The sequence below is a fragment of the Salmo salar genome, chromosome 15, assembly GCF_965601325.2.
Source record: "Salmo salar chromosome 15, fSalSal1, whole genome shotgun sequence".
Classification (NCBI taxonomy): domain Eukaryota; kingdom Metazoa; phylum Chordata; class Actinopteri; order Salmoniformes; family Salmonidae; genus Salmo; species Salmo salar.
In genome coordinates, this window is record NC_138305.1 from 70998546 (window position 1) to 71141715 (window position 143170).

Sequence of the window (143170 nt, forward strand, 5' to 3'; positions counted from 1 at the left end):
TCATAAAACCCTGCTGTGAAGTACGGTAAGAAGTGATCAGTACCTCATCAGTTTACCTAACAATTTACTAGAATTAATTTACAGTTACTGGAGTAATTACTGAATTACTACACAGGTTCAAAGAGCAAGTTATTGTACAGTGGTATAATGAGATATATTGCAAGAAAAGGGCGTTTGACCATCCAATTTTCTATTCAAGCAGAATAAACATGCTTTGGGGCTATGCACATTTTGCTTTAGTCCAGCTTCTTGTTGTAACTGCCCAATAAGATTGGCCCTTAAATCAAGACACGGTCCTCTTAAACCTGTCAGATCTTCCATCTATTAATCTCCCATTTTCTGGGGCGGCAGGTAGCCTAGTGGTTAGAGTGTTGTCCTAGTAACCCAAAGGTTGCAAGATCGAATCCCGGAGCTGACAAGGTAAAAATCATTTCGTTCTGCCCCTGAACAGTTAACCCCCCCCCCAATTTTTTTTATAAAATATAAAAATCACTGTTTCTAGGCTGTCATTGAAAATAAGAATGTGTTCTTAACTGACTTGCCTAGTTAAATAAAAGTGAAATAAAATAACCAGGCAACTTTAACCCAGCTTAACCTTGTAAATTGGAGAGGGTGAGAGTGTGATGTGGTCTATTGTCTCAATAGAACATATTATTGGTTCAGCTAGGACAGGCATGATGGTCATTTAAGAAAACACTCTGACAGACATTCAGAGCTCGCTAGTTGCTTTAGGAACAGATATGAGGACTGCATCGGTCAAGATGCTTCCTATGTTCTTCCAAATCAACTGATTTAGGATCAGCTTTCCCTTCCCCAATCCTAACCTTAACCAATATGCAACAAATAATACAATTGTCCCTGGACCAGTTGTTACTGTATCTGCAGAAAGTGATCAGGGTTGTGATGGAGGGTTCAGACTCTTTCTTCCCTGTTTGACAGGGCTCTCTAAAAGGTTATGGCCCCGGTGTGACTGTGCCTCTCCACTCAACAAAGACCCGCTTTCAGACCCTCTCACCTGGCCCTATCTGCCTCAGAAAGATACACGATAAAGATCATAGAGGCATTTCATCCCCTGGTTCACAACTTCTGAGCTTCACAATGAAGAGAGTCTGATATAAGTGTTGTCTTGTCTCGATCAGGAATGTTATGGTACTGGAGAGACAGGAAACCCTGTCAAAGCCCATTTTGTTTGCCTGGAGGGGACTGTTGGGCATCTGAACTGTTGTGACAGGTAAGTAGTATAACATTAGCAATAGCAACAAGCTCCATGTACCGGTGGACATTACTGTAATTTGAAGGGATACATTGTTGGTTTAGAATAGACAGTGCGGTGCTGCTTGCTGAGTAATTACAGTTGGTGTGTATTTCTGTTCACAGTTACATTGAATCAAGCCAATACTATTACTGCATATGCAGGAAAGTTACTGGAAATGCCTACAACACGCCTTCAGTTTCCAGCCCCTTAATATCCATTGCAAACAGTCATGGCAGACATCTTCTTTTAGCTGGTTCTCACAGTCTCATGTCAACTGGTCTTTGCTCAAACAGACAGGCCTCTTGACGAAACTCTGACTGACCCTAAGTATGCAACGTGACCATGACATAACACTGTCATCGACTGGAGTGCTCTACACACCCAGAAGTAGCCTCAGATCCTGCAATAATTAGACACCCATAAAGCCATAATCCAAGAATCTCTGTAGAGTCAGACAGGTTTAGATTGAGTTAATCCTCAGAGACAGGCTGGCCGTTTCCCATGCCCTCAGTGCTCCCTACAGTAGTTCACACCATGGTCCACTTGGTCCACTTAAAGCCTTTGAATTGAATTGAGAGAGAGAGAGAGAGAGAGAGAGAGAGAGAGAGAGAGAGAGAGAGACAGACAGACAGACAGACAGAGAGATAGAGAAAGAGAGAGAGAGAGAGAGAGAGAGAGACAGACAGAGAGATAGAGTAAGAGCGAGAGAGGGAGAGAGAGAGAGAGAGAGAGAGAGAGAGAGAGACAGACAGATAGAGTAAGAGCGAGAGAGAGAGAGAGAGAGAGAGAGAGAGAGAATATTGAACTGTAGAGACTTTCTAAATATAGGCCTACAACATTTGCCAAGTGTGGGCACCTGTATAGGTGGACAGGTCGACAGTGTCATTCACTCTCAATGAGGAGATCTGTTTCCTCTTGGGGGAATCCATGTACTTCCATACAGTAACTGCATTACACAGTTGTTATAAACCCATATATAAAAGAGTTGCCTATTTTAAGTGCCAATAAAAAAAGTATATGAATAAACATGAGGTGAATATGAATGTAGGCCTATCAGTGAAGGCCTAAATCCACTTGACAAATGGTAAAATGGCAAATCTGTTATTGGTTATTGTAGCCTATTGAGCAACATTCTAAAAAGGTCTACTTCAAGTATTGTAATGCAAAATTGTGGTGAGTGGCTATACTCCACGCTATTGTAATGGGGGTTCGAGAGAGAGAGAACCAATAAGTGTAATTTTTAGGTAGGCTACCTCGTCCTCGCAGCGCATGGGAGGAATAGGAGAAAGAGGTCCCTGGGAGAATAGATTCTGGTGGTGCTGAGGGGAGGGAGATGTGGGTTGGGTTTCAAGCTTGACTGGGGGTCTGGGGGAGGTCTAGTATTTTGGAATATACGAAGATTCGTAGAAGGTACCGTGGACATAAAACCGCGGTTCTTGCTCTGACGCGGTGGGTGTTAAGTGCCGGCTAGGGCCCCGCGTTGGATTCCACTTCGATTTTGGAAGGTTGACTGCATGGTTCGGTTGTAGTCTCTGGGAACACACAAATACACTCCATTAAAAGAGAGCTGCGTCTGATCCGTCCCATCTTTTTCCTCACCCAAGGTCCTGCATGTCTAATATTTAGACATGTTTAGCTTTGTGGATTCACGGACTGTTCTGCTACTTGTAGCATCCCAAGTTGTTTTAATATCCATTGCCAGATGCCAGGAAGAGGATGACCGTAAGTTACATAATTCTGTTGAATTGTCTTTTGCAAAAGTTTAGTTTCTTCTGATGATGCCTTTTTATCAACTTATATTTTACATTCTGCGCTTCTGTGGCACACTACCTTGGCATCTAAAGTTTCTGCGCAATTCTCACCTTCACAAAGAATAGGGCAAGTGTTGGTAAAACAGCAGCAAACAAGATATGAGAATGGGATATGATTTTGTGAACCACTTGGGTACATTAGCATTGATGGAGGGGCACAAACTCATACACATATATCTGTCGGTCATTGGAGGAATTGCACAATTATGAATTAGAATTCTTGCAGACACAATTCAGAGATTAAATGTTCATTATCTGGACTGTTATACTGTACATGATATCAATTTAAGAAATGACTATTTAACTATTTAAATAATGGTATTGAATTGAACATTACCATCCTAATACTGGTTTGATATTGACATAGTTCATGGCTACATTTCGGTTAGATTGTAAGTGTTTGCAGATATAAGGGGCCTATGAAAGAGTTGACCTTCCTTTTGGGAGGATAGGTGAGGCTATCAAGGCACACCTGTGTGGGATGGAGAACCAGGTGAACAAGTGTCCGTTTGTTTCACTCCTGGATACTCACTGTGGATCCTGTCTCTGAACAAGCACACTTCAGTGTGCTCTCTCTAGCTGTGGTGCCAGTGTTTAACAACACAAATCCATTTGGTGGAGACAACAGACGAGACACAGTGGCTCACTTGAGATGCTTTGGCAAGTTCAAGAGCTTATTGGGCAATTTAGAAAACGTTTACTTTGGCATTTACCCCCCCCCCCCCCCGAGAAAACATTCTGATGTCAAAAGAATAGTTGTATTGTTTAGGTGACTATTTGTTAGACTAGGGTGATTAAGTGTAATTGTTTGTGTTTCGTGCTGTGGCTGAAATATTTGAAATGGTTAATTATATTCATAATTTAAAAAGACAGGGTCAGACACAGCTTGACCCCAGACTAGAAGGCTCAAAGGGTAGCAGGAAGTGAATGGCAGTTGGTCACTCAATAAGAGATTTTATTTTATGAAGAAACTATGGAACAAGATATGTCGCTAGAGAGATAAGCTACACCGCATTATGCAATGTGTAATGTATCATGTGTTGCTTTACAATCCCCATATTCATAGGCTTGTTCTACATAGCCTAAAATGTTTGATAAATGTCTCTTGAAGTACTCCAAAGAATAGATTTTAGGGGCCACATGTCCATTGTGCTAGTAGTTTTAAGCATTTAGTAAGGAATTAGGGATTGTGCGTCCGTATACATATTGCCACAACTCAAGGAAAAGTTGTGGAACAACATGCCACCAACCAACCCCACCTTTTGTGGAGAAAGCTTAAATGGTTTACTCACGTGTTATATAGTATAGTTTGGTAGCAGGTATGTGCTAATAACCACTTTCACATAAATGTTACATAAAGAAATAGCTGCATTTAGCCTAGTAGGCCCAACCTTAGACCCTGTGCATGAAAGCTACCCATTCTCAATTGTCCAATGTGTTTGAACTGGCGCCCGACACAGCTATGCGATCCAGATGGAGAATTTTAGAAGGACTCCCTGTTTACTTAAGGCAGCAGCTTGTCAATTGGGCACAGTCCCCCAGTGTGAGGGACTCATTCATACAGGTCCACCGGTCACAAGGGAGCGCAGTAGGCATACAGGTTAAATATACTAACTCCACCACGCAAAAGACCTATTTCCACTGGAAATGGCACCGTTAAATATATTCGTGGTCGGCTGCCTCAGAATCCGGCTGCATATGATTACCTTGATCTGAATGGACGCTTTATCTTCCTTTGGAGTTCACAAATCTAGCAGTTTGAGTGCAGGAGAAATAAACCTGGGTGAGGCTTGTTGAGCTTTTATTTTTCACCAGGTAAGTTGACTGAGAACACATTCTCATTTACAGCAACGACCTGGGGAATAGTTACAGGGGATGAATGAGACAATTAGGTGGCCATGTAGTCCAGATTGGGAATTTAGCCAGGACACCAAGGTTAACTCCCCTACTCCTACAATAAGTGCCATGGGATCTTTAGTGACGCAGAGAGTCAGGACACCCATTTAACATGCCATTGGAAAGTCAGCACCCTACACAGGGCATCTGGTCTCCCATCCAGAAACTGACCAGGACTAACCCTGCTTAGCTTCAGAAGCCATCCAGCAGTGGGATGCATGGTGGTATGCTGCTAAGTTAAACTAAACCACAGACCGGTGGTTAGATTTTGTGAGACTGCGGCCCACAGGTAGAATCATCACCCACCCAGACCAGTACCTTGGATGATCCAGTCTGCCATACTGCCAATCCATGATGCATCGTGTTGAGATGAGTCTATTAGGCCTAATACCTGGATATGATGAACATAATGATGCCATACATCATTATAAATTATGCTGATATGCTTCTGTCTTTAATGTGGTTAATTATAAATGCTTTCGTGTGATTCTGGACATCTCTGTTCTTCTTTGATAAGGTCACTCCTACTTACTTTTAAAGAGCAGATCGGATCATGGCAAAAAGTGTTTTAGCTACTCGGCTCTGTGGCCTTGTAATTCTCTCCAGACCAGCTTGAAACTCCAGGATCCTCTTAGCTAGGAGGAGTTTAAAAGTTTGGTTGGCTCACATGCTATTGAGGAATGTGATTGTCATTAGGACTTGATGCAGTGGTACAGTTGAAGTCGGAAGTTTACATACACCTTAGCCAAATACATTTAAACTCAGTTTTTCACAATTCCTGACATTTAATCCTGGTAAAAATTCCCTATCTTAGGTCAGTTAGGATCACCACTTTATTTTAAGAATGTGAAATGTCAGAATAATAGTAGAGAGAATTATTTATTTCAGCTTTTATTTCTTTCATCACATTCCCAGTGGGTCAGAAGTTTACATACACTCAATAAGTGTTAGGTAGCATTGCCTTTAAATTGTTTAACTTGGGTCAAACGTTCCGGGTAACCTTCCACAAGCTTCCCACAATAAGTTGGGTGAATTTTGGCCCATTCCTCCTGACAGAACTGGTGTAACCGAGTCAGGTTTGTAGGCCTCTCCACGCTTTTTCAGTTCTGCCCACAAATATTCTATAGGATTAAGGTCAGGGCTTTGTGATGGCCACTCGAATACCTTGACTTTGCTGTCCTTAAGCCATTTTGCCACAACTTTGGAAGTATGCTTGGGGTCATTGTCCATTTGGAAGACCCATTTGCGACCAAGCTTTAACTTCCTGACTGATGTCTTGAAATGTTGCTTCAATATATCCACATAATTTTCCCCCCTCATGATGCAATCTATTTTGTGAAGTGCACCAGTCCCTCCTGCAGCAAAGCACCCCACAACATGATGCTGCCACCCCCATGCTTCACGGTTGGGATGGTGTTCTTCAGCTTGCAAGCGTTCCCCTTTTTCCTCCAAACATAACGATGGTCATTATGGCCAAACAGTTCTATTTTTGTTTCAACAGACCAGAGGACATTTTTCCAAAAAGTACAATCTTTGTCCCCATGTGCAGTTGCAAACCGTAGTCTGGCTTTTTTATGGCGGTTTTGGAGCAGTGGCTTCTTCCTTGCTGAGCGGCCTTTCAGATTATGTCAATGTAGGACTCGTTTTACTGTGGATATAGATACTTTTGTACCTGTTTCCTCCAGCATCTTCACACGGTCCTTTGCTGTTGTTCTGGGATAATTTGCACTTTTCGCACCAAAGTACGTTCATCTCTAGGAGACAGAACGCGTCTTCTTCCTGAACGGTATGACGGCTGCGTGGTCCCATGGTGTTTATACTTGCGTACTATTGTATGTACAGATGAACGTGGTACCTTCAGGCGTTTGGAAATCGCTCCCAAGGATGAACCAGACTTGTGGATGTCTACAATTTATTTTCTGAGGTCTTCGCTGATTTCTTTTGATTTTCCCATGATGTCAAGCAAAGAGGCACTGAGTTTGAAGGTAGGCCTTGAAATACATCCACAGGTACACCTCCAATTGATGCAAATTATGTCAATTAGTCTATCAGAAGCTTCTAAAGCCATGACATCATTTTCTGGAATTTTCCAAGCTGTTTAAAGGCACAGTCAACTTAATGTAGGTAAACTTCTGACCCACTGGAATTGTGATACAGTGAATTATAAGTGAAATAATCTGTCTGTAAACAACTGTTGGAAAAATGACTTATGTCATGCACAAAGTAGATGTCCTAACCGACTTGCCAAAACTATAGTTTGTTAACAAGAAATTTGTGCAGTGGTTGAAAAACGAATTTTAATGACTCCAGCCTAAGTGTATGTAAACTTCCGACTTCAACTGTACATATGATAGATAAAAAAAATCTATGACGTTTGTATATGTCTGTAATTGAAATGTATTTGCGTCAACGTCAAAACATAGAGTACCAGTCAAAAGTTTGGACAGACCTACTCATTCAAGGGTTTTTCTTTAATTGTACTATTTTCTACATTCTAGAATAATAGTGAAGGCATCACAACTACGAAATAACACATATGGAATCATTTAGTAAGCAAAAAAGTGTTAAACAAATCAAAATATATTTTATATTTGAGATTCTTCAAAGTAGCCACCCTTTTCCTTGATGACAGCTTTGCACACTCTTGGCATTCTCTCAACCAGCTTCGCCTGGAATGCTTTTCCAACAGTCTTGAAGGAGTTCCCACATATGCTGAGCACTTGTTGGTTGCTTTTACTTCACTCTGCAGTCCAACTCATCCCAAACCATCTCAATTGGGTGAGGTCAGGTGATTGTGGAGGCCAGGTCATCTGCTGCAGCAATCCATCCCTCTTCTCCTTGGTCAAATAGGCCTTACACAGCCTGGAGGTGTGTTGGGTCATTATCCTGTTGAAAACAAATGATAGTCCCACGCAAACCAGATAGTATGGTATATCGCTGCAGAATGCGGTGGTAGCCATGCTGGTTAAGTGTGCCTTGAATTCTAAATAAATCATCAACAGTGTCACCAGCAAAGCACCCCCCCACCATCACACCTCTTCCTCCATGCTTCACGGTGGGAACCGCACATGCGGAGATCATCCGTTCACCTACTTTGCGTCACACAAAGACACAGTGGTTGGAACCAAAGGTCAGATTTCCACCTCGTGTTTCTTGGACCAAGCAATTCTCTTCTTATTATTGATGTCCTTTAGTAGTGGTTTCTTTGCAGCAATTTGACCATGAACACCTGATTAACACACTCTCCTTTGAACAGTTGATGTTGTGATGTGTCTGTTACTTGAACTCTGTGAAACATTTATCTGGGCTGCAATTTCTGAGGCTGGTGAACTTATCATCTGCAGCAGAGGTAACTCTGGGTCTTCCTTTCTTGTGGCGGTCCTCATGAGAGCCAGTTTGGTTTTTGATGGTTTTTGCGACTGCACTTGAAGAAACTTTCAAAGTTCTTGAAATGTTTTCACATTGACTGACCTTCATGTCTTAAAGTAATGATGGACTGTTGTTTCTCTTTGCTTATTTGAGCTGTTCTTGCAATAATATGGACTTGGTCGTTTACAAAATAGGGTAAAATCTGTATACCACCCCTACCTTGTCACAACACAATTGATTGGCTCAAATTAACTTGTAACAAAGCACACCTGTTAATTGAAATGCATTCCAGGTGACTACCTCATGAAGCTGGTTGAGAGAATGCCAAGAGTGTGCAAAGCTGTCATTTTTTTTAACACTTTTTTGCTTGCTACATGATTTCATGTGTTATTTCATAGTTTTGATGTCTTTAATATTATTCTACAATTTAACACATTTTACAAATTAAGAAAAACCCTTGAATGAGTAGGTGTGTCCAAACATTTGACTGGTACTGTATATACTTTGTATGGTGTGTCTGTGTAAGTTCTTACAGTCTGTCTGACATTTGTCTCAAATATTGTTCCACCCTGTTGCTGTCTTGGTTTGACCAGGTCTCTCTGGAAAAATAGATTCTATCGCAATGAGACTAACCTGGATAAATAAAGGTTAAATAAAATAAAAAATTACATGTGAAACCTGTTGATTGTCCCAAGCTGTGGGTGTAGTCGTGAGTGTGAGTGCTGTGATGCTATGTGCTGTGCATGTGGTGTAAATGAGGCCTCATGCTAAGCTGATAACTTGTCTCTCCCCCCCTCCTCCCACCTGCCTCCACTCACCTTCACCCGTCTCACTCTGACCCCCACCCCATCTTGCACTCAATGCTCTTCCTGCTTGCCCTCCACCCTACCCTGCCATTTACACATGCGCCCCCCTCATGCTTCCTCCCCCGCACCTATACACTATGATCACTGTCTTGCCCTCTTTGACGCCCACCCATCCCTATTTATCCCTCTTTTGCCACTTCTCACATCCACCACCACCCTCCACCCCGTCTCTGCCCCCTGCATGCCCCCTGCCCTCTGTACCACCTCCTGCCGGTGGTCACAGAGGAGGCAGGCAGCTGCATCCAGGATGCCCATCGCTATAACGATAAGGATGTGTGGAAGCCGGAGCCATGTCGTATCTGTGTGTGTGACAGCGGGTCAGTGCTGTGTGATGAGATCATCTGCGAGGAGATCAGAGAGTGTGCCAACCCCATCATCCAACCTAGAGAGTGCTGCCCCATCTGCCCTGCGGACGCCAGCGCCCCCACTGGTTGTAATTTATTTATTCACACAATCATGAATAAATTACTGTGCCCTTTTATCATGCCAACACTTTTGAATGGGGAACTAAATGGTAGTTAAGATGTTCACTGGGCTTAACAGGTCCTCAGCAGCTTATGTTCATGACTTTGGTGTGCAGACATGAGTCTGGACAGGAGTCAGGACAGATTTTGTGGCTCATAAATTGGTATTAAAGGGATTTATAAGTAGCTAGGTGTTCCCTATTCAAAAGTGTGCACTTTTTCCCTGCTTGTTTTGGGTTGGAGACCTGCAACATCCTCTGGATAATCTCTCTCTATGGATGTACACTTCATGAGGAGTTTAATCCTACAGTTGTAGCATCTGGTTTCCACTTAAAACAACCACGGTCAGTCTTGAAAACAAGACACTTCTTAGTTTGCTTTAACTAGTGGCGGGTGGCTAGGAAGCTATCCTGAGCTGCCAATCACTGTGTCATTTTGTCCAAATGGAAGCTCTTTTCCCACCACATCAAATCGATCCTATTGGGTGAAATCAGACAATGATTGACAAGACATGATAGTCCCACCCACTTTGGGGTTCTGAAGTCTCATTTCCTCCATCACTAGTGTCTAAACGTGAACATTTTGACTGCTTTGCCTTCTTTATCATCACCGGTCACACTTTACTCCCATCACGTGTGGATATGATCCTGTTTCCAGTGACATACGCATGTGGGAGTCATTATTCTACTTCACTTTACCAGACTTGCGCCAACCTACATTCTTTGAAAAAAGGGTTCTTTGGCTGTCCCCATAGGATAACCCTTTTGGGTTCCAGGTAGAACCCTTTTGGGTTCCAGGTAGAACCCTCTTGTGGGAAGGGTTCTACCTGGAATCAAAAGTGTTCTACCTAGTACCAAAAATGGTTCTACAAAGGGTTCTCCTATGGGGACAGCTGAAGAACCCTTTTAGCTTCTAGAGAGCAGCTTTTTTTTCTAAGAGCGTACTCCCAGGCTCAACACACAGCAGATAACATATGCAAAGAGAAGAAAGGCAAACATATGATAATATAGAGTGCCAATGTACTATTACTATCAATATTCAAAAGATACATTATATTCACTTTGAACATAGAACAGTCATACTTGCTTTCCAAACAACACAAATAAACCAAAGCTGCTTTCACATTTCAATCATTGTTCATGTTTTATGAATGAACAATGCGTATATATTCTGAGACATGATATTTTCACGCATTTTTGAAAATTGTGTCTTCAAAAACGAAACATTTCCATGCGTCATGTTTTATTCTGTTAGATATACTAAACTTTAAACTTTTGAGGAGATCTACATTTTGGTTCTAACAATCCATCTTCAAGCTATCATAATAACCATGTATGCAATGTGCCATTTCATAGCATGATATGCTCCTCGCTAAAGCCATTTATTCAATGAACTCGGTTGTTAGCTCCAAAATATGCTATATTGACAAATATTTTTTTACACACAGAGGATTTGATCCAAACATCTGTCCCACCCCCATGCTTTGCTTGCTTTTGGCCCCATCCCCTCAACATGGAACTACAGCTAAACCTCAAACCCACTCTGGATGGGTTGGCAGGGTCTTGGAGTTTGGAGTATGGTCTTTGGTTTCCATTGGTTTCCACAGGTGTTCCTTTTAATCTGGAGTGTTCAAACTCTGGAGGTTTAGCCCCCCACACAGCTATCAGCAGTCTGAAGTTCACCCTTTTTAATGTTGTTTTCTCTCTCTTCCTCATCCACCTCATATGCAACATCAGAGGCGGTGATTGGTGCTAAGGTGAGACCATGGGAAACGATGATCTGATATGCCACCCTGAAAGCTGTCATGAACCAATAACAATAACTTGGCAAAATGCAATAATATTTTCTGTTGGACAAACAATGTGTCATTCAGACAATGCTTATCAGACTATCATCCACATGATCATCTAAACAGTGTGTAGAACCATCCACACACTCAGGCTCCAAAATACTTCAGACTTACATGATGTGAATATTATGTGTCTTTATACTGGTAAAGTCTTCATTAGGACCACAGACTTTCATTAAGACCACTGACCTTCATTTTGTCCTATTAGGGCCAGAAAGGGGAACCAGGCGAGATTGCAGATGTAAGTATGCACACTCAGATTTACTGTATAGTCAAATAATTGGGCTAGTATTCAGGGGACACGGGGGGTTTGTTATCTCATGCACTAATTTCTTCTCCGTCTTCTTCAAGCATACAGTAAATTATGAGCTGCTATATGCAAAGGCGTGCACTACAGCTCACGCTCACTCAGAAAGAGATCAGAAGACTTGTTTGTCCATCAAATCAGAGTGATATAGGGATCTTTGGTCAATGAAGGCACTGACGCTCCTTTTTAGGTACCTATGCATGCCATTGCCAAGCATTAGTCAACAAGAGGCTATGGCACGTCTACTTAGAATGATAACACTTTAACACGTATTTATAATAGCCTTACTTAAAAGTCACATACATGCAGGATAGTTATCCAAGTCAGTTTGAAGTCATTATCAGGGTTGACTCTCTGGAGTGTAACGGACTATTAATTTGGCAATTTTTGTTCTTCTTCTTTTGGGGAATCATATGATTCCAAGAGAGCCAAGGCCTCCAGATGATAAGTGATTTAGCTACCATGCTTTGAACCTGGTGGTTTGAGACAGATTTTTTTTGTTGTTGTGAAAACATGGAAGGAAGCCGACATTCCTAGGACATAATGGACCGAAACCAATCCTCTTACATCCATTTAGTAACTTTTTTATTCATTGGTATGCAAGGCTTCTTGGGAAATGAACAAACCCTGACAAGCGGAAGATGTTTTTTCAGCTAAAGTAAATTGTCAATAGACTTCCTGCTATTTCAGGAAGGTACTTTCCCAGCATCTTAGCAATTCAAATCAGTGCAACCCGAAACCTTATCAAAGACATCAGGGCTTTGAAAAGGCTACTTTCATCCCACTAAGTATTGAGAACTGAACAAGCTCTCTTTCTGTTCTGTTGTCCAGGTTGTAGGACCGAATGGACCAGCAGGCCCTATGGTAAACATATTCTCAAATATTTACTTGCTCATTTGTTTTATGAATAATGTACTCTGTTTGTCAAGCATCTTGCTCATCCTAATATGTTTGTTTGTGCAGGGCCCCTCGGGCGAGCAGGGACCACGTGGAGAAGCTGGAGCTAAGGGTGATAAGGTAAGACAGTAAATCCCAGTCACCTTTGTGCAGGTAGGTTATGCTTAGGAATCTGTCTGTGGTATGGACTGAAATAAGGGCTAACCATTCAACAGCTCCAATTGTTGCCTAGTTTATCATGTATGAGACTTTGAATTTAGATCCACGATAGTAAGATATACAGTATACGCTACCTTATTGTGGAAAATCCAATATATTCCAATTTATAAATAATACAATAAGATTGTAACGAAATAGTGGCATGCTCCGTAAAGCAGCAAATTGAAAGGTTCATTGATGCATTCCAGTTGATTGATTGGTTAATTGGTTGATTGTTTGGGTGATGGACTGATTTGTTGATTGGTTGGTTGATTGATTAATGGATTGGTTGGTTGATTGATTCATGGATTGGTTGGTTGATTGATTCATGGATTAATTGATTGATTGATTGAGAACAGAATTACATTCAGTAACATAGTCTCCTAAGGCAGACAAAACCATCAAAGCCATGCAACAATAGCGATCACTCACTTTTCCCAATAAAAGCTGATAATACTGAACATGTTTATGTATTGAACCCGTTGTTGAATGCATTTGTCCCTCTTGCCTTTTCCCTAGGGAAATGTTGGCCCCAGAGGCAGAGATGGCGAGCCTGGAACCCCCGGGAACCCCGGACCCCCTGGCCCTCCAGGACCCAACGGACCCCCAGGTCTTGGCGGGGTATGTGGTAGAAAACAGAGGAGAGGACAGGAGAATAGATAAGAGAGGATGTCACCACCACACATAATCTCTGTTTATGTCATTGTGATGCAGAGAAGCACTCCCTGTTGATGCACTAGCAGTACAGTATCGCTATATTCTCATCGTCAGAGGGGGGGGGGGGGGTGTGTGTGTGTGTGTGTGTGTGTGTGTGTGTGTGTGTGTGTGTGTGTGTGTGTGTGTGTGTGTATTCGCACGCACACACACACGTGTGTGAAAGAGACTAAGCCATAAGCCTATTTGTTCCTCTATGTGTTAGTTAGTAGAGTAGAGAGAGAATAGAGAGAGAAGAACGGACGACACATTGGTAAGCTACTGTACCACAGTCAATATCACCAATGTAATCCCTCCTGACAACTGCTAAGTGAATGTGCCACCATATTTTTTGTTTCCTCAGAGCCCTGGTGAGGTCATATATCCTGTATAGCAGAAATACAGGCTGTGAAAGCTTTGGTGGACACCAGGGGGCAGTGTATCTACTGTAGACACAGTCAACTCACGAACAATGTCTCTTTACCTGTGTTGTGTTTCTGCAGAACTTCGCTGCTCAGATGGCCGGTGGATTCGATGAGAAAGCTGGAGGCGCACAGATGGGAGTGATGCAAGGACCTATGGTTAGAGAACAAGAGATGTTACTGTAACGTTACATGAACTTAACAGAATCCAGAGGGGTTAAAAAGACTCAAAATGAATTATTGAAACAAATAAAATCATAGTGGTAAGCTAAAGAGATAAATGGTATATGGTAAATGTAGGTCGGTAGTAGAATGCTGTGTTACAGACTTGAAGACAGTATTGACATCAGACTGCAATCTTGTGCTGGAAATGAACCACTGAATGGAACATAATGTAGTATAGATTTTTGTATGCCAGCACATCGATAGCTAATGCTGTCCTGTTGGTATGGGATATGAGGTATATTATAACGACAGTCGGTAACAAAGACATAGAAATGATCATGAAACATATTTTATTTATATTATCTATGGACTATGAACTGACGTATCTATGGACACGCCCTGCAGCATTTGGAAGCATATGACCCCTCTCCCAATTCCCAAATAAGAGTCAACCTACAGTCTGTTATGCTACCCGACGACTCATTGAAATATACTGTATTTATTTTTTTCCTTCTTTTTTCTCATACGACCAGATAACCATGGCCTAAAACCTTTCTACACCACAATTCTAACTAATTATTGCACAACATCAGAAGACCCACAGGCCATGTTATTTGAATTACAATGGGACATCTGACAATTCAAGTGTTTTTTTCCGCCTAAGACATGACTAAATAGCAATTACCCCAACAGTCTTTGAGCTATGAATTGCTATCAATATTATGCATTTCCTCTCATTATCTCTCTCCCTCTTCCTCTGTAGGGCCCTATGGGTCCCCGTGGTCCACCTGGCCCTTCTGGAGCCCCTGTAAGTATACACCACCTTCATAACTGTGGGTTGGACACCTCTCTAAGCCCTAGTAATAATCACAACAGAAGGAGAATGTGGACAGTGCTGTGGAATAGTGCTTGACCCTTTGACCTTTTGTATAGGATGGATAAACGAGATACATTTATGGTCTACCTGTATCCTAATATACTATGTTGATCCGTAATGTGGACACCCATGTGCCTATAGAAATATGCAGACTATTAGGATGTCTTTGACTTGATGTTCCTTCTAATCAATTCCAGGGCCCACAAGGTTTCCAAGGTAACCCCGGAGAGACTGGAGAGCCAGGCCCTGCTGTGAGTAGCCAAAACTATCCCAGGGTGCACCATACATCTCTGTGCTACAACGCCAATATAGAACTATATTATGTAGAGCTTGGCAGCAGCACCAGAGCATTCTAGTGTTGGCTACCTAGGGAGCCGTATTCGATTGAGGGCTATATGATTGCGTACTAACCACATGAAGTATAGAGAAATTAGTGTTTATTGTGAAAGTGTCTCATAAACCCACTCAACCCAGTTTGACCTCTAACCCCTGACCCCTAGAAGTGGTAGGAATGTCTATCCATGTGAGGATCACATGGAGCTCCGTCCCCCTCAGAGCTCAAGTGAAAATCACCAACATCATTACCCGTCATTAAAATCAAACCACTAGCAACAGGAAAATCCCCCCTTCCTCGACATGCTGTGAATGTCAGATATAAATAGACAGGAATAGACAGGGTACCTTTTTAACATGACTGCCTGCGACATAACATTTTCATTAGCGTTGGCAGTGAGAATTCAAAGACTAGGTGAAAGGCCCTGAAATCATGAAGTGAATGCGAAATTGCAATGATTTCATTTTAGTTTACTGTGGGAAGGTAGCTTCTTGCACTAGTCTGTTCTTAGTCACAGCAATTAGGCCTACACATCAATGACAACAAACTCTCTGCCCTCATGACAGGGTGCACTGGGACCCCAAGGACCCCCTGGACCTTCTGGCAAACCAGGAAGTGATGTAAGTATTGCCATCTTCAGCAACAAAACCAGAACCATGCCAGGCTTGAACCAGAACCATGCCAGGCTTGAACCAGATCCACGGCTCAGGCCTGAGCTCTGTTGTCAAAGCCATGCTCAAGTAGAGCGCGAGCTCTATCAGATGCAGAGCTCTGAACATGCTTTGTTACTTCAATTTCCTCATATGTAAATAGAGAGTATTTTCCTATAGAAAAAAAAAACTCTTGCCACCTGCCCAAACTATCATTATCTTATTGAGTTAGTCAGGCCAGACTCCAGTGCACCTCGTTCCATCATGAAGAGCGGACCTTTTTTCTTCCCCCACTGTTTAAAAAACACAAGCATGATCCTCTTCGACACAGTACCACCGAAGCAGTCCACAAAGCACTTACCTACCATTTATAACTTATAATACAATTGTTTCATTGAATGTCCCTTTAGAAAATCCTAAACTCCTAGCCATTTACATTCCCACACTGAACCCCCCACTAATTAGAATCTAAAATGTAAAACGTTAAGACATTTACTATTCAGTTGATGAACTCCTGATTTGAATCATATCTTCAATCATGATGATTAATGTCTCCCTTTCTTTATTGCTAGGGTGAGGCTGGCAAACCTGGAAAGGCTGGTGAACGTGGACCTGCAGGACCTCAGGTAAACACTGAAAGATTAGACTAAAGTAGAAAAAAAATACAGAAATCCATGTCCACAACATCAGAGCACAATGCCATGGATAACCGATCTCTAATGTACTACAGACAGGTTTTTATCATCAATTTCCTTTGTTACATCTTACTATATACGGATCAGTTCAACGTTCAATATCTTAAGATAGGAGTTCCTTTTACAGATGAATCCCACACAGAATCCTTTAGCATCCAACTTCCTCATTTATCTCTTTATTTCAGGGAGCTCGTGGATTCCCCGGAACTCCTGGTCTTCCCGGAATCAAAGGACACAGAGTGGGTGCTTCATCGTGCTTCATTTACAATCACAACTCCATCAGCAAGGATATTATGATGTTACACGTCCAGCATGATTAGCAACACAATAGATTAGCTAATTAGTGTTCATTAATCAGTCTAATGGGGCTGATGTAGGACTAATCAGTCCTGATGAAGTGGCTCACTGCTGTCTGTCCGTCCGTATGTGTGTGTAGGGTCATCCTGGTCTTGATGGAGCTAAGGGAGAGGGTGGTGCTGCCGGAGCCAAGGTAAGACTTCTGGCCTAGATCTTCTATTCATCAAATCTTTGAGTTTCTATTTCTGCGTCTATTTGTCTGTCTATCTGACGGACTGTCTGAGAAGCAGTCTGATTGGCTAACTGACTGACTGTCTCCTCTCTATAGGGTGAGGGTGGCGCTCCCGGAGAGAATGGCGCCCCTGGACCAATGGTAAGAGAACGTTACACCTGTGCATTACCTGAATATAAAGGGTGTATAAAGTAAAAAGCTTTTATTCGCCAACTGTAACTTTTCCCTGGATGTTACCAAGCTGAGTGTTCATCACTTGTCTCCTGTAGGGACCACGTGGTCTGCCCGGAGAGAGAGGCCGTCCCGGAGCTTCTGGCTCTGCTGTGAGTAACACAGACATTTACCTTTAACACTCTCTGATTAAACTATATACTCCTGAACAATACAAGCTAGTAATACACCAAAGTTAAGTATAGCCCTGAATGATATGCCATATAGTTTCGACCATTTATGTCCCCAATCCCAATCAATCCTAACCAGACCCAATCATATTCTGTACACTTGCCTACCAGACAATCCCAGCCTAAAGTTTGGGACTTTCTCTTTGGTTAATGTTGCCACCCGATAAAGACCTTCTCAATCTGGCTGTAGAGCAAAATCAATTACAGTCAAAATTATAATTATGTTAAACCTGCCTAATGGTAGTCTCGTGAAGCCGACCTTAGGCATTTTAAGACGGCATATTAAATCACAATGGTGTAAATGTGTTCATCCATAAACACCTCATAGTCCTACCATCATCATAATGTCTCCTGTGTCTGCTCTCTCCTCAGGGTGCCCGTGGTAATGATGGCTTGCCTGGCCCTGCTGGTCCTCCTGTACGTATGAGCTCCTCATATTGGTTCCTCACTGTTTCAAAGACATATAGCTTTTATTATTGTTGTACAAGATACCATAATGCAGAAATCAATAATACACTTCACTTATTACAGCACAATCACAATTGTGCATATTTTCAAATACTTTCAAATAGATTTGGACCGCTTTGTCTGTTTCTCCCAGTCCATGTTGTATTTGTGCGATAATAACAAAACCAGGAATTAGTGAGTTTGTGAACTCTGACCTTTGAACTGTGATTCCTACAGGGGCCTGTTGGACCTGCTGGAGCACCTGGTTTCCCTGGATCCCCTGGTTCCAAGGTTTGTACTATTTACAATTATAGTATGTACAATTTGGATATACTTCATTTCTTTCTGCCATGCATCATGTCAGCCATGAACCAAATCGAAGCCTATTGGAGCGATAAAGGAATTCAATTCCCACCAATCATGGCGTTCAGACACTTCATTTCACTAGACCACGGGTGATAAACTCTGACGAGATGATCAATAATGATAAGCTGCGACGAGGTGAGATTCTCAGTCACTTTACGTCAAGGACTCAGAAGAGTCACATTGAACCGTTACTGTATGTCGGTCTATCACAGGGAGACAATGAGCTCTAATCACCATACCATTTGACTTCGTCACCGAGGGCAGTTCGATAGAACAGTTACACGGAGAACCAACTGCAGTCCTAATGGTCCTCTGAATCGCTTCCATCCTACAGGGAGAAGCTGGCCCCACTGGTGCCCGTGGAGCTGAAGGCGCACAGGGACCCCGCGGAGAGGCTGGCACACCCGGATCTCCCGGTCCCGCTGGCGCCTCTGTACGTAACACCCGGGCTCTGTTTGATACAGTCCGAAGTGCATTATCTCATACTGATTATCTCTCATAATTAAATTGATGCATTGTTTTCATCTCTTCACTTTCTTCCTTTAGGGCAACCCTGGTACTGATGGTATCCCCGGAGCTAAAGGATCTGCTGTAAGTATACTCTTACACTATATGGTTTAGAAAGTACCTTCTACACTCAGCATGAAATAAACAGTGCTCCTGGTCACCATTATCGGTCTACTACTCAGTCAGTAACGCTCAGTTGTGTTCTCTCTCTCGCCCTCTGTAGGGCGCTTCTGGTATTGCTGGTGCACCTGGTTTCCCAGGACCCCGTGGCCCCCCCGGACCTCAGGGAGCAACAGGACCTCTTGGGCCCAAGGGCCAGTCGGTAGGTCCCCCATGTTCCCCCCAAAACCTGGACACCCTAATATTATGTTGATGGTGCTTATTGGTTTTACTTAGGGGGAAACCCATGTGCTGTGAGTCATGTCATTCCTATCTCAACTGTTCTGAGTGATTTCTAGAAAAATGACTTTGCCCCTGTGTTTGTTACAGGGAGACCCCGGTATTCCTGGTTTCAAAGGAGAGGCTGGACCCAAGGGAGAGCTTGTGAGTTCTGTTTTGATGGGTCATATAATATCTTAACTACACATGGATATTTTCACTTAACTGAGTTGGACTTGGAAGTATGTTTGGGATTAATCTGGCATCTTCTTGCTCACCCCCTGTAGGGCCCTGTTGGTCCCCAAGGCGGCCCTGGCCCCGCTGGCGAGGAGGGCAAAAGAGGAGCAAGAGGAGAGCCGGGTGCTGCTGGACCACTTGGACCTCCTGGCGAGAGAGTAAGGATCTGAACCATCACAGATCTCGCTGCAGTTTGTTCTGTTTTTGTTCTGTGCCATTGGGTCATATCAGTTCTTCCCACATCCTATTCCTCATCATGGAAATGTCCTCTCTGTCCTTGTTTCTAGGGAGCTCCCGGTAACCGTGGTTTCCCGGGTCAGGATGGTCTTGCTGGTGCTAAGGTGGGTCTCACAATGCTGATTTGACACTTTTACAGTTCTCAAAGCCACATCTCGTTCCTGAGAGACAGGAATGGACAGGAGTAGTTGCGAAATCACTATAACAACTAGTTCTACTAAAGGAGTCCCTAACTGTAAGAAGACGGTCATGTAGACCAATGAGTAAAAAACTAATCCAAATAAATTGTCCAATACCGGCTATGATTAATACAATTAGCTAGTCACAGTTCATAAACAATGTTGTTTAAACGTGAGTGATGAAAGCAAACCATACTAATCTCTCTCTTTCTCTCCCCTCTTCCTCCTCAGGGAGCCCCTGGTGACCGTGGTGTTCCCGGCGTGGGTGGGCCTAAGGGAGGCACTGGTGACCCCGGCCGCGCAGGAGAGCCTGGTCTTCCCGGAGCCAGAGTGAGTAGTAGTGTCTCTGGTGTCCACCACCACCACCACCACCACAACCAGCCAAAACAGTCATCGATACGAGCTGGGGCTCATCGTGGCTTTAAATCGGTGTCCATCTACATGTATAATGTTGACACTGTCATTGTGTGTGATGCTCACAGGGTCTCACTGGTCGCCCTGGAGATGCTGGTCCTCAAGGCAAAGTTGGTCCTGGTGTAAGTATGCCTCGTTAACCGTCTAGCACCGTCTAGTATTTCACTCTTACCAAACATTTTGCCATACAATTAAACCTTCTATCCTCTGTGTGTGGTACTGTAGGGTTCTGCTGGTGAGGACGGTCGCCCCGGCCCACCTGGTCCTCAGGGAGCACGTGGCCAGCCTGGTGTGATGGGATTCCCCGGACCAAAGGGAGCCAATGTAAGTGTCACAGGGGTTTCCAATAAAGTTGTGATACCCAGAGGGAAGATATTGCCAATAGATTTGCCTCCAGCTCTAGATACAGAGTATCTGACAGTGCAGACACACACAGTACAGTAAGTGTATGGAAATGTCCCCATTAAGTCCCCTTGCACTTGTCTTTTCTTCTTCCCTGTGACTGACCAGTGTGTTTTTTCTTCAACAGGGTGAGCCTGGCAAGGCAGGAGAGAAGGGTCTTGTGGGTCGTCAAGGTCTGATAGTAAGTTGATCAACTTTTCAGATGACCTTCCTGTAACCCTTGGTCTTAGCAAAGTTGAGTTCACCTCTGTGCAATTTGGGTATTTTCAGCTCCACAAAATTTCAAGGAAAGAGAACCGGATATCGATCGCCATCCCTTTGCAGCGGTGGTTCACCATGAACTGATAAATGTTTCTCTCTCTGAACAGGGTCTGTCTGGTAAAGATGGTGAGACTGGCGCTGCTGGACCTAACGGCCCTGCTGTAAGTGTTCAACCTCTGACAGACGTCGTAAAAGACAATATACAGCAGACAGTTCTTAAGGAGTGAAACTGCACCCCATAGTAATAGAATCTCTTTCTGTGATGCACCTATAACAGAATACGTGGAGCCATGGTATTTGCAAAAGCTAGCGTCTCCCTTTGAGCACTTGAGGATGCAATGGCATTCCCAAACTTCCACACAGCTCCACAGAGTGCTGTTGCTGTGTTGATCACCTGTGTTGATTACCTGTGTTTGCTCTCATCTTAGGGACCTGCTGGAGAGAGAGGAGAGCAGGGAGCTGCTGGGCCATCTGGCTTCCAGGTGAGTTCACCTTACTTTTCTGGAATGGCTGGAACAGGAAGGATTCTATTCCGAACAACTTGATGTCCATTTTTGATGATGTCATAGGAAGTCACTGATTGTCCTGTTGTTGTTGTGCAGGGTCTGCCTGGACCTGCTGGCCCCCCGGGAGAGGGAGGCAAGCCTGGTGATGCGGTGAGTGTCCACTGTCACAGCAACACACCAGGTCGCCTGTCCAGGTCCCTTATTGATTGAACACATTAGGAACATCTAACCCTGCTACTCACATCACATTTGTCATCACACACCTCAGGCCTTTATCCTGATCATGTAATTCTAGCAAACACAAGAACTTGCTGTATTCTCAAGGTATAATTTATCTACTGTAAAAGTACGCAGCTATAATGTCTCTCTCCTCTCTCTGTAGGGTGTTCCTGGAGAGGCTGGTGCTGCTGGCGTTACGGGACCCAGAGTGAGTTTTCATTTCTACAATAAGTCTGATTTAGATGATTTTCTCACTTACTGTCATAATCATGTAGTTAGCCACCACCATCTACTTGTCAAACCTTTATGTCTGTAGTCCTTCCTGTTTCTGCCTCTCACTTCCTGTCTCTCTGTTCCCTGATAGGGCGAGCGTGGTTTCCCTGGTGAGAGGGGCGGTGCAGGAACTCAGGGTCTGCAGGGACCTCGTGGACTTCCTGGAACTCCCGGAACCGATGGACCCAAGGTTAGGAGCCCCTCCCCTCAGCCAACCTCGTCTTCAATAAGAGTTTCCGTTGCTATTGGATACGGAGTCCTGAGCTCCTATAGTCTGGCAATCACAGTGCCACTACTGAAGAGAGAAACATCAGAAACAGTGTGATCGGCCATCTTCTAACTCCACGTTCCTCCTCTCTGACAGGGAGCCATTGGGCCAACTGGTGGTGCTGGATCTCAGGGACCCCCCGGCCTGCAGGGTATGCCAGGAGAGAGAGGAGCTGGTGGTATCCTCGGAGCCAAAGGTGACAGAGTGAGTAACAACTGTCAAAAATATTGAATCACTGTTGGAGAAAATTCGACGGCGGATTGCAAGGTTATATCATGATACATGTCATGGTTTTCTGTGTTTTGCAGGGTGACAACGGCGAGAAAGGACCTGAGGGCGCTCCTGGAAAGGACGGTTCTAGAGTGAGTACCGCCGAAGCAGAGAAAATAGACACACTCTTCTGTGGCAACTCTGAACCAAAGGCCCGATGGAAATACAATGATCCAATGACCAAGTGAGGTTGATAATAACTCCATCTCTCTCCTTTCCATCTTTCTTCTCTCCTCCCACTCAGGGTTTGTCTGGTCCCATTGGTCCTCCTGGCCCAGCTGGTCCCAACGGCGTGAAGGTAAGAATTACCATACTGATCAAACACACCTGTTATTATGTGTACGGTCTAATATTCATTTGACAGATGGTTGTAAGGTAGTAGTGCTGGTAAACGTGTGTACTGTATGGGTTTCTCACTCTTCTCTCTCCTTCCTTCTCAGGGTGAGGGTGGACCTTCTGGCCCAACTGGTGCTGCTGGTGCCCGTGGTGCTCCTGTAAGTTGGGTCTCTCCACCTCCAGTGTCATATCGTCCGTTTTTAGATTTGTATTGAATCAGCCACGTTGTCGACATGCTGAGGTTTGAAATGTACAACGTGCAAACTCACTCCCCTCCAATACAGAGAGCAGGAAGAAACTAGAGAGGAAGCAGACCCTGTCATGAGCTCTACATATCAAAGGATAAGATCACTTACTCAAAGTCACCAGATATTTTGATGTCAACATATTGTTCATTTTGATTCCAAGACCACTCACTTCCCAAGTTGCCCGGCAACAGTTATAAATAATAAAGGAAATTACCAGTAAACTAAATCCCACTAAAGGTTTGATCTCTGATGAGTACAGCCTCCTCCACATCCACCTGCAGCATGACGGACAGGGCCACATACATCTGCACCTGTTTTGAGTCCATCTCTCTCTTCCTGTAGGGTGACCGTGGTGAGGGTGGTCCTCCTGGGCCTGCTGGCTTCGCTGGGCCTCCTGTGAGTAGAACCACAGCAATCACATAAGTTTCAATGAAAACATTCCTATCATCCATATAAAATGTTGGATCTTTATTGACCTGTATCTTCCATCCACCAAACTCCAGGGTGCAGATGGTCAGCCTGGAGCCAAGGGAGAGTTTGGCGAGGCTGGACAGAAGGGAGATGGTGGTGCCCCTGGACCTCAGGGACCCTCTGGGGCCCCTGGACCTGTGGTAGGTACCCATCGAAATGCACTTTGAGATACCAAAAACCTGTATGTCCCTGAGAGAGATGTCTTATGACCTAAGACATTACCATTCGGAGAAAAAGAAATGGAGAGTATTTGAGAATACAATTGATGCACTTCTTATTTCATTGTTCTTGTTTCTTTGTCTAATTGTGTTTATTGTTGCTTTTTGTTCCAGGGTCCCACTGGTGTTTCTGGATCTAAAGGAACCCGTGGTGCCCAGGGTGGCGCTGTAAGTCAACAGTTCCAATGATAAGAGATTATTACCCAATAGTAAGTGAAAATATCACATGCTATGTTCTGTAATGGCTCTCACTGAAATATGGTCTTGTCGCTTTCTTGTTGGTAGGGTGCTACTGGTTTCCCTGGTGCTGCTGGAAGAGTTGGATCTCCCGGTCCCAACGTGAGTATCACATCCTCACAAGTATTCCATAGACAACAGAAAGTCACCTTTTCATTCAGATGACCTGTGTATATGTGTGTGATTGAAAAAAATGCTGCATCTCTCTGTTCCCTCTCTCAGGGTAACCCTGGTGCTGCTGGCCCCGCTGGTCCTGCTGGTAAAGACGGTCCTAAGGGAGTTCGCGGTGACGCTGGCACCCCAGGAAGACAGGGAGACGCCGGGCTGCGTGGAGTTGCTGGAGCCCCTGGCGAGAAGGGAGATGCTGGAGAAGATGGTCCCCCTGTGAGTCTTCCTCATCCACTCAATCTCGGGATGCCCCCGCCTCTTAAAGTAACTGTCCAGTGTTTCCAGATTTCTATGAAATCGGACCTTTAATTAGTTACAATGAGTGGAATACTTTCCTTCCAAACACTTTTTATTAAGTATGTTAAAAAGCAGCTTTTCTTGGAATGGTGTGGGCGTATACCGGTCATAAAAAAATATTCATGCGAGTAGACCACTGATTGGCCAGCTCAGCCAATGAGCCATTCTCTACGAGGAAATAGCAAGCATTTTTTAAATGGTCTGTTTACGATACAAGTTTGAGGTGGGGTTTTGGAAGTGTCTTTTCTCCAATTTATGCTTTGGCCACAAATACGAGTCAGCAACATTATTTGGGTATGAGTTAACCGAATAGAAACTTTTAAAAGTGCGATTTTCACTGAACAGTTACTTTAAGCTTTATGGACGTACCTGGTAGGCCTAGTAACACCAACTCAGCCACCTTGATAGTCTATCACTTCATTTAAAATGTGCCTGATTTTCTGGAACTGGAGTTATGAACTCGATGAGCTGGAGCTGTAAAGTCAATGTAGTAAACTTTGACCTAATTGTCTCCTCCATTTCTAGGGTCCTGATGGTCCTTCAGGTCCCCATGGTCTGGCTGGGTCTCGTGGTATTGTTGGTCTGCCTGGGCAGCGTGGAGAGAGGGGCTTCCCAGGCCTTCCTGGACCTTCTGTGAGTATCTCACCCCTGATAGTGACACACTTGGATTAGGCTATGATTAGTGAGAAGAAAAAAAATTGTCACTGTATTTTCTGAATCATGAAGAGAGCTGAACTTTGAAAGCCAGGTCAGTGTTATAGAACCATTGCCCTTACTGGTCCAGTTGTAAGTTAAGGTCTCTTTATAAGATGAAATACCTAGCTATATTGATAGAAAATATGAATGACAATTGGCCTAAGAACCTTTTAAGTCCAGGCTCATATAACCCCCACTACTCATGCACCATTGAGCGGTAACTAAACAACATATTTACCCTAATATCATATATGGGACGCCTGGAGTGATTGCCTGTGTAATATCACGGAGTCCTGATATCCACATACATTCAATAATGACAGATCTATACCCAGACTTCTTTCTCCTTAAAACGCTCACAAAGAAGTCGATCACTCAGTGACCAATTGGCTGTAACTGAGATGCATTCAGAACTAAGTGTCCATCATACTACTTCACATTGGGGTTTTGATGCTTTTCTTACCACCTAGGGGCTTTTAGACAGTTGCTGGTGTCCTGCTTACCATGCGGATCAATAATGAAGTCCATGAGTCCATTGACTAGTCAGTCACATGTTACATCGTTGCAGTTATAGACATTAGATATATAATTGGACTGTGGTGACATCTGACACTTAACTCCTTGATGGTGAGTCTGATGTCCACGTTCTGTGTGTCCCAGGGAGAGCCCGGTAAGCAGGGAGCTTCTGGTGCTGGTGGTGACCGTGGACCCCCTGGCCCTGTGGGACCCCCTGGACTTTCTGGACCTGCAGGAGAGCCCGGAAGAGAGGTCAGAACTAAACCACAACAGCAAAGGCCACCACAACAACAACAACAAATATAGGCCACTGAGGCTGCACACAGCAATTACAGAGGTATAGGCCATAGCTGCACAATAGTGCCACCTGCTGGCCAATATAATTACACCTCTGGATTGAGCCACTGCAAGAACCATAGCAACGACAGCAGCAGCATAAACAAGAACAACATTAACATAAATATCAATAATCACCACAACAACAGCAACCTCCAAAAACAAGAACTTCCCTCCCCCACACAGTCACAATAACCACAAAGCAGAATTGTAAACAATGACCACAGCACTAACAACAACAACCACAACCAACAACGACACCAGCAACAGAAGACATGAGCACAACTACCATAGCCAATCACAACCATCTGCATTTCTACAGCACCATTAACCCATGGATCCCAAACATTGTGTTGCTTTGGCAACTTCTTCATGACTGGAAACAATACATTTCAATGAATGATTAAATCTCTGTCTCTACCTTACAGGGCAACGCTGGATCTGATGGACCCCCTGGTAGAGATGGATCCACTGGAGTCAAGGTGAGACACCTGCATTATACACCAATCAAACCAATCAGTCCAAACCAATCAATCCAATTGATGGATAAGATATCATATGCGCTTTGATGGCCTTATATCCTATGATCTTCTCTCCACCTGTAGGGTGAGCGTGGTAACACTGGCCCTGCTGGTGCTCCTGGTGCCCCAGGCGCTCCCGGTGCCCCCGGCCCTGTCGGCCCCCTGGGCAAGCAGGGAGACAGAGGAGAGGGAGTGAGTACTCATACAAAACTAGACGCAATATGAATGAGATACATGTTGGTGTTATGTAATTCATACTAGTTTGGTTGTTGTTAGCCTGTCTAATGGAAGAACCTCACTCTTGTTTTTAGGGTGCTCAAGGACCTGCCGGACCCGCTGGACCAGCTGGCGCTAGAGGAATGGCTGTGAGTTTCAACATCCCTCATTTTGAAACACACACACCAACTATACAATTTTAGTAGCTGCACCTGCATTGGCACACCATTTTTTTTGCTGAGTTGATTGACACTCTCTGCCTCTCTAAATCAGGGACCCCAAGGACCCCGTGGAGACAAGGGAGAGGCTGGCGAGACAGGAGAGAGGGGACAGAAGGGACACCGTGGCTTCACTGGTCTGCAGGGTCTTCCCGGACCACCCGTAAGTCACCCAAGTCCTCTGGCCACACTGGACCTCTAGCCATTATACTTCTCCATCTTTATGGAACTGTATTCATGACACTTCTGCACGTGGAATAAGTTCTGTTCCCTGACTTCCAGTCGTCTTTGTCTAAACTAACAGGGCTCCGCTGGAGACCAGGGAGCTGCTGGACCTGCCGGACCTAGTGGTGCTAAAGTGAGTCCAGACGAGAGAGGACAGAACACTTCTCTAATCCCTCCAGACTTATGATAAGACAAATGAATTACCCCTATACAGTAGTTATCCCTTGATATGATAATGAGGGTCAAAGGCTAGTTTTTTTTTTTATAATCCCCCAACACCGTGATAAGATAGAGGATGAGAATGGCCACTGTGTTTTAATTAGTCTGTCCTATGATAACAGGGAAGGCTAATGCTTTTGTGATGACCACATGTTGTGGTAGAGAGGAAGACAAGACAGGAGAGGCTACTACTTAAAACCTGTTCCCATAAAGATTAATTACATGATAAAGAAGAGGAAAGAGATGTGAATAATTATCACCCATAGAGAGATACACTATATATACAAAGGTATGTGGACACCCCTTCAAATTAGTGGATTTGGCTATTTCAGCCACACCCGTTGATGACAGTTGTATAAAATTGAGCGCACAGTCATCCAATCTCCATAGACAAACATTGCCATTAGAATGGCCTTACTGAAGAGCTCAGGGATTTTCAACGTGGCACCGTTATAGGATGCCACCTTTCCAACAAGTCAGTTCATTAAATGTCTGCCCTGCTAGAGTTGCCCCGGTCAACTGTAAGTGCTGTTATTGTGAAGTGGAAAAGTCTAGGAGCAACAACGGCAAAGCGGTAGGCCACACAAGCTCACAGAACAGGACCGCCGAGTGCTGAAGCGCGTAGCACATAATAATCGTCTGTTTCTCGGTTACAACACTCCCTACCGAGTTCCAAACTGCCTCTGGAAGCAACGTCAGCACAATAACTGTTTGTCGAGAGCTTCATGAAATGGGTTTCCATGGCCGAGCAGCCTTTCCCGTTTCAGGAATGTCAATGCCCCCGTGCACAAAGCGAGGTCCATACAGAAATGGTTAGTCAAGATCGGTGTGGAAGAACTTGACTGGCCTGCACAGAGCCCTGACCTCAACTCCATCTAACACCTTTGGGATGAATTGAAACGGAAACTGCGAACCAGGCCTAAGTGATAAACATCAGTGCCCCTCCTCACTGAGGCTCTTGTGGCTAAATGGAAGCAAATCCCCACAGCAATTTTCTAACATTTAGAGGAAAGTCTTCCCAGAAGAGTGGAGGCTGTTATTGCAGCAAAGGGCGGACCAACTCCATATTAATGCCCATGATTTTGGAATGAGATGTTCAACGAGCAGGTGTCCACATACTTTTGGTCATGTAGTGTAGCTGCTAGGTTTGTAATGTCCGATAAGCAGGTTGTTTTTGAATTAAAGAGTGTACACTGTAGGACAATTGAACATGAACAATGTTACATCCGGTAAAAGTTTCAAACTTACTGTGAATCCAGCCACTCTACAAAGAGACTCCCATTCATACGTGCTATGATAACATCAATGTCTATGAGCTGTGACTGACCCCACTCTATCTATCTCCTCAGGGACCCCCTGGCCCAGTCGGTCCCGCTGGTAAGGATGGATCTAACGGTACCCCTGGACCCCTCGGACCCTCTGGGCCTCGTGGTCGTTCTGGAGAGACTGGTCCTGCTGTGAGTAACGCTTGGCAACCTTTATAACATATAGCAGCAAATATGTTAGTCTTCATGTTGTCCCACCATGTAACAATCGTCTCCTCTTCTCCTTCAGGGTCCTCCTGGTAACCCCGGACCCCCTGGTCCTCCTGGTCCTCCCGGCCCTGGCATCGACATGTCTGCCTTCGCTGGCCTGTCTCAGCCTGAGAAGTCTCCGGATCCCTTGAGGTACATGAGGGCTGATGAGGCATCCAGCTCCCTGAGGCAGCATGACGTGGAGGTGGACTCCACACTCAAGTCCCTCAACTACCAGATCGAGAACCTGCGCAGCCCCGACGGTAGCCAGAAGAACCCCGCCCGCACCTGCAGAGACATCAAACTGTCCCACCCCGAGTGGAAGAGTGGTGAGTGGCGGAATGGTTTGAGGAGAGGGAGAAGAGAGAGGGAATGGAAAGGAAAGAACACAGATGTGTAGAACATGATCAGTCCAAACCATGCTAAGGTTTGAACCATTTGTCCTCTCCCCTTCCTGTTCACCAGGTGACTACTGGGTGGATCCTAACATTGGCAGCACAGCTGACGCCATCAAGGTCTTCTGCAACATGGAGACTGGCGAGACCTGTGTGTACCCCAGCATAGCCAATGTACCGCACAAGAACTGGTGGACAAGCAAGAGCAAGGACCGCAAACACGTCTGGTTCGGAGAGACCATGAACGGAGGATTCCACGTGAGTCTCTACATGAATAATCATTTCACTGGCACATTTGAGTGAAATATGGCTACTGCTTTAGTAGGATAACTTCATTTCAAGGGTTACCCTGATCATCAAGTAAAGCGCTTCCTCTCAGTGTTTCCTTTTATGAATTACAGACTGAACATATATTTCGGCCTTGCAGATAAGTTATAGACATCACATAAAATCCTACCATCCATAAACCTGTCTGTGACCTCCATGTGTGTTGCTGCCACCTTCCTTACCCCGTGTCTCATTTAACCCTACGCTCTTCCTCTCTGGCTCCCTCTACAGTTCAGCTACGCTGAGGACGGTACCAACGCCGCCAGTATCCAGCTGACCTTCTTGAGGCTGCTGTCCACGGAAGCATCTCAGAACCTCACCTACCACTGCAAGGACAGCGTGGCTTACATGGACGCGTCCACTGGCAACCTGAAGAAGGCTCTGCTGCTCCAGGGCTCCAACGACGTGGAGATCAGAGCTGAGGGCAACAGCCGCTTCACTTACAGCGTGGTGGAGGACGGCTGCAAGGTGAGGGGAATAGGCACTGTCAAGTAGGGACAGGGAAAAGATGGACATAGTAAAGTATGACCTATTGGGGAAGGCACAGTCCAGTTACACAGTGAAATAAAATCTGTCATTGTAGCCTATCGGAATGTACACTGTTTCAACACATATCCGTTGTCGTCCCACAGAAACACACAGGCCAGTGGGGCAAGACTGTCTTCGAGTACAAAACACAGAAGACCTCCCGTCTGCCCATCGTGGACATTGCTCCCATGGACATCGGAGGAGCGGACCAGGAGTTCGGTGTGGACGTGGGCGCAGTCTGCTTCTTGTAAAGTGGAATAAACAAGACGACAAAGAAACTAAAACATGAAAGAAATAACTATGAAACAATACACACTCCAAAAAAAAAAGACCGGAACTAAAAAAATAAATAATTGATACTTTCTCTTACAAAGAAGTGCTCTCCAAGTTGTACTCCCTGGATGTTAGCACTGAAGGACACCAGCAATATCCGTATGTAATTACACCATTCCCCAGTCATGTTTCCTGTGGCCCACAGTTGGCGGGAATGAGTTTGAGCCAGAAGGAAAAGGGACCAAGCCAAGGGACGAGTGATGGAGAAACAGAAACATGACTCGATGTCACTTATTTATTGATGAGGTACAGTGGGACTGGGGGGGGCTTCACCATAAGAACCGCAAACTCCTCCCACTACAGAACACCTAGAACCTCCCACACCACCTCCCTCTCCGACCTAGCTACAAATACGCCATTTTGAATCAATGTAGACCAAAAAAATATTTTCAGTAATTATAAGGTGCTCAAAATGGTTTTTTTTACCATCAAGACCAGGAGCTAAACTTTAACTGTGTATTAAAAATACTTGGTTCTATTGTTGTAAAAGTCTGTGTTTATAAACAACCAGATGCTTTTCTATATATTTCCACATTATGTGTGTACATGTGTCTATATGCACACCAACACTTTTTGGAAAGTGAGGTTACATTTGGGATATGTTTTTCATTGTCCTTTACCCCTTGATTGCCCATTAGAGGAAAATGTCTTACTCAGTTGACAAACAACCCCCCAAAAAATCTAATCAAATTTGGGAAATTAAATCAGTTTTGTTTTGTTGTAGTCATCCTGATTGTTTAAAGCTACCTCACGCTGAAAAACAAAGTGAAAACGTTGACCTTAAAAATTTTTGCTTTCGGGTGGAACTGGTGCTGAACAGCCATCTTTGCTTTGGGTTGCTGTCTTCAGAAGGTGCTATGAGTTCTAGAATTCAGTCTCTGCCATTGTTCCTCCAAACCCCCACTAGCCTCACACCACACACACACACACCACCTTGGACGACAGGTGCAGCCAATCAAGGCAGGGAACCAAGTGGCTCTGGATATTCTCCTATGGAGTCTACGCCCCACAAATAGAATCACGGGAGTCCAAGGAGAGCTACCCAAAACAACCAGGGTGGCTTGTCTCTGTGTGTGTGAGGGTGTGTCATTTCTTTTGTTGTTATTAATTTTATTATGATCATGATCATTTTTTGTTTGTTTTTATTTTGTTACACTTTTAATTGATGTAAATTGGAAATAAAAAAGGAAAAACCAAGTAACAATGTAGTTGATTTTTAATTGCGTTTCTTTTGAGTAAGTACGGAAATGGCATGGGAGTTGAATGGCTTTTTTTTGTTAACTGAACACAAGGTCTGTATACTTTAAGGTTTTTGTTGTAGTTGTATTTCTTGGGAGTTCAGTTAACTTTTTTTTATGTTTGTGAGTGCATGGTATGTGTGTGAGTATGCGAGACTGTGTGTGAGTGTGTGTTTTAGCTATGAGAAAATCTCATTACACAGGAATGAAAGTACAGTCTGTAATCATTCACCGGTTTCAGGGTTGGCTTCTGTTTGTTTGAATTAATAAGCATAAATAAAGAAAATGTGCTGAATGGAATTGTGAAGTATTTTGTTTATTAACAGTAATGTCTTATTGATGCATCAACACGTTCACATAGGTGTTTGCCGTTGTGTGCTTTCTCCACAAAACCTTTCCATATCTTTCTGCTGAGAAATACAAATTAGACTGAAGACTAAACAGTGACATATTCTTATTTAATGGGAAATGATTCTTATTACAAACCTACATTGAAAATCACAAGTATCATCTATGTTGACCTAACATCTTTTCGATTTAAAGCAAAGCTATACCATTCATTTCAGATTGTTTTTTTCTTAAGATTGAAAACATTATTGCCAAGATAAACATAGATTAAGAGAATATACAGTAGACTTAATTACCTTAGACAGGGATCCTCAAATAGATTCAGCCGCGGGATGATTTTTTCTTGAGCGAAGTCAGGAGGCCAGAACATTATTATAAATCATTTATAGACTGCAAATTGACCGCAAGAACCCCAAACAGATGCAGTATGACAAGAACGGAATAATTTCAAACCTTGATTCCATTTGTATTCGATCATATACACTCACCGGATAGTTTATTAGGTACACCACCCCATTCACAAAAATGGATCGCTCCTACAGACAGTAAGTCATGTTGCTTGCTATATAAAAGCAGGCAGACAGGCATCGGGGCATTCAGCTACTGTTCGATTTAATGTTAAAATGGGCAAAACGAGTGACCTAAGGTGCATCGGAACCAGTATCTCAGAAGTGGCCACCCTCATGGGCTTTTCACGTATGACAGTGTCGAGGGTTTACAGAGAATGGTGCGACAAACAAAAAACATCCAGTCAGCGGCAGTCCAGTTGGTGAAAACAGCTTATTGAGGCGAGGTCGAAGGAGAATGGCAGGAATCGCACAAGCTAACAGGCGGGCCACACAGAAAAATAACGGCGCAGTACAACGGTGTGCAGAACGGCATCTCGGAACACACAATTCATCGATCCTTGTAACGGATGGGCTCTTGCAGGAGACGAACACACCGGGTTCCACTCCTATCAGCTAAAAACAAGAAGCGGCTCCAGTGGGCATGCCATCACCAACACTGGACAATTGAGGAGTGGAAAAACACCACCTGGAACATGACAGCGTGTTCACTTTACTTGAGTGTCCTGGTCAGTCCCCTGGCATTAATTCAATAGAAAATCTTTGGGATGAGATTGAACGGCTGTTCGCCGCATGAATGTACCGCCGTCCAATCTGCAGCATCTGCGTGATGTCATCGCGTCAGCACGGACCATCATCCCTGTGGAGCATTTCCGACACCTTGTAGAATGCCCCGAAGAAGTCAGGCTGTTCTGGGGCCAAAGGGGAGTCTGACTCGGTACTAGATGGGTGTACTTACACTCACCTGAAAGTTTAATATATCTCTTTCTATTGTGCATGGGAATACTTTTGAACAGATTTGTTTATACAGTCCTTTACGTCCGTTGTCCAAAAAAACTTGGTGGGATTATAATTCAGCCAGTTTTTACAAGAGATAAATAAGGTGATTGGGAGTTTGGAGTGTTTTAATGGAGATTTTCATTAGTCTTACTTAAAGACTATCCATGCTCTAAGGCAGGGTTTCCCAACTGAAGATTCTTTAAGTAAGTAAATGAAAATCTCCAATAAAAGACACTCTCCAAACTCCCAATCACTTTATTTATCTCTTTTGAAAGAACGGGCCGGCGCTGCCTAGACCTTAACCCCATTCCACCAACCCCCTTGCCATGTCTTGGACTAGGAATTCGAAAAGACACAAATCATTCACAATTTGCGTAACACTTTGTGCACGTTTATTTACAAAGCGTTCCAAAAATAAAAGTATAAATTGTACTGAAATATGGTTTCTGTGTTAGTTTTGAGTGTGTGGTCAGGAGATGAGTTCTGTGTAGAGAGTCTGGTTGTTGTAGTCTGCTGGTCTGCCCTGGGACAGGGGGAGAGATGGGCTGCCTCCTAGGCCAGGCTGGGGATTCCCAGCACTCATAAAGCAGAAAGGCACATGGGTAATCTTCCCATTGGACCAACACTGTGGAGAGAGAATTCACTACAGTCACTAGGATGGGTTAAGTTACGCCTCACTACACCTGTTGCTCTAGTCACTGATGCACTACTGTACAACAACAGCCATGTAAAAGGGGAATTAGTGTGTGGGCCAGGAACCATTTTATGTTGCCCATGTTGCCCATTGAAAACCGCTCTAAATTTCAAGTTTATCAGTGAACTCTAGCGTTATTAAGACCGGTTTAAGCAGCACTGTGAGACAACGTCTAAATGACTGGAGGCCCGCGAATGTAAAGAGTAGACTAACCACAGTCAGCTGGGCTCCGTGCTGGTAGTTGGGGTTAAACTGCATCAGTCTGGGCTCTGTCCCGGCCTCCCCCTGAACAAAACCACTGACACACACACACAGTTTTTATCACTGAGACACACACAACTGATTACCACTGAGATACTTTCCTGGCAATGTAATATACTAGAGCACATACCATGGCAGAAGCTTAAAAGCGGGGCTGATTTGAGTCTTGAACACTGCGATCATGGCAGGGCGGCCCGCTCCAGCATCTCCTGACGGAGCCGATGAGAGGGAGGAAGTGAGAGGAGGAGAGAAGACGTCAAACCACACAACCCGCTCAACTCGGAGAAAGAGGAGGAGAGAGAACAAGCCTGACCTTTGACAAGCGCGGCCAGACGCTCTCCTCGGGGATCCCACGCCAACGACTGGATCTCTCCTCCGACCCTGACACATAGACAAACGCAACAATCCAATCAGTGAGGGGAATCAACAACTAGTGAAGTAAATGACTCATTAACCCGGGGCCTTTTCTTACGTGATGTCTCCGCCTGGTGTATTTAAGGTGGTCTCAGACAGGTCAGCCACCACTGTTGCTGCCTTCGGCCCACCTGACATCATTAAGGGCACCCCTAGTGGACAAAGAGGAGAACTAATGTCAAAACAAACAACGCAAGCACACAGCACAGTGTAAACAACTATAAAAAGGTTGATGTGCCTCATATTGTACATGGAATTGTGTGTGTGTGAGTGAGTGTGTGTACCTGGGTTGTCAGTGAAGGTCAGGGCATAGATGACAGTCTCTCCTTGCACACTGAAGAGCAGGCGACTCCCATCAGGACTCCAACAGCCAGTCTAGACAGTTACAGAGAGAAAGTTAGCCAGACACAGAGAGAGAGAGAGACACAGAGAGAGAGAGACAGAGAGAGTGTTACCAGGGGTCTCACCTGACAGCGTCCCTTCAGACTAGGCCACCGCTCGCAAGTCCACATCCTGGTTTCCCAAACCCTGCAGCAACACAAAACACATGAACAACACACATACACACAGTAATACAGAAACATCAAGCCCACCAACACTACACGAAGCATGAAGCTCTCCTGCACTACCGTCTCTGACCTGAAGAGGGAGGAGGGCGTAGCAGCCAGCACGCGACTGCCATCGGGAGACCAGGACAGGTGCGTGACTCCTCCCCCTCCCACGCGGTGGAGAGGCACACAGCTCTCAACAGCTACGTCCCACACCTGACAGAGAGAGGAGGAGACGGCGAGAAAGAGACAGACAGACAAGAGTCACAAAGCCCTTACGACGTCACAGTAAAATACTTTCACAGCCAAGTAGCAGTAGAGGCGCTGTGTGTGTGTGTGTGTGTGTGTGTGTGGACTGAGACGGTTCCTACCAGCATGGCAGTGTCCCTGGGGGAGGCCGACACCAGGAGAGGTCCGTTAGGTGACCATGCGACGGACGTGACGGGGGAATGGCCTGGGTGGGACAGGACCTGGGCACAGCCAGAGGAGGGCCTGTGGGAGGGAGGGAGACCCAAAAAGATTGAGAGAGAAATAGGGAGGGCAGAGAAAAAAGGAACATTCAAGACATAGAAATGACTCAATAATGTACACAAGGGTGTGTGTGTATACCTGGTAGAGAGTGAGGTGGGGTCCACGTGCCAGACAAGCAGGCAGTTGTGACAGGCGACGGCCAGGGCAGACGCACACAGAGGCTTCCACTGCAGAGCCGCCACACTGCGCTGCAGACGGTGCTTCAGGGTGGGAGTAGTAGCACTGAGGAGAGAGAGAGTGTGTGTGTGTGTGAGAGAGAGACAGGGAGACCAAGGCAGAGAGACAGAGAAGAGAGACAATTTCACTCAAACAGTACATAAACACTGTAGGAATGGTGCCATAGTTTAAACACTGCACTTGGCTGGTCTGACAATATGATTGAGGACATAGAATGCATTCAGAATGTATGTCCCCTTGACTTTTTCCACATTGTTACGTTAAAGCCTTATTCTAAAATGGATTCAATTGTTTTTTTTGTCCTCATCAATCTACACACAATACCCCATAATGACAATGTAAAAACAGGACCTTTGGCAGCGATTACAGCCTTGAGTCTTCTTGGGTATGACGCTACAAGCTTGGCACACCTGTAATTGGGGAGTTTCTCCCATTCTTCTCTGCAGATCCTCTCAAGCTGTCAGTTTGGATGGGGAGCGTTGCTGCACAGCTATTTTCAGGTCTCTCCAGAGATGTTCGATCGGGTTCAAATCCGAGCTCTGGCTGGGCCACTCAAGGACATTCAGAGACTTGTCCCAGAAGCCTCTCCTGCATTGTCTTGGCTGTGTGCTTTGGTCATTGTCTTGTTGGAAGGTGAACATTCGCCCCAGTCTGAGGTCCTGAGCAGGTTTTCATCCAAGATCTCTCTGTACTTTCCTCTGTTCATCTTTCCCTCGATTCTAACTAGTCTCCCAGTCCATGCCACTGGAAAACATTCCCATAGCATGATGCTGCCACCACCATGCTTCATTGCAAGGATGGTTCCAGGTTTCCTCCAGACATGATGCTTAGCATTCAGTCCAAAGAGTTCCATCTTGGGTTCATCAGACCAGAGAATCTTGTTTCTCATGGTCTGAGAGTCTTTGGTTGCCTTTTGGCAAACTCCAAGCGGGCTGTCATGTGCCTTTTACTGAGGAGTGGCTTCCGTCTGGCCACTCTACCATAAAGGCCTGATTGGAGTGCTGCAGAGATGGTTGTCCTTCTGGAAGGTTCTCCCATCTTCACAGTGGAACTCTGGACCTCCTGACCAAGGCCCTTCTCCCAAATTGCTCAGTTTGGCAGGTTGGCCAGCTCTATGAAGAGTCTTGGTGGTTCCAAACTTCTTCCATTTAAGAATGATTGAGGCCACTGTGTTCTTGGGGACCTTCAACGCTGCAGACATTTTTTGGTAACCTTCCCCAGATCTGTGCCTTGACACAATCCTGTCTCAGAGCTCTACGGACAATTCCTTCAATCTTATGGCTTGGTTTTTGCTCTGACATGCACTGTCAACTGTCAGAGCAACATATAGACAGGTGTGTGACTTTCCAGATCATGTCCAATCAATTGAATTAACCACAGGTGGACTCCAATCAAGTTGTAGAAACATATCAAGGATGATCAATGAAAACAGGATGCACCCGAGTTCAATTTCGAGTCTCATAGCAAAGGGTCTGAATACTTACGGAAATAAGGTATTTCTGTTTTTTTATACAGTAGCAAACATTTTCACTTTCTCATTATTGGGTATTGTACGTAGATTGATGAGGAAAATGTTTTACCTAATCAAATGTTAGAATAAGGCTGTTAACGTTACAAAATGTGGAAAAAGTCAAGGGGTCTGAATACTTCCCGAATGCACTGTAGGTTTCATCCGAAGCCAGCTCATAGAGTTTGATAGTCAATGACACACAGAGAGAGAGGACCATTGCGACAGACTTAACCTCTTGGGGTTGTAGATCTTGATGGAATCGTCTGAAAGGGCCACAGCACACTTCTGTGTGTGTGGGTGCCAGGCAAAGCTCCGCACCGCACAGTCCGACCTGAGACACAGGGAGCAAGAACAGGAGGACAATTACAGATACATATCCCACTTCAGCCATGATTTCAGAGAGTATGCATTTGTGAGCATATATCCCTAAAGTAAACAAATAGCTCATATTTGACAAGGACATACATAACATAAGTGTATATTTAAGGATCCGATTTGGGATTCATCAAAAAGAAAAAAAGGTAGTCTTACCAGTCCAGCACTTGGGAAAACTCAGCGGTCATTTCCTCGCTGCTCAACTGAAGACAAAGGGTAGATAACAACAGTCAATTAGAGAAGCCTGCAGAATCCAAACCCACCCCTGTATTGTTTGATTAGAACTGCCTGAGAATTAGCCAGGTGAAACGACAGGCTGGGCCACTTACTGTGAGGTGAGGGAACAGAGAGCTGTGGAAGGAGGAAACCCAGCGTAGCAAGGCCAGGACACAGCTCGAGCTCACCCCTAGCCACTTGGGCACTGGGAACACACACACCAATTAAGTGACGGACTGAAACGCTCAAATCAACCTATAACATTGGTTTACATGTCCAGGTTAGGTAACCTTGTTGAACGTGATGGTATGAAAATGCTTTTAGAACATACGTTTTTCGAGAATTTTTTTTATTTTTTAATTTTTTAAATGTAACCTTTATTTACCCAAGCAAATCAGTTAAGAACAAATTCTTATTTACAATGACGGCCTACCCCGGGCCTAACCCCAGACGACCCAATTGTGCGCCGCCCTATGGGACTCCCAATCACGGCCGGATGTGACGCAGCCCGGATTCGAACCAGGGACTGCAGTGACGCCTCTTGCACTGAGATGCAGTGCCTTAGACCGCTGTGCCACTCAGGAGCAGCCATAATCAAACAAGTGAATAAACGAAAAGCTAAAACAACCAATTTGAGATCGAAAAACAACAAAATACTCACAACCACGTTAACAAGCCTGTATAGTCCGGTCAAAAATGCATTTGCATATGTATGAGCACATTCAACTTGGCTACATTACATGGGCAGAGGCATCTGATCTACTGTTACCCGACATTAGTAAACTAGCTAAATGCATGATGTCCACAATAACATTCAAAGCAGGTAGCTAGCATCGAATAAGCGACTAGTGTCCATTCAAAAACCCACTTACACATGTTTTTGTGTTCATTCAGAGGGTAAGGTCTAGCTGTGTTAAAGATTACAGTAGTTTTGACATGGGTAACGGATCGTACTGCGTTAGCCAAAGCTAGCCAACAGGCTAACTGCACGGTAAAGTCCACAATAACAAAGTCACTTTTGCTGGCAGATCATGTACATTACGCATTAAAACGGTATTCAATATGGTTTTTAGTGAGGGACTTCAGATGTGCCAAACCTAGGAGAGGCTAGCTAGATACCTGGGCTAGAAAAACGAGTAATCAGTCAATGCAGGCTAGTTAGATGTCTGTCTGTTCTGAAAGAGTTAGCTACAGATAAGCAGGGTTGTTAACAGTGTCCACTCCTATTAAATCAATGGCAGCTAGTTGTGAGACTTAAATGATGCTGCCAATGTCCATAGTAAAATAACTGTAGCAAGACGTTCTGCTAACATCACTAGATAGCAAAATATCCATCAATGATAGCTGTGCTTGCTGGGGTTTGGACTAGCTGGCTAGCTATGATAGCCCACCTTACAGGGTGTATATTTGTGTCAATTTATCATTCATGCCACGTTACCTGACTAGTTTCTAACGAAATAGCCTTCTAAAATGGCTCTTATTTTTCTGTTTTTATTGTCAAAATTTAAAAAAAACTCTCAATGAGGCTACTAACACGCATTGTAATCTGGGCTGCTTGTCAGACCAACCATTCAAGTGATGTCATTGATGATAAGTTATCAAGACGGCGGCATGCAGTAGTCAGCTGAGGCAACGTTTAAATGTTTTAACATAAATTTGTTCTCAGCAGTTTTAGGTGTAGGAATATGCTTCTTTATCACATTTGGTTATCAAAATGACCTTGACTTACAAAAATGTTTCAGATCATCTTTAAAAAGACAAACTCTTGCATGACAGTTTCTTATCTAAAGCGCACGCTGCATGTAAACACTTTCATGACAGTGGAAGAATGACGATAACATGGCACTCACCCTCTGCACTGGAGTTGGCAATCTCATTTAGGAGTCCAGACAGGCCTGCATCACGCCTAGCAGACAGACACAGAGGTGGGGATTAGTGAACAGGGCTTCAGAATCGCGTGTGTGTGAGAGTGAGTGAGTGAGTGAGTGAGTGAGTGAGTGAGTGAGTGAGTGAGTGAGTGAGTGAGTGAGAGAGACACACCAAGCCCCTGCACTCCTTGTGTACAGCGTCTCACAGTGGTCCCTAAAGGCTGACTTGCTGCTGCTCTCTGGCCGGCTGTGAGGCTTCAGTGACTCTCGCGGGAAGTACAGATTCAGAGCAGGTGAATCCTACAGCAAATGGAAACACATACAACATTATACATACTGTAGGTCTTGCTCTCCACACACACACCTTTGCCTAATATTAGGTGACAACATTAAACATCCAAGCAATGCAGTGACAGAAAGTTTGTGGCAACTCGGTAAGTTACACTATAGCTAGTGGTGACTAGTAGGTTAACAGGGGTGGGTATAATTTGTGGAACGTTCCAACAGGAATCTGTTCCAAAAACGTAAAGTACAAGGTTGCCAACAAACAACGCATACAAAGTAGCATGATCAACTCACCACGTAGCTTATTCTTAAAGTTTGTCCATAGGTTAACAGAGTGAGGAAAGACATTTTTCGGAATAAACGTGGTGAGTGAAAAACGTTATGAAATAGCCCACTCTCTACCCGGTATCTTATTCTGCCGCTATACAACTTTGTATGCGTTGTTTGTTGGCAACCTTGTTATTTGCGACGTTTTTGGAACAGATTACTGTAAGAACGTTCCACAAATTATACCCACCCGGTTAACAGTAGTAGGGGATTGACAATGATACGGTAGCCCGCCCACCCACCCCAAACCAGACGGATGGATCTGTGCTGGACTCGTCGTACTGAGAAGTCTCTCCGTCGCCGGACAGCGGTGGGGGGAACAGAGCCAAAGAACACATCATAACCACATTCCTCCTGAAAAAGACACATCACATTTAGCAAGCTCAACATTCAGCCGTCACATGCAGCTGCTAGCGAAGTTAGCCAGATTGCTAACTAGTCATAAACGTTAGCTAGTAAGCTTAGTTTGATTGGCAATTTAGCCATGCAAGCAAGCTAGACGGAGAATTACTAAATACAATTACTCAGTTGCCCATGTAGCTGTTCTTAACTACCTTTCTTTTCCTGTAAAATGTAGCTAAGTTTGCTTCAAAACGCAGATCAACGTCCGTCAGGAAAGTTGAATAAACTACGGAGGCCTGTAAAAGGCATACAATACGGAGAATTTCCACAACGCGGACTTACTTTGCCCAATGGTGCATGCGCTGCTGTCATCTACCGGAAAAATAGCAGCATTACATCCTACTTCTGTTCACACAGAAGTCGTCCTTTTCGCCCGCTCCAAGTAGCGCTTACTTCACGACTTTAGGCCCGCCCGGCCCAGCATGTATTTGTAGTCTACTTCTGTAGTGCTATAGCCCCTTGGTTTCGCTACTGACCTGGAGTTAGCAAAATATTTTTCATAAAGAAACTGCTAAAACACACAGGTGCAAAATCAAGGTGACTTACAAAGATGAGAGCCAAGAGCAAGAGAGGGAGTTGTCCACAACTAAATAATCAGAATGGAATCTGAAAGGACACGTGTCCTGAGGCACGGTGGTGTACTTCATGCACATGCTAAAAGAAAGGAATGGGATGGATAGATAACTTTGTCATTGAGCAAAGTATTTCTATACAACAACAAAAAAACTGATCTCTTAAACGTTTCGTTCATGTTTGTTCTATTATCTATCTATACAATAGGCCATAGTTGATTTTGGCCCAATAGGCCTGGTATATGCCCATGTTCAAGAAGCTTTCCGTTTTGATTGGGTTATTTTGCCTAAAAACCTTTAGGCCTACCTATATAAATAAATACAAAACTCAGGGTCACTGCCCAGCCTGTCAAGAATGGCGAAAATAATGTTTAACATCCCCAGTGGCTCTGCATGTGTAGAGAGGGTATTCTCTGCTGCTGGCCTGCTCTCCAGGCACCATCACATGAGCCTGAAGCCACAGACTGGCCAAACTCGTGTTCCTAAAAATGAATTCTAAAAATAAATTCAAAGGCCATAATGTCATTTTTCGTTTAATTTGTATTTAATTCTAAGTTAGTCACAGCATATATACGAAATGTTTAGACTATAATGATTTAATACAACAAAATGTTGAATGCTTTATGTCCCTGCCAGCCTATTGTGTCACACTCGCAAATGCTTCACAATGTATTTCTTTGTAGGCTATAGCTTTGAAATAATATAAATAATATAGCCTAAATAATGATTTTATGTTCCTTCTTAGACTTCCTGTCTGGCTCCTGACCTATTTGGAGTGTTTATATGCTGTTTAATATGACATGTGCACTTCTTACATTCACCTTTTCATGTTTATTCAAATACTTTTCATTCAAATCATATGATTTGGTTTCAATACCATAAAACCAAATGGTAGATCCAGGTAGTCACAAAAATAGATGGGTGTTGGTTAAATTTTGATATTAATGAATGGAGAAAATATCGAGCGGAAGTTTTTTTTTCTGTGAGCACAGAGCGGTTTTTAGCAGAGACGTTGAAAAGGACCTGGAGCACCTGAGCAGTGCGGTATTTCAAACCGCTCAACTCCGCTCACATACTCTGGTTCACACTGATGCTGTTTGTTACATGGCCTGGATGAACCAAACAAATTGTAAAAACGAATTGTAGAAATGTAATGTTGGCAGTGGCGACTTGTCATTCAGGGAAGGTGGGGCAGAGCCCCACCGGTTTTGAGCCCCACCGGTTTTGAGCCCCACATGTTTTTTTTGCCTGTTCTGCATGTTATTTAGGCATTAATACATATCACATATCAGTTTGCAAACAATGTAAAATATATATATATCACTGAGTTAATAAAGCTGCATACAAACATGGTCTTTTTTTTGTTTTCTTGAGTAAGGCAGCTCCAAAATGCAGGTGTTTCAGCCTAGCTCAGTGTTTTCTGTTGTGGTGGGGCAAGCCAGCAGAAAATGCAGAGAGTTGCACTGTGATTGGCTCAGTGTTCTGTCACTCATGGGGACACTACGTCACCGCCAAGTCTAATGGTAGACATAAAAAATTCTAGCCCCTTGGGTGCTGCCACAGAGTTACATTAGAAGAGCCCATCCAAGAAGGCTCAAGGTCACTGGCCACAGATAAAATGACATCAAATCACTTTTTATCTACAGTAGCTTTGATTGGACTGATCATGTCAACATCATACTTTCAAAATCTTAGCTAGCAGTCATCATCATGAATCAAGTCGACAATCTACTGGCAAATCCTTTTTAATCCTTGTCATATGAAGGGAAATAATGAAGAGAAATTATAGATAAAATGTATTGGTGCTCATCGGCCATTGGACATAAACATTACACAACAAGTTGGAAATCGCAAATTCAACAATGAGTGGTTGGGAAGGAATCAGTGGCTAACTGCTATTCAATGGAGTGTCCGTATGGTCCAAAGTCTAAGAATAAGGGTCTCTTTTCCTAGTTTAAAATTATAAACATTCAACATTGGCCATGCTGTCAATGAAGCATGATTTGTGCCGTGCTCAAAAAAACAGTTAACTCGGAACTGCAAAATCTGACTTTGGTGAGTTCAAGACAACTGGGAACTCGGGAAAAACGAGCTACGACTGGGAAAATACGTTTTGAACTTTCATCCAACGGAATTGTAAATCGGTAATTCATGCCTCTTTCTAGAGCTAAGGCCTGAAGATCACTGACATCATCCATGATTCTTTTTTTTCAAGTTATAAATCCAGAGAATGGCAGACTGATAGTTTGAAGACAAAATTTGCACAAGAAGGACCGCCGTGCCACCTTCCTGTTCAAGTGAGCACAGCACAACAACCCAGCTATTTTAGATTTTAGATTCTTCAAAGTAGCCACCCTTTGCCTTGATGACAGCTTTGCACACTCTTGGCATTCTCTCAATCAGCTTCATGAGGTAGTCACATGGAATACATTTCAATTAACAGTTGTGTCTTGTTAAAAGTTCATTTGTGGAATTTCTTTCCTTCTTAATGCGTTTGAGACAATCAGTTGTGTTGTGACAGGGTAGGAGTGGCATACAGAAGATAGTCCTATTTGGTAAAATACCAAGTCAATATGATGGCAAGAACAGCTCAAATAAGCAAAGAGAAACGACAGTCCATCATTACTTTAAGACATGAAGGTCAGTCAATGGGGAAAATTTCAAATACGTGGAAAGTGCAGTTGCAAAAACCATCAAGCGCTATGATGAAACTGGCTCTCATGAGGACCGCCACAGGAAAGGAAGACCCAGAGTTACCTCTGCTGCAGAGAATAAGTTAATTAGAGTGTGACCAGCCTCAGAAATTGCAGCCCAAATAAATGCTTCACAGAGTTCAAGTAACAGACACATCTCAACATCAACTGTTCAGAGGAGACTGCGTGAATTTGGCATTCATGGTCGAATTGCTGCAAAGAAACCACTACTAAAGGACACCAATAATAAGAAGAGACTGGCTTGGGCCAAGAAACACAAGCAATGGACAATAGACTGGTGTAAATCTGTCCTTTGGTCTCATGAATCTAAATTTGAGATTTTTGGTTCCAACCGCCGTGTCCTATTGAGAGGCAAAGTAGGTGAACGGATGATCTCCGCATGTGTGGTTCCCACCGTGAAGCATGGAGGAGGTGGTGTGATGGTGTGGGGGTGCTTTGCTGGTGACACTGTCTGTGATTTATTTAGAATTCAAGGCACACTTAACCAGCATGGCTACTACCGCATTCTGCAGCGATATGCCATACTATCTGGTTTGCGCTTAGTGGGACTATCATTTGTTTTTCAACAGGATAATAACCCAACAACCTTCCAGTCTTTGTAAGGCCTATTTGATCAAGGAGGAGAGTGATGAATTGCTGCAGCAGATGACCTGGCCTCCACAATCACCTGACCTCACCCAATTTAGATAGTTTGGGATGAGTTGGACTACAGAGTGAAGGAAAGGCAACCTACAAGTGCTCAGCCTATGTGGGAACTCCTTCAAGACTGTTGGAAAAGCATTCCAGGTGAAGCTGGTTGAGAGGATGCCAAGAGTGTGCAAAGCTGTCTTCAAGGCAAAAGTGGCTACTTTGAAGAATCTCAAATATAACATATATTTTGATTTGTTTAACACTTTTTTTGCTTACTACATAATTCCATATGTGTTATTTCATAGTTTTGATGTCTTCACTATTATTCTACAATGTAGAAAATAGAAAAAAATCAAGAAAAATCCTTGAATGAGTAGGTGTGTCCAAACGTTTGACTGGTACTGTGTATATATTGTCATAGGCGTCGAAAGGGACAGACCAAGGCGCAGCGGGTATAGTGCTCATCTTCTTTTATTATAGTAATAAAGTGAACACTTAAAAAATAACAAACCGACAATCAACAGTTCCGTAAGGTTCTCAGACTATACAGGAAACAACCACCCACAACCCACAGGAAAAAACAGGCTGCCTAAGTATGGCTTCCAATCAGAGACAACTAACGACACCTGCCTCTGATTGGAAACCATACTCGGCCACACAAAGAAAAACGAACATAGAAAATGAAAATTAGAACATGTCCCCAGGAAACAAACAAACCCCAAAACACACAAAAACAACACCCCCTGCAACGCCCTGACCATATTACAATGACAAATGACCCCTTTACTGGTCAGGACGTGACATATATAATCTAATTAAGATAGATCCGATGTAAGTCAATAGTGCCTAAATTAGCATTTTCCAAATCATGTCCAAATCATCTACAAATAACTTAAATCAGTTACATAGTCATTTTTTAGATACTTTAGAATGATGTGGAGATGATTTGATGGGACAATGAAAAGAGGGACCTTACATCAAAACCTCATCATAGTGAGGATATTTATAGTGAGATGTACAATGCCATTTTATTTGAATATTTGATACTTAGACTTTAACTTAATCACTAGTTAATTTAGTTAATCACTCAACACATTTTTTAAAGATAGATTTTAACATAAGTTACCCCAAAAGATTTAATAAAAAAAAACATTTGATTAAAAAAGTGTAAACTGTAGCCACTTATTTGCCTTCATAGTTAGTTTTTCTAAGCATGACCATCATCCATATTCCAAATGTTTTACCGAACTTTGCTTTTCTTGTGTCAGCAATTGGACATCGTTCTTGGGGAGGGCTAGTCACCCCACGTTATCCTTCCGTACCTGAACCATTAATTGTGTGTGCAAAACATTTCCAAAGGCATCATCTCAAGCAAAGAACAAAGAAGTCAGTGGGACCCACATGACTCGAAGACAGTTTATGAAACGTTGCTGAAAAGATGGAAACCACTGTATAATTTTATGGGGGCGATATTCGCGCCCCCTTGTGGGTAGCTTGCAACTCCGTGACGTCAATTCAGCACTGGGAAGGAGACAGCTCCCTCCCCCAACCCAGCGCGCGACTCACGTTCCATGGTTCCCCGGTTATTGATAACACAATTTGCCCGCTGGGATTCGTTCTGATAACGTGAACTCGTGGAAAGGGACTTTCACGCAATAAAACGACTGTAAGTCCGGAGAGGAAAAACGACAATTGTTCTTAATTATCGCATGTAGCAAGCTGAACCCATCCCGTACTTGACAACGCGACATCAACCAGGCAGAAAGGTATGGGAATGTCATGCTATCAAGTGTTATAGATCAAATAGGAAATCAGGTATTATGAGATGTTCATGTAGGTTTGCCTTTGCCTCATGCAGTGTACTCTGTTCACATTGTAGCGTACCAGCACGTCAATCTAGGAGAAAAAGCATAATCGCTGATTAATGCGAGAGATCATATTTGTGTAGCAGCGTGATAATCTATTACGAAATATGTTTGTGTTGGTGCCAACATTAAGTAAATCTACAGACGATGCGGCAGTTAGACTTGGCATGGATGGACTCGTACGGTTCGGGCTTTAATTCATGCACGTCGACTGTGATGCTAGTGAGTGTCATCATCACATCCTTGGTTATTTAAAGATAGATCTCCCTGCATTTGTGAGCGAAAGTGCTCCTTCCCACTGTGGCCCAGTGTTTTTCCCATTTAACGCTCTCTATTCGCTCGAGCGTCGCGATTCTCATGCGGTGGTGCAGTACAGAGTAAGGGGCTGCCGTATAATGTAAATTGGGTACATGTGGCAGTTCTCTCTCTCTCTCTTACTTACACACACACACACACACACACACACACACACACACACACACACACACACACACACACACACACACACACACACACACACACACACACACACACACACACACACACACGCTCACACGCTCACAGACACGCGCGCACGCACACACACACACACACACCTCAATGGGTTAGTTATGCAATTTCGTCATATTCTACAGAGATACAATGCCATGACTTGTACAGTATTGTAAATGAATAGGTTGCAGCATAACACTGTCAAGCCAAGCATGTAACAGGACCGTATGTTCCATTCAATACATACAGTACCAGAAGAAACATAGTAGCTTACTCATTCTTATTGATTCCAACAGAGTACTATCCATATCCATAATGTAACAAATATATAGGCTTGCCTACCCTATGGTGACACTCCTAAGGGAATCACCCTGGGGATAAAGGTCAGGTTTATTCTGTAGTCAGTGCTATCTTCCTGGTTCATTCATAAAACTATTTCCCATTCCAGATGATTTGGCCCTGTTTGACTGCCTCAATCCCGTTCATAGATTCATAAATATTAAAATGTGGTTCACTGAATAATTGAGTCTTTATTGAGGAGAAATTGCATGAAATGGTTGACTTGTTTTCACAGGAGTGTTTTTTTTTTAAGAAAGGTAGAGCAAGATTTTATTGATTCCCTGTAGTCATTTTTTTCTCTCTCTCTCTCCCTCTCTTCTCCCACAAAGTAAGGCCCATCTGTCTGATGTTTCGTCTGTTACAGACAGTCTTTCTGCTGAGTGAACAACACCTATGTAGTTGACTTGATTACAATCATTTCTACTTTACTTAAACTTAAAAAAGGTACCGAATTGTACTTAAAGGCTTCCAAACGCTTGTCACTGTAGTGGTACCTGTAAGCGAAATCCATTGTATCGTTAGTTATAGGCATATATCCTTGCAGTTTGTACAAATTTCCCTTTTTAGAGTACCACCACAGTGACAAAGCCGTTTGTTCCTTTTAAGTGACAAAAATGTACCTCTTCTCTATACCAAGCTCCTCATGAGTTCACACCTCTCCGCCATCCCGCTTCGGACACCAGTGTAGGGAATTCGTGTGGGTAGCCTGGGACTCGAACCTGGGTCCAGCAACTATCAAGTCAACACGTTAATCATTACGCTAAGAGGTCCATACCTCTTGACTAGTTTGATCAGTGTTGGGTTAATGTTGCTAAAATATTAATTACAGCTTTTTATTGTCACATGCTTTTATGTAAGCCTTTATAAAGACTTCAGAACTAGCAGCAGACATGCTCAAACTTTAATTAACAACAACAATTAACAACCATAGACTACTTAAACTGGTACACCACTTTCAATCACAGGTGGCCAAAAATAACTAACTGAATGCCACCCCGACTCAGCCATGCCTCCTATGATTGTACCTTTATATTCCAAATATCGGGTACAGTATTTTTACATTATACTAGATTATCCCCAAATGTATCCTAAAAGGTCCAGAACAGTACCATGTGAGATTATACAGTCAGTGATAGAGTATTCAGACCACTTCCATTTTTCCACATTTTGTTACGGTACAGCCTTATTGAAAAAAATTCTCTCATCGATCTACACACAATACCCCATAATGACAAAGCAAAAACAGGTTTTTAGAAATTTTTGCAAACATTATTTACATAAGTATTCAGACCCTTTGCTATGAGACTCGAAACTGAGCTCAGGTGCATTCTGTTTCGATTGACCATACTTGAGATGTTTCTACAGCTTGATTGGAGTCCACCTGTGGTAAATTCAATTGATTGGACATGATTTGGAAAGGCACACAGCTGTCTATATAAGGTCCCACAGTTGACAGTGCATGCCAGAGCAAAAACCAAGCCATGAGGTCGAAGGAATTGTCCGTAGAGCTCCAAGACAGTATTATGTCAAGGCACAGATCTGGGGAAGTGTACCAAAACATTTCTGCAGCATTGAAGGTCCTCAAGAAGAATAGCCTCAATCATTATTAAATGGAAGAAGTTTGGAACCACCAAGACTCTTCCTAGAGCTGGCCGCCTGGCCAAACTGATCAATCGGGGGAGAAGAGCCTTGGTCAGGGAGGTGACCAAGAACCCGATGGTCACTCTGGCCGAACTCCAGAGTTCACCTGTGGAGATGGGAGAACTTCCTGAAGGACAACTCCTTCTGCACTCCATCAATCTGCACTCCACCAATCAGGCCTTTGTGGTAGAGTTGCCAGATAGAAGACACTCCTCAGTAAAAGGCACATGACAGTCCGCTTGGAGTTTGCAATGACCTTCCAATGACCCTAAGCACACAGCCAGCACAATGCAGGAGTTCCTTCAGGACAAGTCTGAATGTCCTTGAGTGGCCCAGGCAGAGCCCGGACTTGAACCCAATCTAACATCTGATGAGAGACCTGAAAATAGCTGTTCAGTGACGCTCCCCATCCAACCTGACATAGCTTGAGATGATCTGCATAGAAGAATGTGAGAAACTCCCCAAATACAGGTGTGCCAAGCTTGTAGCGTAAGACTCAAGTCAGACTCAAGGCTGTAATCTCTGCCAAAGGTTCTTCAGCAAAGTACTGAGTAAAGCGTCTGATTACTTATGTAAATGTGATATGTCCGTTTTTCATTTTTAAGACCTGACATTCTTTTTCTTCTTAAAACCTGTTTTTGAGTGATGAAGAAAAAAAAACAATTTAATCAATTTTAGAATAAGACTGTAACGTAACAAAATGTGGAAAAAGTAAAGTGGTCTGAATACTTTCAGAATGCACTGTATGAATACATAAGACATGGGAAAATGTTTATAATTATAGGAAATTAGTTTTAAAACTGCACATTTTATAGCCTTGCTCGAACCTTGGGGGGGCGCGCTTGCAAAACTGTGGTACGCCACTGACCCTAACTGTACCTTATTTTCTGAGAGTATATGTATCATACTGACAAGGTCAAACATTCAGAAAACACTGTTTTGAATGAAAAACCGAGATACGGGTATATTTCAGCACTGGACAGCTCCAAAACAGCCAAAAGAGCAGGTATTAATGGATTATGCTGATTTATAGTGATTCATTAGATTTTTTCTTCCCTCTTCATTTTTGTTTCTCCCCATCCAGGCCTCCCCTTCTCCCTCTGTACTCCCATCCATCCTTGGCTACTGTGTTGTGGGACCCCCTGATGAGTGGGACCTGCCTCCATGAGCCCCGCGCCCCCTCCCCCTCTCTCTCAGGCTTCAGCACCCCCATCTCAGAGCCCCCCTTCCGCAGGTTGGATGCAGACACCCCCGCCTGCACCCCAGAGACCGACCTGACCCCCACCCAGTGTGTCCTCCGCAACGTGTTGTCCATCGACACCGGTGGGGCACCAGGGGTGCCAGGCGGGGTTGAGGGGTGCCCCCACACCTGTGGCAGCAGCCCCACCCCTAGTGACGGGCCCCCGGCCCACTTTGACAACAGTGTGCTGAAGTTACACGAGCATGAGGCCTGCCAGTGTGGGGGCGGGGCAGAGGCGGGGCTTAGCTCGGAGGCTGGGGCCGTCCGTAGCCAATCAGACAACATCCGGATGCAGCAAGGAGGTGGAGGGTTCCTGGAGGGGTTGTTTGGCTGCCTGAAACCCGTCTGGACCATGATCGGGAAAGCATACTCCCCCGAACACAAGCATAACCAGGAAGGTGTGTGGAGTGAGTATAACGGCCAGTTCTTTGTCACTTCAGCACAAGGTCTTCTGTGTTTAATAACAACTTTTGTATACTTTTAGGATACTGAATACCTTAACCAATACAGAAATACATGGAGATGTCATGTAGGATACTGAATACCTTAACCAATACAGAAATACATGGAGATGTCATGTAGGATACTGAATCTATTGTCACTTGAAATGTTAGTCATTCACTGTGTAAAGGTGTTGAGGTAAATCCGTAACCATGGTGATGCATTATATATCCAATAAAAAGGTTAAACTTCGAGATGCTGCTCCTCCTTGCTACTTTTCATTTTGGAGGGTATTCACTAAAATGGCTTACATTTCTCTCTCTTTTTATATCTCTCACTATGCCTTCCTGCCTTCCTGCCACCATCCCCTACTCTCCACCATAATGCGGCTGATGTTACCTTTGCACTAGCCTCATTCACAGTCTGATCTACGGTAGCGGATTCACAGCTGGTTAGCGAGACAACAAGAACAGCTGCCTCTACAGCAGCAGGTCCCTTGAGACCACAAAACTTTAGTGGACCTCATGCAGAATTAATCTGCTTGTGTCTCTTATTCCGCCTACTGGCATCTGTCTTCTCACAGTGACCAAACTCTCAGTTATTCATCTATCTACTGTACTCTTATGACAGATTCCAGATTGAGGGTTTCCAGTTCCGAGGTAAATAGAAATACTTTAGAAAAAACAGATCCACACCACATTGTATGAGAAGGCAGCTCTTATGACAGATTATGGGAGATGAGAGATTAACTTTGGGGAGATGTGCAGCTGTTTGCCTCTACATGTCTCTCCAACTGCCATCTTACTGTACACTGCACATATTGATCCAATCGTGAGCTATGATGCTATAACGGGGAAAACACCTACTAATGTGTCGATATTAAGTACTTTTTCCATAGGAAAGTCATATATACGTAGATGTCTTTCCCTTGTGGACCATTAAAATGCAACAGATGATGTCGTTTATATGACACATCTCAGCTGGTTTGCTTAGAGCCGTCTGCCACCCACGGCTTGTCACTTACTGCTTCCTTGTGTTGATGTTGCATTCTTAGAATCCTGGGAGGTTCCATTTGAAGAGATCTCGGACCTGCAGTGGGTTGGCAGCGGGGCCCAGGGGGCGGTCTTCTTGGGGAAGTTCCACGGAGAGGATGTGGCCGTCAAGAAAGTCCGGGACATCAAGGAGACGGAGATCAAGCACCTACGCAAACTCAAGCACCCCAACATCATCACCTTCAAGTGAGAAAAACTCCCTGACCCTGACCCCAAGAGAACAGTAGAGATGTATATGACGATAGTAGTAGAACGTATAAACATATTCCCAACTGTTGGTCCGAGCTATTGTAGCCTAGACCAAGCAAACCATCAAGACTATGACATCATCAGACATTGACTCTATTTTTCTCCTCTTTCTCCTTTGTCCCTCCCTCCCTCCATTCCTTCTTCCCTCCCTCTCTGTCCCCCAGGGGTATCTGCACCCAGGCTCCCTGCTACTGTATCCTGATGGAGTACTGTGCCCAGGGCCAGCTGTACGAGGTGCTGAGAGCAGGCAGGAAGATCACCCCCTCCCTGCTCATAGACTGGGCCATGGGCATCGCCGGGGGCATGAACTACCTGCACCTCCACAAGATCATCCACAGAGACCTCAAGTCCCCCAAGTGAGTCCATGTGCTCGATATTATCAAAACCATCCACCTATGTCAGAGGCGAGCAATCAATTTGGCTCAAGGGCCACATCGCAATTTCCAAATTCAGCGGAGGGCCGTACATATTTTTTTATGACCGATTTGTTAGTCAAAACCAAGTCCGTTCAAGAGTGTCCCGGAGTGTTATTTAACCCGAAACATTATAATTCCACCCGCGGGCTGGATTGAATGGGCTCGCGGACCAAATCCGGTCGGCGGGCTGTATGTCCCCTGGCTTATAGAGATTAGAAGTCTCCAAATTGAATCAATGAGCTCTTTCGAAAAAATATTTTTCCATTTCTGGCTTAAGAACATCTACAATAATAGTGGTTTTCTTTCTATCCTTGTCAGTATGCTGATTACCCATGATGACCTAGTGAAGATCTCTGACTTCGGCACCTCCAAGGAGCTCATTGATAAGAGCATGAAGATGTCCTTCGCGGGTACGGTGGCCTGGATGGCCCCAGAGGTCATTCGGAATGAACCCGTATCAGAGAAGGTGGACATCTGGTAAGTGAAGGATTCCAACTTCTTGGCCATATAAAAGATGACCAATGCAATCCCATCTCAGTGATCACTAATATAAGGAGTGTTGTGAACTGCAGGTCTTTCGGAGTGGTGCTGTGGGAGATGCTGACCGGGGAGGTCCCCTATAAGGATGTGGACTCCTCTGCCATCATCTGGGGGGTGGGCAACAACAGCCTGAACCTCCCTATCCCAGAGAGCTGCCCAGACGGCTTCAAAATCCTCCTGAGGCAGTGCTGGTGAGTGGAGAGGGAGGGAGGGAGGGAAAGAGGGAGGGAGGGAAAGAGAGGGATGGTGGAAAAGAGAAGAGAGAGGTGAGAGGTGGCGGTGGAAATAGATAGCGGGAAATTGTGTCCTTTTAAACCTTTCCCAGATAGACTTGGCTCACTTAGAACCATATTGATTATACAGTAGATATACAAAAGTTGTCTCTGACTGAAAATATCTCCTTGGCTTTTCAGGAACTGTAAACCCAGAAATAGACCCTCTTTCCGTCAGATCCTCCTCCATCTGGATATAGCCTCAGCTGATGTACTCTCCACCCCACAGGAGACATACTTCAAGTCTCAGGTAGCCCACTCTACACTATGTCTCACACAACCTGATGAACTTATACACAAGCAAACACATTCACAGGTGACACATATGAGTGCACAAATATGTGCATGCACGTGTACACTCGCACACATACCCAGTGTGTGTGTGTGTGTGTGTGTGTGTGTGTGTGTGTGTGTGTGTGTGTGTGTGTGTGTGTGTGTGTGTGTGTGTGCTGTGTCTGTGTCTGTGTCTGTGTCTGTGTGTGTGTGTGTGTGTGTGTGTGTGTGTGTGTGTGTGTGTGTGTGTGTGTGTCTGTGTGTGTGTGTGTGTCTGTGTCTGTGTGTGTCTGTCTGTGTGTGTGTCTGTGTGTCTGTGTGTGTGTGTGTGTGTTGCGCAGGCTGAGTGGCGGGAGGAGGTGAAGCAGCACTTTGAGAAGATTAAGTCTGAGGGGACCTGTCTGCACCGACTGGACGAGGAACTGATCAACCGACGCAGAGAGGAGCTAAGGTCTGTACCACGACACTCTGACAGGCAGAGTTACTCTTCTCTTTGAGATGCAGGAAGTGATGCTATGCCAGGATAGTGTAAGAGAAAACCCCCACCCACTAGGCCCAGACTCAATTCATTGAAATGACATGGACACAGCATTGATTCAACCAGTGTGTGCCCAGTGGGCAGTGCCTTGTTATGAGCTGTGAAACTATAATACAGTAATCGCATGGTCATGTCGACAGGCAGTTTCACTAACATCAAATGTCTAATTCCTTTTTATCCAATGCCCTTCCTTTATCTATCTTTGAAGACAGAAAAAAGAAAGAGATAGAAAATAATAGTCTCAGGCCACATTTCTTGCATCCTTTCATGCGGAGCATGATGTCATTTGTGCGTTCTTTTCTATTCAGGCACGCTCTGGACATCCGGGAGCACTATGAGAGGAAGCTGGAAAGGACCAACAACCTCTACATGGAGCTCAACGCTGTCATGCTGCAGCTGGAGCTCAAAGAGAAAGAGCTGCAGAAGTAGGTGGCTCTCTCAATCAAAGCACTTCGATGCTTATTTAGTTGTTTAGCTAATTCTCAGATCATTTGCATAAAGAAAAGTCAAATTTATCACATGAATCATGTCAGCTATTATAGTATATAGACATACTGAACATGCAGTGTTTGAAAATGAGTTGATAAATAGTCTCTGGTAATTGAGTTTATAGAGGATACAAGTCATAGAAATAGAATATGTAGAACAGACTAGTTTCTGGATTTCTTATGCATTCAACATGAATGGTATTGATGTGTTCCTAGGAGAGAGCAGTCTTTAGATAAGAAGTACCCAGGACTGTTCAAGCACCACAGCTCCAGACAGACTAGCTCCTCCAACTCCATGGACAAACTCATCAAGAAGAGAAACGTCCCACAGAAACTGCCCTCTGGAAAGAGGTGAGAGTTCATTCCGAGAGCCAAAAGCATAGGAGACAAGCGTAGTTCTTATGTGAACCCTATAAGGAGGTGGATCATGCAAAACTAAATACTCGATTGAAACCATTATAAATAGCTGAAGATTTGTTATCCAATTATTTCACATCTGACCATCATTTCCTATTCTATTCTGTTCTCATAGGCCAGACATCCTCAAGTCAGAGGTGATCATTCCCAAGATGGATTCCTCCGTGATGCAGGTCACCATCCCCTCCTGCTCCAACAGGGGCTCCACGTCTCCCAGCCGCTCGCGTAGGGTCAAGACCCGCCACCGCAAGCCTGGTAAGGGCAGCAGCGGGGACCTTGCCGGCCTGAAGGCCACTCAACCCTCTCCCGACGGGGACAACCCTGCCCAGGCCAACAGCTCCAGCACGGGCCCCTCCAAGCAGCTCCAGGACCCCAGCGTGGCCCTGCGGGCCCTGGGCCACGAGCAGCAGCAGAGGCAGCTGTCCTCCTCCAGCCCGGACCTCATCTGCACCACACTGGCGGCTGAGGGTCAAGGGAAAGGAGAACCCACCGTTGGGGGGCTTGAGAGGGGCGGCAGCCTGAGCGCCTCCGCGGGCCTGGGGGGGTCCGAGGGGGGCGCGGGGGGTCTGGATGACCTCACAGAGACCACCCCACGCAGCGACACGCCCAGCGAGGATGCGGCCTCGTTCCCTTTCTCTAGCAGCCCGGACTCGCCATGTGGAAGGGGGGCGGCCGCCGGGAGGGGGTCTGTGCTGGGCGCCCCACGCCTGCCCCACGATGGGGACGATAAGGAAGAGGGAGTGAGTGGTGTGAGGCTACCCCGGGGGGCATCAGGGCATCTCACCCCCTCAGCTATCCTGTACAGGGCGGCCATCGCACGCAAACAGGTACAGTCCCAATGAAAAGCTAGTCATGTTCAGTATGTACTCTCTCCTTTCATCTCTGTGAATGTGTTAGCTAACCCATTTCTGTTTTCCCTGCTGTGTCCACAGAGGCGTGGCGTGTCTTCAGAGGAGGAGGAGGGGGAGGTTGACAGCGAGGTGGAGTTGCCACGGAGACGGTGAGCAGTGTTGGGGAAGCTACTCGGGAAATATAGTTTACCAAGCTACCGATTACTTCACACTGGTAGAAGTTAAGCAACACTAAAGCTAGAAACATATAGTTTACTTAATTAAAGTTACATTGAAAAAGTAGTTCACTACATCATGATACATTTTCATATGTAAATCTGAAACGTCATAGATTACAAATTGCAAGAACAGATCACTCTAGACTCGGATGTTAACAGAATGTGTCATTTAGCCTATTAAACACGAAAACTGTGTTTCAAGTGAGAATTACGCAGGTCTGATGCCAAAAAAGAAAGAAAATTCTTGCCTACCCATATTTTATTTTAGCAAAAAAGGTAGTGTGTAATTCCAGTAGTTAGCTACACTGCTATATGTCAAAAGTAATGAAAGCACTACCAAGATTAGAATGTAGCTCAACTACCACCAAGCTACTGCAAAATGTAGTTAAATCACTAGTTGAATTATATGTAGTTCACTACTCCCCAACACTGAAGGTGAGTACAGCACATTTGTAAAATATTACTATTCTAATCAGAGATTCTGTGTAGCAGGTATAGGTGGTTATTCAATGAATATTCAATATGACTATTCAGTATGACTATTCAGTATGACTGTTCAGTATGACTGTTCAGTATGAATGTTCAGTATGATTGTTCAATATGACTGTTCAGTATGACTGTTCAATATGACTATTCAATATGACTGTTCAGTATGACTATTCAGTATGACTGTTCAATATGACTATTCAGTATGACTGTTCAGTATGACTATTCAGTATGACTGTTCAGTATGACTGTTCAGTATGATTGTTCAGTATGACTATTCAGTATGACTGTTCAGTATGACTGTTCAGTATGACTGTTCAGTATGATTGTTCAGTATGACTGTTCAGTATGACTGTTCAATATGACTGTTAAGTATGACTGTTCAATATGACTATTCAATATGACTGTTCAGTATGACTATTCAGTATGAATATTCAGTATGACTGTTCAGTATGACTGTTCAGTATGACTGTTCAGTATGACTATTCAATATGACTATTCAGTATGACTGTTCAGTATGACTGTTCAGTATGACTGTTCAGTATGACTATTCAATATGACTATTCAGTATGACTGTTCAGTATGACTGTTCAATATGACTATTCAATATGACTGACTGTTCAATATGACTATTCAATATGAAGGTTCAGTATGATTGTTCAATATGACTATTCAATATGAATGTTCAATATGACTATTCAATGTGACTGTTCAGTATGACTGTTCAATATGACTATTCAATATGAATGTTCAGTATGACTGTTCAATATGACTATTCAATATGACTGTTCAGTATGACTATTCAATATGACTGTTCAGTATGATTGTTCAATATGACTATTGAATATGACTATTTAATATGACTGTTCAGTATGACTATTTAATATGACTGTACAGTATGACTATTAAATATGACTTTCAAATGTTTCTATTCAATATGACTTTCAAATGTGTCTATTCAATATGACTATTAAATATGACTATTCAATATCAATCAAATGAATGAATCAAAACTGAAACGAAACTGGATTCCTCTCTTCTTTTATCTCCCTCTTCTCCCTCGTTCATCCTCCCCAGACGTCCGACCAGCATCACCAAGTGCCAGTTGGTGTCTACCTTCAGCTCGGAGAACCTCTCTGTGTCGGATGGCGAAGAGGGTCACACCACCGACCACTCCCACAGCGGCACGCCGGACGTCGTCAGCACCAACACGGACGACCGTCTGGGCGACCGCAGCGATGACCTCCTGTCGCAGGGGTCAGAGATCCCAGCAGACAACACTGACCCGGTGCAGGCCTCTGGCGGGCTGTCTGAGAGGGAGGGAGCCCTGGGCCAGGTCAAAGCCCTGCTGGACGCTTCACAGAATCCTAATGAGGTAACACAATTCTCTCTCTCTGATACTGGATATACGGTGCATTCGGAAAGTATTCAGACCCCTTGACTTTTTAGATTTTTTTGCAAACGTATTAAATAGAAATAACTGAAATATCACGTTCACATAAGTATTCAGACCCTTTGCTCTGTACTTTGTTGAGTACTTTGTTGAAGCACCTTTGGCAGTGATTACAGCCTCGAGTCCTCTTGGGTATGACGCTACAAGCTTGACACACCTGTATTTGGGGAGTTTCTCCCATTCTTCTCTGCAGATACTCTCAAGATCTGTCAGGTTGGATGGGGAGCGTCGCTGCACAGCTATTTTCAGGTCTCGCCAGAGATATTCCAGAGAAGTCCGGGCTCTGGCTGGGCCACTCAAGGACATTCAGAGACTTGTCCCAAAGCCACTCCTGTGTTGTCTTGGCTGTGTGCTTAGGGTCGTTGTCCTGTTGGAAGGAGAACCTTCGCCCCAGTCTGAGGTCCTGAGCGGTCTGGAGCAGGTTTAGGGATGGTGCCACGTTTCCTCCAGACGTGGCGCTTGGCATTTAGTCCAAAAAGTTCAATCTTGGTTTCATCAGACCAGAGAATCTTGTTTCTCATGGTCTGAGAGTCTTTAGGTGCCTTTTGGCAAACTCCAAGCGGGCAGTCATGTGCCTTTTACTGAGGAGTGGCTTTCATCTGGCCACTCTACCACAAAGGCCTGATTGGTGGAGTGCTACAGAGATGGTTGTCATTCTGGGAGGTTCTCCCATCTTCACAGAGGAACTCTGGAGCTCTGTCAGAGTGACCATTGGGTTCTTGGTCACCTCCCTGACCAAGGCCCTTCTCCCCCGATTGCTCAGTTTGGCTGGGCGGCCAGCTCTAAGAAGAGTCTTTGGTGGTTCCAAACTTCTTCCATTTAAGAATGATGGAGGCCACTGTGTTCTTGGGGACCTTCAATGCTGCAGAATATTTTTTGGGCACCCTTCCCCAGATCTGTGCCTCGACACAATCCTGTCTCAGAGCTCTATGGACAATTCCTTCGACCTCATGGCTTAGTTTTTGCTCTGACATGCACTGTCAACTGTGGGACATTATATAGACAGGTGTGTGACTTTCCAAATCATGTCCAATCAAATGAATTTACCACAGGTAGACTCCAATGAAATTGTAGAAACATCTCAAGGATGATCATTGGAAACAGGATGCACCTGAGCTCAATTTCGAGTCTCATAGCAAAGGGTCTGAATACATATGTAAATATGGTATTTTTTTTATTTAGGGTTTTATATATTTGCAAAAAAATATTAAAAACCTGTTTTCGCTTTGTAATTAGTGTAGATTGATTAGGAAAAAAAGAAAATTTAATCCATTTTAGAATAAGACTAACGTAACAAAATGTGGAAAAGGTCATGGGGTCTGAATACTTTCCGAATGCACTGTATACTTCGTGTTATTTTTAATTACAGTGAAGAAAAATATTAAGGCAACATGCAACAATTTGTTACAGTTTATATGAGGAAATCTGTCAATTTAAATACATTCATTAGGCTCTAATGAATGGATTTCACATGACTGGGGAATAGAGATATTCATCTGTTGGTCACATATACCTTAAAAGAAACGGGCCTCAGGATCTCATCACGGTATTTCTGAGCATTGAAATAGTCAACGATAAAATGTAATTGTGTTCGTTGTGCATAGCTTATGCCTTACACCATAATCCCACTGCCACCATGGGGCACTCTGTTCACAATGTTGACAACAGCAAACTACTCGCCCACATGACGCCAGACACGTGGTCTGTAGTTGGCAAAGGAGAAATGCTCACTAACAGGGATGTAAACAAATTTGTGACCATAATTAGAGAGGAATAAGCTTTTTGTGCACATGGAAAATGATCTTTTATTTCAGCTCATGAAACATGGGACCAACACTTTACATGTTGCGTTTATATTTTTGTTCAGTGTAGTTTATCTGTTCCCCACCACTAGTTCTAATCTCCACTACTTCCATGGATGAGAACCATTAACACCTCCCATAACTTTGAGGTTTCAGTTGTTATCTTCAACCTCTAGTATAATGTTTCTCTTCTCTCTCTCTACCTCAGAGTCGGGCCCTGTGCGACGACTCGGACTGCGACAGCGCTGAGCTTGACCAGTCAGGAAGTGGGGAGCCCAGTCGTCCACCCAGCGCTGGGGCCTGGCCACCTCCATCAGGGTACCCCTCTGGGCCCCAACAAGGGTCTCCTCAGGGGCCCCAGACAGGGCCTCCATAGAGCCAACACACTGGACACTATAGAACTACAGCTACCTTACAGTAAACAACCATCACAGAGCCTACCTACGCCAGTATCTAAAGCAGGACTTCACTGAATGTGATGAGTGGTCCCATCAACTGAGCTCAGGCTATGACAAGTTAACTACCAGTGTCTCGTGCAGCAATTTGGGTTTGTTAGTTAGCATATCTTCATAAGATAACACAGATGATTTGTTATAAACTGACAGCAGTTGTTAGGACAGCTTGTGATATGACTTGTTTAGATTTCATTTTATAGAGAGTTTAGGTCAAGTGTTAATACAGGTACCTTTAGACACTGCTCCAGTTCAGCAAAAAACCCGTGCACACCGACAGACATGCGCACACACTGTCCCCTTGCCAACTGGTACTTTACCATCACAGCTCTTGGAGGAGCCTAATGTCCGATTCACTCATTTCTCCCATGCAAATAAATAATGTAGATATTCACATATCACATTACAAAAATAATATATTTTACATGCAAGATAAGAACTGATGTATAAAAAAAAAAATAAAGCAGTATGCAGCCCAATTAACAAATGCATGACTACACGTTTATATTAAGTTTTGGATGTGTCCGTTTTATATTTTGTGAGAAGGTTTACACTTTTTTACCCTGAAAGTATTAATTTCCATAAGATTTTTTGTTAATGAATTGAGGTTGGCACTTAAAAGGTTGTCAAAGGTGAATGAATAGCTCAGTAAAATGTTTGAACTTTCATGGATAGGTCCCTCAGCTGGTAATGTTAAAGTCATACTTTTATCTTAACTCTCCTACCACAGAGTTTTGAATACACAACCCTTTAAGATCACAGAGAAACTAGCCAGAACAAAGATAGAATACTGCTCTCTGGTGGTAGTAGTGGAATAGTAAGTATCCTTTGAATTTCAAAAGGTTTTGTTTTTATACAGCATTGCACATTGTACTGTAACATAGGAATTATATCAAAATACGAGCAAGAAAATAAATACTGTATTGGTAAATCTTCTGAGGTGTGACTGGTGTGTTCTATTGTGAACTTGTAAACTTCTTATAGAACTTAGGTGAGGGCCCTGTATGACAAAAGTAAAATACAGTTGAAAAAGAAAACCAAACTGAAATGTGCAGTATAACTGCTTTCTTCCATTCTCATTCAGTGGGCTCAGGCAGTTGTTTTAATCCCATTTGATTTCTACATTAGTAGTAGGAAAGTTCCTCATTTTTACCCCAGGAAAAATGACAGCGTACATCCAGGGGTAGTTTTAGCATTTCACATCTTTTTATTTATGTATTGAAGTTCTTCAACAATTCAGTTGCACCCAAATCTACAATAGTTTGAAAACGTGCACAAAAACGTGAGTTTCTTCATCCTGCAAAGAATAATACAAAATAAAATCTGATCCAGGCAAAGGAGATAGCAGGAAACTAGTGTTAATTTTAGAATCTTCCTTCTAGTTATTTTTAAATGAATACCTCAAGTCGTATCATATAAAGACACACAATAATTGTTTTGTTTTGCCCCTTGCAGCACCCTCCCACCCCTGCAGTTAAAAAAAATATTTTCTATATTCAAAACAAATATTCCAACATTATCAATGTTTATCTTCTTAATAATTTCAGAGAAAAGAAATTCATCCCTCTGGCCCGATGTCTCTGGGTTACCATGCCCCACCCACCCTATCAGAATCCAGTACACAATAACAACACTCAAATGTCCTGAATAAGGAAAAAATTAAAACGGATGAAAACAGGAATGACAAAATAATTATACAGCAAATAAAAGAGGTGACAGAATTCGGTTAAAAACACTCCTCATAGTCTCACTTCAGAGACGTTTCAATTAATTCCTGATCTTGTCTTTCGTTACATCTTAAGAGTACATCATTTACACCCCACGTATACCCATTACCCACAATGCCTCATTTAGGAAGTTCAGCTTTAAAGAATGGTAAATCTCAGTGAATTCTAACAGGAGGACTGGTGTGTATTAAATAAACAATAAATACAAATCATCAAATACAGGGAAGGAACAGTCCACAACAGCTTGCTATTATTGGGTCTTTTTTTTCTTTTTACATTTTCTAAGAAAAATCTGACATAAAAAAACATATTCCTTTTCAGATTTTTCCAAAATGTTTCTTCCCCGGCTATTAAGGTCAAAACATAAATACACACAAAAAAAATATCTTTAAAAAACTATATGCAAAGGGATTTTAACATAATAAATAAATAAAATACCTTGATGTAATTACAGCTGAGTAGGTAGGTGTTTAACCAAAGGATTGGTTTTTGCATTAACTTTAGTGAGGGACCTCTCGGTAAAAAGTAGGGGGGGTTACGTCAGGTGCTGATGAAGATCCTCCAGGTTAGTTGGCTGCCAGTCCAGTAGCTTCAGATGACAGCCTACAGCAACATAAAAAAAACAAGAGGAGATTCAAAAACTAGCCTTAAATGCAAGCCGCTTTGATTTCCTAGTCGTATTAGTCCTCTTATTCTGAACCAAGACCATATTCCAGCGTGTTGACCCTCACCTGGCGTTGATCAGGTACTCAGCCAGGCTGATGCTGGCAGGGGAGCCGGTGATGGTCACCTGCCTGTCAGAAGAGCCCTCCACTGGGTTGGCGATCTTGATCTGAGCCCCGGACATCTGGCGGATCTCATTGATCTTAGCCCCCTGACGGCCAATGATGCAGCCAATCAACTGAGGCCAAGGAAGGCAAGAGAGAAAGTTTCAGAATACAAGACATTTCAACCACTCTTCTCAGGAGTGTAATGGATTTGAAACTAAAAACACAGATAAGACAAGTATGCTACAACTAACACTAAACAAATTCCTGAATGATTTACATTAATCTTGGGCTGAAGTATTGAGAACAAGTAAGGAAGAGAATTCCAGAGTGGACGGGGACACTTACATCGTTTGGAATGGTCAACTCATGGGAACCAGTTTGTGCAGAAGCATCCATCCCAGCTAAAGAGAGAAAACACAAGTCAGAGCCTACAAAGAAAAAATGTTGCACACAATGCAACATAGAAATAAATAAAATGCTTCCCATCTCTATTCTTCCTCTGTTGACCTACCCTGGAAACCCTGGTTGTTGGGAGCGATGGGGAAAGGACTCTGCTGCATGGCGAGCTGGTGGAGTTTAGTAAGCTGTGGAGAGAGAGATGGATACATGGAGAGGGAGAGATGGAGAGGAAGAGAGAGGAGGGTTGATGAAAGGAGAAAGACAGGAACTATAAGCCAGGAGATACACATGGTTATGTTCTGCATTAACACACATATACACTACATGGCCAAAAGTATGTGGACACCTGCTCGTCAAACATCTCATTCCAAAATCATGGGCATTAATATAGTTGGTACCCCCTTTGCTGCTATAACAGCTTCCACTCTTCTGGGAAGGCTTTCCACTAGATAAGTGGTTCCCTAACTTTTTATAGTCCCGTACCCCTTCAAAACATTCAACCTCCAGCTGCATACCCTCTCTAGCACCAGGGTCAGCACTCTCAAATGTTTTTTTGCCATCATTGTAAGCCTGCCCCCCCCCCACACACACACACACCAATACATTTATTAAACATAAGAATGAGTGTGAGTTTGTCACTTCCCACAATCCGGGTTGTGACAAAGACCTCTTATAGGACCAGGCCACAAATAATAATAATAATCAATAATTTTGCTCTTTATTTAGCCATCTTACATATAAAACCTTATTTGTTCATCAAAAATTGTGAATAACTCATTGGTTAATGAGAAGGGTGTGCTTGAAAGGATGCACATAACAGTCTGTGCCTGTATTTAGTTTTTATGCTAGTGAGGGCCGAGAATCCACTCTCACATAGGTACGTGGTTGCAAAGGGCATCCGTGTCTTAACCTGTTGGGGATAGGGGGCAGTATTTGCATGGCCGGATAAAAAAAACGTACCCGATTTAATCTGGTTACTACTCCTGCCCAGTAACTAGAATATGCATATAATTGTTTGATTTGGATAGAAAACACCCTAAAGTTTCTAAAACTGTTTGAATGGTGTCTGTGAGTATAACAGAACTCATTTGGCAGGCCAAAACCTGAGAAGATTCCAAACAGGAAGCGCCCTCTCTGACCATTTCTTGGCCTTCTTTGCCATCTCTATCCAAAACAAATGATCTCTGCTGTAACGTGACATTTTCTAACGCTCCCATAGGCTCTTAGAAGGCGCCAGAACGTTGAATGATGACTTTGCAGGCCATGGCTGAAAAACAGTAGCGCATTTGGTAAGTGGTCGATCTGAGAACAAATGAGACGGGCGCACGCGTGTACGAGACGACTCCATGTTTACATTTTCAGTCTTTGAACGAAAACGACGACTCCCGGTCGGAATATTATCGCTTTTTTACGAGAAAAATCACATAAAAATTGATTTTAAACAGCGTTTGACATGCTTCGAAGTACGGTAATGGAATATTTTGAAATTTGTCACGAAATGCGCCGGGTGCGTTACCCTTCTTTACCCTTCGGATAGGGTCTTAAACGCACGAACAAAACGGCGCTATTTGGATATAACTATGGATTATTTGGAACCAAACCAATATTTGTTATTGAAGTAGAAGTCCTGGGAGTGCATTCTGACGAAGAACAGCAAAGGTAATCCAATTTTTCTTATAGTAAATCTGAGTTTGGTGAGTACCAAACTTGGTGGGTGTCAAAATAGCTAGCCTGTGATGGCCGGGCTATCTACTCAGAATATTGCAAAATGTGCTTTCACCGAAAAGCTATTTTAAAATCGGACACCGCGATTGCATAAAGGAGTTCTGTATCTATAATTCTTAAAATAATTATGTTTTTTGTGAACGTTTATCGTGAGTAATTTAGTAAATTCACCGGAAGTGTTCGGTGGGAATGCTAGTCACATGCTAATGTAAAAAGCTGGTTTTTGATATAAATATGAACTTGATTGAACAAAACATGCATGTATTGTATAACATAATGTCCTAGGAGTGTCATCTGATGAAGATCATCAAAGGTTAGTGCTGCATTTAGCTGTGGTTTTTGTGACATTATATGCTAGCTTGAAAAATGGGTGTCTGATTATTTCTGGCTGGGTACTCTGCTGACATAATCTAATGTTTTGCTTTCGTTGTAAAGCCTTTTTGAAATCCGACACTGTGGTTAGATTAACGAGAGTCTTGTCTTTAAAATGGTGTAAAATAGTAATATGTTTGAGAAATTGAAGTAATAGCATTTCTAAGGTATTTGAATATCGCGCCACGGGATTCCACTGGCTGTTGACTAGGGTGGGACGCAAACGTCCCACCTAGCCCAGAGAGGTTAACAGCGTGATTTCCCAAGGCAAGAAACTCAGAGCAGCCCTATCCAGAAATCTGGCTGTGGCTTCAGAACCGCTTGTTGCAATTTCGATGAGGCCCTCTTGTTCAGATATTGGTAAGTGGACTGGAGGCAGGGCATGAAAGTGATAACGAATCCAGTTGTTTGTGTCGTCCGTTCCGGGAAAGTACCTGTGTATTTGCGCACCCAGCTCACTCCGGTGCGTCACTATATCACATTTGACATTGTCCGTAAGCTTGAGTTCATTTGCACACAAAAAAAAAAATCATACAATGATGGAAAGACCTGTGTGTTGTCCTTGTTAATGCAGACAGAAAAGAGCTTCTTAATCAGCCTGAATTTTGTCCCGCATATTGAAAATAGTTGTGAGAGTCCCTATAATCCTAGATTCAGATCATTCAGGCGAGAAAAAACATCACACAGATAGGCCAGTCGTGTGAGAAACTCGTCATCATGCAAGCGGTCAGACAAGTGAAAATTGTCAGTAAAAGAAAATTAAGCTTGTCTCTCAATTTAAAAAAAGTGTCAATACTTTTCCCCTTGATAACCAGCGCACTTCTGTATGTTGTAAAAGCGTTACATGGTCGCTGCCCATATCATTGCATAGTGCAGAAAATACACAAGAGTTCAGGGGCCTTGCTTTAACAAAGTTAATCATTTTCACTGTAGTGTCCAAAACATCTTCCAAGCTGTCAGGCATTCCCTTGGCAGCAAGAGCCTCTCAGTGGATGCTGCAGAGTATCCAAGTGGCATCGGGAGCAACTGCTTGCATGCACATTACCACTCCACTATGTCTCCCTGTCATGGCTTTTGCGCCATCATTACAGATACCAACACATCTTGACCACCAAAGTCCATTTGATGTCAGAAAGCTGTCCAGTACTTTAAAAATATCCTCTCATGTTGTCCTGGTTACCAGAAGAGGATATCTTCCTTAATTGACCCCCCATAAACGTAACGGACATATACTGTGCCAGGCCCGCCACGTATGTTGACTCATCCAGCTGTAACGCTTGTATGCGAAGCAGAAATTGTTTCAAAACATCTCATGCCATGTCACTGATGCGTCGTGAAACAGTGTTTGATGAAGACACTGTCTGTATAGTTTCTGGCCTTTCCCCCCCAGCATTGTCCCAGCTGTATCAGCAGCAGCAGGAAGAATCAAGTCTTCCACAATAGTATGGGCTTGCCTGTCCTAGCCACTCGGTAGCTCACCATATAAGATGCTTCTAGTCCCTTCTTATTAATGGTATCTGTTGCTTTTCTAAGTCTTACTACTCGAAAGTCATCTTTATTCTTGATCAAAAAACTCCCGTGGCTTATTTTTCAAATTGTCATGTTTCGTTTCTAAATGTCTGCGCGAGAGTGAAGGTTTCCCGCGAGAGAGTAACGGTTAATGTGATTGGATGTTACTTATTTGACTAGGCTACCTGTATTTGACATTGGGTTGTTATTTCGCTGAATGGTTTAATTTTATTTTTAGCAATGAAATGAGGCTACTCGGGCGAAAACAAAACCTCACCCAAATGTGTTAAGATTTCCCTTCACTGGAACTAAGGGGCCTAGCCCAAACGATGAAAAACAGCCCCAGACCATTATTCCTCCACCACCAAACTTTACAGTTGACACTATGCATAGGGGCAGGCAGCGTTCTCCTGGCATCCGCCAAACCCAGATTCGTCCGTTGGATTGCCAGATCATGAAGCGTGATTCCTCACTCAAGAAAATGTGTTTCCACTGCTTCAGAGTCCAATGGCGGAGAGCTTAACAGGTGGCATCCTATGACGGTGCCAGGGTTGAAAGTCACTGAGCTCTTCAGTAAGGCCATACTACTACCAATGTTGGTCTTTGGCGATTGAATGGCCATGTGCTCGATTTTATACACCTGTCAGCAACGGGTATGGCTGAACTAGCAGAATCAACTTATTTGAAGGGGTGTCCATATATTTGTGTGTGTGATAGATAAATATTTATAAATTGGGTGGTTCGAGCCCGGAATGCTGATTGGCTGACAGCCATGGTATATCAGACGCATCCCATGGGTATGACAAAAATACTGCCTTAAATTATGTTGGTAACCAGTTTATAATAGCAATAAGGCACCTCGGGGGTTTGTGGTATATGGCCAATATACCACGGCTAAGGGATATTTCCAGGCACTCCGCCTTGCGCCTAAGAACAGCCCTTAGTTGTGGCATATTGGCCACATACAACAACCCCTCAGGCCTTATTGCTTAAACACACACGTCAAAAGTTTGGAAACACCTACTCATTAAAGGGTTTTCCTTTATTTTTTAACATTTTCTACATTGTAGAATAATAGTGAAGACATCAAAACTATGAAATAACACATGGAATCATGTAATGAAAAAAAAAGTGTTAAATCAAAATATATATTTGAGATTCACACTCTTGGCAATTCTCTCAACCAGTTTCACGAGGAATGCTTTTCAAACCGTTTTGAAGAAGTTCCCACATATGCTGAGCACTAGTTTGCTGCTTTTCCTTCACTCTGCGGTCCAACTCATCCCAAACCATCTCAAAATGGGTTGAGGTCGGCTGATTGTCACTTCTTGGTCAAATAGTCCTCACACAGCCTGGAGGTGTGTTGGGTCAATGTCCTGTTGAAAAACAAATGATAGTCCCAAGCGCAAACCAGATGGGATGGCGTATCGCTGCAGAATGCTGTGGTAGCCATGCTGGTTAAGTGTGGCTTGAATTGTGGCTTGAATTCTAAATAAATCACAGAAAGTGTCACTAGTAAAGCACACCATTACACCTCCATGCAGAGAGCACCTACTCTGCATTTCATAAAGACAGGGCAGGCAGATAATATATATATAAAAAAATGTAATCAAATATGGACTCATCAGACCAAAAGGATAGATTTCCACAGACCTAATGTCCATTGCGCTTGTTTCTTGGCCCAAGCAAGTCTCATCTTCATATTGGTATACTTTAGTAGTGGTTTCTTTGCAGCAATTCAACCATAAAGTCCTGATTCACGCAGTCTCCTCTGAACAGTTGATGTTGAGATGTGTCTGTTACTTGAACTCTGTGAAGCATTTATTTGGGCTGCAATTTCTGAGGCTGGTAACTAATAAACGTATCCTGTGCAGCAGAGGTAATTCTGGGTCTTCCTTTCCTGAGGCGGTCCTCATGAGAGCCAGTTCCATTACAGCACTTGATGGTTTTTGTGACTGCACTTGAAGAAACTTTCAAAGTTCTTGAAAAGTTCCGCATTGACTGACCTTCATGTCTTAAAGTAATGATGGACTGTCATTTCTCTTTGCTTATTTGAGCTGTTCTTGCCATAATATGGATTTGGTCTTTTACCAAATAGGGCTATCTGCTGTATACCACCCCTACCTTGTTACAACACAACTGATTGGCTCAAACGCATTAAGGAAAGAAAGAAATTCCACAAATTAACTTTTAACAAGGCACACCTGTTCATTGAAATGTATTCCATGTGACTACCTCATGAAGCTGGTTGAGCAAATGCCAAGAGTGTGCAAAGCTGACATCGAGGCAAAAGGTGGCTACTTTGAAGAATGTCAAATATAAAACTGATTGGTTTAATACCTTTTTGGTTACTACATGATTCCATGTGTTATTTCATAGTTTTGATGTCTCCACTATTATTCTACAATGTAGAAAATAGTGAAAATAAAGAAAAACCCTTAAACGAGTAGGTGTCCAAACCTTTGACTGATACATACACTATACCAAACATTAGGAACACATTCCTAATATTGCCCTCAGAAAAGCCTCAATTTGCCGGGACATGGCTCTACAAGGTGTCGAAAGCGGTTCACAAGGATGCTGGTCCATGACTCCAATGCTTCCCAATGGCTGGATGTCCTTTGGGTGATTGACCACTCTTGATGCAAAACGGGAAACTGTTGAGCGTAAAAAAACAGCGCTGTACTTCTTGACACAAACTGGTGCGCCTGGCACCTACTACCGTACCCCGTTTTAAAGGCACTTCAATATTGTCTTGCCCATTTACCCTCAATGGCACACATACACAATCTCTGTCTCAACTGTCTCAAGGCTTAAACATCCTTCTTTAACTGGTCTCATTACCTTCATCTACATTGATTGAAGTGGATTTAACAAGTGACATCAATATGGGATCATGGTTTCACCTGGTCAGTCTATGTTATGGAAAGAGCAGGTGTTAATGTTTTGTATAATCAGCGTCGGAAGTTTACATACACTTAGGTTAGAGTCATTAAAACACATTTTTTCAACCACTCCACAAATTTCTTGTAAACAAACTATAGTTTTGGCAAGTCGGTTAGGACATCTACTTTGCGCATGACAAGTAATTTTTCCAACAATTGTTTACAGACAGATTATTTCACTTATAATTCACTGTATCACAATTCCAGTGGGTCAGAAGTTTACATACACTAAGTTGACTGTGCCTTTAAACAGCTTGGAAAATTCCAGCAAATTATGTCATGCTTTAGAAGCTTCTGATAGGCTAATTGACGTTATTTGAGTCAATTGGAGGTGTACCTGTGGATGTATTTCAAGGCCTACCTTCAAACTCAGTGCCTCTTTGCTTGACATCATGGGAAAATCAAAAGAAATCAGCCAAGACCTCGCAAAATAAAATCGGAGACCTCCACAAGTCTGGTTCATTCTTGGGAGCAATTTCCAAACACCTGAAGGTACCACGTTCATCTGTACAAACAATAGTACGCAAGTATAAACACTATGGGACCACGCAGCTGGCATACCGCTCAGGAAGGATACGCGTTCTGTCTCCTGGAGATGAACGTACATTGGTGCGAAAAGTGCAAATCAATCCCAGAACAACAGCAAAGGACCTTGTGAAGATGCTGGAGGAAACAGGTACAAAAGTATCTATATCCACAGTAAAACGAGTCCTATATCGGCATAACCTGAAAGGCTGCTCAGCAAGAAAGAAGCCACTGCTCCAAAACCACCATAAAAAGCCAGACTACGGTTTGCAACTGCACATGGGGACAAAGATCGTACTTTTTGGAGAAATGTCCTCTGGTCTGATGAAACAAAAATAAAACTGTTTGGCCGTAATGACCATTGTTATGTTTGGAGGAAAAAGGGGAGGCTTGCAAGCCGAAGAACACCATCCCAACCGTGAAGCACGGGGGTAGCATCATGTTGTGGGGGTGCTTTGTTGGCAGGAGGGACTGGTGCACTTCACAAAATAGATGGCATCATGAGGAAGAAAATTATGTGGATATATTGAAGCAACATCTCAAGACATCAGTCAGGAAGTTAAAGCTTGGTCGCAAATGGGTCTTCCAAATGAACAATGACCCCAAGCATACTTCCAAAGTTGTGGCAAAATGGCTTAAGGACAAAGTCAAGGTATTGGAATGGCCATCACAAAGCCCTGACCTCAATCCTATAGAACATTTGTGGGCAGAACTGAAAAAGTGTGTGGGAGCAAGGAGGCCTACAAACCTGACCCAGTTACACCAGCTCTGTCAGGAGGAATGGGCCAAAATTCACCCAACTTATTGTGGGAAGCTTGTGGAAGGCTACCTGTGAGGTTTGACCCAAGTTAAACAATTTAAAGGCAATGCTACCAAATACTAATTGAGTGTATGTAAACTTCTGACCCACTGGGAATGTGATGAAAGAAATAAAAGCTGAAATAAATAAATCACTACTATTATTCTGACATTTCACATTCTTAAAACAATGTGGTGATCCTAACTGACCTAAAACGGAATTTGTACTAGGATTAAAATGTCAGGAATTGTGAAAAACGGAGTTTAAATGTATTTGGCTAAGGTGTATGTAAACTTCCAACTTCAAATTCTGTCCAACACCGATAAATTATTTGTGGCTCAGATTTAACACTGAAATATATGGACAAAATACTGGCTATGAAATCATCCTATACTGATATATTTCTTTAGGCAATTATCAACCGATACAAAGGCTGAAATACTGTGCAGCCCTACTTCACAGCAACAGTAAAAAATGTGCAGTCCCAAAGAAATTGTGCACGTCAACACAAAACAATAGATTGATTGACAGTTAAGGCTAGCATCACAAACAAATTTGACAAAGCCCAATTTCAGAATTTCTCCCAAATATAATCAAGGCTGCAAAGATATTAAACGATACACATGGCAATAAACCAAAAATGTAAAAGTACCAGTAGGCCTTAGCGATGCATCACTGCAGTGCATTTACTGATTGAAACTTAAAAATGGAACTAGAGTGGTTGGGGGGAAGAAAGAAGGTACAGCATGTAATAGAGGGTGGGTGCCATGACTACCCAGGAGGGTTGATGTGTAGATATATGGGCTCACTTACAGAATGACCTTCACTTACGTCAGGCTGTGGAATGGCGTGCTGTCCTTGGACAGCGTATGCCTGCAATGAGAGAAAAGCACTTAAGAGGGTGCATGGGCACAAAAAGCACACTCACAGGCTGTAGTATCCTGGAGACCCATGGCTGCATTTAGACAGGCAGCTCAATTATGATCTTTTGGGCACTAATTGGGCTTTTGACCAATCAGATCGGGTCTGACAAAGATCTGATGTGATTGGTCTAAAGACCAATTAGTGGGGCAAAAAATATCAGAATTGGGCTACTGTCTAAATGCAGCCAAGTCCTTGGATGACTGGAATGAGAACGCTATGGGGTAATTCAGACAACACCATACACAACAAGGATATGGACATATAGGTGACGCATATAGCCTAGTGGTTAGAGCGTTGGGCCAGTAACAGAAAGGTTTCTAGATCGAATCCATGAGCTGACGAGGTAAAAGACTGTTGTTCTGCCCCTGAACAAGGCAGTTAACCTGTTAGGGCTAGGGGGCAGCATTTGCACGTCTGGATAAAAAAAATGGACCCGATTTAATCTGGTTACTAATCCTACCCAGTAACTAGAATATGCATATACTTATTATATATGGATAGAAAACACTCTAAAGTTTCTAAAACTGTTTGAATGGTGTCTGTGAGTATAACAGAACTCATTTGGCAGGCAAAACCCTGAGACATTTTCTGACAGGAAGTGGATACCTGATGTGTTGTATTGACTTTAAACCTATCCCATTGAAAAACACAGGGGTTTAGGAATATTTTGGCACTTCCTATTGCTTCCACTAGATGTCACCAGCCTTTACAAAGTGTTTTGAGTCTTCTGGAGGGAGATCTGACCGAACAAGAGCCATGGAACGATGATGTCCCATTAGACACCTGGCGCGCGAGTTCATGTTGGGTACCCTCGTTCCAATACGTTATAAAAGAGTATGCATTCGTCCACCTTGAATATTATTCATGTTCTGGTTAAAAAAGGCCCTAATGATTTATGCTATACAACGTTTGACATGTTTGAACGAACGGAAATATATTTTTTCCCCTCGTTCATGACGAGAAGTCCGGCTGGCTTAGATCATGTGCGAACAAGACGGAGATTTTTGGACATAAATGATGAGCTTTTTTGAACAAAACTACATTCGTTATGGACCTGTGATACCTGGAAGTGACATCTGATGAAGAGAATCAAAGGTAATGGATTATTTACATAGTATTTTCGATTTTAGATCTCCCCAACATGACGTCTAGTCTGTATCGCAACGCGTATTTTTCTGGGCGCAGTGCTCAGATTATTGCAAAGTGTGATTTCCCAGTAAGGTTATTTTTAAATCTGGCAAGTTGATTGCGTTCAAGAGATGTAAATCTATAATTCTTTAAATGACAATATAATATTTTACCAATGTTTTCTAATTTTAATTATTTAATTTGTGACGCTGACTTGACTGCCGGTTATTGGAGGGAAACGATTTCCTCAACATCAATGCCATAGTAAAACGCTGTTTTTGGATATAAATATGAACTTGATAGAACTAAAAATGCATGCATTGTCTAACATAATGTCCTAGGAGTGTCATCTGATGGAGATTGTAAAAGGTTAGTGCATCATTTTAGCTGGTTTTATGGTTTTGGTGACCCTGTCTTTGACTTGACAAAACATTACACACAACTCTTGTAAATGTACTGTCCTAACATACTCTAAATTTATGCTTTCGCCGTAAAACCTTTTTGAAATCGTAAAACGTGGTTAGATTAAGGAGATGTTTATCTTTCAAATGGTGTAAAATAGTTGTATTTTTGAAAAATTTGAATTTTGACATTTATTTGGATTCAAATTTGCCGCTCTTGAAATGCACCTGCTGTTGATGGAGTGCACCACGGGTGGGACGCTTGCGTCCCACCTAGCCCATAGAGGTTAACACACTGTTCCTAGGCCATCATTGTAAATAAGAATTTGTTCTTAACTGACTTGCCTAGTTAAATAAAAAATATGCGCCCTCCAGCTAGTATTCAACCCATCTGACAGCTCAGCTACTCTACAACTACTGGAGGGGATTTCTCTCCCCTAACATAGAAACTCTGGAGGCCATTTGGCAATGGTGCTGACATCTGCACAGTGCAGAATAACACACTACTGAAATGTAGAAACAGACTTAAAAATGCAGTGTTATTCCACTTCCCTTAAACAACTGACAATGCTACCATTTTTTTTTTTAAAGGGACACTTAATTAGAAAACAACTGACACATGACTTACAGACTAATTAATTGATTAATTACAGATGAATGAGGTTGGTTTATTTACCTGACCTCCCGCAAATATGACAGGAGAGCCTGAGGGTTTGGGCCTGTAAGGGATGGTTACACCCTTAGGCGGAGACTGAGGAGAGAAACAAAATCAACCATTAGGAACTGGAAAATGTACATAAGCGGTATTTATTTATTTATATATATATATATTCAAAAAAAATAAAAAAAATCAGGAAGCTAAGCAACATCTCTGATGAAATAGAAAGACAAGACAAAAATGGTTCCCATACTACTACCTCGAGCATGACGACACAGATCTGCTTGACACACTCGATGATGGACTGGGGGGTCCCTGCAATGGTGATGGCACGCTCTGTGGAGTTAGGCAGCATGTCCCCTGCCACCTGTACCTGAGCTCCTGTCGACTGGAGAAAGAGAGACAGGTAGGAGGGAGGGTCAACATTAAGTGTTCAGAGTTCTCTTTAGAATATCTGGTGGCACAGTTCATCTAGAGACCGGGGGTGATCGTTTCTAATTAGCATAATAACATACTTGTGTGGGTGTACTGCACGTACCTCTCTGATCTCTTTGATCTTGCAGCCGCCCTTGCCAATGAGGGAGCCACACTGGCTGGCAGGCACAACGATGCGCAGGGTGACTGGCGGTTTGCTGGTGGCCGTGCTGTTAGTCATCGAGCTGCTGATGTCCTGTAGGGAATCGAACGGAAAAACAAGATACACTGCTGAGGATGGCTTCAGTCCAAAGACTAGGACTTACAGATTTTTTTCAGGATCTTTACTACGCAAAATGTGAATTGCTACACATCTTACTCTAAAATGGTGTACTGTTCATGGGTGCGCAAAAAATATTTCAGTTTCTTAGTAATAGGTTTCCAGCCTGATTGAAATGTTCTATGGCTTATTTGAAATCTGTAGTTAGGAGTCAAACCTCCTCCAGCTTCTCGATAATCATGGAGAAGGCTTTAAAGATGGCGGTGGTGGGGCCTGCCAGGGTGATGATCCTCTCTGGGCAGTTCCCCTCAGAGATGTTGATACGAGCGCCACTCTGCACAAGACAAACAGTCACGTGGACATGACATGTTATTCATGTGTTTGCTTATTAAAATCTTACTCTAAAATATTAAGACAATATATTTAATTGCATTTACACATTCAGCCCTGGCCTGATTTTGGTTGTAAAATTGCAATCTGTCAACCCTCAAGCATGAGTCATCAGAATCAGTAGAAAATGTCTAGAATTGGCCACTTCTCTCAAACTCCTTTCAATACGTCAATCCATGCAATGACGGACAACTCACCTCCTCTCTCATCTTCTTCACAGACTCTCCTTTCTGCACAGAAAGCACAATGTTTAAACAACAGTCACAGCCATGAATGAAAAGTGCAAAGCCAAACACAGTGAGAAACATCAGGAAGGCACACTTACCTTGCCAATAATGCTTCCAACTTCCTGCAGACAAGAAAACCATAACACATTAAAATCAGTAATCCATATATATTCACTTTACAAAAGCTTTACTCAAGATTGAAATAACCCCATTTTGTAGTATTTTCTACTATATGCAAGTCATCCATGTAGTGTGCAAGGTAAGGTTTATGCTAGTCCCGGGTGACCGACTCAAGACAGTGGCTGTAGCAAAAGATTAGGTTTATATTAGTCTCGCGTTGCCATACCTCCAAAATCACGTTGTCGTCATGCCGCCGTTGAAGGTCTACAGAATTTATTTCAAACATTTGATGTTTTTGAAGATTTTGATTGGACGTTACATTTCAAGAAGCTCCCGAGTGGCATATCTCAGTGCTAGAGGCGTCACTAGACCCTGGTTCGATTCCAGGCTGTATCACAACCGGCCATGATTGGGACTCCTATAGGGTGGCGTACAATAGGCCCAGCGTCGTCCGGGTTAGGGTTTGGCCGTCATTGTAAATAAGAATTTGTTCTTAACCGACTTGCGTAGTTAAAGAAAAGGTTAAAAATAGAAATAAAAAACCCTCCCCCCACACGCCCGTAGAAGGGGTGATGTGTGTTATGTGCGTCACCGTTCTCCGCCCGGGTAGTTGTTGCCTACGCTAGTGCTCGTTTTAAAGTTATCAAGGGTGGCCGATTGTCTGCGATTTATATTTATTGAAATTTCAAGTGGATTGTGCTCTGGTGACAGACCTTTTCTGCCATTCGTCCACATGGCGGCTGAACGTATTCAATAAACAAATACATGTAAAATAATAATAATAATAATAATGTTTTACCACGTATTATTAGCTAAGCTAGCTGGCGACAGTAGGCCACTTTGTAGGCTAACTCAACTGAGCTGCTAGCTTGCTAACTTTACACAGTGTTTAGCTAAGTGAATTAAATGTCATCAGCTAGCTAACTGTCTCCAATTGCATTTGTAGATAAAAAGACATAGAAGAGGGTGAAATTACAGCTCCAGCTGTCAGCTGTCAGAAGAGGGTGAAATCACAGCTCCAGCTGTCAGAAGAGGGTGAAATTACAGCTCCAGCTGTCAGAAGAGAGAGATTGTAGGCTACTGGATAGGGCAGGTCATTTTGTGGAGACATTATGAAAAGATTCTCCAGTTCCAGTCCCTAGGGGGGAAACCTTTGAGGACAGAGAGATAAAAGCAACATAATATTCAGGGTTGTCTAATTTGAGTAGAATGAAGCCCGTTTCTTTGTCATGTTTTCGGGTTGGGTGTACAGGGCCCAGCCCAGCAATAACACACCTGACTCAACTTATCAAATCTAGTTATGTGATAATCAATTGTGCTATTGCTGGGATGGAATAGATATCTGCTCACCCAGGATCAGTGGAGCAAACACACGGCCACCGCTGGTATGGAGTTTTTTTTGTTCACCTGAAATGAGGCTTTAGTCATAATCCCAATAAAGAGGGGAAGGGGTTCTGTCTGTAATGCGTCCGTGTTACATTCTCAAATGAAAATGTAAAAAAAATTATATATTTATTAGGGATGCACGATATATCGGAATCAGCCGATATTAGCTAAAAATGCCAACGTCGGTATCGGCCCGATGTCTAGTTTGACGCCGATGTGAAAAACCGATGTCAAAGCTGACATGCATACCTATATAAACGTAGGTAGACGACGTAAAGACGCCACGTAAAATGTAGCGCTACACGTGCAACACAGCATTCCTAACCTAGCCCACAATGTCTGCTATGTGGATCAAGCCGTCAACAAGTCGAGCACACATTTGAAAGAGTAAGAACATTTCAGCGACACAACTCAAAGGCAAAATCCATTAAAACGCCAAGTTAAAGGGATTCATTGCCCTTGACAATCAACCGTTCTCTGTCGTGGGTGACGTTGGCTTTCGCGACTGGTCGAGCACCAGTACACACTAACGTTACCAAGTGCGCTATTGTTCAGATGATGCCCTACCGGAGTTACACAGTAATAGCGTCACTGCTATTAGCTTCACGACATTAACTCACTGCCAACTGTGTAGGGCAAACTTAACATGTGTAAATATTTGTATGAACATAAGATTCAACAACTGAGACATAACCTTAACAAGTTCCACAGACGTGGCTAACAGAAATGGAATAATGTGTCCCTGAACAAAGGGGGGGGGGGGGGGGGGGGGGGTCAAAATCAAAAGTAACAGTCAGGAGGTGCAGTGCACCTCCTCCTCATGGACTGCACCAGATTTGCCAGTTCTTGAGATTTTACCCCCTCTTCCATCAAGGCACCTGCAAGTTACCGGACATTTCTGGGGGGGAATGGCCCTAGCCCTCACCCTCCGATCCAACAGGTCCCAGACGTGCTCAATGGGATTGAGATCCGGGCTCTTTGCTGGCCATGGCAGAACACTGACATTCCTGTCTTGCAGGAAATCACGCACAGAACGAGCAGTATGGCTGGTAGCATTGTCATGCTGGAGGGTCATGTCAGGATGAGCCTGCAGGAAGGGTACCACATGAGGGAGAAGGATGTCTTCCCTGTAACGCACAGCGTTGAGATTGCCTGCAATGACAACAAGCTCAGTCCGATGATGCTGTGACACACCGCCCCAGACCATGACGGACCCTCCACTTCGATCCCGCTCCTGAGTACAGGCCTCGGTCTAACGCTCATTCCTTGGACGATAATTCGTAAAAAACGCGTTTATCTTTGAAAGACAGGGTCCTGAAAGGGGGACGTTTCTTTTTGTGTGTGCTGAGTTTACTATGGAACGCCGTTTGGGTCTTTGCATGCCAAAAATGACACTTCAAATAACAATATTTGACAATAACACTATTTGACGCATTAAATAAGCTTTTAAATTTGACACATCAAATAACAGTTCTATTATAGAATGTTGTTTGTTCTGAATTTGAACGTGCAAGCCAAGCGCCACCACTACTATCAGTAGCACTGTCAAAGCTGTACAAAAAAAGTCTGCAAACAAGCAACCACCGGCCACGAACGATGTGTTTACAATACTGTGTCGGTAATAAAGCATTATTTGTTCGACCGCAACTTCTGGGGTACCTAGCTAGCACCAATACAACCAGCCTGAAAACAATAACCAGTAGAACCGGCAGTCATTTTCACCATTCTTAGCCATGATTTAGGAATCCTTGTGAGTAATTATTAGCTAGGTAGCCACTTGTTGTTCGCCTATTGAAATTGATCTTCAGTTCATGAAAAATAAATAGCTAACCAGCTACTTAACCCTGTTGCCCAAAGCGAAAGTTATAAGCAGCCAGCTAGCTTCATCTGGTTTGTGAGACTCGACCTGACCGGGTTATGTGTTGTGAAGCTAGCCACAATAAGGATTAGGCACAATAGTGGAATTTGCGGTTGGCCTTCAAAATAAAAGTACCTCTTTGAAAGTGATACAGAAGGTTACAAATTGGTGGAATTATGCCATATTTAGACGAGATAATGTTAAACAAGGTTGGAATGTGAAGCAATGAAATGGGGTATCAGTCTACTCGGTGACACCCACAGAACACAACTGTGAAGAGTTAACGCAAATATTAGTGTTGTAGCTCTTATCGCGGGACTGTGACTGTGTGAAATCACCTCCCCAGTCAGCCTATTGTGTGTATTGACATTCATATTGCACTGTACAGCTTTACCTAAGGATTGGGGATCAATGATATGGGGTAACAGTCTTCTCAATACCCAATATATCCTCCCCACCCCCCCAGTATTGTTTTTCCTCAGAATTAGTGTTCAAAACACTTAGGTTGAAAATAAATGTGGCTCAAGTCACAGCTGTTTCAGAGTCCCGCAATAAGAGCTACGATGCCAATGTTCTCTGGGTGTAAGGCTGTACAGTGAAATAAGTATGGCCCCAACACAATTCAAAAGTATAATACATCCAGTATGATTTCAACAAATGATTGTCTTTTGTTGATTTTATATAACATTCCAACCTCGTTTAGCATGATCTATTCAATTATGGCATAATTCTACTATTTGTATTCATTTGCATCACTGTCAATGGCATACTTTTATTTTGAAGGCTAAATGCAAAGTCCACTATTGTGGCTAATCCTTATTGTGGCTAGTTTCCGACCACCATGAATCAAATAACAACTGTTTTATAAATTAGGGTTATTTTAGATGACACCTAGCTATATAATTAGCTAGCTAACGATAGCTACTGAAACAGATCTTCCCCAAAAACATGTCGTTTTGCCATGTTTTTGGGGAAGAACATTGTTTGCATCCATGAGCTAGATAGACTTAATTATACAAAAAAAAGCTATGATTTGATAGAGCAGTCTGACTGAGCAGTGGTAGGCAGCAGCAGGCTCGTAAGCATTCATCCAAACAGCACTTTCCTGCATTTGCCAGCAGCTCTTCGCTGTGCTTCAAGCATTGCGCTGTTTATGACTTCAAGCCTGTCAACTCCTGAGATTAGGCTGGCAATACTAAAGTACCTATTAGAACTAGAGGTCGACCGATTATGATTTTTCAACGCCGATACCGATTATTGGAGGGCCAAAAAAGCAGATGCCGATTAATCCGCCGATTTTTTAAATTTTTTATTTGTAATAATGACAATTACAACAATACTGAATGAACACTTATTTTAACAATATAATACATCAATAAAATCAATTTAGCCTCAAATAAATAATGAAACATGTTCAATTTCATTTAAATAATGCAAAAACAAAGTGTTGGAGAAGAAAGTAAAAGTGCAATAAGTGCCATGTAAGAAAGCTAACGTTTAAGTGCCTTGCTCAGAACATGAGAACATATGAAAGCTGGTGGTTCCTTTTAACATGAGTCTTCAATATTCCCAGGTAAGAAGTTTTAGGTTGTAGTTATTATAGGAATTATAGGACTATTTCTCTCTATACGATTTGTATTTCATATACCTTTGACTATTGGATGTTCTTATAGGCACTTTAGTATTGCCAGTGTAACAGTATAGCTTCCGTCCCTCTCCTCACTCCTACCTGGGCTCGAACCAGGAACACATCGACAACAGCCACCCTCGAAGCAGCGTTACCCATGCAGAGCAAGTGACGTTTGAAACGCTATTAGCACGCACCCCGCTAACTAGCTAGCCATTTCACATGGGTTACACCAGTGTAATCTCAGGAGTCATAAACAGCGCAATGCTTCAAGCATTGCGAAGAGCTGCTGGCAAAACGCACAAAAGTGCTGTTTGAATGAATGCTTACGAGCCTGCTGGTGCCTACCATCGCTCAGTCAGACTGCTCTATGAAATCATAGACTTAATTATAACACAACACACAGAAATATGAGCCTTAGGTCATTAATATGGTCGAATCCGGAAACTATCACGTTTATTCTTTCAGTGAAATACGGAACCGTTCCGTATTTTATCTAACGGGTGGCATCCATAAGTCTAAATATTCCTGTTACATTGCACAACCTTCAATGTTATGTCATAATTAAGTAAAATTCTGGCAAATTAGTTCGCAACGAGCCAGGCGGCCCAAACTGTTGCATATACCCTGACTCTGCGTGCAATGAAGTGACACAATTTCACCTGGTTAATATTGCCTGCTAACCTGGATTTATTTTAGCTAAATATGCAGGTTTAAAAATATATACTTCTGTGTATTGATTTTAAGAAAGGCATTGATGTTTATGGTTAGGTACATTCGTGCAACGATTGTGCTTTTTTCGCAAATGCGCTTTTGTTAAATCATCCCCCGTTTGACGAAGTCGGCTGTCTTTGTTAGGAAGAAATAGTCTTCACAGTTCACAACGAGCCAGGCTGCCCAAACTGCTGCATATACCCTGACTCTGTTGCTAGAGAAGTGACACATTTTCCCTAGTTAAAAGAAATTCATGTTAGCAGGCAATATTAACTAAATATGCAGGTTTAAAAATATATACTTGTGTATTGATTTTAAGAAAGGCATTGATGTTTATGGTTGGAGCAACGTGTACCTAAGCGATTATATGCAACGCAGGACAGGCTAGATAAACTAGTAATATCATCAACCATGTGTAGTTAACTAGTGATTATGATTGATTGATTGCTTTTTATACGATAAATTTAATGCTAGCTAGCAACTTACCTTGGCTTCTTACTGCATTCGCGTAACAGGCAGGCTCCTCGTGAAGTGCAATGTAAAGCAGGTGGTTAGAGCATTAGACTAGTTAACCGTAAGGTTGCCAGATTGAATCCCTGAGCTGACAAGTTAAAAATCTGTCGTTCTGCCCCTGAACAAGGCAGTTAACCCACCGTTCCTAGGCCGTCATTGAAAATAAGAATGTGTTCTTAACTGACTTGCCTAGTTAAATAAAGGTGTAAAAAAATAATAACAAAAAATAAATAAAAAAATCGGCCAAATGGGTGTCCAAAAATACCGACTTCGATTGTTATGAAAACTTGAAATTGGCCCTAATTAATCGGTCGACCTATATTTAGAACATCCAATAGTCAAAGGTATATGAAATACAACTGGTATAGAGAGCATCGTCCTATAATAACTACAACCTAAAACTTCTTACCTGGGAATATTGAAGACTCATGTTAAAAGGAACCACCAGCTTTCATATGTTCTAAGCAAGGAACTTAAACGTTAGCTTTTTTACATGGCACATATTGCGCTTTTACTTTCTTCTCCAACACTTTGTTTTTGCATTATTTAAACCAAATTGAACATGTTTCATTATTTATTTGAGACTAAATTGATTTTATTGATGTATTATATTAAGTTAAAATAAGTGTTCATTCAGTATATATATATATACACACACACACATTTAAAAAAAAGCTAAATATCTATATAATATTAGTTTTTTCTTATAGTATTTATTTTATTAATTATTATTATTTTTTATATATAATCGGTATCGGATTTTTTTGGGGTCCTCCAATAATCGATATCGGAGTTGAAAAATCATAATCAGTCGACCTCTAACATCAACGATACCGACTTCAGACGAGTCCTCTGACACTCGTAGGGGTCATAGAGCTAAACGGAGAACACCATCGTGATTGCAGTTGTTCCCATAGATGGAGCAACCATGTACAGTCTATGTATCACTGACCCTGGATAAGGTTTCGACTCTACTAACACAACTAACCTTTTAGGTCAATAATATGCCGTTTTTATGAAAATGTAGTTGGCTTCATAATCTTAAGAGGAATTTAACTAGCTAGTTTACAAGGTTAACTGACTTTTCTCAAAACTAACCCCATTGTGGCCAGCTACTTCTTGTCCCTCATGCTAGCCTTTACAGCCATATATCACTTCAGAAAAGTCCATAGTAAATATACTGATATGGCCATTGTAGACCATTTCTCTGCTCTGGTTGCAGCTTTAGCTCATCTCGAAATAACAGAAATGCTGTGAAAACAAGCGTGCTGCAAATGTTCAAAAATGTTTTGTGACCAGTGCTTGTTTTGTTTATATTTTTAGTCCTCACGTACTGTTGCTCCTACGGTACTAATCTGGTGCGCACCTTTGGAGCTCCGCCCAAGAATGGCATTTCATTAGTTTGACGTGTTGCGAGGAGTCTGATACACCGGGTTCCGGCCCGTCTAGCCGATTTTTGCAATGGAACTTCCACAAGCTTCCCGTTTTAGGGAAGCCTGGTTCATGACGATGCTGTTTATGCTGACTACACAGTAATTAATGAGGTGTGTGAATGGAACAACCAGTGTAATGGTCATAACTCTTATCATCCATCTCCTGTGCACACTCACCTTTCCATGCATAAGGAGTCTAATGGTTAGGGTGACATTGAGCCCTCCTTCAATCACACCGGTGTCCATAGTTGTTGTAGTGTCTGAAGTCTATATTTGCCAAGAAGTAGTATTTGGTCTTCAAGACAAGAGGGAGCAGAGAGAAAAAAAACATTAGTGTTAAGTTACAGATGGCAAACAATTGATTTAAAAAATCTATTCAAGCAAGAAACCAACCAGTACTACTGACTCACATTTTTACAAGTAGTAATTTACCATTTAACAGATTCCAGAGCAACTTGCAGTTAGTCCATTCATCTTACAATAGCTAGGTGAGACAACCACATTTCAGTCATAATAAGTACATTTTACAAGATTTAGCTAATTTTCTTATATTGGTTCTGCTAAAAACAGTGAAACTAGCTACTGAGAGTGCTGACCAGGGCATCGTTTCCTTAATAAAATCATCCTAAGACTAAGTTCATCGAATAAGTGAATCCCATTGCTGAACTTGATTCATTAAACCCAAGGTTCACTAACTCTGCTCATATTGCAGTGTATTGATTCAGATATAGTGGAGCTAATGATTATGCAGCGAGGAAACCAGACGTAGTTACTAGTTAGCTACATTTATTTACACCATGAAAATACATAACACCGATTTAACAAAGCTAACGTTTGCTTACTAGTTAGCTAGTACTAGTCTGTAACTGCTAGACAGCGTAACGCTAACAAATTACTTAAGCATAGCAAAAAAAAATTGTACGTTCATTATTTTTGGATAACCAGATTGCTCGTTATAGCGGAAATACATTGTCAAAAAAAAAGCCAACTGACGTTATTTAGTTCCAGTTGCCTGTATGTAATATGATAATTAGTTAGCTAACGTTAGCTTGCCTGCTAGCAGCATTGCTAGCTAGTAACATTGGCTAGTTGCCTAAAGTTTGAAAACCTAAAGTTGATGAACCAATGAATGGAAAACGGTCCCTACTCAGTCTTGGTAGAATATGGATAGCTTCATCAATATTACTGCTCAATAGCTAGCTAGAAACGGATAGTAGCAGCTAACGTAGCTAATCAAATCAGAATGAGCGCAATGCTAGCAAGCTAGCCTAGCATGTGACGATAATCCGCTATTCTGAATGCTGCGGCCTAGGTCCTGAATCATTCAGGCGCAGTTAGCTCTGTCCTTCACACTCCAAAGAAAATTCAGTAGTTAGGGCAGCGTTACCTGAACAGTCCCGTGAGGTGTGTTTAGGGGGAGGGTAGGGTAGAAGGGGAGAGGTTCGGGAGGGAATTTTAAAAGGATTCGGGGAAGAGGGAAGAGACGCTGCTGCTTGATCGGGCTCCACTCTCCTGCTTAGCACAAAAGACAACAAAATGAAAATCGTTCAACTTTTACCTTTAACCCGATCCTCCCCCACGATTTAACCCCACCTACTAAAACCTTGGCCCTCGTCATAATATTTCTCAGTTGGCAAACACACTGAGGTAAAGGGCACAGTCCCACACATTGGTGCTGATAAATAGATAGGTTTTTACAAGCCATTTTTGAAAATATAAAATATAGATTTTGGCTGTGCTGAGTGACTATATGACGGCCATATGAACAACAAGAAACACATTTAGCTAACAAATATATTTTTTACTTTTCTTGCATTTTTTTGGTATCTTATTATTTTGTTGTGAATTAACAGTAAAGAAGGGTCTTACATTTGTGTTAAAAGAGAGCAGGGAATATAATATAGGTTTGTGGCTTTATGTAGCAAAGCCACTGATGTGAGAGTAATTTCACCAGATGGCCATGCACAGTTAGCTCATTACTGGAAAAATAGCAGAGTATGTCTGGGCAAAAGCTGTTATTCAGAATGGTGTTGGACAAAAATCTACAAAGGCTTCCAGGTAACACTTTACAATGAGGTTCCATTTGTAAAGGGTTTATAAAAGGTTATAATTACGTTATTAACGGTTATTTGATCATTTGTAAATGCCTTATAAACCAGGAATAAACAGTTGTATATTGCAATAACTGGTCAGTGCCAAATAGTAACCCGATATTTACTTCCAGTTATTAACCATTTATAAATGCACTTACAAATGCTTATAAAATCAACCCTTATGTATCATCATGCAACCTTATTTTCAATTGCTGCACAGTTGAACAATAGTTATTTTCTCACTTTTGGGTGTGGTGCATTGTTGTTGTCCGAGGAACAGAAGAGGTTGGTTTGAAACCCTTATCCCCTGGCAAAATGTACATCCAGAAAATGTTTCAATCATCATTACCCCTTACCAGACTACCCAGCCTGGTTTCATAGACTAGACGTAACATAGTAAATGTAAATCCGGGACACTCAAATTATACTGAACAAAAATATAAACGCAACATGCTACAATTTCAAAGATTTTACTGAGTTACAGTTCATATAAGGAAATCAGTCAATTTAAACAAATTCATTAGGCCCTAATCTTTAGATTTCACATGACTGGGCAGGAGTGCTTCACCCACCGGGGTGCCAGGTCCAGCTAATCAGAATGAGTTTTTCCTACAGTCTGCATGCCAATTGCACACCCCCTTAAAACTTGAGACATCTGTGGCATTGTGTTGTATGGCAAAACGGAACATTTTAGAGTGGCTTTTTATTGTCTGCACCATCAAGAGCATCGACTGGTTGCATCACCACCTGGTATGGTAACGGCTTGGTATATGACCGTAAGGCGTTACAAAGGGTAGTGCGTACGGACCAGTACATCACTGGGGCCAAGCTTCCAGCCATCCACAACCTATATACTAGGCGGTGTCAGAGGAAAGCCCATAAAATTGTCAGAGACTCCAGTCACCCTGTTTTCATACTGTTTTCTCTGCTACCGCACGGCAAGCAATACCGGAGCTCCAAGTCTAGGACCAAAAGGCTTCTTAACAGCTTCTACCCCCAAGCCACAAGACTGCTGAACAATTAATCAAATGTCCACCAGACTAATACATTGACAAAAATATAAACGCAACATGCAACAATTTCAAAGAGTTTACTGAGTTAAGGTTCATATGAGGAAATCAGTCAATTTAAATAAATTCAATAGGCCCTAATCTATGGATTTCACATGACTGGGAATACAGATATGAATCTGTTGGCCACCAATACCTTTAAAAAATGGTCCTCAGGATCTCTTCACTGTATTTTTGTGCATTGAAATTGCCATCGATAAAATGCAATTGTGTTCGTTGTCCCATACCATAACCTCATCGCCACCATGGGGCACTCTGTTCACAACGTTGACATCAGCAAACCGCTCGCCCACACAACGCCATACACATGGTCTGCGGTTGTGAGGCCAATTGAATGTACTGCCAAACTCTCTAAAACGATGTTGGAGGTGGCTTATGGAAGATGTATTAACATTCAATTCTCTGGCAACAGCTCTGGTGGAAATTCCTGCAGTCAGCATGCCAATTGCACACACCCTCAAAACTTAAGACATCTGTGGCATTGTGTTGTGTGACAAAACTGCACATTTTAGAGTGGCCTTTTATTGTCCCCAGCACCTGTGTAATGATCATACTATTTAATCAGCTTCTTGATATGCCATACCTTTCAGGTGGATGGATTATCTTGGCAAAGGAGAAATGCTCACTATCAGGGATGTAAACACATTTGTGCACAACATTTTAGAGAAATAAGCTTTTTGTGGGCATGGAACATTTCTGGGATCTTTTTCAGCTCATGAAACATGGGACCAACACTTTACGTGTAGTGTTTAATATATATTTTCAGTCTATGCAGTCTGCCTGCGTGACATAGCATATTATCCAGGGCCACAGGTTGGATTGGATTTACTCACACACTCAAACTCATGCTCTCTCCTCTCTGTAAAAGTATCCTAGACTTTTATCAAAACGGATGTGTCCATCCTCTTATCCTCATGTGAGTCTGCTGGGCCATGGAACTCTAGAGCAGCACATCAAAAGTCCTGCCACTGTGTTGTCAGCTATCTGCAGACAGTTCCCTGCAACTATTTTGGCTTTCAAAGGCCACATTCTGGGGATGACCAATTGCAATAAAGTTTTGTATAAAACTCTTTCATGTTTTTGTTAGATTACAGAACAATAACTTTTTAATGTCAAGGTGGTCTTCAGACAACCTTCTGTGGTAACTTAAAGATAACATTTAGAGCTTATGATTCAAAAGGTCTAAAGTAAATTGAAGTCTCATGTCCAGGCGAATACATTTTTGTTCATGTAAATCAGACATCACACAGATGTGTCAACTAAAATATATATCCCAGACAAGATTGAAGATTGGGACAAGTAGACAAAGTGATTGCATCCGTAGCAGTTTGTATGAATTTGAGTGGTTAACAATACATGTTGACAGAACGGCTGAGACAGAAAGAGTGTTGCTGTAGTCGCAGGTAAGGCCCTTGCTTCTGGTACCACCGAAGGCCACAGTCAGGCAGCTTGAAGATGTCACTATCCAGGCCCATGTCACAGCACGCAGTGACCTAATGAGGATATGACATGCATTATGTACCTCACCAGTCATGTTAGCATTTACTGCACAACAATTCAAACCTTTTGTTAGTGTCATTGATATATGGAAATGTACATACAATATTCAGTTCATAAGCATTGACTAATACGTTTCCCAAACTCGGTCCTCCAAGGGGTGTACGTATTGGTTTTTGCCCTAAGTGTCACGCTGTTATAAAGGATTTGGAGACCAGTGCAGGAATACACAATAGGGTTTTTTAATACACCCAAAACAAACACGTATACAAAAATACTGGGCTGTACTCAAACAAAAGAGTGAGGGTAAACCTCGTTGAACGACACGGGACGATACCCGTAATACATACATACATACATACATACATACATACATACATATATATATATATATATATATATATATATATATATATATATATATATATATATATATATATATATATATATACACTGCTCAAAAAAATAAAGGGAACACTTAAACAACACAATGTAACTCCAAGTCAATCACACTTCTGTGAAATCTAACTGTCCACTTAGGAAGCAACACTGATTGACAATACATTTCATATGCTGTTGTGCAAATGGAATAGACAACAGGTGGAAATTATAGGCAATTAGCAAGACACCCCCAATAAAGGAGTGGTTCTGCAGGTGGGGACCACAGACCACTTCTCAGTTCCTATGCTTCCTGGCTGATGTTTTGGTCACTTTTGAATGCTGGCGGTGCTTTCACTCTAGTGGTAGCATGAGACAGAGTCTACAACCCACACAAGTGGCTCAGGTAGTGCAGCTCATCCAGGATGGCACATCAATGCGAGCTGTGGCAAGAAGGTTTGCTGTGTCTGTCAGCGTAGTGTCCAGAGCATGGAGGCGCTACCAGGAGACAGGCCAGTACATCAGGAGACGTGGAGGAGGCCGTAGGAGGGCAACAACCCAGCAGCAGGACCGCTACCTCCGCCTTTGTGCAAGGAGGAGCAGGAGGAGCACTGCCAGAGCCCTGCAAAATGACCTCCAGCAGGCCCCAAATGTGCATGTGTCTGCTCAAACAGTCAGAAACAGACTCCATGAGGGTGGTATGAGGGCCCGACGTCCACAGGTGGGGGTTGTGCTTACAGCCCAACACCGTGCAGGATGTTTGGCATTTGCCAGATGTAATGGAAATTATATGATTAAAGGTTTGACTAAATGATTTCACCCTGAAAAGGTATAACCGAGTGATTATAAGATGAATGTACTAATGTGTGTGTGTTGGAAAAGTTTAAGCTTAATGATTTAGCAATGTAGGCCTCTTTTCTCCCCTCCCCACCCAGGGAGGGGAGAAACCTTTAGGCTTGCAGTAGATTATGTAACATGGGGCAGGATATGATAAGCAATGTATGTGATGGAGAAGACTTGTAAATAAGCATTGACAGTGTTAAAGAAGAGGAGGGGCATTTGTAAAGGGGTATGACTGAATGTCAGGTATAAAAGGCTGTGTACATTGTATGATATTCAGAGCTCTCGTAAATAAACATTCTGACCAATTGTAGGCTGGCTCTCCGTCTGCTTCATTCAACCAGAATCTTACACCCTCTGGGGGGCAGACTGAGTAGTTTCATTGAAGTTCGGTTTATGAACATTGGGAACAGAATTCCCATGACACCAGAGAACACCAAGATTGGCAAATTCGCCACTGGCGCCCAGTGCTCTTCACAGATGAAAGCAGGTTCACACTGAACACGTGACAGACGTGACAGAGTCCGGAGACGCCGTGGAGAACGTTCTGCTGCCTGCAACATCCTCCAGCATGACCGGTTTGGCGGTGGGTCAGTCATGGTGTGGGGTGGCATTTCTTTGGGGGGCCGCACAGCCCTCCATGTGCTCGCCAGAGGTAGCCTGACTGCCATTAGGTACCGAGATGAGATCCTCAGACCCCTTGTGAGACCATATGCTGGTGCGGTTGGCCCTGGGTTCCTCCTAATGCAAGACAATGCTAGACCTCATGTGGCTGGAGTGTGTCAGCAGTTCCTGCAAGAGGAAGGCATTGATGCTATGGACTGGCCCGCCCGTTCCCCAGACCTGAATCCAATTGAGCACATCTGGGACATCATGTCTCGCTCCATCCACCAACGCCACGTTGCACCACAGACTGTCCAGGAGTTGGCGGATGCTTTAGTCCAGGTCTGGGAGGAGATCCCTCAGGAGACCATCCGCCACCTCATCAGGAGCATGCCCAGGCGTTGTAGGGAGGTCATACAGGCACGTGGAGGCCACACACACTACTGAGCCTCATTTTGACTTGTTTTAAGGACATTACATCAAAGTTGGAACAGCCTGTAGTGTGGTTTTCCACTTTAATTTTGAGTGTGACTCCAAATCCAGACCTCCATGGGTTGATAAATTGGATTTCCATTGATTATTTTTGTGTGATTTTGTTGTCAGCACATTCAACTATGTAAAGAAAAAAGTATTTAATAAGATTATTTCTTTCATTCAGATCTAGGATGTGTTGTTTAAGTGTTCCCTTTATTTTTTTGAGCAGTATGTATATATATATATATATATATATATATATATATATATATATATATATATATATATTATGGGTATCGTATATATAGCATGCCTGCCATCCAGGACCTCTACACCAGGCGGTGTCAGAGGAAGGCCCTAAAAATTGTCAAAGACCCCAGCCACCCCAGTCATAGACTGTTTGTTCTCTCTACTACCGCATGGCAAGCGGTACTGGAGTGCCAAGTCTAGGACAAAAAGGCTTCTCAACAGTTTTTACCCCCAAGCCATAAGACTCCTGAACAGGAAATCAAATGGCTACCCGGAGTATTTGCATTGTGTGCCCCCCCCAACCCCCCCAACCCCTCTTTTTACGCTGCTGCTACTCTCTGTTTATCATATATGCATAGTCACTTTAACTATACATTCATGTACATACTACCTCAATTGGGCCGACAAACCAGTGCTCCCACACATTGGCTAACCGGGCTATCTGCATTGTGTCCCACCCACCACCTGCCAACCCCTCTTTTACGCTACTGCTACTCTCTGTTCATCATATATGCATAGTCACTTTAACCATATGTACATGTACATAAACCTCAATCAGCCTGACTAACCAGTGTCTGTTTGTAGCCTCGTTACTTTTATAGTCTCACTACTGTATATAGCCTGTCTTTTCACTGTTGTTTTATTCCTCTACTTACCTATTGTTCACCTAATACCTTTTTTGCACTATTGGTTAGAGCCTGTAAGTAAGCATTTCACCTGATGTATTCGGCGCACGTGACAAATAAACTTTGATTTGAAGTTTGAATAATTAGATAATACATAGATAAATAATTAAATACATAAAGATATGTAGAGAAAATTAATTCATTTTAGTCAGTATTTTTGTATTTCCTTGCTCATTTATTTAATTATGTGTGGATTTACTCATTAATTTATTTATCTATTTATGTGTGCATTTATTTATTTCTAATTATGGCAGGTTTGGTCCTCCATAAGATGAAGCCTTCATTCCTAGAATAAAGATGTGTACCAATGCATCTGGAGGGTTTCACATGTGGGGCAAGACACATCATGGGAGTTGACCAATGGTCTAAAAACCAACCATTTCTATTCTGGGGACAGAGCAACAATGCATCACAACAAAAAGTAAGAAAATAACTATAGTTTAACTGTGCAACCATTGAAAATAAGGTTGCATGATGCTACATAAGGGTTCAATGTTATATGCATTTGTAAGTGCATTTATAAATGATTAATAGCTGGAGGTGAATAGTGGCTCACTATTTGGCAAGCACTGACTGGCTGTCGCACTAGTTTGACCAATTTGTTATAACCCATTTATTAATGGTTTATAATGCATTTACAAATGATTAAATAACAGTTAAGAACATAATTATAAACCCTTTATAAACACTTTACAAATGGAACCTTATTGTAAAGTGTTACCGGCTTCCCTTGTAAAATCGAATTTCATTCTCCAGAACTGAAGGGAGTCTATGATGTAACAAAGTAAATTATGTAATTTATTTTTATTTTATTGGTGTGTTTTTGGTTCTCAGCTTTGGAAGAATGAGAGGTCACCTTGGCGTCCTCAAAAATGTACATTTTTTGGTACTTAATTTTTTATTTATTTAAAGAGCCCATGAGATAGTTAGTCAATTATATAACCTCTATTTTCTTTCAAAATGTTAATTATTTTTACAAAATGTTCTGAGAAAGAGTTATATATCATAGGGGAAAATGGAGGAGAAACCACCTATGACTGATATCAATTTGGACAAGATCCTTTCTACACCTCAAGAAGTACCATATTCCGTTGAGGTGGTACTGAGGAAAGTGGAGATTGCTGAAATGGGTCGGGCTAAACGAGTGAGTCACATTCCAGAAAGGGTTCTTCTTGAAACTCACACCATTTGCAATTATTGCTTTGAAGAATTGACATAGAAATATGTCTCTAACAAGAGCATATGAGATATGAGCATAGTTACCAATATCCCCTCACTTCCTGTAGGTCATATGGCAGAGAAGCACTTTTCCTACTGTGTTATACTTCTTCATCTAATCACTTCATAGTAGTGTGGAATCCCTGTATGTGAGTACTGTACTACTGCCTCTGCCACGAGGCCCAGGCTTTTATGGCACAGGTAGTAGTGCACTGGCCTCACTGAAACCTCAGAGTCAAGTTCAAGTCCCTCTACTGCTGTTCCCCCCTTCAATTGGTACACAATAGTCCATTCTGTAGTCTTTGTAGTAGTATTCCATATATTCAGTATCTCCCCTCTGCCTACAGGACATGGCAGAGAGACTGCACGTGATCCTGAACACTGTTAACTTGGCACTGTACCGCATGCGGTTGGCCTCCACTGTAGAGGAGGAGGCTGATGACCTGCTAACACAATCACAGCATCCGGACGAGAAGCAGAAGCGTGGCCAGCTGCTCATCGCTATTGAAGCATTCCTACAGTCCAACCTGGACAAGGAGAACAACCTCAGTGCCGTACTCCAGTGGCTCAGAAACATGAGTGAGTAACACAATGCAAAAGGCTCTTCAAAGTACTTTATAATTGGACCAAAGCGCTTCAGAAATTGATGCTGATACCATAGTGGTGAAATCTGTTCTATACAATGTATTTTTATAATCAAAGTCACCAGATGCTGTTCTCTCTGCTGCTTGCTCTTTGGGAGTCTAGGCCTAGATACTGTAAAACACTTTGTGACAATTGGTTTTTAAAGGGCTTTATTAATAAAACGTGATTCATTGGTTGATTGCTGTAGAACAGGAGCTGGTGGGGAGGTGGAGATGGAGGAGGATGAGGACATCCGGGAGGTGGATGACATCATTGAGGAGTGAGTTGAGAAGATGCAAGACAAGATTCAGAGGTCCATGTTGGACATCCAAGGTTGCATTATATGTCTTCAAGAGCGTTGTGGATTTCTCTTCGAACTCGACACGAAGAAAACCACCAAAACAGAAGCAGCACTCAACAAGGGAGGTGTGTGGCGCTGGTAGCGGGAGACAAAAGTCGACGCCAGGAGCATACTGAAGATCCAGGAGCTTCAGCCGCCCACAGTGGACGGCATGCTGGTGGGCCCTAACCTGGCCACCAAGTCTTCCACTGGCCTTTCCTTCATGCTGGGCGACATCGCCAGGTCCCTGTCCTACAACAAGGCCATGAGCATGGCCTTTAAATTCCTTCAGACAGGGCTCCACAACCTGAACGAGGCTCTGCAGGAGCGCACACGCGACACCCACAAATCCCAGGGTCCAGCTGGAAGAGATGAAGGCTGACAACTACCGTGCCAACCTGGCCCATGCCAAAGCAGAACTGGAAGGGGGCAAGAGGAGGATCACCAAGCTGGAGAGAGAGAACTATACCTTCAGGATGAGATCGCAGCACACATGTTCCAGATCCACAAGCTGCAAAAGATGGTCAGGTCAGGTCAACAGGGTCCTGTAATTGAGGTGATTGAGCAGGTGATGGAAGTCCCCATGCCTCAGAGCCAACCCCAGCCAGAAAGCAGCCCAGCCCCATCCAAGCCTAAGTATTCCAGACGGCCCCCTCCGCCTAAGAAGGAGCAGAAGCCAAAGATAGCCCCACCAGTGGTGGAAACAGATCAACCCAAGAGCACACCCAAGGCTGTGGCCGAGCCAGAGCCACGGCCAGAGCCAATGCCAGAGCATGAGCCCAATGAGGAGGTGTATGTTGAAAAAGAGACATACGAACAGGAGATACCTCACACACTTTTCCCTATGTTTGAAGAGGAGATCAAGCCTGAACCCTCACCTGATGAATTGGACATCTTTGAGGCCATGGAGAAGAAGAGCACCAACCAGCTTCCAGTTATCTGTGTTCAACATCATTGAAATGTCCCTCAGTGTTAAACCTGGGGCAAGTGGGGTTAGAGATGGCTGGCCAGCTCCACAGGATGGACCTACAACGACGCCATCAAACTCTACATCGTCCTTCAGAAAACCATCAGACTCCTTCAACAAGATAACCTCCAATCTCCAACATCCTGTGCATGCTGCTTGAGGAGGACAAACTGGACAGGGCAGGGTTCTGGGATAACACCACCAAGTCACCAGGGGACATGCTAAAAGAGATCAACTCTATTTTCATCATGTCACGCCTGCTCCCGCTCCCCCTCCCTGGCGCTCGAGGGTGCCAGGCTGCCCATCGTTACACGCATCAGTGATTCATTGGACTCACCTGTACTCCATCACGTTTTGATTGCTTTCCCTGTGTCTTTCTGTTAGTCTGTTTCATCCCCGTGTCAGCTGTAAGTCCTGTTTCATGTCTGTTTATTAATTAAATGTTCACTCCCTGTACTTGCTTCTCGTCTCCAAGCATCTGTCCTTACAGAATGCTGACACCACAATTTGAAGCATCAGGGAGTTTTTGTTTTTTGTTTTTGTTGGTGACGTCAGGTCCGGGTGCCGCTGCCGATGGAACCAGGGGTGCCTCAGCTGGCTCGTCGGGCTTCCACGCCTTAGCTGTCTTGAGAGGGTTCCTTGCCTCGGTTGGCTCGGCAGGCTTCACAGTGTATTGTTTGTATTGTACAACCATACTTTATGCTATACTTTGACATTAAGATGGTTAGATTAGTAAACAATGCCACGAAATGCTTACCATCCAGCACCTTTAAAATAAAGAAATCAACCAAATTCCCCAAATTTCCTCAGATAAGACAAGACTGTAACGTGCACCTGCTAAACTCGTTCCCTTGCTCCAGCGACTCCTTCACTTCCGGACCATCGAGCCGCACAAGCTGATGTGGTCGCAAAACCCTGTCCGCCAGCGCCGCCGCCTGCCCCCTCCAGCCGAGGCCACCCACCTGGTGATGCCCGCTTCAGAGACCAGACCCCTGAGTGGAGTCAGGTACAGGGAAACCCACTGTAAAACCCCTAGTACTGTGAACTCAAACAATAGCCTTCACGTTGCTGCATTCATGTACCATGCTGCAATGTTCAGCCTCAACTCTCCGTTCTCTTCCTAGTTGGTACAGATACAGCAACTCAGCGCTCTGTCTCTCTCAGGGAGCTGTTTCGGGGCCAGCTGCAGAAACTATGGAATTGTTATCTGACCATGAACAACATGCAGGTGACCAAGAAGATGTCCGCTCCCCCCTGCAACCTCTTCTCCATTTCCCTGCTGATGGAGATGGACATCAACCACAGCCGAGCCACCGCACTGTGCTCCGCGCAGGTAAGGGCTCACACACTTCAGCATCAGCTAACATATCAATGGTATCAATGGACATGGTGTGGTGCGGTTAGAAGCTTAGAGAGCAGCAATGTGTGGACAATACATGGCAAGATCGTAGTATTATTTCCTTTCCCCTGGTGAAAGGAGTAGGCCGCTTGTGATAGAGTTTCTAAATTCTCATTGGTTTGTGACGTGTTAACACTGTGATTTAGCTCGGGATGAGCCACTGCACTTCATGAGCGCTGGAGGTGGAAAATTGACCTCTGTGTTTTATTGCAGTGATTTTGGATATGACACTGGGGTTTACAAGCCTTGCCACCCATTCGCTGTCCTAAACCAACTCACTGAAAGTGATTGGTTGTGCAATCCATGAAGAGAGCAAGGGAACTGGTTTCTATCCTCTGTGTGTAGTGTACCCCAGCACAAACATCTAAAGAGAAGCTAAGATGAAGTTTGAGTTATTGAGTGTGTTCTCATCTCTTCTGTCTCGGGATGGGCAGGGGACAGTTGCTGCTTGCTAGAGATGTGTAGAAGTGATATACTGAAGCATCCCAGTAAAGCATTGAAAACAATCAAACAACCCTTTAATAATGTTATATAATGAACTGCTTTATCTTTGTTTTATATGTAATGTAAGTGCCTTAATGTGTTTGGACCCCATGAAGAGTAGCTGCTGCCTCGGCAGCAGCCAATGGGGATCCCTAATAAATACAAAAATACAAATACTTATCTCAACCATCATCCAATAAATACCACTTTCACTCCAGCCCCATGCTCTAAGCCTAATTTACTTCCAAACTGTAATTTCCACTGGTGTCACAGAGGAGGAAGTAAATAGTTTAAAGGCCAAGGCTGCAGAGCAGCCTAACTATCACATGGGCAGAAGGTACGGTTGTTTAGCTGTTGGAAGGAGGCCTCCAAAGAATCTGGTCCCGCAGCCACTCAGTAGTTTAAAAAACTTAGATGACAGGGCTTTCCCTCTCTGTTTGCTTTGGTGTCAGGGCTGGACATGGGTTGATTCCTACAGTGTGTTATTCCATGCAGAAGTGTATTAGGGTTCCTTAAATGGTTCCTGAAAATCCAATTAAAAGCTTATAGATCTGGCTTTCCAGAGCAGTTCTGAGAATTTCCTTTTCCTGTTTGAGCACCAGCAGGTAAAGACATCTTTAGAACAATTGCAGCAGCACTAGCAGAATGACTACAGCAAATAATTCACGGAGTTTCACACAATATCCACCATATACCTTTTCACAGCAAAAGGAATATGTACAGTGCATTTGGAAAGTATTCAGACCCCTTGACTTTTACCTCATTTTGTTATGTTACAGCCTCATTCTAAAATTGATTAACATTTGTTTTTTCTCATCAATCTACACACAATACCCCATAATGACAAAGCAAAAACAAGATTTTAGATTTTTTTGTAAATGTATATATACATTAGTTTCTAAAATATCACATTTACATAAGTATTCAGACCCTTTACTCAGTACTTTGTTGAAGCACCTTTGGCAGCGATTACAGCCTCGAGTCCTCTTGGGAAGCTTGGCACACCTGTATTTGGGGAGTTTCTCCCATTCTTCTCTACAGATCCTCTCAAGCTGTCAGGTTGGATAGGGAGCGTCACTTCACAGCTATTTTCAGATCTCTCCAGAGACATTTGATCGGGTTCAAGTCCAGGCTCTGGCTGGGCCACTCAAGGACATTCAGAGACTTGTCCCGAAGCCCCTCCTGCGATGTGTTGGCTGTGTGCTTAGGGTCGTTGTCCTGTTGGATCTTTCTGTACTTTGGTCCGTTCATCTTTCCCTCGATAATGACTAGTCTCCCATTCCCTGCTGCTGAAAAACATCCCCACAGCATGATGCTGCTTTACCATTCCGATGGTGCCAGGTTTCCTCCAGATGTGACGCTTGGAATTCAGGCCAAAGAGTTCAATCTTGGTTTCATCAGACCAGGGAATCTTGTTTTTCATGGTCTGAAAGTCCTTTAGGTGCCTTTTGGAAAACTCCAAGCGGGCTGTCATGTGCCTTTTACTGAAGGGTGGCTTCCCTCTGGCCACTACCATAAAGCCATAAAGGACTGATTGGTGGAGTGCTGCAGAGATGGTTGTCCTTGTGGAACATTCTCCCATCTCCACAGAGGAACTCTGTGGCTCAGTCAGAGTAACCATCGGGTTCTTGGTCACCTCCCTGACCAAGGCCCTTCTCCCCCGATTGCTCAGTTTGGCCGGGCGGCCAGCTCTAGGAAGAGTCTTTGTGGTTCCAAACTTCTTCCAGCTAAGAATGATGGAGACCAGTGTTCTTGGGGACCTTCAATGCTGCAGACATTTTTTGATACCCTTCCCCAGATCGGTGCCTTGACACAATCCTGTCTCTGAGCTCTACGGACAATTCCTTAGACCTCATGGCTTGGTTTTTGCTCTGACATGCACTGTCAACTGTGGAACCTTATAAAGACAGGTGTGTGCCTTTCCAAATCATGTCCATTCAATTGAATTTACCACAGGTGGACTCAAGTTATAGAAACATCTCAAGGTTGATCAATGGAAACAGGATGCACCTGAGTTCCATTTCAAGTCTCATTGCAAAGGGTCTGAATACTTATGTAAATAAAATATTTATGTTTTTTATGTTTAATACATTTGCAAAAAAAAAAAGTTTCAAAAAAGTGTGTAGATTGATGAGGGAAAAAATGTATTTAATCATTTCAGAATAAGGCTGTAACGTAACAAAATATGGAATACTTTCCTAATGCACTGTACACTCATACTATATGCCCAGCACATATTGTGTAACCAGTAACTATTCGGACAGTCCTCACTCACACAATACATTTCACAACACAATGATTCTTTGGACATGATTGTCTTTAATAACTTATTTCGGTAAGGGTTTATTTCTGCCAAACTACAACACAATGATTCACATTTTAATGAGTATATACAGAAATATGCATGTCGCACGATGAATCACATAACGAGCATATAGGCCTACAGAAATGAATACATACAGTACACATTATGGTTCCCTAACAAAGTCATATTAAGTGGCTAATTTCCTTTCATTAAATCATACTGATATGCAGTTCTACTTACAAGTTGAACAATATTATCACATATGTTAGATATGCTAAAGTCAAGACAGTGACACACTATTGTACTATAGACTGTAGTACAATTTCTCAAACATGTTACATCCAAAAACGACCTCAAACGGGAATCAAAACAATCATCAGGGGCAAGCCTGGTTCGAAATCATTCAGTCTTTCATGTATCCAAGTGGAGGAGGTTATGAGTCTTCAATCACTTAGCAATTTTGTTGTTCAAAAGATAAGACATAGGTGGCCCCACTACACACTGTTATCAATCAGAGATCCTGAGATGCTGTAGGTTCCAGTCATATTGTTGATATTAGTAGGCCAAGATGTGGGTCGAAGGGTCTGTTAGATAGACCTGAAGTCAACACTGTACAGTCAGACTACAGTCAGTCTGCCGACTCTGCAGTGCAATACTTATCAAAAGACCAACACCGCTCCAGCAACCGCTGGTTTTCTCTGTCCCGATTGGCTGATCGGGATTCTGACTGAGAAAACACAGCTAAACACTGGAGAGTAATGTAAAGCTGATATTACTAACATGCCACGATGACTATAAAATGAAATGCTTTCAAACCCATTTCTGGTGGCAGCTCAGTTGGGAGAAGTTTGAAAACACATTCAGATGGTGTTTTGTGGTACACTGAATAACTTTTTTTTTTCTTTATAGAGGTTGAGAAACGTTTGGCATGATTGTGTTGCCTATAACAGAATACAGAGAGAAACGTTTGTCAAAATGCATTTTTGAGGAGCAGGTAGAAGGGCCACTATTTTAAAATATCTGATCAATAACCTCATGCTTTACTTCATGGGGAGGAATCTTTGTATAAACAAACGAGTTCACTGGACAACATAACAGCTCGCTTCACTGCCTACAATCTACGAATATAACAACATATTGGAATCAGTTCTGGAAGTGACGCCAAGTTGTATCAGTAGAACGAGAGGTAGGAAATACACAGACACATCGATGTGTACACACACGACTGCATGTTATGATCATGTGAAATCAGCTGTTGTTATTTATCATTAAGGCTGGGTTAGACTCTAAAGGCCATAGAGCACGGCTGAGTTACACATGCCTCAGTACTGACTGGACAATGACATCATACAGCTAGTACAAAAGCATCATAAACTGTGCATGACATCTGTAGCGCTTTATTCCCAGTTCATAGAAAAATGGAGCAACGCTGTCATGAAACATGCAGATTTAGGTTGGCTAATTGGCTAGCTGGGCAACATGCAGATTTAGGTTGGCTAATTGGCTAGCTGGGCAACATGCAGAGTGAGATCCTTTTGTTCGTAAGCTGAGAAAACGTCTTATAGGAGAGATGCCCCGGGGCATGGTTATGACGACGCTCTAGGTCAGCATTATGATGCCACTGTCGAGTAAAGTGGGGACAGTACATACACAGACACAGTGCTGGTCAATACCCATACAGGAGTATACACTACTATGTGTTCTAATCACAGGAGCGTATGAGTGGGTGGTCACCATTGGGAGCATGGGGCTGAGCTATACAGTAAGACTCGGGCTACAGGGGGGTGTCGGCCACGTACGGGTGCAGGGGGAGGGACGCTAGACGGCTGCATGCATATATATGGGAGAGGTACTGAACACAGTGTTCGGCCATCTGTGGAAAGAAAAGGAAATTGATCGTTAGCAGACATGTTTCAAACAGGGAATAGTAATTCATCCTTCGGGCATGTGTACTGATGACATCATTTGTTGCGAGATAACGCGTGCGTGTGTGTTGTTTACCATGTCATTAACTTGCGGCGGTCTCCTGCTGAATGATGTAGAGTCTGCCTGGGTCGTCCACCTTACTGCCACAGTGCACATCACTCCTCACACACACACACACACACACACACTTCAGTACTGTAGTGTGGGAGAAACAGCCCTGGTAGTAGTACTAATAGAGTAACAAAAGCTAGAAGTAGTAGTAGCAATTAGTCTCATTGTAATGCTCGTACAATATACAGCTGAGGTGCCGATATGCTTACCTGTTGTCATTGACGTCTACGGTGTTTCCTGTTCATGAATATAACAGGGAAGAGTGAACATTGGTGTGGATAAATGTAAAAAAAATTACACTAGCTCTTAGCTAGTGTAACATATAATGTACAGTAAAAAAAATACAACTGGTGATGTGGGTGATTGGTTGAACTGAATGGCTCTGGGACTCACCGTTATCCCTGTCTATGTTGAGCGGGTAGGACTCCAGCATGTCTGCGGGATTGACTGCTCTGTAGCCCAGCGCTGTGGACACTCTGCTCAACACAGACAATAGGACACAGTCACTCCAAAGTCTAACAACACACCGATACAAGTCAACTATTCCAAGCCAAATGAACTTAATAGGAGCGTGAGATGGGACTCACGTGTTGGTCGGGACAGAGCTGATCTGAGAGACAGATGCTGTGGTCTGTTCTGTGATGGAGCTCTGGAACAGGGCATTACTGTAGGTGTTGGCTGGCTCACTGACACGCATGTAGAATGGGTTGGTGGGAGAGCACACCGGCAGCTGCTTCGGTCGCACTGGTTTGGCTGCAGGATGACATTAATGCTGAGGTCAATCAATCAATAACTATTCCGATCATTACTCATTTATTATTCCGTTTATCAATGACTGCCTATGTAGCTCTCCATCCAATAAATAGCGCATAATCACAGTCAGTAGAACTATATTGGGAGTGGGTGCGCTACCGATCTGTGCAGCATGGGGGCGCCTCAGAGCGTTCTTGGTCCTCATGGCTTCTTTGATGCGGTCCACCTCTTGCTGGTAACGACGCCTGTCGATCATGGCGCCCTCCTTGGCGTCCCTCAGTGCCGTCTCCAGGGCCTTAACTCTCTCAGCAGTAGACCGAAGACGTTTTTCCAGCTTTGGAAGCTCACAACGCAGATCTGCATTGTCACGAACCAGCTACAGAGAAATACAAAGAGAGAGAGAGAGGGAAGGGAGGAGAGAGAGAAGAAATACAAGAGTGACACAAGGGAAGAGAGATTTATAGCAGGGAATACTGATTGATCAGGGGTGGATAAGGTAAGAGAGGGCGGGGTGAGACTGGGTGACGCCAGTTTGAGAGAGATGAGGGGAGATTGTATGAACAACAGGGAAGGAGAGGAGACTGCACACTGACCTTGACATAAAACGATGCGTTTTATGACTCATCAAAAGCGACATTTAGCCACACACGCCCGTTTTCTTTCAATGTTATTGTGTCCCCTGAATATCTTGTATCACGGACGTATTTTGAATGGAAATGTTTCTTCTCTCATAACCCATAGCATGAAATCATGTAAACATTCAAAGATAAATATACGGTGTAGCCTTCCCTCTTTTGGTTCATGCCAGACTAAAACCGCTCAGAACCTGTCAGATAACACGCGGTAACGTCTCTGTGAGTATGGCATCACACAAACACACACATACGGCTCGCTCTTTTTCTCTTTCAAACATCTCTCTCTGTTTCAAACATCTCTGATTTACAACAACAACAAAACTGCATGCCAAGAAAGAGTGTTAAGGAAGCATCGAGCCGTGTGTGTCCCTTTAGAAGCCTTATGCATAGTGCCAAAAGCAGAGGGACATTTTAGGTACAAAAAATATACAGAAGAAAAGGGGATGCCAAGCCTGCTGGGAGATGGAAGCAAAGGAGAAGTGAGGTCCTGTACCTGTCGGTGGCACTCCATCATCTGCAGGGTGTGCTCTTTAACACACAACAACAACAACAGAAACACAATACACATACACATCCATGCTCACACACACTAAAAGGCACAAGAACAAGCGGTGAAAAAGGAACAGAAGCGAGACAGAGACAAGAGGAGCCCAGGGCAGAGAGCTGAGTGTGCGAGGGGGAAAGGTGAGAAGGGAAAGGGGCGATGCTAGGCTGCGACGTAGGATCACGGCGAGTGTTCACACTTGGAGCAGGAGAGACGTTCCTGGTGCGACCGGTAAGGTTTCACTTCGTCAAAACAAGTCAAAACGACACAACTATCCTGTGAGGCTCTCACCTGTTTGTGAACCTTTGTAAGCTGGTCCAGGTTATTCTCAAGAAAGGAAATCTTCTGTTTCTGGGTGCAAGACCCCCCACTGTCATCAGGCTCCATTTCGGAACTCTGGAAGAAAGAAAATAATTGGAACAGAGAGAAATAAATAGACGAGAGATGGGGGTTTAGTGGCCTGCGTAGTGATTAATAGGGGGCATCTTCTGTCTTTCGCCATCTCTCGCTCACTTTTTTAACCCGCGACGTGAGGTCTTGAACGAACAGCTTTCGCAGGTTGTGGAGGGTCTGGAGCTCCCGGGCCTGAAAAACAGAGATGGAGAAGAGTAGTCAACGGAAGGAAAAAAAGAGGGAGAAAGTGGAGAAAAGAGAGGTAGAGAGCACAGAGAGAAGAACGAGGCAGATGGGGCGAGAAAAGAGACGTATAAGGGGCGATGGAGGGAGAGAAAGAGGAAGAGAGGAGGGTTCTGAGAGCGAGACAGAGAGAGGGCCACTCACGACGGTGTCCTCCAGCCCTTTGAGGTCCTGCTTGGTCTGCTCATGGCGTTCATGCAGGAATCTGACAGGAAGAGAAAACCCATCGTCATCAGCAACATCCAAATCAGAATACATTTCTTAACTTTGTGACTTCACGTTGTGTCAGTGTGTGTGTGTGTGTGGTTGTCTGTGTTCAGACTTACGACAGTTCCTCCAGCCGCTCGCTCTTGCTGCTGTCCACGCTCTTCAGACGGTCAAAGTCGGCAAGCACCTGAGCCAACTCAATCTGCAGCTTCTGATTATGACTGAGGGAGAGAGAGAGAGGATCATGTTTAATAAGAGAGAGCGAGAGAGAGAGAGAGAGAGAGACAAAAAATGTAATGCTTTTTAAAGTGAAGTGAATATTGAATTTTTTTATCTCATCAACGGCACTTAAACTGAGAGGGTTACAGTAGTCTTGATGACACTGACTCAGTGAGGTCATCGATGATCCTCTGCTTCTCGTTGATCTCATCCCGCAGACGGGCCATCTGCCTTTGTTGGAGGCCACGGTGAGACTCCCCCTGCTGCCGAGGAACCTTCTGAACCACCATAAGGAAAAAGAACATGGTCAGATTCATTCCATTTTGCTCATTAACAGGTGACATAATTAGCATGATTGGAATCGATGTTTACCTTGACGTTACCCTCCTCGGTCTCACCCTTCTCTCCATCCTTCTCCTCGAGCAGAGAGTTATCTGTAACACACAGAGAGAGAGATCTGTAAGATCTGGTTTCCCACCCGGGGCCTGTAGCCTGGCTGATGTGAGGGTGGATGGTGTGTGGAGGTGCGTTACCCGGGTCCTGCAGCTTGGCCAGCTCCTCGCTGAGGGAGTCGTGGCTCTCCTCCAGCATCCTCTTCTTCTGCTCAACACTCTGCATGTACTCCGTCAGAGAGCGGATCTTCGTTTCATGCTGCGAACAGCCCACACACAGTCCACTGAGCGCACAAACACATTCCCGTCTACACGGCTTCTAAAATGTCGACACATTTTGTCAACGACATGACGGACGAATGTGTTCATTGTGTGCGGTGGTAAAGTGCGTCTGTGTATAGATCAGAGGAGGCTGGTGGGAGGAGCTGTAGGAGGACGGGCTCATTGTAATGGCTGGGATGGAATAAATGGAACGGAGGCAAATGTGTGGGTTCCATATGTTTGACGTGTTTGATACCGTTCCATTGATTCCATTTCAGCCATTACAATGAGCCCGTCCTCCTACAGCTCCTCCCACCAGCCTCCTCTGGTATACATGGTATCAACATACCATATGTATTTATATACATATGCTGTGTATAGTATAGTCATTCTAGCTGGTTGTGATGTCTGCATTTGCGTACACCGAGGTGCCCAGGCTGACCTGTGAGATGAGGAGCTGGCAGGAGGAGAGCTCGCGGCCCGTCTCCTCCATCTTGCGATGACACTCCAGCTGCAGGTTCTCCAGCTGGCGACAGCGCTTCACCATGGACTTGACCTCCGACTTGATCTTGCTGATGTAGAGACGGGCCACCGTGAACTCCTCCTCGATCGCCCCGCTGATCTCCACCGGCTACAGCAGAGAGAGAGAGATTAGAGAAGGATGGGAGAGAGAGAGAAAGGCTCACAGGGAGGGAGAGAGATGGAGGGATGAGGGGAAGGGGGATGAAGCGCATACTGTATATAAAACCTCTCTCTCTCTGCCCATCTATCTAACTATTCTATCTCAGTGGTTCCAGAGGGGCAGTAGGAGATGGAAGTAACTCACCAGCTTGATCTCCCCGTTGCCCACGATGGTGCTGAACTCACTTAGGTCCCTCATCAGGCCGTTGAGGACGTCAGCGATGCGTTTCCTCTGCTGACCACTCACTTCCTGCATGTGGGATAGCTCCGCCTCCAGCTCCATCAGATTGGCCTGCACAGCAGACAGGAGAGTGGGACGAGATGATTGAACGAGGGCAGAAAAACAAAAATGATAGGCTACAGATTTACTTGTGCAAAAATCGAATCAAAACGATGCCGCCACATTGGCAAAGCGCTGGTAATCTCAAGCACAGCAATGAATCCATAAAGCCCACATAGACTTCATACAACACTTCATAGAAAAGCATTGTAGACTTTATGTCCGTTCTACGCCTTGTATTTATATGCCCTGCTGAACCCACCATCTTCTGGGCCAACTGGTCGGCCAGCAGCTGGTTCTGCAGGCCTTTCTCCTCCACCTCCAGGCTCTTCTGGTCATAGTTGATGGCCAGCTCCTCCAGGGCCTGCAGCACCTCCTTCACCTCTGTCTTGGCACAGTTGCTCTCCACCTGCAGGCGGCCCAGCTCCGCCTGCACCTTGTCCCCATCCCCACGGGATGACGCCAGCAGCTAGAAGACACAGAGAGAGAGAGAGAGAGACGATCACGTGAACACAAGGTTCACAAACATGATCATATGTAGGAACACAGTACACATACTCGGACAACACACAATATTTGTAATATTCATATTTTACACAGTACAACCAGACACAAGACACACACAGATGGCCTAGATTTAGAATTGGCATTTGAGTCATCCCCTGTTGTTGCTATGACAACGGTTCACAATTGAAAGAGATCTGCTGCCTAACTGAAAGGGTAGGAAATGGCTTATAGCTACAGCCAAATGTATCAGATTATTAACTATATTTAGGGTAGATATATAGAGGATTCCAGGTTATTTGTTTGCTTGGTTATAATTTTACAACATCTTCTGTATAGGCCTACTGTACATCCCCATAAGATGTCACCTCTACCAATAAAGATAATTAAAGGGCTCTACTTGCATATAACCCAAGTTGTAGCATGGACAGTTCCATTGAGGGCTTCCACCATTTTAAAGTAGTCAACAGGGTGGGGATTCCTATGGGTTGGGAGAGATCAGCCAATGATCAGAGCATTGTCTTCATCTTGAAATTGGGTGCTATGGTCTGTAAATGGCTTTAAGCTTTATCACTGCCATCTGGGGGGTCACAATAAATGAATGACACACAAGAGCTGGTTCAGGATTCTAGCACTGCAGGTGGCAGTACATCACCAATATTAGCTGTACACATTTTTCAAACACAAAAGAAGAAAATGTCCTACTTTAAAATGGAGATAGCCTCAATGGGTTTTGACTAGATATTATACAGCTACGGTCAGAAGTGAGTTTTTCGTAGCAGGTTAGGAGAACTTATGCAGCAGGCTAGCAGAATTAGGTTAAGGTTAGGAAAAGGGTTAGAGTTAGGGTTAGCCTCGTCGAGAACCAGTCTTCCCTAATCAGAAAGCCTGGTGAAGCCTGGTGAGATCATTGGCTCAAAGGGGTGGAAAACCCAGTGTAAAACAGTGACGCTTCGCAACACTTCAAGCCAATCAAACGCCTTGCTTGGGCGGAGCTCCAAAGGTGCTCAGCAGATTAGTACCGTAGGAGCGACGGCGCGTGAGGACGGCCAGGAAATCGCAGATGAAAAACCTCATCATTTTTGTGGCGAACCCTACGACTCTAACAGCAAACAAATGTAACCTTTTGAGAGGTTAATCGTCATTACTGCAACCGGACAACACACTGGAGGTCGGAAAACAGTGACTAACATAACACTCAGCAACCCTTCTACGGGCATGTGTGGGGAGGGTAAATGTAACATCCAATAGAAATGCAACCGTTGGAAGCCGGCGGACCATTGTAGCCGTTTCGGCTAATTAACAATTCTCGAGACCTCAAGGAGGTGTGACGACAAGGCTTTCGAGGTATGGCTACACTTAGCGAAAATCCCCACATTTTTGCTGAACGTGCAACTTTTGACGTCACTTTGACATAAGCTGTATGCCATCTACCCATGACTGCCTAAATGGCGCTGCCCGTGCTATAATGGCAGATATACAAAGGTGAGACCTCTTTCCTGGGGGTCTGTATGCCTCTACCACTACTCCCACTAGTGCCCATAACACAAAAAGCACTATATACTACGATAGTATTATACCAGCACTTATAGATTCAGGATCATCAAGATTTGTATCACAATAAAAAGCAAACATATTTGTTATTAAGACCTTTGCATGAACAAGAGATGCCTGGGACAGAGATACATACAGAGAGGGGAACCGAGTGAGTGTCCTCACCTCATCCTGATCCAGCATCTGCTCCTTTAGTTTCTCAACCAACTGGCACTGCAGGTTGATCTCATCATCCTGTGGAGACACACACACTATGGTCACTTGGTCTGCTAGTGGAAATATGGACGCCTTCCTAATATTGAGTTGTACCCCCTTTCGCCCTCAGAACAGCCTCCATTTTTTTCAGAGCATGGACTCTACAAGGTGTCGAAAGCATTCCACAGGGATGCTGGCCCATGTTGATTCCAATGCAGAGTTGTGTCTAGTTGGCTGGATGTCCTTTGGGTGGTGGACCATTCTTGAATCAAACGGGAAACTGTTGAGCGTGAAAAACTCAGCAGCGTTGCAGTTCTTGACACAACCGGTGCGCCTGGCACCTACTACCGTACCCCGTTCAAAGGCACTTCAATCTCTTGTCTTGCCCATTCACCCTCTGAATGGCGCACATACACAATCCATGTCTCAATTGTCTCAAGCCTGAAAAATCCTTCTTTAAACTGTCTTCTCCCCTTCATCTACACTGATGGAAGTAGATTTAACAAGTGACATCAATAAGGGATCATGGCTTTCACCTGGATTCACCTGGTCAGTCAATGTCATGGAAAGAGCATGATGTTTTGTACACTCAGTGTATGTAATACCCTTCAATGTGTGTGTGTATGGTGTGGTGTACGGTGTGTTTCAACAGGCCCTGACCTTGTCGTCCAGCTGCTTGTAGAGCTTGCGGATCTCCTCCTCGTACTTCTGACGCTCCTCCTCGGAGATGCGCACCACGATGGAGGAAGTGTCGTTGTCCAGGATCATCACGGGGCTCCGCTCCTCCACCGACTCCAGACGCACCACGTCAGCAGTGGTCCTCTCCGTCTCAGGAACATTCTCCCCTGGAGGAGCAAGAGGAGTGGAGAGGAGGTGATGTGTCAGCGGTCTACGTCAGCTCTTAAGAGAATTGACTTCCTATTCATCGGTCTAGCTTTTTCCAGGAAATGAAATGTCCGTGTGCCTTGCTCCCAACCTCAAGCAGAGTTCAAGGCATATCAAGAATATGCATGGCAAGCATGTTCTTTTTAAAGTATGTTAAGAGTATAAATTCAATCAACATTTAGGAAAAGAAAACTGTCATTAACAATAAAGCAAAGTAATAAATTAGGAATCCTCAACCATGATAAATGCTCTCCAGTTCTGTGTTTTACAGTACATCTCACCGTTCCTCCAGCGGTTGAGCTCAGCCTCCAGCCTCTGAACCGTTTCCTTCATGGTTTTGTTCTTCTCCTTCTCCTTCTCGTACTTCCTCTTCCACTGATCAGCCGTCAGCTCCAGATTGACGGAGGCCGTGTTCCTGATGGTCTTAGCACTGGAGGGCAGGGGGAACGTTAATGACATTCATGACGTGCTGAAGCGGTGGCTTCGACGGCTTCTATTCATCGCACCAGTAATATCGGCATATTCAACAGCTTATACTCATCATACCAGTAATATCTGCATATTCAACAACTTCTATTCATCATACCAGTAATATCTGCATATTCAACAGCTTCTATTCATCGCACCAGTAATATCTGCATATTCAACAGCTTCTATTCATCGCACCAGTAATATCTGCATATTCAACAGCTTCTATTCATCGCACCAGTAATATCTGCATATTCAACAGCTTATACTCATCATGCCAGTAATATCAGCATATTCATATTGGAACAAGTGAATATGAATACGGGTTAAGGAAATATTGCATGCAAAATCATTTGACTACGGACATATTGGTACATTGGCCCTTTCTGTGCAGAATTGACAGCTGGCACTGCTCACATGGTACATTGTCAATGCAGGGAGAAGACAAGATGGGGGCAAAGTGTTTGTTACCGTTGTCCAAACATCAGGGTGGACTTGGTCTCAGCGTCGTTGAAGCTGGACGGAGAGCAGCAGATGAACATGGTGGTCCTACAGTTACCACCCAGAGAGTCCTGCAGGATACGGGTCATCTTGCTGTCACGGTACGGCACGTGGGTTTTCTACCAAACAAAACAGAGGAAGAAGGGATGAAGTGAGTAAGTGCACTCTTTCGAAGAAAAAAAAGGGTTCCAAATTGGTTCTTCGGCTGTCCCCATAGGAGAACCCTTTTTTTGTTCCAGGTCTCCCAGATCACCCTCTGTGGAAAGGGTTCTACATGGAACCCAAAAGGGTTCTGTCTGGAACCAAAAGGGATCTACCTTGAACCAAACAGGGTTCTTCAAAGGGTTCTCCTATGGGGGACAGCCGAAGAACCCTTTTAGGTTCCAGATAGCACCTTTTTTCAGTTGATGGCAGAGTAAGGCCAGGAGAAGGTTGGCATTGATAGGTGTGTGTGTGGTGAGTTGGCATTGACCAGGCTTCAGATGGGTTATGGCATGGATGGCATGGAGATGATTGTACAGTGAGTTGGTATTGATGGATGTGTGTAGGGGCTGGATCGACATTAGGGTGACAGGTGTGTAAGGCTTCACTGTCCTGGACCCACCGTCCCTTCAGCCAGTGCAGAGATTACGTTGCCCAGGGCTGACAGAGACTTGTTGATGTTTTTGGCCTCATCAAGAACGGCACCCGCAGCGCCCGTTTTGCTGACCTGAGACAGGTGCAGAGAGAGAGACAGGTGCAGAGAGAGAGACAGGTGCAGAGAGAGAGACAGGTGCAGAGAGAGAGAGAGAGAGAGAGAGAGAACAAAAAAGCGAGAGAGAGAGACTAAATTACTGACTGTGACTCAATGACCTTTGGAAAGGTCAAAAACCCCAGTGTCACTGTGCTTATAATGTCAGCTCTGTCACAATGGCATATGCAGAGTAGACTGACCCATAGTGTCACTCCCTCAGCCCAGCTAGATAAACCAGTCAGACAAGGAAATGAAGTCTTACCTTCTCACTACCAGCCAAGTCCACCAGGTAGAGTTTCCCACACAACTTCTGCTCCGTCTCCACGTGCTCCTGCTTGATGTTGATCAGGAAGATGCTGTGACTGCGAGAGCTGTGCTCATTCATGTCTACGAGGAGACAGAACAACATGGAGACGAATGAGCATCTTCATGTCAATATGCACAACGTCTAATCTAGTGTTTACAGGGATGGTTTACATGTGGATTGTTTAATGAATGCTTTTTCCGGACGCATAAGGTGAATTTCACTGATATAATGCCCCTGTAGCTCAGTTGGTAGAGCATGGTGCTTGCAACGCCAGGGTTGTGGGTTTGATTCCCACGGGGGACCAGTATTTAAAAATGTTTTTAATAAAATGTATGCACTCTACTGTAAGTCGCTCTGGATAAGAGCGTCTGCTAAATGACTAAAATGTAAATGTAAAATAGAAGATTCAAATGATCGGTATGTACCCTACCGAACCTTTTTCAGGACAGAACTCATGCCTGAATCCTTCTCCTGATGTCACGCTTGTCGTTGGAAATTGAGGACCAAAACGCAGCAGGTATGTGTATGCTCATCTTGTTTATTAACTTCCAAAACACAAACGTACAAAAATAACAAAAAAAACACAAACGATTGACAAACTGACAGTCTGGTAAGGCACTAGGCTAAACACAGAACAATCACCCACAAAATACAAGACAAACACACCCAACTAATATAGGACTTCCAATCAAAGGAAACACCAAACAGCTGCCTTCAATTGGAAGTCCAACCCCAATTAACTCAACATAGAACCAGACACACTAGACTAAACATAGAAAGACCTAAACATAAACCAAAACCCGGAAATACTAAATCAAACACCCTTTTAACAAACACACCACCCCGAACCACATAAAACTAATACCCTCTGCCACGTCCTGACCAAACTACAATACTAATTAACCCTTATACTGGCCAGGACGTGACACCTGATGTGACCTACAGTCCCCAGAATAAGGGCTCATGTTACTTATGTGTTCCTATCTTATTGCACCAGACCTGGGCCGGGCCCGTTACTGTGTTATCACTATTTTACAGTGAGAGTATTACACCAGCCAGCAGACACCCAGTTGGACCATTGTAATTGTGAACGTCCTTCAAATAGAGATGCTGCTTGTAAGCAGCATACATGTGAGAGGAAGTCCTGTTATATAAGCCATATAACAAGCCACATGACCCAACTGTCATGAGACACTTGACTAACCGTGCAACTCTCCTGCTAGCTGAAAGACAGGGCACTGGATTCACTGCTGAAAAGGAGAGCGGTGGGAATGAAATGGAACGGACTAATGGAGAGAACATTCTGAAGACTTACTGGTCACGGCAACATGGCGGTTGTTCTTCCCCTCGTCAATGACATCCATGACCTCATCAGGGCTGGACACAAAGCGCTCGGTGCAGCCCTACATCACGGGGGGGGGGGGGGGGGGGGGGGGCGATGATAAAGGGTTAATAATGAATATGCATACTCTTTTTTTCTTGGTAAACGTTAGGCACCGTTAGAAACAGATGTAGGTGTAGTTAGTGACGAGTGGGCCTCGTCAGAACCCACCTTCACATATGGGATCTTGTTCTTGTCCTCATGAACAGCCAGGTTAGTCTTGGTCACTAAAAGATACACGAACAACCTTTAGGACAGACCATTTTTGGAAGAAGATTTGGCTTTGTAATGGCATTAGATGTGGTAAATAAAGAGAATAAAGAAAGAACTATGCACAAACCATCCAGCAGATCCCGAATTTTGTCCATATAGACTTCAAAATATGAAACCTAAGCATAGGAAAGGGAAAAGAGAAGATAACCTCAATCAAGTCATACATACTGTGGCTCCATGTAAGAGCACCAAGTCATTGCGGTTGTCATGACGTTGGCCTCTTTGAGTACAGGGAGGACAGTTGACCCCCTCCCCCCTTGCACCATCCCCCAACCTACCTTCCCCCACCCAGTCCCTGTGTGAAGGGGTGGTAAAATTCCAGAGAAGAATCTCTGGCCACATGGCCCATAGAGAGACACAGGAAATTCTTCCAACTCACAGAATTGGGGAACCGAACGGCATTTATGTTCTGGAGAAGGTATGGAAGATTGGTGAAGAATCCAGCTATGAACTGGTCCGCTTGGTACAATTTTGTGATACTCAGAAGAGACAATATAGCCATATTTCCATAAAACTTTTTATATAATAGCCTCAGCAATGGGACTTGCATCCAAATGGTTGTATAGAATGTATTAATAAGGATAAAGCTATTTGTAATACATTGAGATGCTATGTACTGATGTTAATGTGATAGAATTGTATTTCCGTACCAAGCTTAACTCAGTCATCGGCACGCCCCCAGGGACACAGACAGGACCAGGCGTCATGTGACAAGCTGTTCTATGTTCACTATAAAACCCCACCCTGATTTACTTTCTAATAGACCAGGCCTCCACTCCATTGCGAGTTGGCCAATAGGTTTGACCATCCAAGTACTCTACTGAAAATGAACTATGCCACGTGGTTAACTTTTAGACTATTGATACCGACAGAATAAGAACAAGTCTTTGATATTAATTAATAGTCTGCAGCTAGAAATTATATCATTGTACGCGAAGACCGACGAAACATCTATTCTATGACGACATTAATGAATGTCGCTTTGAAAGATCCATTCTAACCGAGAGAGAGAGAGAGCGAGACAGAGAGAACGCGGACAAAACTCTCCAACAGAACGACACTCCAACAAGGATCCCGACGACACACTGAGCATAAATATATATTGATTGCAATTGTTCCCGAATGAGTGAGCGTTCATGTGCAAAGGATTAGCATATCAATTGTTAATATTAATGAACTCTGTGTACCTCCTCAGCTGAACTTTTATGACCCATTGTTGAACAAGACACCAGCCATGCCTGTTAGCCCACTAGGGCACATTACTCTACCAATTCTTTGTGACAATAATTACTGTTTGTATACTTTCTGTGAATTACTTAGTTTAGTAAATAAATGATTTTAAGACAATTGATGTATGGATGACTCTTAGTAAAGACTGGGTTCGTGCAGATACAACAATTTACGACGTTTGGAATTAGACTGGACGCGAGGTAAAATACACCATTTAAACCAGAAGATAATCGGCCTATACTATAATAGAATATAATATATAATGTTATAATATAGGAAAGTTATATTAGGAAAATTATAACTTTGTAATCTGAATATTTTCCTTGGTGCCCCGATCTCCTAGTTACTTATAGTTAAACGATTAATCAGTTTAATCGCGTGATAATAATTACAGGGAGTTAATTGATAAACATGTCTTCAGTTTAATGGTACCCCAAAGACACGACACGGTATACAAATGGATGATTACTCATACACTCTTAGAAAAAAAAAGGTACTATCTAGGACCTAAAAGGGTTCTTCGGCTGTCCCCATAGGAGAACCCTTTTGAAGAATCCTTTTTGGTTCCCGGTTAGAACCTTTTTGGTTCCAGGTAGAACCTTTTGGCGTTCCATGTAGAACCCACTATGGAAAGGGTTCTACATGGAATCCAAAAGGGTTCTACCTAGGGCTGTGGCGGTCATGACATTTTGTCAGCCAGTTATTGTACTGCAAAAGACTGCTGGTGTCATGGTAACTGGCCGTTAATAAACATAAACAGGTTTAGCATCTCCAGGTCTAAAGAAACATTAGGATATGAAGAGAATGTATTTCAGATGAACAGAATATGAGTTGGCCTACTGTATGTTATCCAGCTGTACGCCGTGCCATAGGCTGTAGGCTTGTTCCTTTAGCAGACAAGATATGCTTCTAAGTCCCGTGTCGTTATTTGACATTATATGATTTTATAGTAAGAAGAATATAATTGAGCTTAGCTGAATAAAATAGAAATGTTATTTTTCCCAGTCCGTAGCGAATGTGAATATGAAGTGGCTGTGTTGAGCGTAAAAATGATCATTTGAAACAGGTCCTATAAGTTTCAAATTATTTGGCAACTTTAGTTGTGAATGATGCAAACCTTAGAATGTTTTAGAAATCAAAACATATATGGGGGGCATGATGCGACTATAGGCCATTGATTTGAGAAAGCTTGCGCTCTGTTCCTTGCCTCAGGCTGCGCAAGCTGTTCTCTCATCAAGTGATACTATTTTCACCCATCTGTCTAGTCTCAATTTAATTTCGTCTTTACTAATATGTAAAATTTGTTTCGATTTTGAATGGCCCGTTATCAAATGGGCCGGGGAAAAAGACGTAATCTGTATGCACTCTAATAGCAAATGGAGCCCACATTCGTGCAGGTTCGTTTTTGACTCATGCCGGGTAAGCTACTCCGGTTATTTCACTTCAGCATGACAGGTTATATTCCTCCCAAACTCTGTATGCCATGGGCTCTCCAACCCTGTTCCTGCAGCTACCCTGTGCTTAATTTGGGAAACTAAGTGAAATCTGTCCTGGAAAATGGATAGTAAAATGTTTTCACAACTAAACATATTTCATTAAACTGTTGACAGCTCCTCTCTCTGCATGCTTGAGAAAGTAATGAAGGAGAGAGGGGAGGAGATGGAAACGCACGGTGATGAGATATTCTATAGCTAACGGTAGCCTAATGTGTAGCCTATTACTACGCTATTCAAAATACTCCCCCACTTAACATACTGCTTGACTAGTTGGACCCAAGCTTGCTATACAACATTAAAACCTATTCAGTCTGTCTACAAACAGGCTCTCAAAGTGCTCGATAGAAAGCCCAATAGCCATCATCACTGTTACATCCTCAGAAAGCATGAGCTCCTGAGTTGGGAAAATCTTGTGCAATACACCGACGCATGTCTTGTATTCAAGATCCTAAATGGCCTAGCTCCCCCTCCACTCAGTATTTTTGTAAAACAGAAAACCCAAACATATGGCAGCAGATCCACAAGGTCTGCCATGAGAGGTGACTGTATAGTTCCCTTAAGGAAAAGCACCTTTAGTAAATCTGCTTTCTCTGTGAGAGCTTCCCATGTCTGGAATACACTGCCATCAGACACACATAACTGCACCACATATCACACTTTCACAAAATGCATGAAGACATGGCTAAAGGTCAATCAGACTTGTGAACATAATCCCTAGCTGTGTATTGCCACTTTCCATGTTGTCTGTTGTCTGTAGCTTGTGAGGTGTGGAAACACTTTGTTGTTTTTATGGATTTTGTCTTGTTGCTTTTTGTTCTATGTTGCTCTGTCTGTATGCTACATCTTGCTTGTCCTATGTTGCTCTGTCTGTATGCTATGTCTTGCTTGTCCTATGTTACTCTGCGTGTGCTCACTGTTCAATGATTGTCTATATTGTAATTGTTTTTAATAACCTGCCCAGGGACTGCGGTTGAAAATTAGCCGGCTGGCTAAAACCGGCACTTTTACTGAAACGTTGATTAATGTGCACTGTCCCTGTAAAAATAAAATAAACTCAAACTAAACTCAAAATCAAATACAAATTCACTATAATTGTAGGAGTCTGTAAGCCGCACTGCACAATCAATGAACCAACAGCATCGCCTAGGCCAATAGCCTACGTTCTCTCCTAGACTAGATAGAAAGTTTGGAGTAAGGCATCATGTAACCAGTCCATCTAGTATGCATAATAATACAGTCCACACTCAAAGGCGATTACCAGAATTTGTTACATTTTGGAGTATAGGCTAGACCAAATCAGTTTTGACTTAAATCTTAAATCAGTTTTTGTGTATGTTTTTCTGCCATTCATAATATCTGGTAGGCTATGTACTGTATAACAGCACAATCCTTTTTTTTCCAAGCTTGGGCTCGTATGCATAAGCTCTAATATTGTGTATGGGTGTTTTGAATGAATCAAAGTGCGGTCCATTTCGTTGTTAGTCTTTGAAACAACGTCCACAACGACCATGTTGCCGCACTTCTTTCTTCAAATTGATTAATCACAGTGGAGTGATTTTTAAAAGCACATACTGCTTTGATGATAATTGTTTAAGGAGATTTTCAAATGCATTTGCATTGATGTCAGAGTGGTTAGAGGAAACAACAGAACCCTGAGTACCAGGCCATTAGCGACCTGATGATTGTTAGCGAGTTTGGGTAGTACCAATGTCCAGAGTGCATGAAAGATTACCGTGACCATAGTCACATGGAATCTTACTGGTGTGGTAGTAATATGGTCACCACAACAGCTGTAGTTCTAACTGCAACCAAAAGGGTGCTCCTATGGGAACAGCCAAAGAAGCCTTTTGGAACCCTTTTTTCTAAAAGTGTAAGGGATTAAAAAAAAAACGAACCATCCTATATATGGATGAGGAGATGGAGATGAATCCAAACCTTGATGTGGAACTCCAGGTTCTCGTCCATGCCAAAGATATGGTTGAAGATGTCTTCCGCAATCCTGGGGATGATGCCCATCTGATTGGGGTCATGCAGCTTCCCCTATAAAGACATACTGTACAGTCAGTCTCAGGAGTTTGAGATGTTAATACCTGTTATATATTGTATGAATATTAAAATCCTCATATCATCACTAGCAGTATTTTTCCAATACCATGTATTAGATGGGGTGCAAATGCCCCCAAAGCAACATCCGGGGTATTACATTTAGATTGAAACCAAACGGGAGCCACATTTATGCTGATTTATAGAGTTATTTCATAATGGGAGATCATCAATTTTTCAGAAGTATTTCAAAATACTGTATTATGCATATCATTTCAAGTACCTCCATGGTGTGAGTCTTGCCGGAGGCGGTCTGTCCATATGCGAAAATAGTGCCATTGTATCCACCCAGAACATCTAGATAATTTGAGGAAATGACAGAAATGATAAAATGTCTTCAGGCCTTCAAGTTTGAAAATAAGAAAGACACCAATAACCTTTAACATGAACACAGTTATGGGAAACAAAGGCAGCAAGCAGGCTACTAACGTGTGACTTCGCCGACTGATTTAATCACTTGATGAGTCAGAACTTCATATTGACTTCTCTTTTGTCTCTCTAATACACCTCCACGGACTGTGTGTGGATGTTCATTCTGCCATTGTTGGCAGTATTTTTTCCTTACCCTTGACAATCTGTTTAGCACAGGTATTGTAGACCTGCTCCTGAGTGGTGTTGGTGGGGAAAACCCGGTCGAACACGTATGACCGTCCCTGGGAGACACAAAGACATTAGGTCAGTTTTGTAAACCAAATACTGTGGCTATTATTTACAATACACAGACCAAGATAAACCATGAAACACATACTGGAGTGGAAAATAATGAGGGACATTTTCTTGTCTCCAATTGTCTTTCCAACTAGCATTGCCATTTCATTTATATATCCCAAACAAACAAACCATGGAAATGCAATCAAGTTTGTTCTTAGTTCCTTGTTTATGGATAGTGATAGATGATTTATGTATGTCAATCACTGAATAAATTAATGGGACAGACGAAAAAATATGCTCAGAGACAATAAGGACAAAAACCAAAACTGTAGCAAAATAATCCTGTGACCTAGGATATAGAGTGTAGGTAATACTGTTTAATCCATCCAGTGCTTACACAGTCACTATGCATGATCACTGACGATGATGAGACAGCCTATAGGGAGGAGGTCAGAGACCTGGCAGTGTGGTGTCATGACAACAACCTCTCCCTCAAAGTCAGCAAGACAAAGGAGCAGATCGTGGACAACAGGAAACGGAGGGCCGAGCACGCCCCCTTCCACATCAACAGCCTGTAGTTGTCATGGTTGTCGTAGGGTAAAGACCAAGACGCAGCGGGAAAATGTACACTCATCTTCTTTTATTTGGTGAAGAAGGAAAACCCAAAACAAACACGTATACGAAAACACAACGACGAATAACAGGCCGGTAAGGCACAAAGCTATACACAGCACAATCTCCCACAAACTAACAGGTGAAAATAGGCGACCTAAGTATGACTCTCAATCAGCAACAACGATGTACAGCTGTTCCTGATTGAGAGCCACACCAGGCCAACACAGAAATACAACACTAGACCAGCCCCCTAGAAATACAATACAAGAACATACCCAACAACCCGGAACACCTAAATCAAACACCCCATCTTACATAAATACATATCTAATATACCCCGAACCACTTAAATCAAATACCCTTTCTACATAGATACACCACTAAACCCAGAAATACTCTACACAAAATAACCCTCTATATAAACACATAACCAAAAACATGTACAACAAATACCACCTGTGCTAACACCCCCCTCCCCAAACCTCCTACAGTGGAGGTGGCTTAGGCTCAGGCCTTAATCCCCTACCGGACCAAACCACCCCCACTGCATACCTCTGCCTGAGGCCAGTCACTGAAGACCCTGGACTGGGCTCTGGGAGCTCTGGACTGTAGGGCGACTCTAGGAGCTCTGGACTGTAGACCGACTCTAGGAGCTCTGGACTGTAGGCAGACTCACTCGGTTCCGGACTGTAGGCAGACTCACTCGGTTCCGGACTGTAGGCAGACTCACTCGGTTCCGGACTGTAGGCAGACTCACTCGGTTCCGGACTGTAGGCAGACTCACTCGGTTCCGGACTGAAGGCAGACTCACTCGGTTCCGGACTGTAGGCAGACTCACTCGGTTCCGGACTGTAGGCCGTCTCACTCGGTGCCGGACTGTAGGCCGTCGCACTCGGTGCCGGACTGTAGGCCGTCGCACTCGGTGCCGGACTGTAGGCCGTCTCACTCGGTTCCGGACAGTAGGCCGTCTCACTCGGTTCCGGACAGTAGGCCGTTTCACTCTGTTCCGGACTAGACACTGTTACCGGATACTCTGAACGAGGTACTGTTGCCGGACACTCTGGACGAGGTACTGTTGCTGGACACTCTGGACGAGGTACTGTTGCCGGACACTCTGGACGAGGTACTGTTGCCGGACACTCTGGACGAGGTACTGTTGCCGGACACTCTGGACTGGGACTGGGCTGACGCACTGGAAGCCTAATGCGTGGGGCTGGTAGTGGAGGTACCAGACTGGGGACACGCACCTCAGGGCTAGTGCGGGGAGCAGGAACAGGACGAGTTGGACTGGGCTGACGCACTGGAAGCCTGGTGCGTGGTGCTGGTTCAGGAGACACCAGACTACACACCTCAGGGTCAGCACGAGAAGCAGGAACTGGATACACCGGGACAGGGGTAAGCACTGGAGGTCTGGAGCGCACCTCTTCCACAACCCGTCCTGGCTGGATGGAAATAGCAGCCCTGCACAAGCGGAGTGCTGGTACAGGGCGAACTGGGCTGTGCAGAGGCCTGATGGTTGCCGTGCGTCGAGCAGGCGTAGGGTAGCCTGGGACTAGGAGGCGCACTGGTGGCCAGATGCGTTGTGCAGGCATCCTCCTTCCAGGCTGGATGCCTACTCTAGCACGGCACTTGCGAGGGGCTGGGATTGCTCGCACCGGACTGTGCGTGCGCATAGGCGAGATCGTGCGCACTTCCGCATACTCCGGCGCTCTCCCCTCCAGTTGCTTCCCATAATAAGCACGGGGAGTTGGCTTGCGGCTCAATCCTGGCCTCGCCAAACTACCCGTGTGCCCACCCCAAAAAAATTATTGGAGGTGCCTCTCGTGCTTCCCCTTCGGCGCGTACAAGGCTTCATACCAGCGCCGCTCCGCCCTGGCTGCCTCTATCTCCTCAGGTGGGCGACAATATTCCCCAGCCTGGTGCCATGGTCCAGCCTTGTCCAGAATTTCCTCCCATGTCCATGATTCTACTGGGCACTGTTGCTGCTCCCTTCTCCGCTGCTTGGTTCGTGTTTAACCCTCTATATAAACACATAACTAAAAACATGTACAATAAATACCCTCTGCCACGTCCTGACCAAACTACAATAACAAATAGGCCCTTTACTGGTCAGGACGTGACAGTAGTGGAGGAGGGCAAGAGCTTCAAGTTCCTCGATGTCCACATCACTAAGGATCTATCATGTGCCAAACGCACCAATACAGTCGTGAAGAGGGCACGACAACGCCTCTGCCCCCTCAGAAGGCTGAAAAAATTTGGCATGGGCCCTCAGATCCTCAAAAAGTTATACAGCTGCACCATTGAGAACATCTTCACTGGCTGCATCACTGCTTGATATGGCAACTGCTTGGCAACCAGTATATCACTGGGGCCGAGCTCCCTGCCATTCAGGACCTCTATACCAGGCGGTGTCAGAGGAAGGCCCTAAAAGTTGTCAAAGACTCCAGCCAACTAAGACTGTTCTCTCTGCTACCACACGGCAAGCGGTAGCAGAACCAACAGGACCCTGAACATCTTCCACCACCAAGCCATAGGATTGCTAAATAGTTAGCTATATAGTTAACCAAATAGCTACCCAGACAATCTGCACTGACCCTTTTTGCACAAACTACATATTTAACCAAACAGCTACCCAGACTATATGCATTGACCCTTTTTGACAAACTACATATTAACTCATCACATACACTGCTGCTACTCTTTACTATCTGACACTTTATTCCTAGTTATATGTACAGTGCCTTCAGAAAGTATTCAGACCCCTTTATTTTTTCAGACATTTTGTTACGTTACAGCCTTATTCTAAACTGGATTTAAAAATAAAAAAAATCCCCAGAAATCTACACACGATACTCCACAATGACAACGCAAAAACAGTTTATCAAATTTATCAAAAATAAAATACAGAAATACCTTATTTACATAAGTATTCAGACTATTTGCTATGATATTCGAAATTGAACTCAGGTGCATCCTGTTACCATTGATCCATTGAGTCAATTGGACAATTGGACATGATTTGGAAAGGCACACACCTGTCTATATAAGGTCCCACAGTTAACAGTGCATGTCAAAGCAAAAACCAAGCCATGAGGTCGAAGAAATTGTCCATAGAGCTCCGAGACAGAATTGTGTCGAGGAACAGATCTGGGGAAGAGTAGCAAAAAATGTCTGCAGCATTGAAGGTCCCCAAGAACCCAGTGGACTCCATCATTCCTAAATGGAACAAGTTTGGAACCACCAAGAGCTGGCCGCAATCGAGGGAGAAGGGCCTTACTCAGGGAGGTGACCAAGAACCCGATGGTCACTCTGACAGAGCTCCAGAATTCCTCTGTGGAGATGGGAGAACCTTCCAGAAGGACAACCATCTCTGCAGCACTCCACCAATCAGGCCTTTATGGTAGAGTGACCAGACGGAAGCCACTCCTCAGTAAAAGGCACATGACAGCCCTCTTGGAGTTTGCCCAAAGGCACCTAAATGACTCCCAGACCATGACAAACAAGATTCTCTGGTCTGATAAAACCAAGTGTCACATATGGAGGAAACCTGGCACCATCCCTACGGTGAAACATGGTGGTGGCAGCATCATGCGGCAGGGATCGAGGGAAAGATGAACAGAGCAAAGTACAGAGAGATCCTTGATGAAAACCTGTTCCAGAGCGTTCAGGACCTCAGACTGGGGCGAAGGTTCACCATCAAACCGGACAACGACCCTAAGCACACAGCCAAGACAACGCAAGAGTTGCTTCGGGACAAGTCTCTGAATGTCCTTGAGTGGCCCAGCCAGAGCACGGACTTGAACCCGATCAAACATCTCTGGAGAGACCTGAAAATAGCTGTGCAGCGACGCTCCCCATCCAACCTGACAGAGCTTGAGAGGATCTGGAGAGAAGAATGGGAGAAACTCCCCAAATACAGGTGTCCCAAGCTTGTAGCATCATACCCATGAAGACGAGGCTGTAATCGCTGCCAAAGATGCTTCAACAAAGTACTGAGTAAAGGGTCTGAAAACATATGTAAATGTAATATTTCTTTTTTTTTTTTTTTTAAATGTGCAAACATTTCTAAAAAACATTTTTTGCTTTGTCATTATGAGGAATTGTGTGTAGATCTATGAGAGAAAAAAAACTATGTAATCCATTTTAGAATAAGCATGTAATGTATCAAAATGTGGAAAAGGTCAAGGGATCTGAATACTTTCCGAATGCACTCTACATACCGTGCCTTCAGAAAGTATTTGTACCCCTTGACTTATTCCACATTTTGTTGTGTTACAACTTGAATTAGAAATGGATTAAATAGATTTTTTCTCTCATCAATCCACACACAATATCCTATAATTACAACGTTAAAACGTGTTTTTAGAAATGTTTGCATATTTATTGAAAAGTAAATACAGACATATCTCTGAGTCAATACTTTGTTAGATGCACCTTTGGCAGTCTTTCTGGGTAAGTCTCTAGGAGCTTTCCACACCTGGATTGTACAATATTTGCCCATTACTATTTTTTTTTTATTATTCAAGCTCTGTCAAATTGGTTGTTGATCATTGCTAGACAACCATGTTCAAGTCTTGCCTAGATTTTCAAATAGTTTTAAGTCAAAACTGTAACCCGGACACTCAGAAAGATTCACTGTCTTCTTGGTAAACAACTCCAGTGTAGATTTGGTCTTGTGTTTTAGGTTATTATCCTGCTGAAAGGTGAATTAATCTCCCAGTGTCTGGTGGAAAGCAGACTGAACCAGGTTTTCCTCTAGGATTTTGCCTGAGCTTAGATGCATCCTGTTTCTTTTTTATCCTGAAAAATGTCCCAGTCCTTAACAATTACAAGCATACCTATAACATAATGCAGCCACCACTATGCTTGAAAATATGGAGTGTTGTACTTAGTAATGTGTTGTATTGGATTTGCCCCAAACATAACACTTTGTAATCAGGACAAAAAGTGAATTGCTTGCTCCATTTTTTTTTGCAGTATTACTTTAGTGCCTTGTTGCAAACAGGATGCATGTTTTGGAATATTTGTATTCTGTACAAGCTTCCTTCTTTTCACTCTGTCATTTAGGTTAGTATTGTGGAGTAACTACAATGTTGTTGACCCATCCTCAGTTTTCTCCTATGACAGCCATTAAACTCTGCAACTGTTTGGCCTCATAGTGAAATCCCTGAGCGGTTTCCTTCCTTTCCTGTGACTGAGTTAGGAAGGACGCATGTATCTTTGTAGAGGCTGGGTGTATTGAGACACCATCTAAAGTGTAATTAATAACTTCACCATGTTCAAAGGGATTTTCAATGTCTGTTTTTTTTATTGTTACCCATCTACCAACATGTGCCCTTCTTTGCGAGGTATTGGAAAACCTCCCTGGTCTTTGTGGTTGAATCTGTGTTTGAAATTCTCTGCTCGACTGAGGGACCTTCCAGATAATTGTATATGTGGGGTACAGAGATGAGGTAGTCATTCAAAAATCAGGTTAAACACTCTTATTGCACACAGAGTGAGACAATTCAACTTAATATGAGACTTGCTAAGCTAATCTTCACTCCTGAATTTATTTAGGCTTGCCATAACAAAGGGGTTAATTTTTTATTAATTTGTAAAAATAAAAATAAATTAAAACCTAATTCCACTTTGACATTATAGGTTATTGTGTGTAGGTCATTGACCAAAAAAATCGACATTTAATCCATTTTAAATTCAGGCTGTAACACACCAAAATGTGGAAAAAGTCAAGGCGTGTGGATACTTTCTGAAGGCACTGTATCTACTTCATTAACCTCGTACCCCTGCACATCGACTCGGTACAGGCACCCCTTGTATGTAGCCACGTTATCGTTGCTCATTGTGTATCTATTACTACGTTTTACTTTTCTGAAGCAGATGACACGTGGCCAAGAGCTTGACATGGCTGGTCTTGAAATGGGGAAATCATTCAGAATGCATTGTAATAGTTAAAGGATGATCGTTCACATGTCCATTGCTCAATAGGCCAACATTGAATATCACTCCCTTTAGAAAAACATAACAAAGGTAGCCTGAAGCTGACCCATTCACATCACTAGCAATGCAGATGCATCATCGCGAACAAAAATCATTGTCCAGAGTGTCAGTCTGGCACAGAGGTAGAGTGAGTCAGTTCTAAACAGGAGAATGATTATTGATCCTCTCCTCCATATGCAGTTAGAGAACAGATTCTTGGCCCGCTGTAAAGAATTATGACTGAAGAGAAGGTCAGCCAAAGGTGTGTCCCTTAACGTCCTCAGTTAAACTCTAAATAAATCCACTCTCTCATTCCACTCTGTCCTGGCCCTGATGAACCCGACGGACTAGTAGGCCTGTCTGAGGAGGGGATGATTAAACTATGTGATACTGTGGCGTACAATATGTATGTGGCATTTATTACATAGGCCTAATACAATCCCTGCCTATACATTTAAAGTACCATTTCCATGACATATACGAACCAAATCATTACAATGAGAATAGCAACAGCACATTGTTGCTAAAATAACATTCGAGGAATATCAGCTATTGGCAGGCTATGTAGACTATCCATATAGGCGGAGGCCTGTAATAAATAATAAATAAATATCTTGAGCCCATTTCCATTGAAAGGGGTTCATTTCTGTTATCAATAACCTAAGCAAGTACAAGGTTAATGTACATTGGTAGGTTATAGGATATGAGGCCTGATATGTAGCCGCAGTAAATAAAACGTGTAGGCCTATACACTGGAGGGGAAATCAGAGCCTACTGCACTGAATGCTCAACTGATGCCTACGCACTTTACAGAAATTATTACAGTCAAGTAGCCTCATTTTTAATCACAAATTATTGCTATTGGCAGTCCAATCGAAAAGACAAAAAGTTAATAATTTATTAATGAGCACATCAGAAACAAAGTACCTTACCCCAACGCTGACACTGTCATCTCCCAGAAATGTAGGAATAAATTGATCCCCACGCAGAATCTCCGATTGATTCAGAGGGCGAAAGCGACACAACACCTTAATATTACATTCGGAGGTTGCATCCGCCATTGCGCAAATTCAATTGACGGGGTTGGAATAAACTAGTCGGGAATCACAATTTGCAGGCCCAGTCGACTGTAAAATAAGTAATGACAGATCTGCTTGGATACTAAAAGATACGTCCTTAATTCTTATGTCTCCAAGGCTGAAAAATATTGCAGCCCAGAGGTAAAGCTTGACAGTTAACTACGGATGAATGACAATTTAGAGACCAAAAATGATGCTTCGAGCATGTCGCAGCAAAAATTGCCTATGCATAGAAACTCTAGTTAAAATCGCAGTGGGTTACATCATTGAAAGAATATATTATAACGTCGAATTCATCCTCTGGCCAAATCTTTAAAGATGGACGTAGTCTCGGATGTTTTTCTTAGATGTTGTCGTTGTTTAGATGATGGCACCACTCGGTCGGGCCGGTTGAAGGTGAGGCAGACTGAGGTAAGCCAGTGGATCGCCTGTTTTGCGCTGGGTTCACTGTGTAGAGCGTAGGGAGTGGTCTGTCGCTTCCCTGATGGTACCCGCCTCAGCATCCACATCATCCAGACACCGGATGTAGCCTATCAGCATCATCAGCATCACCACCTTCTTTGCATAGGCCTATAACGTCTTATGGATGAAAGGTTGAATTGTTTCTATGTTTTTATTAAAGGACTGAATAATGTTCCCTAAATCGTACAATTTCATTGACGTTAACGTGTTTACCCCCACTTGCATGCATTAATGAAGTGTAGCCCTAAAAGCACCTTCATTTATTTTCTCCCTCATGAAGTCTTACTGGAATGTAAGCTCGTCACATCACCGATGGGAAGCAATTGAAATTATTGATCAAATGCTGAGTTTGGGCTCCTGGCCCTTTTCCACTTGTGTCAAGCATGAATTTGCAAATAAGATGTTTGCTAGACACAATTCAGTAGATGAAGCCTACTATTAGTTGCAAATACCAACACAAAAGAAGGCCCATTTTCTGTAAATAGTTTAATATTAAATAAAAAAAAGACTCCCATATAAAAAGAAAGCCACAGTCCACAATTTAATCTTTAAACATAAGTATTGAAAGCAAGGGTATGAGAAAATACTTAATTACAATTCCCCCCAAAATTCACAATTCGTTGTTGTCTCTCTAACAATATAAAATCAAAATAAAACACATTAACTGTACATATTTACAAATCTCCAAGTGTAGAAATTGCATAATCTGCTTCTTTTCATTTTATTTAAATACAGTAAGAGATGCCAGTATTACTGGGCTGGCAGATAGTGTACAGAGCAAAGCGATTTGAAGGACAAAGAAAGTATAACTCTATCCCACCAAAAAAACACTGCGTTACAAACCCACACAAGATGGGCAAAAAATAAGGTATAAAATAAATACAAATACTGAGCAATATTGTATGCTAAAAAACATGGGAAATTATATTTCTTTTATACTAATACAAATTGTTCAGAGAAAGAGAATTTGTTGAACAAACGTCACAACATATTGTAATGGCCATCTCAGTCTCCGGACTTGAATCCCATTGAAAATCTGTGGTTTGAATTGAAGAGGGTAGGCAATGAGAACAGACAAAAAGATATCAAAGATCTGGAAAGATTATGTATGGAGAAATGGGCTAAACCAATGTGTTCTCCAATCACATAAAAACATATATATTTTTTAAAAAAGGCAATTGAATTCCGAGGTGCCAATAAGTTTGACCCATATCTTTGAGAAAAAACATTTCTTACCAAACAAAATCTCTGTGTTTCCAATTGTATAAAATAATACAATTTTAAAACATTTTGGAGCATACAATAGCTCAGTATTAGGATTAGGATTTTTTTTTGTCATATCTTTACCAAGGGTGCCAATAATTGTTGACTTGGATGTATATCTCAACACACTATTTCTTCAGTCATTCCCGTGAAAGGAAATAATTGAAATGTACATTGTTTGCTAAACATCACACAGAGAATATGTTGAGGAGTGTATCACAAAACATGACCACCAGATCGAGCTCATACATTAAAACCTCTACAGGATCGGTGTGCCCCTGCGGGACAGTTAAGCTAACATAGGCTAATGTGATTAGCATGAGGTTGTAAGGAACAAGAACATTTCCCACGACATACGATATGGGCAGAAAGCTTAAATTCTTGTTAATCTAATTGCACTGTCCAATTTAAAGTAGCTATTACAATGAAATAATATCATTCTATTGTTTGAGGAGAGTGCACAGTTATGAACTTGAAAATGTATTAATAAACCAATTAGGCACATTTGGGCAGTCTTGATACAACATTTTGAACAGAAATGCAATAGTTCATTGAATCAGTCTAAATGTTGCACATGCACTGCTGTCATCTAGTGGGCAAAATCTAAATTGCTCCTAGATTCCTAAGTCATTTATTGGCCTTTCTCTTCCATTTCAAAGACAAAAACAATTAAATACAAACATGTTTTTTTCCCTTTGTATTATCTTTTACCAGATCTAATGCGCTATATTTTCCTACATTACTTTCACATTTCCACAAACTTCAAAGTGTTCCCTTTCAAATGGTATCAATAATATGCATATCCTTGCTTCAGGGCCTGAGCTACATGCAGATAGATTTGGGTGTGTCATTTTTAGAAGAAAACTGGGGGGGGAAAAAAGCCTCCTACCCTGAAAGCTTATCTTGAATGTGGGTTGTTAGTAGTGTCAAGTCAAGCCCATTTCACATTATCTTCATGAACTTGAAAATATGGCTTCATACGATTTAGGCTGGAGAGTTTGCTGGCTAAATCATTGATCCTGCTTTGTGATACACCCCCTGATTGGGAATTATTACTTTGCCATTGCATTGTTTCCACACCTAGGCTATGTGTTGGGTAATCGTGTGTCTGTCTGCAGAGAAGCCTGAGACTGTCTGGCACAGATGCATGGTCTCTCTCTCTCTCTGGGTACACATACTGTATGACTACCACAGTGAAAGGGCTCAGCAACAGCAGGCATCTCTAGGCGTTGGTATAAGTTGCCCCACAACTCAGGTCCAGGATTAGATATATTTTGTATCCTCATAAGGATTTGGGGTTAAGTTATCAGATCCTAGATCTGTGGTCAGGGACAACATCTAGCGTCTCAAAAACACTCTTGAACGTACACAAACCACACAATCTCAAAACAGAGAGCAAACGTAGGTCATTCAAGTAGATACTCTTATCCTGACTCACAGTAAACACACTGAGAAACAGTACAGTTGTTTTGTAGACATAATTCTAACACTTACATCATAACGGATCTCAACCAATAACGCCAAGCAACCACAGACTTAAGATAGGCGTTCTCCTAAGTGAAAGTACCCACAGAATTGTTTTTTTTTTGTTTTATCTAGATCACTCCTGTTCAAAAAGGTAAGAGGTTGGCATGACGATATAGTAGTGCAGTTGAAAAACAGTGGGGGAGCCAGGAGAATATAAAGCAGTGATAGGGGGTGGTGTTGGCAGTGAGGGGGAAACAGTCACTGTCTCTGGGACCTGGCCCCACGCCGCCTCCTGCCCCGGACCGTCCTCTCAGGCTTCAGCAGCACCACCTACAACACAGACACACGTCATCATTACAACTGCACTGCTGTTAGAAACAGGCCGTGGCAACTGAGTTGATATCACGCACACGGATATAAAAAGGTCCAATTGTGTTAAATGAGAGTTGCGAGAAGGTCTAGTGCTTTACCGTGGGATTAGGTTCCTCTAGGGCTGGAGCGTCCAGATCTCGGAAATCCTCCAGCACATTCTGTAGCCTAAGACACACAAAGAAATTAATATCACTATATATATATACACACACACACACACACACACACACACACACACACACACACACACACACACACACACACACACACACACACACACACACACACACACACACACACACACACACACACACACACACACACACACACACACACACACACACACACACACACACACAGAGAGTGTACAAAACATTAAGGATACCTGCTCTTTCCATGACATGGCTTGACCAGGTGAAAGCTACAATACAATCCCTTGACGTCACCTGTTAAATCCGCATGCGCATGTGCGCCATTCAGAGGGTGAATGTGCAAGACAAAAGATTTAGGTGCCTTTGAACAGGGTATGGTAGTAGGTGCCAGGCGCAGCGGTTCGTGTCAAAAGCCGCAGCGCTGCTGGGTTTTTCACGCTCGACAGTTTCCCGTGTGTATAAAGAATAGTCCACCACACAAAGAACATACAGTCATACTTGACAACTGTGGGACGCATTGGAGTCAACATGGTCCAGCATCCCTGTGAAACGCTTTCGACACCTTGTAGAGTACATGCCCAGACAAACTGAGGCTGGGGGGGTTCAAATCAATATTAGGAACAACTTCCTAATATTGAGTGGCACCCCCTTTTGCCCTCAGAACAGCCTGAATTCATTGATGCATGCTCTACAAGGTGTCGAACACACACATAGTGCATACGGAAAGTATTCAGACCCCTTGACTTCATCCACATTTTGTTACATTGCAGCGCTATTTTAAAATGGATTCAATTGTTTTTCCCCCCCATCACCACACACACACACACACACACACACACACACAATACCCCATAATGACAAAGCAAAAACTGTTTTTTTGAAATCTTCAGAACATTTTTTTTTGAAAATCTATTAAAAATAATAAACTGAAATATCACATTTACATAAGTATTCAGACCCTTTACTCAGTACCTTGATGAAGCAGCTTTGGCAGCGATTACAGCCTTGAGTCTTCTTGGATATGACGCTACAAGCTTGGCACAACTGTATTTGGGGTGTTTCTCCCATTCTTCTCTGCAGATCCTCTCAAGCTCTGTCAGGTTGGATGGGGAACGTTGCTGCACAGCTATTTTCAGGTCTCTTCAGAGATGTTTGATTGGGTTCAAGTCCGGGCTCTGGCTGGGCCACTCAAGGACATTCAGAGACTTGTCCCAAAGCCACTCCTACGTTGTCTTGACTGTGTGCTTAGGGTCATTGTCCTGTTGGAAGGTGAACCTTCACCCCAGTCTGAGGCCCTGAGCGCTCTGGAGCAGGTTTTCATCAAGGATCTCTCTGTACTTTGCTCTGTTCATCTTTCCCTCAATCCTGACTGGTCTCCCAGTCCCTGAAAAACATCCCCACAGCATGATGCTGCCACCACCATGTTTCACTGTAGGAATGGTGCCAGGTTTCCTCCAGACGTGATGCGTGGCATTTAGGCCGAAGAGTTCGATCTTATTTTCATCAGACCAGAGAATCTGGTTTCTAATGGACTGAGAGTCTTTAGGTGGCTTTTGGCAAACTCCAAGCGGGCTGTCATGTGCCTTTTACTGAGGAGTGGCTTCCATCTGGCCACTCTACCAAATCATGTCCAATCAATTGAATTTACAATCTGGTGGACACCATTCAAGTTGTAGAAACATCTTAGAGATGATCATCAGCTCAATTTCGAGTCTCATAGCAAAGGGTCTGAATACTTACGTAAATAAGGTATCTGTTTTTAATTTTGAATACATTTGCACAAATTTCTAAAAACCTGTTTTTGCTTTGTCTATCTATTGTGTGTAGATTGATGAGGGAAAAAAATATTTAATCCATTTTTGAATAAGGTTGTAATGTAACAAAATGTGGAAAAAGTCAAGGGCTCTGAATACTTCCCTAATGCACTGTATACACACACATACATACATATTTACTGGTATTCAATTTAATTGTTCTAATAAAAAATGGTAGTGTTATAAGTACCATTGAGAAGATAGTCAGAAAAGAATGCCGGTGCTCATCGTTATCAAAGATTAATGTACAGAATCAAAATGAGCTCACGTTTGTTTTCTCTTCCTGCCCCTCCTGGCTCCTACCGTTTGTGCAGTTTGGTTCTGAAAGGGAAAAATGGCACTGAAGTCAATAAGGCACAAATTCTCTCTCAAATCTTTCACTGCATGTTATGTAATATGCAATATTGTGGAGGAAGGGCATTTTTAGCAATGCAGCGGTAAAACAATACATCCTTATGGCTCACCTTGCCCTGCTCCATGTGCTGCAGACCCACAGTCTCCTCTTTGGGGCAGCTGCCCCCATCTCTGGGGCTCAGGTAATCCCCTGCCTGGGGTCTGTCCCCATTCCTATCTGTGACAGCCTGGCTGTACGACTCGGTCTTGGCTTCCTCAAGGTAGATGGGAGGCAGAGGGGGGTTAGTGCGACCCTCTGGGACCCCTGGCTTGCTCTGCAGGGGTGTGGACGAGCCGTCGTTGCTGGGTTTGGGGGTGCCCTGAGCCGGGGAGTGGGCCACCTCCAAGTTGAGCCGGGACAGTTCCGGGTTCCTCAGGGAGCAGGCCAGGCGAGGGCTCAGGGACAGGGGGGCGGAGGGGGAAGGGTGCTCCCCAGGGTAGGAGGGGGGTAAGGCACAGAGGACGTCCGCCCCAGTCTGAGCTGCTTCTTGCTCTTTAGCACTGACCTGGAGGAAAGAGGTGTAGATGGTGTCCATGAAGGAGGCATAGGGGTCCAGAACGCTCCCCACGGAGCCCTCACCACGCTGGGACACGGGGGTACGGACGGGACAGGGGCTGGGCGCAGCCTCTGGGGTAAGCCGATTGGCTGGAATATCCTCCTGAGGGGCGGGGCTGTCTTTTTCCTGTAAGGAGATTGGCTTTTCTCCCTCTGAGGGCGGTGCCATGTTGAGCTGAAGGAGGAAGAGGAACGGATGATGTGATCAACATCCAATAGTGATATTAAAAAAAAAAAATCACAGGACAAGGCTTGTGACAGGAGCGGAATACAACAAGTACCTGAATGTTGTTGAGGAGGTTGATGGCCCCATCAGGGCCCTGGAGTAGAGGCATGCCCAGGGCAGAGGTCTGTACGGTGGGGAGGAGGAGAGGGCCTGCACCTAGCCCCAGCAGGCTGTGGAGGCTAGTCAGAGCAGACAGGTCTCCTACAGAGGCACATGGGTCATCACCAAAACGGTTTCCGAATGATCAATATGTGGGTAATCTACAAGATATAGCTTTGTTGTAGCTGTTCCCCACAGTTGGACATAATTCCCTATTCAGAGAGTTACATGTAATAGACAATACTAACTATGATTCAGCATAGCGAGGGCTTGGGACTATGAGGTTCTTTTAACATTTTTGTCAAAAATGAGTTAATGACATAGCCTTGTTCTGTTCAATATTCTCTAACTATATAGTACTCTAAACAGCCCCAAAATAATGGTGTTAAGTTCAAAAGAATCCAAGATAAAAATTACTGTTCAAACCGGTGAGGGTTCAGAACTTTTAAAGCCAATTATTTCAGAATCAATAGGCAACAAAACCGCTTGATATTAACAGCAATGGAAATGAACGGTGCTGTGACTAACCTAGTAGGCTTGGGTTGAGGAGAGTGGGCAGTAACTGGTGGAGGACAGGGTTGTCCTTCCCCTGGACAGACAGGGGGATGAGGGTGTCCACCCCTCCATCAGGGCCTGAAGCTGAGACCTGGATGGAGACGGGACCAAAACAATCAACTGACCTCTCTAATACAGATAGTGGTAACTCTTTCACAAGGGCAAACTACTGAGTATGAGCACTGAGATAAGGGAGGGAGCCTACCTGAGGTGGGGGTTGTTGGGGTGGGGGGAGCTGAGGGGTGGGAGGGAGGTCAGTAGAACCCAGGGCAGCGGTTAGCAGAGTGGGGCTGAGGGAGAGGAAGCCCGGGGGAGGGAGAGGAGCGGGGAGCAGGAGCGACTGCAGGGCCTGGAGGGGCCCCTCGGCTGGCGGCAGCAGGCCCTGGAGGGCCTCAAGGAGCCCAGGGCCGGGGAGGGACGACAGGTCCAGGAGTCCAGAGCCTTTATCCAGAGACAAACCCTCCAACAAGGCTGGGATGTGCTGCTGCTGCAGGGGGAGGTCCAGGCTCAGCTGGCCCAGCCCAGACAGGGGCAACATGGCAGCCTGCTGTTGGCCAAGTAGCAGGGAGGCCATAAGGAGAGCCTGGAGGCCCAGTTTCTCCCCTATACCCAGATCACCCTCCTGGCCTGGGGTAAGGGTGGCAGAGGGGGGTAGAAGTGGGTTCAACAGACCCAGGAGATTGAGAGGCAGCTCTCCCTGACCTCCCATTAGAGAGGGGAGCAAGCTAAACGGAAAGTTGTGGTTCAGATGGGCAGTCTGTTGTTGTTTCTGGTGTTGCTCTTGGTGCTGTTCATGCTGTAACAGTAGTTGCTGATGTTCCGATTGTTGTTGATGATGATCGGGCAATTGATGGTGTTGCTGTGAGGTGTTAGAGGTGGGGAGGTGACCCTGCTGACCACCAAGCCACAGGCCCAGGGGCAGGGAGCCCAGGATGGTGGGGTCCAGGAGGGAGGGCAGGCCGGCTGTGGCAGACAGAAGCTGGAGGAGCTGCTCCTGGCTCATGAAGGGGAAGGCTTCGGCCAAGGGTAGGGAGCCGGAGGAGTCCCCTAGGGAAGGGGCGTTGCAGGGCCCGGGGCTGCAACCTCCTGGGGGTTTGCTCACTGTAGAGCTACGATGATCAACACTCTCAGGCTCTTGCACCCCTAGAGAGGATAAAATAGAACCAGGATGAAAGGAGCGAGGGAGAGGACTGTTCAAAACGCACAGTGCTCAACAACAACTAACATGAATAAAGTCGAATGAACAATGAATCAATTTTCCTATTCTGTGGATTCCACCTAGTTAGAGACAGATTGTGAAGGCTCATCCTCACCTGCAGTGTTGTTGCCGGTGGTTGTGTCCAGGTCCCCTTCCTCCAGAGGCGTGGTGGAGGAGGCTGCCAGCAGGGCCAGCACGTGGTTACTAAGATCAAGGGGTCTGGGGGAGGTGGTGGTGCTGCTGCAGCTGGTGACGGTGGTGCTATGGTTGCTGTTGGGAGGATGACCCAGGCTGAGACCAGGGCCTAGTGTTGATATGCTCTCAATCTCCACTGATGCACTGACGTCGGGCAAGGCCTGGCACATGGGAGACTGTATGGTGGTGGTGGTGGCAGCATCCATAGGTTGGTTTTGGGCCTGCCGTAGCCCATCAGGGGTGTGTGGGGTGGGCGAGGGGCTACTGCGATGGTGTGCTGACTGAGCGTTGGACAGGGCCGTAGAGGGAGACAGTCTCTGTTTGGGACTGGCCTTCGTATGTGGAGACTGTGCACTAGCGCTACCAAGCCTGGACAATGACTGAGAGGGAGACAGGGGCTGTGACAGGCTTTGCATGGTACAGGGATGAGAGGGGGACTGCATGGGGAACGGTCTAATGTTTAAATGGGAGGGAGAGGGAGACTGTCTGGGGCTCTGCCTCGTGCCTCCTGTACCGTGTCCAGAGCCGGGCTGGGCTCCGGCGGCTTGGGCGTTCTGCATACTGAGCAGGTGAAGCAGAGCGGAGAGAGGCTGGGTGGGAGGATCCGGTTGACCCGCCACGATTGTAGTGAAGTCCAGGGTGCCGTCAGGCTGCTTCTGGGGCCCTGTGAGCGGGCAGGAGTGCCGGACTGAGAGCCTCAGACCCTGGAGGTGGTTCTCCGACGTGGCAGAGTGGGACGAGCCTGAGGTAGAGGAGGGTTGAGAGTGCAAGGCGGAGAGGTTGAGCACGTCGCCGGGGGTTCTGAGAGCGCTCACCTGGGAGTCCTTCAGCATGCTGAGCACCGTGGGCGAACGGCGCTGCCGCTTCCTATGGGACGTCCGGTCTGTAGGGGAGAGGTGCAGGGGACTCGAGGCTAGGGGCTGAGAGAGGGTGTCGCAGGGGTGGAGAAGCAGGTGGGAGGCTGTAGGGAGGGGCCTAGTGACGGAGGGATGGCTGTTGTTGTGTAAAGTGCTGTTTGTTACCTTTGACTGCCGAGACTCTTTCGAGACCTCCAGAGAGGTGGCCGAGCTAAGGACGCTGGCCGAATTGGAACTGTGGTCGTGGGTCATCTGGCTGGCCAGCTGAGCCTTAGCTGCTGCCGAGAGGAGGCTACTGGCAGGAAACGAGGCTGTGTGTGGTTGCTTCTGGTGGTTCAAGAACTGTCCAAGAGGCAACCCAGAAGGACCAGCACTGATCCCCATGCCTGAGCCTGAGCCGGTGGCGGAAGCAGGTGCCTTTGTGGGCTTCTCACCCTTTTCAAGAGCTAGAGAGAGGATCTGAGGATTGCTTTGGTTGCTCAGTGAGTTCGGGTTAAGGATGTGATTATTAGTGCTAGCGTTGCCTGAGTTCCTGAACTGCTCTAAGATGTCCTCGAGCTTGTATTTGGGGAAATGGAGGTTAGGGGACCCCCCGGGTAGAGGAGAGTGCGGGGAAGAAGAGGATATCCTTCTGGGGGGGTAGCCGCCCAGCACCACCCCTCCCACCCCCTGTTCAGAAAGCGAGGAAGAGGCGGAGGGGTGACGTAAGCGCTGGCGGGGAGAGGGGGAACATGAGGGGGACAGGAGAGACCCAATGATGATACCATGTGGGTGGCTCTGCCCTCCCCTTCCCAGTGTCCCAGGGGAGGAGGGAGGAAGGGGAGAGAGGGGCCCCAAATGAGGAGATCTGGGGGCTTCCGGAGTCTGGGGTGTCCTCTGACCCTGACTGAAGTTCTGAGGCGTGGGGGTGCATGGGGACCTCTGAGGTGCCCCATAGCTGGAGAATTGAGAGGTGGTGGGAGGGAAATGGAGAGGAGGGGGCAGTCTCTTCAGAATCTCAGGAGAGTGATGAGAGTTAGTGCTAGCGTGTGAGAGGGGTGAGGAACCATTGTAAGAATACACAAGTTGGGTGGAATATTTAGGACTGCCACAAGGGTTGTGGTTGAGATTATTGTTGGGCCTGGACTGGACTAGATGGTGTTTAGAGGGATAAGTGCCACGTTCTTCTTCTTCCCTGTCCACTCTCATCCTCTTTGGATCTCGGTTCTCCATAATGGCACTGGTGACCTCTGCAAACAAAAAAAACCTACATTAGGGCTGGCACAATAGTCGTATAGTTGACAACGACGGACAATAACCATGAACAAAACAAAAACACATTGTCATAATGGTCTCAATTCAACTTTATTTTCAAGTAGATTTAGTTTACCCAAAAGCAATTGTTGTTTTTTTCATTCATTTTTAAGTGTAGAGGGTAAAGTTGGCAGGCCTAATCATTTTACGAGCAGAATGGCATGGTCGGGAGGAGAAGATTATTTTGAATAAGTCCCAAGCAGTCAAAACCATTCGTTTTTAAGACGGTTTCACAAAAGCTGTGTTGTAATCATTAGGTTTGTCGTAACAAATTTTCAAAGATGCATTATAATACGTTACAAACTAGAAACTAAAACTACTGTGATAATAACTGTGGTCATTGGCATGACAATTAATCGCTACCCAAAATCCCATAATTGTCACAGAACTAGCCAACACGATTAGTTACATTTCTGAGAGCAATTTTTCAAAAGCACCATGAAAACCGGTAATAGCAGTACAATATCCTAAAAGTACTTCTGTTACATTAGATCTAGAATTTTTTTCATATTTACCTGTGTGACAGGAAACATAGGGCAGCTGTGAAGCCTGCATACTGCGACAGAGCGCTGCCATGGCAACCACTTTCCTTCGATGGTTACAGAGCTTTGTCATGTCCTGCTCTGCCTTCCCCACCAGCTGGCTGCGCTGCTGAACTTTGACCCCTAGGCTAAAGTTAAACACCTGCCGAGACAATAAAGGGACATACCTTCAGCAAACCGCAGTCAAAAATCAGTCGTGACACAACGGAAGTGAGATGCAGAGGGAAAAGTTAGGGTCTACTTTACCTTGTGGATGACCAGCGGACATTCCAGGCCACACTTGCATGTGCCATCGGTCAACAGATAAGACTTAACTTCCTCCAGTGAAGACAGGACCGTGCCACTTGGACTGTGGGAATGGACAGGGATGCAGGAGATTCGTTTTTTAAATAAAAGAGAAGGGAAATCAAATAGGTTTTACAATTCCCTGCTCTAGCCCAGCTTTTGGGAAATGAAGACAACACACACCCAGACTAGTCTGAATATATAATATGGAATAACATAGCATAAGACATAGAATAATGGATGAAATGTTCATAAAGCAAGTACTATAACGGTTACTGAACTTGCTTACCTGACATACACCACAAGCCCGTCCTCCACTCTCCTCTGCCAGCCAATGGGGACTTGTATTGCCACAGTTTGGACTCCATCCGTGTCTCCACTGCCACTCTCACTGCCTCCCATCATTTTGTAAAAACCGCCTTGCAGCACCTTTGGGATAGAAGTGGCGGGAACAAATGTCGTATGAATTAGGGCTGTGACGATCCCAAAATGGCAATATTTCTTCCATGGAAAAAAATTGAAACATGAAGCAGATCAAACTCTTTAGTCATTTATAAACCTCCAACATGACCTATTTATTGCCTTACCTCCTCACGCCATTTACACACTCTGTATATAGACTTCTTTCCTATTGTGTTATTGACTGTACGCTTGTTTATTCCATGTGTAACTCTGTGTTGTTGTTTGTGTCGCATTGCTTTGCTTTATCTTGGCCAGGTCGCAGTTGTAAATGAGAACTTGTTCTCAACTATCCTACCTGGTTAAATAATGGTGAAATGTTAAACCCTCTTCATGTTTTGTTTCCTTGCCACGGTACTAACGAGTATCACGATACTGGTACTGTCCCAGCCCTAGTATGAATGCATGAGAGCTTTAATGAACAACTATTACGACAACTGTACTGAGATTCTGATTTCAAATGTTTCCCCACCAAAAACACAACCAGAGGTCCAACTCATAGAAACCAACATAAAGTCTAACAGAGAATGCCTGATGAGTGAGGAAGGATATTATGTTTTCTCCGGTATACCTTGTCATCTTTGAAAAGCCAAAGATAGTATTGGCTATGGTATCCACCGTTTGAAGGCCATGGTGTCAGCTGAGAAGAACAGACTCTGCCAACCTCCCTTCCAACGCCTCGCAGAACTCTCCAAGAACTAAGTCTTCTGACCCTACTTCAAGAAGTCAGCCCCTCCAAAACGCTGCAGCTCACACTAGGGCCCACTGTATGTCTGCAATTGAAGATAAAGATATACCTCGTTAGTTAGCCCTTAAATAAACACATGAAATGTTGAGCAAAAGGAATCTTTCAATTCTGATCGCTACAGTAACCCACACAAACATAGAAGGGAATGCATATTTGGATATGCCTAGTTGTATTTCAATTGAGTCAGTGGCGAATTATCAAATAGCTAGCTGGATGTTGAAATGAGAAGGGGAAACCCAGCATTTGTAACCTGATAATAAATAGCTAAATGCACACTATACTTATCTAATATATTACAGGAGAAAGCGACACGCAAAGTAGCGAAATCACATGCACAACGAAGAAGGTCCCATATCCAACGTTGGGCTAGCCTTATCCCAACTAGCTAGCCAACTAACGTAAACTAGCCAATGTTGCAGTCTGATGTTTCGTGACAGCTTGATAGACACAGTGCGAAATAGCAGCATTTTAATAATGAGAACTTGGAAAAATTGTGGTTTATAACTAGTCATGCATGCTAGCTAGATAACGAACAATTGAGCGAATTGCATTCAACCGTTCTGTTCTAAAACAAGCTCTAAGTTTTTGGAGTCTTCTCCAGTAAGCTCGCGGGAGAACACATAGTTAACTGGCTTGGTAACGCTAAACTATTTCGGATGTTAACCTTATCTAGACAGCCAATACGATGATCAATCTTTCAATGCAGTCTTTTCGCCACCAATCAAATCTCCGTCTGTCTATTAGATAGCTACATCTGCCCATCGGGTTAAAAACAAAGGGCAATAATGCTTCATTTTACTGCGCCTATGATCTTGGGGCGAAGCTAGCTCGCTAGCATTGACAGACATTTACTTGATTCTGTAGTGTCCCAAGACCCACCGATGTCCGATCGTGTCGTCAAATTATTCAGTTCTTATCTCCAGACACTGTTCGATCAGGTCGGTGTATGTTAAGCAAAAAGTTAGCGTAGCTGATGCACCTTTTAATCCCTATTTCACGGTTTCAATTTTTTTCTTGCAGATTCCGTGCAAAAAAAATAATGGAGTTTTCTAAGGAGCATGCGCACTTGGGATGCGAGAGACTATTGTACCCACAATGCAATGGGACCTTTGTAGTGGTAGCCAAAGATTGTGTACTATATTGACAAGATAGTCAAGTAACCTCTCTAACAATGGAAATACACGTCCTCAAAGATGGAAGGCAGGCGGGAGGAAGCGACATCGGGTGGAACCATTCCAGCCAATGAGAGGGCAGATACACGTGTGAACAACAAGCCATGGAGATAGATAGAGCCGGTGTTTGCCAAACTTTTTTGCTTCGTGACCCACCAATGGAGGTGTCTTTTGAGTCCTGACCCACCATATGGGTTGGGCGGTGAAAAAACATACACAGACCATACAATAAGTTTAAAAAAATACAACCTTGGCAGCAGAGAGAAAATGTTGCCGTTTTAAAGCTGTAATTTCATGCAAATCTACACATTTTGTAATGGAGCTGAAATAAAATGTTGCCGTTTTAAAGCACATTTGTCTGCAATACCTTTTGCCATATGGCTAATGCTATGTTCTTATTATAACAAAATCAATGGGGGCCTGATTGTCTAGTTTTTGTTTTGATGATTGTAAGTATTTAAAGATTCTAGGCTATTTCTATTTGGTTTTAGTTGTTGAAGTTTACACTGAAAGCGTTTTTACATCCCTAAAATGTTCATTTTTTTATTACCAAAAATGTAATCCCACGACCCACCTGGACCCCTGCCGCAACCCACAAGTGAGTCCCGACCCACCGTTTGGGAACTACTGAGATAGAGGACTCATCTTTGTATCTGTGCTATTATAGTGTCTGAGACAGCATGGGCAGTGCCAATGCCATCTCCATTTAAAGTAGTACATTTTCTTCTTCCTCATTGACTGATTGCTCCAAACTCATAGGAATCCCCACCCAGTTGACTACTTTAAAATGGTGGAAGCCCTCAGTGGCAATGTCCATGCTCAAACAGGTTAGATGCTTGATGAGTCCTCCATCTATCTCTATGACAATAAACACAACTCAATATTAGGTAGTTTTTTCAAAGTATATCGAAATGCCACGTGCGTCCACTTACATCGGTGCATTGTAACAACCTAAACATTACGAAACGTTTATTTGATCAAATAAGCCACACGTAGCAAATTACCAATTACATTTTTTTGTGGACCAAATTCGACACTCTCGTTGACCACCATATAATGGACAGATTTTGGGCGGAGTAAAACCTCTTGCTTCGCGCTATCTCTCTGTGGTAGCCGACGCAAAAAATACAATAAACTAGCCAGTTTGTTGTTCAACTGTGCTGGGGCCAAAAATAGGCCTTTGTAAAATCTCATGTTTTCATCTATGGATTAGCTATCTCTGGCTACTCCCATATCAGTCTTCCACAATATGAATACATTTTCTCATTCTATTATTTTGATCCTCTCTTACATAAAAACTACACTTTTTTTCTTTCTGTTTTAGAATTTCTTTCCTATTCAATAAGGATTTTAACTGTTAAAGGTTTTATATGGGATAGTATAAGGTGGTGTTCACCGTGTATTGAAAATGCGAGAAACTACAGCAATTCTGATGATGCCTGCAGTTTGTACAGTAAGCCAACAGCAGGCCGTGTGTCTTGGCCTGCCCTCTCAGGTTGTGAGAGGGGTCTGATTTCCCCTCGTCATCGGCGCCCTGAAAGTTACCCAGCTGTCTCACTCACTCACAATGACACCTGCCCTCACAGTCCCTTACTCACGCACCCCTCTGCTCTAACCACTAACCATTGGATCACTGCTAGGAAATGACATGCATAAAGAATAGCTCAAAAGGGAAGTACCAATCAAGAGTTGGAAGGGTTTCGGAGGTCTCCAGTGTGACAGGTTGCTCATCACACACGAAAGGAACATCTCTGAATCCAAACTGGTGAAGAAAGCCTTTGCCATTCATCCACATACCAGATTCAATTTCTTCATTGACTGGACTAGCAACCAGTGGGACCAAGTATGTCTCAATTTCAACTATATTGCATTTCTCTGTTTTTAGTGTGTGGTCTGTTCAGTTTTTTTCTAACTAGACATCATATATTTAATTGTTCAGTCAGCTTTTAGTTAGATAGCAAATTGTTTAAGTTTTCATTGAGAAGGGACTGAAATGTAAAATATTCAAGAAGACTTCTGGTCTTATGTCGTTGTACTTTTCCCCAGAACTTCTCAGCTCATGCCCAAATGTAGCTATGATGAGATTGAGTTACCCTTCCCCAAAATAGTAAAGTGGATGAGTGTATCTTTGAGGGGGGGGGGGGGGTATGTGTGTGTATGTCCATGTATGCTTGTGTGTGTGGGTAAATCATCCTGCCCATACCTAGCTGTTCTGTTACTCATTTTAAAACTCCCACAGAGTACACCAAAGTAGTCAAGTGTTCCATTCAAATGGTTCTCAGATTGAAGGTGATATTGAAAGCCAGTGTTTCTGTTCTCTAAACTGTCTTATGTCTCAGGTGCGTAGCACTGCAGGACGAGTGTGAGAGCGTGAGAGCACCATGGCCCAATATGACCAGTGAGTCTATTCTCATGTTGCTGAACTCAATACACTCTATATACAGAATTTGGATAGTCCTTTTTAACAGTTACCCCTGGTTCTAAATAACACAATATGGCAAAGCTTTAGGAACTATATTATTCATTGCAATAATCATGCTAAACTTGGTCAAATTTGAAAGCTCAGCCACCATAACAATTCTACTGCAATGTTCACCCTTAAATACATTTCAGATGTCCTTGTTGCTCGATGTTGCTTAATGTTCTCTGTTTGTTTGTCTGCGTTAGACTGGAAGATAAACATTCTGTGGATATCCACGACAACCCCACCACCCCTGACAATATTGTAAAAGAGGAAGACAATACTGTGAGTAGCACGTCAATCTGCCACTGTTGGTAACACCATCCCCCAAACAGATTCAAATAGCAGCCAACTAGGACGCTCATTAGTTTAATATATGTGAGGCTTTCCGGTCCCCTATTTCTATTCTGTAGTTAGGTGACACTATGGGCTAAACCTACAGCTTTTTTTTTCTTCCATTGACCACATACTCGCCAGAAGTAAAATAATATTTAAAATGCTTGTTAAATGAAAAGCTACTTTTACTTCACCGATTTACTTAACTGATGCAAAAACATTTGCACGTTGTAGAGAACGACCGTGTGGACTTGTCAATGACAGGAAAGTATTATTTCGACTAGACTGATTCTTACCTATGCAAACAGTCGTCACTAGGGGGAAGGACAGAAAAGCTGTCTACCACTAATAGTATTGAGACACAGCCACTCTCTCTGCAGGTATACTTCGTTTACGAGGAGGAGGTGGAAGTAGAGGAGAAGGAGCCCGAGCCGGAGCCCGTTGTTATATTGGTGAATGACAAACCACACAAGTTCAAAGACCACTACTGCAAGACACCCAAGTTCTGTGACGTCTGTGCTCGTATGATAGTCCGTAAGTTTAAAACTGACCAGGAGTCGCTCTTGTATTGATTCATGTCACATGGAAAGCTTAATCATACCGACTCGCTTCTTACTGTACATATTTTCAACCTTTCAGTCAACAACAAGTTTGCTCTAACGTGCAAAAACTGCAAGACCAACATCCACCACTCGTGCCAGTCCTACGTTGAGTATCAGAAGTGCTTTGGCAAAATTGTAAGACGTTTTCTATTCATAATTTAGGCCATGATCTGTATAAAGTCGGATTGTGATCAAGTTCATGTTGCGTGTGGTTGCCAGAATCACATCAATTCCTCTACATATTGATATTGCTGTCTATCCTATAGCCCCCAGGTTTCAGACGAGCATACAGTTCACCTCTATACAGTAGTGACCAGACAGATGCAGGTAAGACACTAAACATCTCAACAAG

At 43.6% G+C, this 143170-nt stretch overlaps 7 protein-coding genes across 15 annotated transcripts in view; 3 read left to right on the forward strand and 4 right to left on the reverse strand.

Annotated features, from left to right (window-relative positions):
- The first annotated feature begins 2666 nt into the window (after nt 1–2666).
- Nucleotides 2667–32199, forward strand: LOC100286410 (uncharacterized). Of its 2 annotated transcripts, XM_014145553.3 has the most exons (54): nt 2667–2977; nt 9421–9627; nt 11398–11417; nt 11719–11751; nt 12649–12681; nt 12781–12834; nt 13432–13533; nt 14109–14186; nt 14956–15000; nt 15267–15320; nt 15970–16023; nt 16626–16679; nt 16934–16987; nt 17185–17238; nt 17374–17418; nt 17547–17600; nt 18051–18095; nt 18363–18416; nt 18826–18924; nt 19038–19082; nt 19222–19320; nt 19488–19541; nt 19664–19771; nt 19901–19954; nt 20261–20359; nt 20512–20565; nt 20669–20767; nt 20973–21026; nt 21214–21267; nt 21535–21588; nt 21709–21762; nt 21995–22039; nt 22196–22294; nt 22469–22576; nt 22681–22734; nt 22887–22940; nt 23083–23136; nt 23569–23622; nt 23730–23837; nt 24030–24083; nt 24201–24254; nt 24375–24536; nt 25143–25250; nt 25974–26081; nt 26594–26647; nt 26771–26878; nt 26998–27051; nt 27176–27283; nt 27425–27478; nt 28914–29021; nt 29119–29407; nt 29544–29731; nt 30032–30268; nt 30433–32199. In XM_014145553.3, exons 1-54 carry the CDS (start codon nt 2884–2886, stop codon nt 30577–30579), a joined length of 4470 nt encoding a protein of 1489 aa, XP_014001028.1. In that variant the 5' UTR covers nt 2667–2883; the 3' UTR covers nt 30580–32199. The 2 variants fall into 2 exon arrangements, with proteins under 2 accessions (XP_014001028.1, XP_014001029.1); XM_014145554.3 differs by lacking the exon at nt 9421–9627 and having other exon boundaries at nt 2668–2977.
- Nucleotides 32200–33955: 1756 nt separating this feature from the next.
- aaas (aladin WD repeat nucleoporin) lies at nt 33956–41461 on the reverse strand. Its single transcript, XM_014145555.2, has 17 exons — nt 41354–41461; nt 41042–41153; nt 40360–40487; nt 40170–40225; nt 38433–38524; nt 38260–38306; nt 37961–38059; nt 36120–36263; nt 35882–36002; nt 35602–35726; nt 35430–35490; nt 35247–35337; nt 35021–35114; nt 34862–34929; nt 34679–34757; nt 34501–34585; nt 33956–34218 (listed from the first exon to the last, which is right to left on the reverse strand). Exons 2-17 carry the CDS (start codon nt 41138–41140, stop codon nt 34063–34065), a joined length of 1545 nt encoding a protein of 514 aa, XP_014001030.2. The 5' UTR covers nt 41141–41153; nt 41354–41461; the 3' UTR covers nt 33956–34062.
- Nucleotides 41462–46648: 5187 nt separating this feature from the next.
- Nucleotides 46649–61578, forward strand: LOC106571953 (mitogen-activated protein kinase kinase kinase 12-like). The gene is made up of 14 exons (XM_014145556.3): nt 46649–46883; nt 50539–51101; nt 52190–52373; nt 52601–52792; nt 53171–53329; nt 53425–53583; nt 53806–53914; nt 54279–54388; nt 54784–54900; nt 55180–55314; nt 55496–56207; nt 56313–56380; nt 58013–58310; nt 60399–61578. The coding sequence occupies exons 2-14, from the start codon at nt 50600–50602 to the stop codon at nt 60564–60566; spliced, it is 2913 nt and encodes a 970-aa protein (XP_014001031.3). The 5' UTR covers nt 46649–46883; nt 50539–50599; the 3' UTR covers nt 60567–61578.
- A 731-nt stretch (nt 61579–62309) lies between these two features.
- On the reverse strand, nt 62310–85061 carry pcbp2 (poly(rC) binding protein 2). 5 transcript variants are annotated; one of them, XM_014145562.3, is made up of 13 exons: nt 84874–85061; nt 83664–83781; nt 75934–75957; nt 75806–75838; nt 75436–75552; nt 75063–75194; nt 74784–74912; nt 74543–74617; nt 72245–72286; nt 63651–63723; nt 63485–63540; nt 63101–63270; nt 62310–62972 (listed from the first exon to the last, which is right to left on the reverse strand). In XM_014145562.3, the coding sequence occupies exons 2-13, from the start codon at nt 83730–83732 to the stop codon at nt 62936–62938; spliced, it is 957 nt and encodes a 318-aa protein (XP_014001037.1). In that variant the 5' UTR covers nt 83733–83781; nt 84874–85061; the 3' UTR covers nt 62310–62935. The 5 variants fall into 5 exon arrangements, with proteins under 5 accessions (XP_014001037.1, XP_045551910.1, XP_014001036.1 ...); XM_045695954.2 differs by having other exon boundaries at nt 72227–72286; XM_014145561.3 differs by having other exon boundaries at nt 74781–74912.
- Nucleotides 85062–98706: 13645 nt separating this feature from the next.
- Nucleotides 98707–125783, reverse strand: LOC106571955 (kinesin heavy chain-like). 2 transcript variants are annotated; one of them, XM_014145563.3, is made up of 29 exons: nt 125165–125783; nt 117553–117640; nt 117211–117284; nt 116820–116924; nt 112226–112274; nt 112057–112112; nt 111820–111907; nt 110460–110584; nt 110069–110173; nt 109435–109583; nt 108777–108925; nt 108271–108455; nt 107581–107649; nt 105620–105826; nt 105223–105369; nt 104839–105027; nt 104277–104394; nt 104116–104177; nt 103891–104021; nt 103644–103745; nt 103462–103522; nt 103195–103266; nt 102973–103077; nt 101662–101878; nt 101337–101502; nt 101143–101225; nt 100959–100986; nt 100714–100799; nt 98707–100585 (listed from the first exon to the last, which is right to left on the reverse strand). In XM_014145563.3, the coding sequence occupies exons 1-28, from the start codon at nt 125291–125293 to the stop codon at nt 100721–100723; spliced, it is 3138 nt and encodes a 1045-aa protein (XP_014001038.1). In that variant the 5' UTR covers nt 125294–125783; the 3' UTR covers nt 98707–100585; nt 100714–100720. The 2 variants fall into 2 exon arrangements, with proteins under 2 accessions (XP_014001038.1, XP_014001039.1); XM_014145564.3 differs by having other exon boundaries at nt 103912–104021; nt 125165–125782.
- A 461-nt stretch (nt 125784–126244) lies between these two features.
- LOC106571956 (uncharacterized) lies at nt 126245–139329 on the reverse strand. Of its 3 annotated transcripts, none has more exons than XM_014145565.3 (13): nt 139127–139329; nt 138071–138272; nt 137330–137469; nt 137002–137104; nt 136729–136897; nt 133984–136149; nt 132876–133813; nt 132644–132761; nt 132072–132217; nt 131306–131965; nt 131110–131162; nt 128974–129040; nt 126245–128833 (listed from the first exon to the last, which is right to left on the reverse strand). In XM_014145565.3, exons 3-13 carry the CDS (start codon nt 137443–137445, stop codon nt 128762–128764), a joined length of 4608 nt encoding a protein of 1535 aa, XP_014001040.3. In that variant the 5' UTR covers nt 137446–137469; nt 138071–138272; nt 139127–139329; the 3' UTR covers nt 126245–128761. The 3 variants fall into 3 exon arrangements, with proteins under 3 accessions (XP_014001040.3, XP_014001043.3, XP_014001042.3); XM_014145568.3 differs by having other exon boundaries at nt 139227–139328; XM_014145567.3 differs by having other exon boundaries at nt 139100–139251.
- A 1710-nt stretch (nt 139330–141039) lies between these two features.
- The window catches only part of stac3 (STAC3 alpha), a gene marked incomplete at its 3' end in the record, with an annotated part of 5387 nt that continues 3256 nt past the window's right edge, over nt 141040–143170 (forward strand). Inside the window, 6 exon segments of the mRNA NM_001279090.1 lie at nt 141040–141262; nt 141759–141817; nt 142087–142165; nt 142597–142750; nt 142856–142953; nt 143085–143145. Of these exon segments, the coding sequence (NP_001266019.1) occupies nt 141801–141817; nt 142087–142165; nt 142597–142750; nt 142856–142953; nt 143085–143145 (409 nt within the window).

Bases quoted from the DNA above. Each gene is read 5' to 3' on its own strand.
- LOC100286410 (XM_014145553.3), top strand. From the start codon at position 2,884: ATGTTTAGCTTTGTGGATTCACGGACTGTTCTGCTACTTGTAGCATCC. The intron at 23,838-24,029 runs GTAGGTACCCAT...TTTTTGTTCCAG, and splicing joins CTGGGGCCCCTGGACCTGTG to GGTCCCACTGGTGTTTCTGG. The intron at 27,284-27,424 runs GTAAGTCACCCA...CTAAACTAACAG, and splicing joins AGGGTCTTCCCGGACCACCC to GGCTCCGCTGGAGACCAGGG.
- aaas (XM_014145555.2), bottom strand. From the start codon at position 41,140: ATGATGTGTTCTTTGGCTCTGTTCCCCCCACCGCTGTCCGGCGACGGA. The intron at 35,338-35,429 runs GTGAGACCCCTG...GTAACTGTCTAG, and splicing joins GTCTGAAGGGACGCTGTCAG to ACTGGCTGTTGGAGTCCTGA. The intron at 34,219-34,500 runs GTTAGTCTACTC...CTCTCTCCACAG, and splicing joins ACGGAGCCCAGCTGACTGTG to TGTTGGTCCAATGGGAAGAT.
- LOC106571953 (XM_014145556.3), top strand. From the start codon at position 50,600: ATGAGTGGGACCTGCCTCCATGAGCCCCGCGCCCCCTCCCCCTCTCTC. The intron at 52,374-52,600 runs GTGAGAAAAACT...TCTGTCCCCCAG, and splicing joins CCCAACATCATCACCTTCAA to GGGTATCTGCACCCAGGCTC. The intron at 56,381-58,012 runs GTGAGCAGTGTT...CATCCTCCCCAG, and splicing joins GTGGAGTTGCCACGGAGACG to ACGTCCGACCAGCATCACCA.
- pcbp2 (XM_014145560.3), bottom strand. From the start codon at position 83,732: ATGGACACCGGTGTGATTGAAGGAGGGCTCAATGTCACCCTAACCATT. The intron at 74,913-75,062 runs GTACGTGCAGTA...CTCTTTCTCCAG, and splicing joins AGATCAAAGAGATCAGAGAG to TCGACAGGAGCTCAGGTACA. The intron at 72,287-74,542 runs GTAAATAAACCA...CTCTCATTGCAG, and splicing joins TCATATTTGCGGGAGGTCAG to GCATACGCTGTCCAAGGACA.
- LOC106571955 (XM_014145563.3), bottom strand. From the start codon at position 125,293: ATGGCGGATGCAACCTCCGAATGTAATATTAAGGTGTTGTGTCGCTTT. The intron at 107,650-108,270 runs GTCAGGGCCTGT...GTGTCTCCACAG, and splicing joins ACAAGCAGCTGGACGACAAG to GATGATGAGATCAACCTGCA. The intron at 104,395-104,838 runs GTCAGCCTGGGC...GGCTGTTCGCAG, and splicing joins GCCAGCTCCTCATCTCACAG to CATGAAACGAAGATCCGCTC.
- LOC106571956 (XM_014145565.3), bottom strand. From the start codon at position 137,445: ATGATGGGAGGCAGTGAGAGTGGCAGTGGAGACACGGATGGAGTCCAA. The intron at 131,163-131,305 runs GTGAGCCATAAG...TTTCCCTTTCAG, and splicing joins AGCACATGGAGCAGGGCAAG to AACCAAACTGCACAAACGGT. The intron at 129,041-131,109 runs GTGAGCTCATTT...TGTGTGTCTTAG, and splicing joins GGCAGGAAGAGAAAACAAAC to GCTACAGAATGTGCTGGAGG.